This window comes from Lepeophtheirus salmonis, chromosome 6 (genome assembly GCF_016086655.4).
Source record: "Lepeophtheirus salmonis chromosome 6, UVic_Lsal_1.4, whole genome shotgun sequence".
NCBI lineage: Eukaryota > Metazoa > Arthropoda > Copepoda > Siphonostomatoida > Caligidae > Lepeophtheirus > Lepeophtheirus salmonis.
The window spans coordinates 38,766,372-38,910,550 of NC_052136.2; the positions used below are offsets into that span (position 1 = coordinate 38,766,372).

General features: G+C 30.4%; 6 protein-coding genes and 4 long non-coding RNA genes across 14 annotated transcripts; 3 read left to right on the plus strand and 7 right to left on the minus strand.

Moving 5' to 3' along the window:
• Positions 1 to 7,218: 7,218 nt before the first annotated feature.
• Positions 7,219 to 13,578, minus strand: LOC121120639 (uncharacterized). The gene is made up of 5 exons (XM_040715509.2): positions 13,442 to 13,578; positions 13,138 to 13,358; positions 11,813 to 11,907; positions 10,150 to 10,398; positions 7,219 to 7,527 (listed from the first exon to the last, which is right to left on the minus strand). Exons 2-5 carry the CDS (start codon positions 13,341 to 13,343, stop codon positions 7,406 to 7,408), a joined length of 672 nt encoding a protein of 223 aa, XP_040571443.1. The 5' UTR covers positions 13,344 to 13,358; positions 13,442 to 13,578; the 3' UTR covers positions 7,219 to 7,405.
• A 657-nt stretch (positions 13,579 to 14,235) lies between these two features.
• LOC121120637 (G patch domain and ankyrin repeat-containing protein 1 homolog) lies at positions 14,236 to 15,392 on the minus strand. Its single transcript, XM_040715508.2, has one exon. The coding sequence runs from the start codon at positions 15,390 to 15,392 to the stop codon at positions 14,397 to 14,399; it is 996 nt and encodes a 331-aa protein (XP_040571442.1). The 3' UTR covers positions 14,236 to 14,396.
• On the minus strand, positions 14,236 to 17,800 carry FRG1 (FSHD region gene 1). Its single transcript, XM_040714881.2, has 3 exons — positions 16,454 to 17,800; positions 15,776 to 16,312; positions 14,236 to 15,710 (listed from the first exon to the last, which is right to left on the minus strand). Exons 2-3 carry the CDS (start codon positions 16,292 to 16,294, stop codon positions 15,402 to 15,404), a joined length of 828 nt encoding a protein of 275 aa, XP_040570815.1. The 5' UTR covers positions 16,295 to 16,312; positions 16,454 to 17,800; the 3' UTR covers positions 14,236 to 15,401.
• On the minus strand, positions 16,453 to 17,783 carry LOC121120636 (G-patch domain and KOW motifs-containing protein-like). The gene has a single exon (XM_071889409.1). The coding sequence runs from the start codon at positions 17,781 to 17,783 to the stop codon at positions 16,542 to 16,544; it is 1,242 nt and encodes a 413-aa protein (XP_071745510.1). The 3' UTR covers positions 16,453 to 16,541.
• A 172-nt stretch (positions 17,801 to 17,972) lies between the features above and the next one.
• Positions 17,973 to 22,143, plus strand: Pms2 (mismatch repair endonuclease PMS2). 2 transcript variants are annotated; one of them, XM_040715511.2, is made up of 5 exons: positions 18,021 to 18,448; positions 18,519 to 18,682; positions 19,695 to 20,066; positions 20,128 to 20,258; positions 20,314 to 22,143. In XM_040715511.2, exons 2-5 carry the CDS (start codon positions 18,553 to 18,555, stop codon positions 22,042 to 22,044), a joined length of 2,364 nt encoding a protein of 787 aa, XP_040571445.1. In that variant the 5' UTR covers positions 18,021 to 18,448; positions 18,519 to 18,552; the 3' UTR covers positions 22,045 to 22,143. The 2 variants fall into 2 exon arrangements, with proteins under 2 accessions (XP_040571444.1, XP_040571445.1); XM_040715510.2 differs by lacking the exon at positions 18,519 to 18,682 and having other exon boundaries at positions 17,973 to 18,448.
• Positions 22,144 to 29,754: 7,611 nt separating this feature from the next.
• Positions 29,755 to 59,120, minus strand: LOC121120496 (uncharacterized). 3 transcript variants are annotated; one of them, XM_040715385.2, is made up of 6 exons: positions 58,850 to 59,120; positions 58,746 to 58,792; positions 56,075 to 56,498; positions 52,129 to 53,016; positions 30,589 to 30,729; positions 29,755 to 30,522 (listed from the first exon to the last, which is right to left on the minus strand). In XM_040715385.2, the coding sequence occupies exons 5-6, from the start codon at positions 30,693 to 30,695 to the stop codon at positions 29,913 to 29,915; spliced, it is 717 nt and encodes a 238-aa protein (XP_040571319.1). In that variant the 5' UTR covers positions 30,696 to 30,729; positions 52,129 to 53,016; positions 56,075 to 56,498; positions 58,746 to 58,792; positions 58,850 to 59,120; the 3' UTR covers positions 29,755 to 29,912. The 3 variants fall into 3 exon arrangements, with proteins under 3 accessions (XP_040571319.1, XP_040571318.1, XP_040571317.1); XM_040715384.2 differs by lacking the exon at positions 58,746 to 58,792 and having other exon boundaries at positions 58,850 to 59,117; XM_040715383.2 differs by lacking the exons at positions 52,129 to 53,016; positions 56,075 to 56,498; positions 58,746 to 58,792; positions 58,850 to 59,120 and adding an exon at positions 32,871 to 33,256.
• Positions 59,121 to 63,016: 3,896 nt separating this feature from the next.
• Positions 63,017 to 66,976, minus strand: LOC121120287 (uncharacterized). Its single transcript, XR_005864995.2, has 2 exons — positions 66,836 to 66,976; positions 63,017 to 64,669 (listed from the first exon to the last, which is right to left on the minus strand). It is a non-coding gene; the product is annotated as an uncharacterized lncRNA (long non-coding RNA).
• Positions 66,977 to 67,048: 72 nt separating this feature from the next.
• LOC121120288 (uncharacterized) lies at positions 67,049 to 73,775 on the plus strand. Its single transcript, XR_005864996.2, has 3 exons — positions 67,049 to 67,190; positions 73,356 to 73,435; positions 73,503 to 73,775. It is a non-coding gene; the product is annotated as an uncharacterized lncRNA (long non-coding RNA).
• A 58,386-nt stretch (positions 73,776 to 132,161) lies between these two features.
• Positions 132,162 to 143,517, minus strand: LOC121120855 (uncharacterized). Of its 2 annotated transcripts, none has more exons than XR_011780776.1 (4): positions 143,279 to 143,517; positions 141,319 to 141,437; positions 135,163 to 135,862; positions 132,162 to 133,357 (listed from the first exon to the last, which is right to left on the minus strand). It is a non-coding gene; the product is annotated as an uncharacterized lncRNA (long non-coding RNA). The 2 variants fall into 2 exon arrangements; XR_005865232.2 differs by having other exon boundaries at positions 132,166 to 133,357; positions 135,381 to 135,862.
• On the plus strand, positions 135,859 to 137,413 carry LOC139905746 (uncharacterized). Its single transcript, XR_011780777.1, has 3 exons — positions 135,859 to 136,349; positions 136,402 to 136,542; positions 136,604 to 137,413. It is a non-coding gene; the product is annotated as an uncharacterized lncRNA (long non-coding RNA).
• Positions 143,518 to 144,179: the final 662 nt, after the last annotated feature.

Below are 144,179 nucleotides of genomic sequence, written 5' to 3' on the forward strand. Positions count from 1 at the left end.
TGGACATTTCAAGCTCATGCATGATTTCTTTATTACTACTGAGTTCCTTGGCATTGGAAAATAAGTAGAACATGATTATAGACTGGTAAAGATAAAGTGCTTCTCTTTTTTCGATATTTTGTTTGGCAAAGCATATTCTACTCTGCTATTACATATAAATAGTTATTTGGAGCTTATGTTTTACAAAATATATGACAAACATCTTAACTTCTGGAGATTTATGTTGAAATATCTTAATGTCATTGAAATTTCCAAACTTATTGAGTTGGGAATCCTTCTCTAAACAGCCAAATAGCTTTTCCCCATATTGGAGTATTACTTTTGCAAAGATGTAGGATCTCAATAGAATAAATAAATTATTAAATGTTTTCTATACTAGATAATTATAAGTTATTCTTCAAAATTTACATTCCGTATTTATGAGTTCTCCGTTATTTTATTGATTAATTCGGTTTTATTTTGGACATACAAATGCTATTTTGTTATTGTGATTGCTGTCAGGGGAGTAGAAATTTCAAAATCCTTCTTATTATTAGTTGTATAACTATTATTAGTCTGAATTACAAACTATTGTAAGCAATATAAAAGTGGGAAATCTTTAGAAAATTTGATTTCCCGAGTATTCTTCAAATATTTACTAAAATATATATCTCTTTTTTTGAAATATAAGTAAAAGTCACAAGGCAACAGAGGCTAGTTCAATACATCATCTTCAGTTATGTTTGCAAGATAAACTCTATATGAACATAAATAAAAAATTAAGATCTAGTTGTAAGTTTATTTTTTTCACATGAGCGTCTCATGTTAAGAAAAAATAATATCGACTTATTTTAATATATAATTGATCTGTTCCCTATAGTAATTTTTTTATTATTATAAAACTATACTTAATATTAAGATAATGGTGTAAATCCTCTATCCAAAGAAAAATTGAAAAATATTCACAAATGATTAGATTCAGTTGATCAATCTTACAACCATAAGGCAACTAATAGTAATAGTTTTCTATCGTATTATATTCATAAATGTACATAGATGTTCACCTATTTTTTTATTTTTCATACCTACAAGGGTATAGTATGAAAATAAAATGTAATTCCCCCTTTATTTAGAGCCAAGCCCAGCTTGCAAGTAGAAAACCTTACATTTTGAGCTAGATTTCTTATAATCTTAGAGCAAAATACAAGTATGGACTAGCGTTTTCCACACATATGTGACGTCATTAAAATGGGATGCTTACCTCTCTCAAATTATAAAAGTCGTGAGCAACACACCTTTATGATACAGTACCTTGACTAAAATAAACAAGAACATTGGCAAGAATCACTCCGATGTCGATCCTTAATTTTAAATTGAGTCCAACAAGGACTTACAATTATAACTCCACAACAAATCTTCAAGGTTAGTATACGTATTTTATGAACTCACACGAATGTTCAATCAGGGTTTAAATATAATTAAATGTAATAGCAACGAATCTTTACTCCTCGGGAATTACATAATTATGACAACAGCTTAGGATAAGTAAATTTATTCTTCAGCTTACCAATTCCAAAAAAAACGGTTAACCTACAAAAATATACCGTATTGCCATCACTATATATAGGAATGTTCAAAAAATTAAGGCTCAAAAAGTGTGAAAATCGAATATGGCTAGTTATATTTCAATGATAAGCATAAAAATAAGTATACATGCCAAATTTGAGATGGATACGTTTTTTTTTTTTTTTTTTTTTTTTTTTTTTTTTTTACTTCACAAACTTTTTTCATAAATTAACCCCCTTCAAACTATGTTTTCAAGCAAGTATTTCCACACAACGCAAACTTTTTTTATAGTAAATAAATATTTTTTTGTAAATCTCACCTATCTCCTAGAGATTCTCCATGTGCCTACTTTTAATAATCCCTGGACTATAGATAAGTAAAATTGGGTTTACAGATTTATATAACCCTAACATTAATTTAAAAAAAAAAGTATAATGGAAATGAAACAACTCTCACCTAACTTGTTAGTTCTTTGTTATGAAGTCTTTAAATATATCCAACAAATTCTTATAATAAACTTGTGAACCCAGCTAATACCCTTTCTTAACAAGAGACTATGACTTGAATAATGAACTTACTATTAATTGACAAGACAGTATATCCTCTAAATACATGGTGCAACATTATAATTACGTATTTTAAAAATCAGTCATTATTATAAAACTGACTATCAAGTGACCCTCTTGGATATACTGGAAAAAGGCTTGCAACATGTGAAACTTTGCCAATTGTACCTTTTGTTCCAAATTCAGTTTCTCTTGCATTAACAGATTATAAACAATGGAGTACCGATCAAAAATATTAATATCATACTAATCATTCTATATCGGAAGGATGTTTTGGATGATATTGCTTTTAAAAATCTAGGAAATTTAAATCACGCAAGATGTCGTACTTCTACGTCTTCTACGTCTATATGTTTCTTAAGAAGATTTTTCTGATAACATAAAGTATATTATATTACATATATATATTATAAGGTATATTATCTGTTTGATAAATTTTTCAATCCTTGTTTATACTACAAAGTGATTCACCATAAAGAAGAATTCCTATCTAAAAGATGGGGCAAGGCATATATTTCAAGCGATAAAATTTATTCAATAGCAAGAAAAAAAAATTTCTACCAATTATAGAACAAAAAGTTCTTTTTCTCTTCCAGAAAATGTTTTTAGTATTATTTGTGATAATAGACTTGATATTAAAAAAAAACTGAATGGAAGAGAATTCGAAAAGTTTTTTCTCTTTTATAATTCTGGCTAAACGGATTCCAAGTTCTTGATTACCCTTAATGGAAAAATGAGTACCTGAAACATAATAATAAAAAACATTCATAATTTGTAAATTAATATAGGTAACGTCATTATCCCAACAACAAAAAATACTTATTTTTCTACTACTCATCATAGCGTTATCTTACTCATATAATATTAGAAATATTTTAGTCTATTCTAAAGTATTACATGCCTCACTTAAACTAAAAATTTAAACTCTACTTTGTTTTCAGCTGTGGATGTCGACATTATGCGAACTACAGTAGGTTATAAATTTATTCAGTGTAAAACTATACTATGTGGCTTTAAGTATCCAACCCGCAATGCCGAGTGGTCCATTGAAATCTGAACACTTACTAATTCAATAATTAATTAAGGTTGAGTGATTGAAATTAATTCATATTTCGATATATTTTTACAGTAACGTACTTCAAAATCGTACCCTAAAGTATTTAAAATATATAAATTACCTTTTTAGTATAGACAATATTAGGAAATTATTGACTGGACCAAAGTAGAGGTGACTGAACATTACAAAATATTTATCTGATGAAAAAATTGACAACAATATCAATAATAAAGAGTTGTTCATTCTAAAAAAAAAATATCCATTCCATTCTCAAGTTGTCGAAAGAGCCGAAAAAGTGTGACAGAAGCATCATCAAAATATTGCAAGGACGTGACAAGAGATGTTTATAAAGGGTACATTTTTTTAAATGTGCACAATTTTCTATGGCCCACTCCTATCCCCCTCAAACTAGTTTTAATACCCACACACACACACTAATGGAGAGCGGTACGTTACGAATATCACTCTTGGTATCACAGTTTCCCATAATGGTTCCTTACGACAGCATATTCCCATTTTCTTTTGATCAGGAAAAAAACGTTCTGCACTTTTATGTATTTTTTGCAATTTAATATATGAAATAGACAACGTGTTTTTGGCTGAAGTGACCAAAACCGACCTAAGTGCTGCTATGCGAAGAAAAAAAAAATGAGAAAAATACAGGCCAATTGATGTATGTGATCGCTAAAGCATTTACATAGTGTCCTGTTCAACTGTTCATCGTGCCATCAATTAGGACAGCTATTCACGCCGCAATTGGGATCTTCTAACCTCGTCAAACAGGGAGGAAATGGTCAACCGAATTAAGGTTTTGATCAAGCTAAAATAGAAGCCTCCCGTGAAAGATCTAGTCTTTGTTCTCCGATGAGAAAAATGTATATAAAACCCAGAAGCATAACTAAAGGAACAATAGATAGTTGGCAAAAAGTCTAAATAAACGTCCGCAAGATCATCAAGGCCATGTACCCATTACAAGTTATGGTTTTTGCCGTTATTAGCAACGAGGGTCACGTTATGCCGCATTTCATTTTCCAGCTGTCCCTGAAGGTCAACACCAAAATCTACATTTGTTTTCTATGCACCAAAATCTTCCCCTAGATCAGCAATATCATGAAAGACCAACTTTGGATCTGGCAACAAAACGGAACACCCTATCACACAAGCAAAAGGACACTCAATTTACTTGATTCCTATAACGTGATGTGCATCACACCGAGTTATTGGCTTCCTAACTTGCCTGATTTAAGCCATTTATACTACTTTTTCTGGGGTTAATGTTGAGCAGGCTTCCAATAAAGGTCCCCACAACCCATCAAGATTCCTGAGAGCTGGGATAAGAAGGTTATTTTAGACTTTACCCAGTAGGACGGTTAAGAAATTAGTAGGATGTTTCCAGGGGCGTTGTGACGTATGGTACGAGCTAACTTCGATTTTTTAATGTCAAATTCATGTGTTATAATGTTAATGTTTGTATAAAATTTAATAAAATCCCTTAAGAAATTAAGTTACAGTAGCGTTTTACATCTTTTTTTTTTTTTTTTTTTTTTTTTTGCTTGCAAAAAGTTAAGATGAAGTACCCTTTATATTTGCAATGCTTGCATCAAGGCAGTATATTTCTTCATTTGAGTCCAAAAAGTCTATGCTTTTCAGTAAATTATCTTTATTGTATTTATAAGATTTTCTTTTTTGCAATTGTGTATCTATTTCAACAACAAATAATTTTCTATTTAAATATTGTTATATGAAATTAATATATGAATCAACTATATTTACGTGTTTTTGGAATTAAAAAAACTTGAAAATATTAGTCATCATAGGAGAACTTTTATACCAGGTTTGGCTGATTTAAACCATGTTTTTATAAATAATAAAAATAGATGAAAAAACATAATTTATATAATTAATTTTATGAACTTTATTTTTACTGATTATGATTTCCATCAGTAATATATTATGAAAGCTGATACCAAAAAAAAAAAAAGAGGAGCCAGAATCAGTTTAAAGTTGAGGCTACAACAAATTTTCCCTTCCAGTAATTGTAATGATTAATATTTACAGGAATGTTCTCTTATCACAGGGATTAATATCACTTCAGCAACTATATCTTATGAATTTAATCTCCCAAGTCTTAGTCATTAAGACCAAGTTTTTGATTGTAAGACGCTTCAGAATAAAAATACAACCAAACTTGTGATTAACGGTCAGGCAAATGAAATTAAAATAGCAACTGATTAATGTAGGTGATCTATTTAAGTTTAACCAGGTTTCCTATTGTGTATAAATTCTAAATATGAAAATTGGATATGGCATTTTAAGGAAATGCCTAACAGTAACAAGGGATCTTTCATGAGAAAATATAATACTTTACATTTATGTTAACAAGCTCCAAAATTACTGGATTGCTTTCAACGTCCACACAATATTTTCTTCTTTGTGTTTTTTCCACAGTTCAAAAATGTACGAATGAAGGACGAATATAAACTTTTCTGAGAATGAACAGATTAAATGTACCTCCCAACACAAAACAAAAAAATATTCCTCACATTAAGTTGTATTTAGCCAATTATGCTATTGGAACTGAAATTCATTTTGTATTTTTGTTTTATAATATACGAGTGGCAGTACCTGGTATTGCTAGTTGTGCTCTTTTACGTCCCTTAATTTTTGTATGCATATCTTATATTTTTTTAATAACAATTATCGCATTAATGAAACTTTTCCATTAGTTTTGTCTCGACGAGTGCTCCATGCTCGAAAACGCCGACTTGAGGGAAATGCAACCAGTAGTGTGAGCCACCATCACAGCAACACGAGGATACGAACCATATATAGTGGACCAGAATGCCTTCAGGCTTTTCTCTGCAAAAACATCCTTTTCTGCAGAATCATGCACCAGGTCAAGAAACTGGTCTTCGATGTCTCCTCCTTCCTTTCCGAAGTTGTCAACTCGAAAGCTGAAGGGAACCCTCGTTAACTTCATCATTGGGTTGTTGCCTTTCAAGTCAGGAAAATAGTGCTGAAACTCGTCCACCAGCCTGTTGAGGTTGATGATGGCTTCGTTCTGGAGAACGTCGCTGACGCCTCCAGCATTCTCGCTAATTCGCACCAACCTTGGAAGAGCTGTTGCATTGCAGGCATTCTCGAACTTCTCTCGCTTTTATCCGTGCATTCACAAATCTTAATCCTTAGCATATAATATCATCACAACCTACACCCACTAAATAAAATAAATATAAGAATATATACACGTATGAGTAATTACTTAATAATGGGTGCTCTGTTTCTCACCTGTTACACCAAGGAGAGACGTGACCACGAGTAAGTTTGCAAGAACCCGCTGTTGACATTTCTGACCCAACAATGTTGTCACTTATACCCAAACATGACTAACTATTGTCATATATTGGTTGTTTTTGTTGTGATTTGAAATTAGGTAGAAAATTTGGGGAAGTTGGTTGAAATTTGTGAAATTTTGAAGCAGTGGTTCTTCTGTCTCACCAGTCATTCTCGACTTAGAAACTCCGCCATGCCCCACCATTTGGGAATTCCTTACAGGTTAAAAACCAATTATCACTCTCCAATAATCTTTAAGTGTTACTCTCCGTTTTTCATGAGCACACTCACAATTAGTTACTCAATACTATATGTACTACACTTTTCTTTTTTTATTGGACACGCTGTGCTATAGGTATACACGCTCGTTGCTACATTTTTATTTATTAGATCACGCAGCTCTAAAATATTAAGTACACACTCATAGATGAGTTCTTCACAGACAGAAAAACTTTGCTTTATTAATAATTATATAGAAAATATATAAATAAAAACAATTTAGATTCTAATTAAATAGTAATCTAGTCGGCTGGGGATAGGGGCTTACGCATAACTCACGTATAACAAATAATTGCACATTATAAAATAATAAGTGCCCTTCCTTCCAGGTTGTCGCCAAAGGATGTGATACCCTCTCCATAGATTATTTGTGTCAGAAAAAATATGTCAGTCGGAAAATTTGGATTATTTATGCAGTGAAAGTAAAAAATGGAAATGTTTATCCTAAAAAACTATTAATATTTTATTTTATGTAGTAGTAAAAAATCTAATCTTATCACAAATATCAAAATAAGCAAAAAAATATTATATATCACAAACAATCCAAAAATTTAAGCAATTATTCAAAAATGAAACTAATAATATATTATATAAAATCTCTCATTGATCAAGATGAAGTGAGCAGTCAGTTTCCTTCACTAATGACTAAATCAGTAGCATTCTTTCCCCCAAAAAGTTTTTTCTCTTTTATAATTCTGGCTAAACGGATTCCAAGTTCTTGATTACCCTTAATGGAAAAATGAGTACCTGAAACATAAAAATAAAAAACATTCATAATTTGTAAATTAATATAGCCGACTCTCCATTAGTGTGTGTGTAGGGGTATTAAAACTAGTTTGAGGGGTCGAGAAAATGACACTTGAACGTGATCGACGAATTTTTATTCGCTCAATCAAAGCGCTTAAACTCTTTTTTCACACTTTTGGCCCACCCACAGCCCTGATGCAACTCTGTTTTGGATACATGTATAGGGGAATGCCTGCAGTGTCCGTCATCCAACCCCAAAGGCATTCGAAACTACTGTCAGCCAGTACTGGGATGCCATGACAGATGAATACCTCTGCAACAGATGCCCAGCCTTCCGCTGCCGCATGGAAGCCATCATTGCCGTTAAGGGCTGCTACATTAATGATTAAGAGAGCTCAGATACACATATATTTATAGTATTAATTTTGTTGAAATTCTATATTTAATTAATAAATTATATCTTGTTAAAGTTTAAAATTCAGTATTCAGATTTTAATGCACCACTCGGTACAGTTGCATTCCTTCAGATAACTTGTGACTATTTTATACTGACAGTGGTGTGCAATCCAAATAATTAACTTTTAACGAATATAATTAAAACAATATTGCATTTCAATAGCTGCATGAACAAGTTACAAAAATATTTTGAGTAAACTGTATCATATCTTAATCTAATAAAATAGTTAATAGTAATATATCCTTAAAATGTTAACTTTGTTTTAAAATCAAAACCAGATAGCAAAAAGTTTAGCATTGTGAATTGAAGATACTTTGCCTTCAAAATGTAAATGCATTTTATAAATTTGGTATTTATAACAGACATAAATAGTAATTAAAAACATACACTCTACTACTAATGATAATAGCATAATTTGAATCTTGTAGCTTCAATATTAGCGAAGATATAGTCACCCAAATATTGAAAGTAAATATCCCAGTTCAAGGTATTGTCCATGTAGTATGTTTTCGGGCAGGATCAACAAAATAAAGGAAATTACATATGCATTTTCCTATAAAAAAACCCCGTCATAAATCACGTATGGGATAAATTAAAAACTGAAATTTAGGAACATTTTACATGTAAAACACTTGCCTGATTATTTTTTTCTAAGAATAACAATTATATACCGGGTGCGGTTTTAGAATAAAGAATTTTCGATACCAGGACATAAACCTTTCTATTTCTTAAATTAGTAGAGATATTAACAAACCCATTTATATACAAACGTGGGGACCCTCCATAAACCTAATCATTCAATCCGACCACCCTCAGCCTAAACCACTGCCTCCAACCTTGCCCGGAACCTAATGTACATCTTGATCAGGTGATCTTTTTTCATATTGTTCATAGCCTCAATAATGGAGGCTCTCAGAGAACCCAAATTGTTGAACTCCCTCTCTAAGACGCCTCACACGAAATAGTCCAAAGAATTGCAGTCCGGGGAGCTAGACCAGAACATCCGAAAACCAATTTTTACCAGATGGCTGGTATGAGCTGGTGCGCCGTCTTGCTGGTAGAGATACCAGCTGCCGGCTGCAACCTGCAAAACTCATATGCGACTTTGTACACGGTGGCAGAGGATAACTTGAGAAAGTCGATTATCTCTTTGGGCGTAAGGCCTGCACGGAGGGCGACAATTAACGCTGCACGACGGTCGTAGTCGGAGGACATTGTCAACACCTTGTAAACAGAACTTATACAAATTGTCTGCTAAATCAGATAAACTGGTTTTTAAAGCTGTATGACTAAGGGTGCCCAAGAAAAACCGGTTTAAAAAAATCTTAATTGTGAAACCGCACCCTGTAGTTTGTGTTAAAGTTGTATCTCGATTTGAATTTGAATAATTTGTTGGCAAAGTCAGCACGAATATATTCACATTTTACACCAAACAGCCTTTTAATCACGTAGGGGATATATTGACAACTGAATATTATGGGCATTTTAAGGGCTATATCTGTATTTAATAGTTAATATAGGTCCCATCTCATCCCTATATATAGGGCAACACCCCTCATATTAAGGATTATTTGCTTTTTACTAGAACATTAAATTAATTCTTTTTTTCAAAAAAAAAATTAATTTTCTCTGAATAGCTGTGTATTTTTGAAATTTTCCTACAAAATAATTAATATTTGTAAAAAATTTCAAAAGATTTCATATTTGAAATTTTTTACAAATTTTTTAATTTTTGGGAACAGCTATTAATTTTTCAATTTTTTTTCGCCATAGCTATGGATTTTTGAATTTTTTTCTAAAAACTATATTTTTTGTGAATAGCTGTAAATTTTCTAAAAAATTTAATATTTGAATTTTATAATTTTTTTCACAAAAAATTTTTTTTTTTTGGACAATGCCTATAGATTTCTCAAAAAAATTTCCAAAAAAAATAATTTTCTGTGAATAGATGAGGACTTAAATAAAATTCAAAAATTTAAGTTTTAAATAATTTTTTTATTTAAAAAAAAATATATGTATATATAATCCTGCAGACGCCCCTAGGGTAGCTAAAGCCCATCCAAATCAACAAATGTGGACAACCCAGTTGTTTATATGACATATTAAAGTAAATACATACATCACAAAATAGATATGAGGATTTATTTTTAAAATAACAACATTACCATCATCATATAGATTTGAGTCCTTCAATCCGAAGGGAAAAGAAATGTATTTCATCCTTTCATTAACTTCTGATTCCTTTTGTAAGAATTCATTAATAGCCATCCATCTTGTATGCAAATCATCACTTTGAAGCATAAATTCAGCATCTGGAATAGCCAGTGCAATAGAAGTAATGTTGGGAGATGATGCTAAAATAATGCCGTGAAGATTTTTTAGATTGTTACATGTAATATCCTGATGTATTCCAACTGAAATTGAAATATATAATATTAGTAATAAATTTTTCGAATTTTCAAAATATAGATATTTGGTGGAAAAGTATTAATAATTTACACCAAAGGTGACATTTGAGTTTCTTTAGCACAAAAACAATATTGAACGAAAATCAAGAAAAGAAAAAATTCCACATTTTATATTTTACATCATACAGGGTGATGAATAAGTACGGGAAGCTATGTTTTAGTTTATAAATTGAATATAAATTTATTAATTAGTATAAATCTTTGTTGAAATTATCAAACTGTAATATACCTAAATTAATTTTTTTTAAACTTTTATTCGAAATAGCCTTAGTCCAGATTACGTCGGTGGAGACAATGAAACCCATGGGCAGAGGGAGCACGTAAACCTTAAACACCTTAAACGCGCCCAAAATCTTCAACTAAGACGGGGCAATCTTTCACACTACGATAAGTGTGTTGGACTGTTGGAAAAAGAATATGTGACCCCCTAGCATCCCTGACCTGAATACCATGGACTTTTCTATGTCATCCATTTTTCTGGCGAGGGCTTGTATCAAGCATCGTCCCACCAAAGATATTATGAAGCGTACCCTCATAGAGGAATGGGTAAATTTTTGCCTCTACTCAAGTGCATCTTCGTCTCCGCCATGTAATCCGTGTAAACGGAGCTATTTCGAACAAAAGTTTTTTTTTAAATTAATTTATAGTTGATGCTAATTAATAAATTTATATTGAATTTATAAACTAAAACATATCTTCAAGAACTTATTCCTCGCCCTGAATATATATATTCAGCCCAATATTTTATACAAATTATTCTAGTCAATTATAGACATACTATTCAAATTTCTGGAATGATTGTAGATACCTAAGAAAGTTAACTATAGTTTAAATTCTTCATATGAATTATTAGGGTTAATTAGGTCCCAATATGACCTTAAAAATAATTAGTGTGACAATTAATTTTTGCTACTTTCAGTGCAATATGCGGTGCCTTCAAAGGATTGAGCAGATTAATTAGTTGATAGAGGTTGACGATAATTTATCGAAGAATATAAATCTAATATGTACTCAATTTTGAGGAAAATAATTCTAGCTTACTATTGCATTGACAGGCTACATTTATTAAAATAATTGTATATTTTAAAGATTAAAATTTTATGGGGAAGAAGAGGAGGGAAAATATTTAAAATTAGACTAAAAGTAAATAGATCAAATTTTTCAAATTTATTTTAATTTGTGCATTTAATAATATTAAAAAATGAAGTTAAAGTAAATTTAAGTTTTATTGATTTTACCCAATTTATTTTAATTTAAGCTACATAATATGATGAGCTAAAAATAATTTAATATATGGAGTCAAAAATTAAATTATATTATGATAAAAATCATACAATGTTTAATTTTTAATAGTACTTACAATACAAATCGTTCGATCCTAAGAGTAAAATGACTAGATCATAGGACCCATTATACTTTAACATTTTACGTAGTCCCATCCCTTTCCATGACGGTCTGTAATGGTAATTTTATACAATATATACACATATGTTGCACATTAACACAAAAAAAAAAAAGCTAGAATGATTTTTATCAAAATTGAATCTAAATTTTTGTGAGTCAATTTCTACCTGCAAATTAATCTGATTAATCCTTGGGAGGTTCTACCTATCCCAGTAATTTGAATTAGAAAACTATAATTGACCGAAAAAATATGTTTATTAAATATTGAGACCCAGTTCTTTAACTGTCCCCCCAAAACTATGTTTGTGTCAATCTCTAACTAAAGCATAAACATAATTTAAACTTTATTCTAGTAAAACTGAAGAATTTTAATAATATTCGAAATTATCATGATTAGGAGCAGTCGTTTATCTTTAAGGGAGCACATTTTTATAAATATATATGTGAAATAAATCGTCTTTTCTATTTACATACATGTGATACGTATGTTCTGTAAAAAGTTGTGATTTTGTACTAGTTCCAACTTGTATAAGCAAATTGTACTAGTTGCAACCAAAAAATGAGATGAATAATTTACAATACTTGAGATGAGAATAATACAATAATGGAATATTCCCTGGATGATCTATATATTAATGTTATAATTTTGGACTATTTTAATAAAATTACTAAAACATAAGTATTATATGGCTCATTTTGAAGTTCAAATGCCCAAAGTTATTTTACTCATTAATACCTAGTAACCCTGTTTATTTTAATAAATCAAAATGAAATGATAGTATAAATTAATAGTAACTAATTAGAATGACTCATGTTGTAATTAAATAATGCATTTTAAGACGAAGAAATTGCAACTTGTACAGAACAAAATATTATATAAATAATTTCAAATTTTTAGTTTTAATAAAAAAGGTCACTAAAAACAAATAAACTAATAAAAATGTTATCTCAAGACTAGCCATCAAAGAAAATTGTAGTCACAGCCGTAGCACCTTTTAAAACATGCAGTCCCCACTCCCTTGATACAAAATACTTAGAAAATTGTTCCTAAGTATCTTGGCTTGATATAGCTCTGATTACGGGACCATAGAGACAGAAATACAACGGGACTGTTGGTGTATATTAATAAATTATGTAAAAGAAAAATAAACTGGAAATTTCTTTCTTTTCTAGTTTTATGTTGAAATTTTTTTTTTTATGTTAACTCACCACATATGACATAAATTATGTCACATAATATATCCTACACAACCAGCGTATAATAAAATAATAAGTAATTACCTATGTTTATCAGTGATATCCTTATCCAAATCATTCAGCATATCCTGAGTTGTAGCCCCACAACGACCACAATAGTCCACTTCAAAATCATCTTCACCCAGCGCATTAACAAGGCTTTCTCCGTAGGGCTCAAAATATCTTCCTCCAAAATAAAAGCCCGCTGTAAGACTATCTCCATAACAAAGAATACGTACTTTTTTTGACATTGCTATGTTTAATTCCTGTAACAATATTATAAATATATCAATAACAATATAACACGTAACATATTATTACACATCAAATCAAATTAAAATCGGAAAACCTTTATCGCTTCAAATTTACAATCCTATTGAGAGCACTTGTACAAGCAAAAAAACTTTTGTTACTGTTTCTCCTTCCGAATCATTATGGGAATCAATTAATATAAATATTGTACTAGGAAACACAGTGTTCATAGTATATTAAGATATCATCATTTTACAATATTTGTTTAGGAGTAGAGAACTCATTCCTCACGCCTTTTTCTAAATAAGTAAGCTAGTCAAAAAAGCATAGTACAAATATTATGTATATATATAGTAACAAATTATCTTGTATAGTAGTGGCATCTGACAACAAGAATACTAACCTTTTTAAAAAGGGGAAATATCAAATTAATTTTAATAAGTTGTAATTATGGAAGGAAACAAGACGTATACTACAATATATTAATACTGTAATCGCCCTTGAGAAAATTTGTACTTTCTTTCATTATTTCGAATTTGATTTTTCATAAGTAATTTTTTCCTGGTGTTTTATCAAAAAATGCTTAACTATTTGGATAATTTAGGACCTACATCTCCAGAAAACTGCAACGTTATCTAGTTTTAAATTTAATATGAATGTACTACAAGTCTATAAAACCTGACGATAAGATAAATTTGCTAGACCTTTATATTAAAAAAACATGGAATGAAGTATAAATTTAACACTGGCATTTATCTAACTAAAACAATAAAAGGCTTGAAAAATATATGTTGAAAAATATCAATTCATGTCTTCTCCAATGAATTCTAGAATTCATGGCTCATCGATATTTTCATAAGTTATAAATCAAGACGAAAAATATTAAAAAAATTATATTTAAGAAAAATGTTTTATTTTATTTTGAAATCAACAAAATTGGTATCAGAATCCAACAACTTTGGAACAACATATAAAGCTATTCATATTTTTTTTTATGAAAGAAATTGTATTAGATCTCACAAAATCACAAGATATCAATAATACAGTCAATATTATAAATCACTCAGTTCTCTTCTATATATGGCATTTTTCTTTTTATCCATGGAAATTTTTCTTTTCATTATTTTTTTACTCAAGATATTGCCCTTTGGATTCACTCTTGATCGACGATCAGCAACACTTGAAATATCTCCAGGACCAAAATGTGTAACCCTAGCTCTTTCCTTCGTGTTACCAATTCCAGATCGATCTTTTTTCAGCACTGTTTTTACAGGGTATAATTTACCACTACATGAAGGACCTAAACCCTTTTCAGGATTCCATCCTTTTTTTAACATGAGTTCATATCCTCTATTATTTTCTGAGATTCCATAGTAAGTGGATTTGGGTTTAGATGAATCACAATGCATGTTATAACGGAAATTGTGTATGATGGAAGAGGTGTGCACTTTTTTATCTTCGAATGTTTGATGGCATAACTCACAATCATAGGATGGTTTAGTTTCGTTTAGACAAGAACACGGAGTCGTAATAAAATGCGGTCCTTCAGAAATAAGTCTTAAGATTTCACCTCCTTGCTTCTCAGCCAAAGATTGGCATGACCATCCTCCTTTGTCTTTGGTTAAAGTAGGATTTGCTCCCTTGTTCAAAAATAACTGAGTGATTCGAAGATTTCCCGAAGAAATAGCGTGCATTAAAGGAGTCCAACCATACGAGTCTATTACATTTATGTCCACACCTTGTTTTATTATATCTTCAATGAAGTCTGAATCATTATCAATGGCTAAGAAAAGGTCCTTTATATTGAACTTTACAACAGTTGGAGTAATTTCGGCTATAATTTGAATATCGTCGTCTTCATCAACAGTATTACTATCCTCATTGGACGAAGATGAGAATAAGCTATCGTAAAAATTACGTACTTCATTGCCATTAAAATGATTAGAAATGTTTGATTCTGAGTTGCCTTTGTTGATAGACGATGTTTTATTATCTGAGTCTTTAGCTTTGACGAAATTAGTCTTAGGGAAATAATGAATGCTAGACATAATGAAGGATTATTTGCAATATCGATCAGCCTTCATCTTTGATCTTCTATCTAAAAGAGTTTCATGCAAATTACCCGAATCTCTAGCTTTCACTAGCTCTTCGCGATCTTCGTTACAAAGTTTAATTTTGTGATCTTGGAATTTTTGGAATTTCTTAACGTAATTTAATTCGACTTGGCCAACAGAGCCAGTTTCTTCCTCCGGTTTATCTTTCTTTTTGTCTTCTTCTCTTTCGGCGTTCGTACGAATCACGATTATTTCTTCGGAGCCTGCCTTTAATTTGTTACAACAAATGGTATCACCTTCATATTCATCAATCTAAAATAAAGAATGAGAAAGATAATATATTAAAAGAGCATATTTATATCTTTTGGGAGCTTTACCGATAAGAATTTATTGTTGGGACCTAAAATCGCTAATTTTCCTTCTTGGAAAACAGGTTCAAATTGTTCAGTCGCGCCAACAGCATCACTAATTCCTCGAATAGTTCCTTTTGTAGGATCAACTCTCAAGTATTTATCATATCCACTCTTGAATGCAACTTTAGTATCATTGATATTTACAGCGAGTAAGACTTCTTGGGGCTCAGGGCCTTCACCATCACCATGTGGAATCCCAAGTCCGAAACTACCATCATCTAGTGATTTTACATATAATTTTCCAAATTGAATAGCAATAGGGCCTGTTATGTGCTTAAAATCTGTGACTGGCCACCATCCACCATGGATTTCCCTGTCTTTTGCAGCCACAAGTTTTAGTTTTTTTCTTTCACTTTTAGAGGTATCTTCTCCTTCATCGTGTCTTCGTTTTTCCTTCTTATTTTTTTTCTTTTTGCCCCCACTTGATTTGTCACCTTTCAATACTAATTTCCCTGATTTTGCTTTTCCATAGACATCACTCATTATATGGAATTTCTTTTCCTAAAAGATATAAAGAAAAAAAAAGCTAAGGTTATACATTATATTAGCAGAATGAATTTCTTTTGAATAGCAATTTATTATCAATGAAGTCATATGATTTCACTTTACGCAACATGGCCGAAAAAAAAGAAGACTCCATACCTCGTAAGATAATGGAGTTGTTTCTCAAGTTTACCACATTCCATATTAAGTCTTTATAAAAATCTAATCGATGGTCCCTTTCTAGTTTTTAATAGTCCTCCATCAATTCCCCTAAATACTCGCATAGATCATCAAAGTCCAAATTCCATACGTCTTTTTTATCATATATAGACTGGACAACTGCTTTACAACGATCCTTATCTTTGTTGAGTATAGTGGCTAGTGTGCCTTTACGTGCTGAACCCACGTTATTAACGATCATCACTTTTTGATTGCTAGAGGAAGTTTTAGGTATTACAGTCTCAAGGTCAGATACAGGAACATTGTCTAAAATACGGCCATCCACTTCTGATCGAAGAACACAAGTTGTTGGGGTTGTTACATCTTGAACCATCATTTTAGTATTGAAGTATCTTCCTTGCTTATAACGTTCATTGATGTAGCGGATTCTCAAATGAGGAGCAGCCCATGAGGGATTCCTTTTTTTGGGTGAAGGACTCCTGGATCTCACTTGGTAATTAGGTTTAGTATGTTTTCCATTTTTATGATACTTCTTTTTTTCGTCATACAAAGGATTTTCAGTTTTAACAGGACTTCTGGAACGAGAGCGTCTTTTGGACATGCGATCATATTCGTCCTGATTCAATATCTTGCCCTTTTCTTTGTATTCCTTTTTTGACACAAGTTTAATCACATTTTCCGAGATGGAAATGACGTGACGTCCTAAAGCCATTTGAACAATAGCCCGCCCTGTCCCTTCATCAAAACCATTGATTTGCGCATATTTGTGTTTGTGAGGTCCTTGACTAATGAGAACATAGGCTCCAACAACCATCTCTAATTCTTCTTCATCCTTCGATGTCCCTTTCTTCTTCGTCTTAGGAACAGCAGCTCCTAATCCAAGACCCTTGGGCCTCAACGTCGCCTCTAAAGTACCTATAGTTTTTTTGGACTGTGGAGTCCAGCCCATACCCTTGAGCATGGCCATGCCAAACTCTTCAATCGGCACTGAATCATAATCCTCTTCCGTGGCGTCATTCCCAGCCTTTTTGAGGGACTCTTGATAAATGATCAAATCTTTGTCAAGACCCGCGTCAATTGAACGCCCTTGGAGGAGTTCTTGGATGGCCTTCGCTTCCAGGGAATCTCCAGGACAAGGAATGATGAGATCCTTTTTCTCTTCCTTCTCTTTCACACTCTTCACACCCTTTTCCTCATTCACTTCCCTCACATAATCACGATCTTCTTCCTCCTCATCTTTGGCTTCACTCAAGCCCTGCAGATTCACCTTCTCTCGAGTTTGAGAAAATTTGAAGGAAAAAGAGGACATCTTTATTCACGGAATGCGATGCGGATCAGATTTAGGAGCAACTCAATCTTAGTAGCCAAACAAAGCACCACGTGATCAATATTTGTACAACGCACCACTTTTTTTGTTGTCCACTAATAGAGTTGAAATGACGCTCTTTATTAAAATTTATTTATCTATCTCTCCGTCTCTTTCTCTCCTTGTCTACTTATGACTTTATGAGTTATTATGCCAGACTCAAGTTGTGTGTGTCTCTCTCTCTCTACCTTTCATAGCTAAAAAGACCAGAAAGGAAAACTATGAACGTGTTGAACGATCAATATAAAAAAAAAAAAAAAAAAAAGGTATTTATGACGTAATGAGGACGTCATATTAGATCAATAACAAATCAACCCGGGAAATGAACGAACTGTTGATAAAATTAAAATATAATTTAGAAGTTCGAGTGTCTCGTCTTTGAACTTAAGTGATGGCCAACATCACACCCTTAGATAAGGGAAGTGTGCATAGGATATGCTCGGGTCAAGTTGTCCTATCTTTAGGCATTGGTGTCAAAGAACTCGTGGAAAACGCTTTAGATGCAGGAGCAAAACGAGTAGAAGTGGGCTTTTATGAGTCTGGATGGGATAAAATCACTGTATCTGATGATGGGCATGGGGTTGAGCCTCAAAACTATACTGGATTAGGTAATTTCTTATCATAAAGCTTTGAGTATTTATATATCAAACTGTTTCAATTCTAACCTTTTTTTTTTAGAAATCGTAGACCTAAAATATTCATTTCATGATCGATGACAAAATTTCAAACCATTTCAAAAAAGATTTATAGGTGGCCCAACGGTCTTGAAGTTTCTTTCGAAAATTTTGTCTTCTTCAATTATTTCCGAACACAGCCAGATATCATTACCTCCATCAACGAAGGTATTTGGAGGCTATGTTTTTTTGTTTTGTTTTGTTTTTGCCTCTGTTTGTTTGTCTGTTAATCACCAGGATTAACGCAAAAGTTACAAATTGATTTTGCTTTAACTTGGTACGAACATTATATATGCCCCAGTAAGTAGCCATTAAATTTTGAGATGTCAAGGTAGCAGAAAACGTCAAAAATTTATAACCGACAATAACTTTGGAAAATACTGAGTTTTAGAGCTCAAATCGGTGTCTTTAGGTAGGTTTAATAAATATTTTTCTTATAACAAAATATTCAAGGTCATTATTAAAGGTTAAAGTGACACAAAAGGTCAAAAACGCATAATCGACCATCACTTATAAATTGAGATACAGAGCTCAAATCTTATCTTTGTGGCACAAAATACTTCTACATGTGCTACACATATTACAATATGAATGGAAGATATATTAAATTCGGCATGTTTAACATCTCACATTTTTTTACTTTAACATAGAGAAGAAATTATATTTTATTTTGTAAAAATAATCATAGGCTCTACCGAGTGCACATTCTAGTTTATTTTATGTTATAAATTTTTTTTACATGAGTAAACCATCTAAAAAAATATTATTGTTATTTTCTTCTTAAATTATTTTCTTCAATTGAAAACGGAATAGGAGTGAAAATGTATATTTTTTTAAATCTACTGGGTATTACACGCATTGTCTATTATCTATTAATATTCCTTTAATCAAACAAAATTAAAATAAAAGAATGTTGCTACTATTGACAGTATTTCTTTTATAAATTGTTTTTTAGAATTAATGTACTTCATTTTTTTTTATTCGAAGACCTCTTAATTTTCAAAACTTAATGGATCTTAAGCGACCTCTAAAACTTTTTCAAAATTGTTCAAACTTTGTCAGCAATCATGTTTTACAAAAATGCATATTTTAGGCGTATGAGAGTTCAACTTTTCTAAGAATAGTTAGAAATGAATCAGAATATATATATATATGTATATTATTCATGATTCTTTTATAGCGTTAAAACATCACACCTCTAAGATTCGAAATTTTAGTGATGTTGCAGAGGTGGACACCTTTGGGTTTCGCGGGGAAGCCCTCAGCTCACTTTGTGCTCTGAGTAAGTTAACGGTCATCACACGAACCCCAGATTCTAAGATAGGAGTGGAACTCTCCTATGATAATTCAGGAAAACTAGTTTCAACAAAGAATATATCCCGTGACAAAGGAACCACTGTGATATTAGAGGATCTCTTTTATTCACTCCCTGTCAGACGAGCTGAATTTAAAAAACATGTCAAGCGGGAGTTTACTAAAATGTTGAATGTCTTGACGAGCTATGCTCTCATTTCTACTGGGCTAAGTCTTTACTGTTGGAACATGGTGAAGGGTAATTCAATAAATAATATTTTATTATATATATACCTACTTATATTTGTGAAAATGTTTAGGTAAAAGAACAACAGTGCTTCAAACACATGGGCGAAGTGAAATAAAAGAAACGCTTAAAGATGTATTTGGATCTAAAAGTATTAAGAGCCTTGAAGAAGTAAATGGAGAAGAAGGAATGATTAAAATTAATGTAAATATTTATTTAAATATTGTTGAGTGTTCTATTAATTAATCACTTTTTTTAGGGTTATATATCATCAGTCAAACATGGGGAAGGACGCAATGCTTCAGATCGTCAATTCCTTTATTTAAATCATCGACCCGCTGATTTGAATAAGATTCGACGTCGTATCAACGAAACTTACAAATCCTATAACCGACATCAATACCCATTTTTATTTTTAAACATTGTTACGAACAAACAAAAAGTCGACATTAATGTCACACCGGATAAAAGGCAGATCTTCTTGGAAAATGAAAACTCCTTGATTGATTTCATTCTGCAAACCCTAAATCAATTATTTGAGGATATTCCGTCCATATTTGATGTTACACCCTTAAATCAAACTTTATTTAAAATCAATGAGGAGGAATTTCCTCAGAATGAAGGACTAAAACGATTTCTCACAAATTCTGACTCTGATGAACCAACGAAAAAGCAAAAGATAATGAATTCGTTTTTTTCTGAAAGTGTGGCTTCCAATCAAGAGGATGTCTGTTTGGAGGTATTGCATGAAAAAGATCAATTTGAAGATAAAAGATCTAGACTATTTAATGGAATTTATGATAATGAGGAGGAGAAATCTGTTAAGATAGTGCATCAAAATGATCTATCTGAAGATAGAAGAACTCGACCATTTAATGAAATTTCTGATAATGAAGATGAATTTTTTATAAAATCAAATCATAAAGATCAATCATCTAATAGTAGAGTTCTATCATTTTTCAAGAAACACAATTTAGATGAGACAGAAGAAGAAGATTTTATTCAGAACGTCGAAGGTAGGAGTTCAAATGGAAGAATTGAAATGTCTCCAGGCATTACCAAAAATTATTATTCTCCAAATGCATCGTTTACTTCGAAAAAGAATTTTACCACTCCATTAGTAGAAAATACTTCTTTTATTGTTGAGGACATTTCTGCTATTTCTTCCAACTCAAAAACACATGAAAATGCTTCTCGAAATAGTAGATGTGATATAATCATAGATGATAGTAGTTATGATCCATCTTTGAGACGAGTTGTGAAAGTAAATTTTGACATTGCTAAAGTCAAGTCTTTAAGGAAATTGTCATCAGATAGCGCAAGGTTATCTTATCGTAAATTTTTTGCTAAGATATGCCCTGAAGACAATAATAGTGCTGAAGAAGAATTAAAAAAATGTATTAAAAAAGAATCTTTTAAGAGCATGAAGATTTTGGGACAGTTTAATTTAGGATTCATAATTTGTTTATTAGACTTTGATATTTTTATTGTAGATCAACATGCCACAGATGAGAAATATAATTTTGAAACTCTTCAAAATACTTGTCGCTTGGAACCTCAGAATATGGTTATCCCTCAAGTTCTCGAGCTCACATATGCCAATGAAAATATACTTTCGGAAAACATAGACATATTCAACGAAAATGGATTTGAATTTGATTTCAATGAAGAAGCAAATGTTGGATCCCATTATAAGTTAAAAAGAGTTCCTATGTATAGAAATTGGAATTTCGGAAAATCAGATGTGGAAGAACTTATTTTTATGCTGACTGATTTTGATCGATCTTGTGCGAAGAAACTGCGCCCATCTAAAGTTAGAGCTATGTTTGCATCTAGGTCTTGCAGATCTAGTGTTATGATAGGAACAGCTCTATCATATCGTGATATGCGTAGACTTATTGATCACATGTCGGAAATGGAGCATCCTTGGAACTGTCCTCATGGTCGGCCTACTATGAGACACTTGGTTAATTTGAATATGATTCGGTAAATGTTGTATTTCACGAATACTTTTATATTATATATACACGGGACATTTATTTATTTAAGACAATCTGTATAACTCAATAAGATATATTATTATACGTGACTGAGCATGTGCTTTGAGTAATCATTTCATCCTTCTATTATTTAAGTACAAATACTGAATAACTTTTAAATCGTAGTCTGTTTTTGGACTATGACGCCCTTTTTTATCTTTTATGGGTATTGTTATGACTTGAGCAGGGATTTGAACTGAAATTTCCTTTTGTTTCCTAGAAAGTTTCTCTGTTGATTCTGATTGTAGCCTTTGACGTCTTGTTGGTAGGTTTGAGTTATGGCTGTAACTCTTTTTCTCATAGCTCCTTTGAGATGGCAGTCCAGATTCTAGTAAGTATTCTTCACTCGAAGATGACCGTTGGTCTGATGGAGTAAATAAATTGTACCAATAGTTATGGCCCATAGTCTTCTTTCCATACGAAATAAAGATACAATTTAATATAAGATGAACTTCAATAATCAGATAGATAGTTCTCATCGTTTTGGAAATAATATATTGATAAAAAGATAATGAACTGTAATTTATTGCTCAGAATGTTAATTGTGCGTATCAAATTTATAACGATACTATTATACGTTATTGTTACAATTTACATAAAACTCTCGCTTTATCCTACTCTGTTCAATTTTTACAATGTATGTTTTGAGTCAAGTATTCATCGACATCATCTTCAAACTACAGATCTTCCAATTCTTCGTAATTAAAGATCTTTTGACAAGTTACTTTTGATCTAATTTTGTTGGACGAACTAACTCTAGATTCGATCTTCAATCTCAATAACTAACATACTGATTCTGTAATTTATTATCATAGAAAACATGTCATCATTTTTTTGTCTATAATTTTAATTATTTTGTAACATTGAAGCTCTAAACTAATGCGTATCCATTTTTTTTGTCATTGCATCAAGAAGTACTTTGGTTTACGATAATGTACATACATATTGCGTTTGAAATATATTTTTCGCTCTAAAGTACTCTTATTGTCTCTCCAAAATGACCATATTTGGTCTCTACAAGAATATATATCAATATTCCTTTGGAGTTTACTACACATGTATATGATATTGTAAAGTTTTTTATAATATAAAATATCATTAGTAATAACCGAGTCAAAATGACCCTTAAGACAATTTTTGTACAAAAGTCATTTTCAGCAGATATGAGATATTAATTTTTTCTTTTCTTTTTCGAATGTTTCATAGGCAATTCATAATTCCTAATAAAATAAACTATGAATCAAGTCATTTCATGAATATGATTGATTGGTCTAAGATAGTAATTTTAGTTTCTCCAATCTTACAATATTGGTCAGATAAAGAACTTATGAAAGTAAAGAATGAGCCTTTGAAATTAGAGAAATGAGCCTTTGAATATCCATGTCATTCCCAATCTGTAGAAAGGGCAGTGAAACTAGTTCCAGAGGCTTCCTGTGAGGTTAAAGGATATAATTAAAGACACGGATACATTTTTTCAACTTTAAAATCAAGAGATAAACTAAGGAAATTTAAAACTAAGTGTCAGTACACAGTTTGATATATTTACATATAATATGTTTAAAAATAGCATTCAGAAATAAAATTAAGGATAGTTATCCACATTATTATATATTAACTTATATAGAATTTAAAAAAATAAGCTATTGGCTGAATTTTCTCCTTTTCATAAGTAGTTTTTATTTTTTCATCTATTTTCGCACTAAACCTGGGAGCATGTAACGTTTATTTCACTGTAGAAGTAAGGGATTTAACTTCAGCAAAAAATTACATATCGTACAGTATCATTTTTTAAAGCACATAAAGCTTTTTTATAAATAAGAAAAAAAAGTTTATTTCCTAATTCTTTTTTTCTACTTCATACAGAAAACTTTCTGGACAAAAAGTGGGGAGGGGGGGGAGTAAATTTTTTTCTCCGGATTTCTATTTACCATTCACAACTTTTGAGGGGTCACAAGGCGTAATAGCTCAATTTTTCATTTTTTAAAATTCATCAAGCTGTGTATCTTAAAAGGTCTTAAAAACATATGTATCTCTCTAAGTTTATTAAATAATTATTGGTGGAAAAATTACCAAATATATGACGGTTTGATCTCATAGTGTTCTGGAGCTTCAGTAAATTAATTACCTTGGATTGGAGTTCACGATGAAAATCTATATATAAGTGTAAATTGTATATAATACTTTCCCAAAAATAGAGCAAATAAAGGAGGTATGTTACAAAATGTCAATTTACAGAGAGAGAAAAACTTGCAGGAGGCGTGGACGAAAGTATAGAAGTGTTTTGGGGATCCCCAAATAAATACTGGATTTTTATTACTTAAATTGGGGAAATTTAATCATAATGTAGATAAATTCTTAATATTTCACACAGTCTATTTTTCTTTTTCAATCCATTGCTTTGTTTAATTGCACTGTTTGCAGGAAAACAAGTCACCTCAAGATAGCCTTCAAAATTACAAATGGGGTCGTAATTGATCAAATAAAAGCTACAATGGACTAAAAAACATTAATTTAATCAGAGGAGTCAAAAGTTGAATCTGATATATAATTTAAGTTTAAAATGAAAATGATTGACTCAATCATCTTATTGTTATTTGATAGAATATATAAATTTTCAATTATATTATACTTAAATAAGAATCCTATTTTATTTTATTAATCAATAAGCTATAAAAGCGGCTCTGTATACTCTAAATAATGCTCTTGTTGGATCTTACCCTATTAAGATCCCACTCTGAATTTGGATATGTTTGAAAACATATCCTGATACATGTTCTACAAAAATTAAAACAAAATCGAGTTTGCTGCTTCACAGGGGTGCCATTGTGAAGGCTGCACAAGAGCTCCAAACTTTTATTTTTGATTAAAATAAGATTGTGGTTAAATTTAAGTTTAAGTTTGGATTCTTGTGCCTCTTTTGACGTAATTTGTGTTAAAATCGAGCCACTATGAGCGGAATTATGACCTTCTAAACATTATTAATTAGTTTGATTTTCTATGTATAACTTCTATTAAAATATCCAATTAATATTTTTGTAATAGTTAATCGTTATTTCAGTTGTTTTTTATTTTACCTATACTTTTTTAACTTAATATCTCAAATATACGCTATAAAACTTTAACTTATCAATTTACTTCTAATCTACTGCTACGGCTAAGGTGTTTGCCATTAGTTTTTAATTAATCATTGTATAACATATCATATTAGCGACTTTAAAGAAAGAAATTTAGGAGATCTCAATGTTAATAGATCTATAATATAAAAATATGAAAGTTCCTTTTATGATTTTCACGAAGTAATTCAAGTATTCCTGAATTTAAAATTTTCGACTACTTTTTATATTAACTATTCTATTGTAATTTGAAATATAGAAAATTCTAATTTCTATAGTATAATTATGGGATATTCTATCCTTAAAAAAGTTGTAAGTACTCATAGATAAATGAGTTAGTTACAATTACCCCCTCTTGGAACCAAAACCTCTTCAAAATGCCGCTAGAATATACTCTAAGTTAAAAAAAAAGAAATTAGTCACCAAAGACATAACAATATCAATTTATATTTAACATCATAAATTACATAAACATTGAACAAAAAAGATGAATATATATTTGAAACCAAAAAATATTTATTTTCTCAAAAAATTGATATCAATAAATATTAAATATACACACAAACCAAAAAAAAAAATTGTTTAAGAAATATATGATAAATATACCTAAAAACTTAAATTGTGGGCAATACCTCTCAAAAAGTCTAATATTAGCCTTGATTATCGAAACCATTCACTATTCTTTGGCTCCTGAGAGATCTCTTTATATTTTTTTCTCTTTTTGTAGGAATTTACTGTTCAATCAATGACTCATTTTTGCCTTGCTCACTTTTGATAATGTCTAAAACTTCTAGATAGTGGGGTGAGAGGCTCCCACTAGCTCATCAAAAGAGCGATGCCATCCTTCGCACAAGTTGTTTGCTTTGGAACCACCCTCCCTAGCTGCATCATAACAATTCCAAAGGGCATGGCTTTAGCAAGGGGCCGTCGTGTAATGTTACCTATCGGTCTATCTAAATAGTAAATAGTATCTTCTAAATAGTGCAGAACTGGTAGCGATTCCTCTGTGTAATCATTATAGGTGCTGTGATGCTCGAATTATTGCTCAACAAACCTTGGGGGAACAAAAGCGAGAGATGCAAAGTTGGGATCATTTTCATATATGGATTGAAGGCAATTTGAATTTATACACCTGAAAATACACAAAGAAAAATGGGGAAAACATCCCTTTTGGGAAGAATTGGAGGAAACGTTGGCAAATGAATTTATGGCTGCACGTTCGAAATCAGTTATTATTTGAAGAGGGGATATACTGGGCTCCCACTCCTTAAGTATGTTCACAAGTCTTGTGTAACTCAGTTCGGATTTGTTCGCCATTAAGGTGTACACTAAAGGTATCATATTCCCATTCACCAAGCCATAAATGGTATAAAGTTGGTGAACTAATAAGGGCACAACTTTTAAAGTTCCATTCGCGTACCATGTAGAAGACTGGGACGAAAGTTGAAGATTTTTAAACGTTGAAAAAATAATGAGTCTCTCAGGTCCATCTTTATCGTCGTGAAGAATAAATAATTCTCCAAAATGAGTTAGAGTATATTGTAATGGAATTTCCAATTCCAGGAGAGATGACGGATTTGAAGAAGTTTAATTTTCGATTCTTCTGGAGTCACGTATAGATCTATTTAGATTTTGAAAATTGAGGAGCTGAGCAACGGCTATTGGTACTCCTACGAATGCTTCGGTGGCTGTAGAGTGGGAAGATGCTTGTGAAGTTGTTGCTTTATTTTTGCCAAATTAACAACCTTATTGACGAGCACCCGAGCCACATCTCCGGCATGATTGTGCTCACCAATTCTCTTAATAATGGTGTCGTTCATTGTATGAAATTTTGCCCTGCATTTTTTAAAAATACTTGATCACATTTCTAAAAACTTTTGTCAACAACTGTTCTTTCATGGAGATATAAATGTCCTTGGTTTACTTATTTTTATTTTTATTATAACTTAAGGAGTATTTTTTAGAGGCATTTTGTATAGGTCTTCGGTGCAAGAAGGGATAATTATAACTAACTCATATTATCTATGAGTACTTACAAGTTACAATCTCTTTAACAATGTACTTCATATTTAAGATTAATCTGAAAGCCCATGAAAGTAAGCTTCTTTAATATCTTTTCCAGCAACTTTTCTAGTTTTTACAAAATGGAACTAAGCAAGTGGTCTAGATTTTTAAATAAAAAATACTGTTATTATAAAATAAATTCAGAAAATTTATACAGATACTTATAGTCAAACCCGTCGCAAGACCTCAATCATAGATAAGAAGGGGGGAAGGTTGTTCACCAACACAACCTGTGGACCAGCGTATATTATAGCATATTAAAGAGCTTCCTTGGAACTTATACACGCGGTGGTGGTGGAGTTTAAACTGCCTTGGGGCACAGAGCTTCACCTGTACAACCTGTGGGCCGGGGTATATTTTGGGATATTAGAAGGTAACCTGATGCTCCATAAATTCCCCTGGGGGCCGGGGTAAGCAGCGAAGGGTGGATAAATTTAACTTGCAACCTGTGGGAAGGGGTGTATTTTGGGATATTATAAGGGTACTTTGATTCTCAAGGAAGCGGCGGCGGATAAATTCCAGCAGTTCACATACACAACTTGTGGGCCATGGTGTATTTTAGATCAAAAGGGTTCTATCTTGGCATGTTTCTTCATCATTCAATAGCTTTATCTTCCGAATATAATATAAATAACGAATTGCACACGATAACGTTGACTTGCAATGAAATTACTCACAACCATATTGCTTCACGATGATATTATGCACAACGTTTTTGTCTCACAATGATAATGTACACAACGATATTACTACGCAACGATGAAGTACTTTGTTCTTATTTTTAACCTCTCTTTTTTCAATTATCATGTATTGTCTGAAGAGCGTGGGAAGATATTCATATACTTGAATTTCCTACCCCAAAAATCTGTGATCTAATCAAATAAGATATTTCAATAAAACAACACAACTTTCTTTAACACCAAGAGAATTGAATGAAATTTTCAGAAATTACAGAATACAGTATCGTGCAAAAGTTGGTATTTTTAAATACCACCAATTGAATTGTATAATATTAAATTCGAGTATATGAATATCTTCCCACGCTCTCCAGACAATTAATGATAAATATTGAAAAAAAAGGAGACGACAAAAACCCCGGCTCGATCCTTAAAATTTTTTTGCTTTTGGGGTGACAAGTTTGATTGTAGATACTCCAGAAACACAGATCCAAGGTTGGCATCTTAGATATTTAATAAACATAATTCCTTCACCTCCCAAAAACTATTTCCCAAATCGTTCGTGGCATTTTTTAGGATACAAGCACTTAGTGTTCCCTTTCAACTCTTTTATGATTAGATGCAAGAAAAGTAGAGAAAGATTGTTCTTTTCATTTGGACACATTTCATAAAGGTTCTTAGTAACATAGCAGTGCTCTACTTCAAATGCTAACTTATAGTGAAGCTTAAGAGAATCATATTAAAGGAGATTCCGTTCAATACAATCTTTTAAGACCAACCAACTCGTGTCCGACAAACGTAATGTCTTCAAAGGTCTTAACTTTGGGGCTTCACTACCTGCACCACTATATATTTATAGTTTATGTATTATTCCATCTTCTTCTCATTCATCCTCATCTTCGCAGATGGATTCAGTGCCAAGTAGCTGTACTAGTTGGTGAAACTTCAGTTTACACTGTGACGATTGACTAGTTCTAGCTTTCTGGAATTATAATTTCAATGTTCCAGGGCATGTCCTCTTTCATAGCATGATGAGGAAACAGATCAAAAGTGTGACATGAGCAACGAATATGAGTTCAGTATGGATACATTGATTTAAAGAGTCTTTGGAGAGACATATGTTAACCAATCATCAGAGCAGCGCCATCAGTTACTGTACAAATAAAAATCCCACCATCTACTTTCTATTGTTGTAGAATATTATTAAAGTCATATTTTTTTAAAGAGATTATTTAGTTTTGGTTAAAAATTGAGCATTTTGTTTCCAAAGGAACGGACTGACTGAATTTTTTTTAAACGTCCTTCGTTTTCGATGAGACAATAATTCTTTTAACACTGCAGAATTATAAGTAAGCAATTTGTGTTTTTTTGTCTGTTTAATGTCTGTCATTCACTATATGTTAGAAATTTTCATCAATGAAGTTTTTGAGTTACAAAATGGTCAACTTTATCAAATCAAGGATTACAAAACTTATATATCAAATATGACATTTATGACTTTATAGGGTTAAAATAGTGACTTAATCCACCATTACTTTCCTCGCTTTTTCTCAAATATTTAAGGAGTTATTCTCGATTATTTATTGTTTTGCCTCTTTTAGTTCGAAGTTTTACGAAAAAAAAAAAATCACGAAAAATAGATGAGATATAGAGTTGAAAATGCTGGAATATCTTGTAAGGAATATTCTAACTTCAATTGTCATAATATGATTTTTTTTGCGTAGGGGTGTTCAAAACCCCCGACAAACTATTCACCTTAAGATTTCAAGGGAAAGAAACGAAAGGTTAATTAATTATATTACTTTCCTTATTAGAGATTATAAAGCCGTTTTTTCCTTTATTATGATAACTATTGTATGTTACTTAAATTTTAATAAATAGATATGTAGTAAGTATAAAAAATTATACAAATTTGGAGAATTTTTTCTTAATATTAAAGATATTCCATCCTTCACAGAAAAGATTTTAAGGATTTAAGTGAGCCCATTCTTGTCGATCAATGTAGGCATAGTTTGGAGGAGATAGTTGATGAGGCGGATGTTGTGGATTTGATCCATGGTGGTGAGGAATAGGTTGTTGTACTGGAGGAGGGTGGTACATTTGATCGCTCTGTGAGTAATAATCATTGTGACAATAGTATTGTTGATGATGTTGATAGTCTTCTTGGTGATCCTCTGCGCATTGAAGACCAAGATTTGCACGATATTCCACAGGACTACTATGAGGAGAGGGAATGGCTGCAGGGATACTTGATGAAGTTGAACTTGAAGAAGGAGAAGGGCTAAACCAATATGGGGGCTGTGGTTGCTGCTGCCCATGGTTCGGCTGAAAGGAGGAAGGATAAGAGGGAGTGTTTGATTCCCGATTTGACTCGGTGGTCGATGACGTCAACGATTCCTTTGGACTAGAAGAGTCTTCTGAAGAAGCAGCCGAAGCACTTCCCGTATTTGTGGAGGATCTATTTCCTCTTCTTCGACGTGGTTGGTATTTGTATTGAGGATGCTCTTGTTTATGACGTAGTCTGAGTCTTTCAGCCTCTCTCTGAAATGGAAGTTTCTCTTCTTCTTTCAGTATCCTAGGCAGCAAAAAATAAAGATCTAATTAAAGAAACAAGATAAATAATTTATCATTAATTATGTACCTCCATAACTTTCCAAGGGTTTTGCTCAACTCAGCATTGTGTAGACTTGGATATTGATCACCCAAACGTCTCCGAGCAGCTTGCGCCCAGACCATAAAGGCATTCATAGGTCGCTTAACGTGGGTTTTTCTTTTTTCGAGTCTGAAAAATGAATAGGAGAAAATAATTTAATTGAAATGGGTTTAAAATTTAGTATTGTGTCGACTTGAGTTGGTTGAGTCGAACAGAATCGAATTGATAAATTATAAAAGATAAAAAAAGTAGAAGAAAAAATTAAGTTCCTTCGCATGCCTACTGCTAGTTTATTAATTTATATTAAAAAAAAATACTTCAAGTGTATACTGTTGCATATTGACATACATACATTGATTCTAAAATAATTTTTTGTTGCACTCTGAGCACAAATGTGCTAATATTTTTTTAGTAACTCTGAGATCGTTCAGCTTGTTACAGAGTCCTGGTTATCAAACCTACCTCCTTAGAGATTTCAAGAACTTCATATAATTCTTATTGATTAGGAAATCACTGAGGGACTACAAGGCTTACAGTATGAGGTTTGGTGATAATAATCCAGCCGACTCAATCAAATATGAAGTCGACTCGCGTTTTTCAAATTTAAAAATTCGACTCACCATTTGAGTCGAGTCAATAATTGTTGAGTTGACAGAACACTAATAGTTTAAAAAATGTTTATTGAAGCACACCAATTGACTCTATCCATTAAAGAAGTCAAGAAAAATATCTAACATAATATTCTAAACAATCTTTAAAGGATGTCTTCTGTGTGTCCCCCTGCTCATTTATTTAAAGTTATTTGCGTGTAGTAAACTTATGTTTATGTCTCATATTGACTTTAATTTAGCCGAACATGTCTTTTATGTTTTAGCCTTTACATCAATGTAAATTACATACTTAATAATGGATTTTGATAGATCTACTATAAGAATAATTACTACTTAAGCAAGAGTTACTCCCTGGATTTTTATTTATAAATACTTTTACTGATAATAAAAAAAAAGCAATGTCTGGACGACTGTTTCAAAAAATATAACTCATTTTCTCTACCTTTATTGCCCAATTTACCCTTCACTAATAGGATTGTATTTAAACTAATATAATCATAATAAACAATATATAAATTTAAATTCAGATACAAATTTAACAACATGACCAGATCCACTTTTTTTTGTTATATTAAGTATTTTTATTATATTATTATCAGCATAATAAAAATTGTTCTATGTATAACAGCAACAGTATTTTTTAAATTTAAATAAATATGTATATAGGACTTTCCAATCACTAATGACTCTTTGTCATTTGTTTGATGAATTAAAGTTGCAATTAGGTATGTACATATTTTGTCCTTCAATAGTATTTATTTATAAAATATAAATGATTTGTGACCAGTCATTATAATATATCCTTAATAACTATTGTTGAAACTTGGTTCGAGAAAGATTTTTTTCTGCTTCCGTTTAACTGATTTTTTCTGAACTGATATTCAAACCATGGACCAAAATTGAAATCGTTTACTCAAGTTTCCATCGTAATTTTTTATCTTTTTTCTAAAAAGACGTCATTTGTCTTTTCTAATAAAATGACGTGGGACCAGATAAAATTTTTATACGGGATCGATCCAGGCCGAGGTTGGACCGAATTAGTTAAAATTTTAAAGGTATTAGACATTTCTATGATTTCAAGACCAAAATTCAAAACTATTAATCAATAATCAATATTATATAAAAAGTGAAACAACCCAAAGTATTGTCACGGGACAGTTGCAACAGGCACTAACTCTCAAACACTAAAAAAAGCTGCAGACAAAATAAATACATTACAATTGCATTATATAATGCAATGCAAATGATTACAGCAAAAAAATATATCAATTTTGTCAACTTTTCTTAGAGGTATTGGATAAAAACCAATTTTGGAACGTTTGAGTGCAATTTGGAGAAAAACTGCTCTCTTTTATAATTTTAAAATATATTTAAAAAATAGAAAACATAATTAAGTAGGGTATTGTAAATTTTGCCACATCCAAATCGATCCATCTTCAAGCAATTAAGCCAAAATGTGTTTTTTTTACAGGAGTTCCCGGTCTTATAAAAACTCATTTAAAAATTGTCAAATTGATTTTTACCTTCAGTTTTCAATTAGATTTTAAAATAGAAGGAATTATGTTACATTGAATATGTAGTATCTAATTAAAATCAGGAATACACGTAACACTTATATCGCCTACTTTAACTACAAAGTTTTAATAAAGAAATCCTCACTTGTTTGCCAACGGTGCAAGAGTCCAATCGTATCCTTTGAGAAGCTTATCAACCGCAGCATCAAGCCGATCCCGTGTTTTTTCATCAAAGACGTCCTCTCCAAAGTCCTCAAAATATACATGATGCATTCTAAACATATTTTAACAATAAATTTTAAAATATAACACACATAGCAATGTTACGGACAAAGGTGTCAAGACTTTACTGAGGGAAACACCATGAGATATATTTTTTTGCCTTAGATGGGGGGAATTTGAGTGCTAGGATAGGAGTGTAATAGTAGTATGGGGGAAAGTCAAGAGGGTTAGTGTTTAAGAAAGAAATAAAAGGTAATAAGCTCCTCCTTACGTGTGAGCCAATAAGAAATGGCTTACACTAGCGGAACATCTTGATGGCGCGTTCTTGGTAAGAACATAAAAGAAGAATGGGGGAAATAAACGTATGTATTTACTTCAATAGAGCGAAAAGTCATAAAAAAATAAGTAGGGCTTTGAACATCTACTTAGAATGGGCATAAAGGTTTGAGAAATAGGTATAGCGATACAACAAATATAGTATGTATTTATGGTCAATTCACATTAACCCCTTGAAGGATGTTAATGTATGAACACAGTGTTTACACTTGTATTTTCAAGTACGTAATGGATCTGAATTGATTTGAAGCAGGCTTCTTTTTTTTTTTTTTTGAAAAGTCATTCTCCATTTAGAAAACAAATAAATAAATATTTGAAAATATAAAAAGTGAAATATTGTTTAATATCCGTAGACTACTTTAAATAAAAATGAGCACTTAGATAAATGGATTTTCTATTATCTATGTAAGAAGGTATTTTTAGGATATTTAAAATTACCTATGTACACTGTACATATGAATAATTGTCAGACATATTCTTTTACTGATGATATACATATTAATAAGTACTTATTAATATAGACAAAAGTTGTTCACTTGGAGGTAGGGATTATTTCCTGGGATCACTTTACTTTGTTTTTTACTATCAGGAAATTCCTGAGAGAATATTTAGCACCAGAAAATCCCCATATATTACAAATGAACTATTTCCATGTAATTATGACATAAAAAGCTGATTTTTAACATAACTCAAATATTCCTAGAAGAATCCATTCCTCCCACATCTGTAAAATCAGATAGAGCTTTTTCAGCATATAATTTATTGGTCCAAAGACTGAGATCTTGTTCAAGCGAAAAAAGTGTGCATTGCTAAGCTTTTTAAGGGCCTATTGTATGTCTGCAAGTTGGGAATTTTAAATCTGTAACAAGTTTAGACCTCTATATCTTGTACACCCTGAGATTTATTTTTATAATAGAGTGTTCACTAGATTTATCTGATAAAACTGTATAGGAAAAAATACAAAATCCGTGTGGCCATTATTGTGTGATTCCATGTCAGCCACACACCCAAGAAGATTATTGAGTTTACAAAACTTCCTCAATTCAACTTTTTTATGACGAGGCTTTCAAGGAGTCTGATGTGTTAGGAACACATGCAAAGAGACTCATAATCGTTTGGCTAGTAAAAACGCACTCCAGACTTCTTAAACACCCTACAGGACAGGAAATATCGCATCCTAGCTCGCTAGATCGGAACCCTTTGTACTACTATGTATGAGACGTCTTGGAGAGAGAGTCCAAGAAACATGCACATAAGACTGTTGACTCCTTGCAAGATTCCATTCTCGAGACAGTGGCCAACATGGATAAGGAATTCCTCATCCATCTCTGGGCCAGGTTGAAAGCTGTGGTTGAAGCTGGAGGTGCTTGGTTTGAGGGATTTACTTTACTATGGATCCCTACAATATACAGGACCATAATGAAGTCAGGCGCCCTAGATGTAGGAGCAAAATATTTTTGAATTGCTGAACTCATTTTGGGAAATAAACTATCATATACCTTCATGCTGAAAATCCTCATCCTGTAAATAGGCTGTGGTATAACAAATATGTTATATATATAAAGTTTACAACACTTCATAGAAAAATTATTATTTTTTTAAAATTTGGTATTTTTATCTCAATGATTAAGATTTACATATTTATTTGTATTTAATGTATAAACTATTTACCTAGATGTAAAAATGAGTACATACCAGCGTTTCATATTTCACACAACTCTTAACATATACTGTAAATGTTTACGAATTATTAGATACATCGGGGAGCACTATATACAGTGCATCCTTTATATACATGTTTGATTTTAAGAGTTGTGTATAATATGAAATGCTGGTAGGTAAAAATCATTGAAATCTCGTAGCCGTATTGTTCAACTCATATTAATAGACAATCAAATGGGAAATACTCTTTATAAAATTTAAAAAAACTGAATGTGAATATGACTTTAGATGATTTTTAGCAACGAGATAAAGTACTCTCTGGCTCATCAAATCACATAAATAAATTATCAAGGTGTCATTATTATAGTTTTTATATTGAGGAGAGCACGTCTAAGTATTGAGTAACTACGTGTGAGTGTGCTCATGAAACCCCGAGTGTAATACCGATGATTTGTTGGGAGTTTTTCTTTATATTTAAAGCAAAGTTTGTCTGTTCGTTAATCTCCTAATAACTCAAGGCAATGTCGAGTACTAATATAAAAACTTTAGTGTTGGGGTTGAGTCAAAATTTTCACGCTTTTGAGTTTTGCGTCGAGTTTAAATTTGTGGGAATTTTCACATATTATGTAATGTGTTTTTTTTCCTTTTTAATACAATATCATCTCATTGTAATAACAAAGTAGAGTCTTTAGTTTTTTACTATCCTTTAGTTGTGTGATATTATGTATATGTAGAAAATTAGAGAATGTTTCGAGTTTTGATTATTCAATTAAGTGAAGTGGATTTTTTTAAATATTCTGAGGGAGTTCAAGTAATTTCAGAAGATTGTGTTCTTGAGTAAATTCGAGTGTTTTTGAGTTCAAATGATATCCAAATCCATCACCAATAAACGTTGAGGAAATTTGCCCATGCTTTACAAAAAGAAAATCAGGTTGAATAATACTTCAATATATTTGTAGGTAAACATCGATTGATTAGTTTTAAAAGAATCCAAAATTGCATTTGCTTTTTTGATTAATTTGAAATACCCTTCAATGTATTTTTGAGAATAATTTCAATATAACCTCATGGTTTTATTATACGCATTTGTTGTGCTTTTTTCCCCCAGAATACAGATTTTGTAAATATTCGTTTGGGTATAATGTACTTGATCGATTGATACACATGTAGTTATTGTGCTCATATACTATAACTATGATTTTCTTAAGCATGTAACCCTCATGTTATATAACTATAACTTCATTTATACTTTATTCGTTCCATTCGTTAAAAATAAAATTATTTTTAAATAAATATTTTATTATTTTATGCTAATAATTAAAATTATAAATTTTAGTTTATTCAGATTTAACTTACAAAAAAGTGCTGGTTTGAGCGTGAGTAGGGCAAAGGGCAAAAATGAATGAGAGGGCCCTTTTCTTTCATTTTTAATTTACTTTTTTTGTTTCAAAAAGACTACATATGAAATGGACTGTTGGATCCTTCCTGAATCGAATTAATTAACCTTCATATATTGAAGTGTTCTATCCAATTTCAATTTTTTAGTAAAGGACGAGCAATTTTCGATATATTTATGATATATCTTATAGAATTTTGGGAATTTAGAATCAAGTTTTTGTCTACCTTTATTTTTAAAACCTTCCCGCCAAAAATGAAACAGTAATTGAAAATTATGACTAAAATAGAAGTATTTCATTTTGAAATACAACTTGTGTGGATTTGATCCTTTCCGATTACGCATTGGGACAGTTTTTTTAAAAGACCTTTCTTATAAAATCAGTGTAAGAATGAAATATTATATTGTTTTACAAGATTCTTGAACAGTCCGATATATCAGTCAGCAGTATAGGATATTTCTTTAATGTTTCGCTATACATATTCAGGGTGAAGCAACGCAATCTGGCGGAAACGGTTCGGATTTCCGGATTTTTCAGGTATATATGGTGACAAAACGGGTTTTTGTTGTGAAATATACATATACACTTAATAGCCAAAACACTGCCAAGGAGTCAACAACAGAAGATTTCAAGCCTTATACATTTTCAGAGGCAGAAGGCAGGTGCACTGTTGTGAGGATTTTGGTGAGCATCGATATGGATATTAGCAATATTGAGGCCTCAAAGATGACAGGAATCGAGAGGAGATTGTTGCGGACGACGCTGGCGGAGACAACGGATCCCATGGGTGTGATCCAAAGGAAGAAAGTGCCCGATATTTGACCTCCTAGCTCCTTCGACCTAAATCTGATGGATTCTTTGTATAAATTTACCTTGAGTTAAAGATCAACAGAGGTCCTCGGACCACCTGACCGATTCCATCGTCCTAAAATTCAAACTTGTTGATTGGGGTTAGTTTCCAGAGCCTGTGCACGCTTCAAGACACGAATCGATGGTTTTTTTAAGCCAACGGAAGCTTCAGAGACTTAGATATATTATCTGCTGCTCAGCTTTTTTGTTTGTTTTTTCTTTTAATAAATCTTAAAAATCATAATTACGTTAATTTAAAGTAGATGGATTTAAAGAGCCGGATTTTGTTATTATAGATACCCTAAGATTACAACGCTAAATAATTAAGGAGGAAATTAATTTACTTAGGACTGAAATACATAAAAATGTTTTGAGAAATAAATAATTATATAAAAGTTTAATATAAAGATTTTGGAATTGATATAATACTTTTATATTCCTGTTCTACTTACCTATATACATTACCAAAATTAGGATACACAGATTATGAAAAAAGATTAACAATTTCAAGGCCAATTGCATCACACTATTCTAAATACCTCTTTTTGTTCAAGTTGGCGTTAAGTATAAGCATAAACTGATAATTTCATTTGATTGTAACCAAATTGTTGATAATGCTATGATAGCAAGGGCGTCCGCAGAATTGTTATTATTCTTTTTTTGGGGTGGGAGAGTGTTGGTTTTTTGAGTTTATTTTTGTTTTTTCCAAAAAAATTCATAAAAACAATTCACCAAAAATTAAATTTTTTAAGAAAAAATTTCGTAATTTTTTTCTCTAATAATTTAAAAATCTATTTATTCACAGAAAATTAAATTTTTTGGAAAAAACATAGTAAAATTAAATTTCAAATATTAAATTTTTGAAAAAAATTAAAAAAATCCATGGCGATTCACAGAAATTGATTTTAAATTTTCTAGTAAAAGGCAAAAATTATTTAATTTAGGTGGGAGACTACAGCCTTCCAACCTTCCCCCTCCGTACAACCCTGGATAGAAACTCTATTAGATATTTTTTTAAATAAATGGATTAATTTTTAACTTTTAATATTATTCTTACAGATTTTTATGTACCTATTTATTCAATGAAAAAATTAAGGGGATCTCAATTGAATCACTCATAAATATATAGAATAAAAATCATTAAAATTTGGTTACAATCAAATTGTAATGAAATTATCCGTTTATACTTTACTTAACGCCAACTTGAACAAAAAGAGGTATTTGGAATATTGTGATGCAATTGGCCTTGAAATTATAAATCTCTATTAGAATCTACGGATCCTAATTCTGGTTTTGTATCTAGGTAAGTAGAATATAAATACAAAGTCTTATGAAATTTGGTAAGCGTTTACCTTTAGCACAATAGTAATTTCTAAAAACGTATAAAGCAAAACATTTTTGTTGGACGTTATTTTTCAAAGATGTAATTAACCAAAATTTTATGAGCAAAAAAAGGATTAGCGTTTTATATATATGTATATATATATTTTTTTTTTTTTTTGACTCTAATTTCCTTGATTGGAGAGAGCAATAAGTAATCATCGCTAGACTGTTTATTAAATAAAATAGACATTATTAAACTTCAGTACAGAAAATAAAAAAAAGGACAACCTTTTAATAAAATATAAATTTATAATGTAGATATTGTATTTATATTCCAATATACATAGAAAATAACCACATTTAGAGTGTTGCAGTTCCCCCCAAATTATAAATCATCATAAAAATCGGATGGCCCTTTCTATAGTACTTCAATAATATCAGTTGAACACATATAACTAGTACATTCGTCAAATTATATTGCGTAATGCGTAAGTATTCATTTCTTTGTAGTATGTATTACTGAGTGACAAATTTGCATAGAAAGCGCACGCTTTGTTCATTAGTAGTCCTGTCAATCATTGGCCAATATTTGAGTGTTGGGTTAAACTAGTATTTGGCCTTTCTCATTATTTTGTTGTGTATAGAATTAGTTATACAATATGTGCACTAGAGGTTCTAATACTTGTTTGTATATTTTAAATGAGACTTGAGGGCCCGATCATATCAAGGTAACTGGATCTAGGCTCCCAATATGGAATCAAGTTCTGCTATCTTATATTGGGAAACTTGGAAGGGAAGATGTAAGAAAATCTACCAAAATATCATGGATGGCAGCAAATTTTGTAGTCAAAGAAGTGATGCTACATCACCAATAATTACATTGGCACATGAATATATATGTATATATAAAATCAAAAGAAACTTATAAACAAACCAATTACTCTATTCACGACATCTTCTATAAAATTATAATTATAAATATTAACATTTTACTAAATATTACGTTGCACCAACATTTCTAGAATTAGTAAAATAATATTTAAAAATAAAGAAAAGAAAAAGAGATATTGGTTCTTGTTATCATTATAAAATACTATTATGGCCAAAGTAACTTCAGACTAAGCTCCATTACTCCAAAATATTAGTTATACTACTTAGACTACAGTATTTTAAACACATAAAGATATGATTTTAGGCGGAAAAAAGAGGTAGATATTATTAGTGATGAGGCATGTCACATGCAATTTGTAAATTGGTTCGAAATTTGTCTATATTGATTTGGGGAGTAAGCTTTAAAGACTTGAGACTTAGCTTGAGCAGGTAAATTTGAGACTTTGTCATACTTATAGCATAAAATCAGAAATTTTATTTTTAGTTATGAAGCTCATTAGACCACAGCATATCTCTTTTAAAAATCGATCATCCTACTTTGCAAACTTTTTCCTTATCAATATACTGAGGACCAGGCCCTCTTTTACCCTCAAGATTGAATATATGAACATGGGTCATCATTCTATTAGGAAATTGATTTGACACAAATTTGGTATGTGGTATTATTGATGGTAGTCTTACTCATAAATAAAATGTTAGATCCGTAACTCAATCCAAATTTGAGTTCTTAAGTATGAAGAAATGTCCAATTTGATGCATTCTTGATTAGTGATATATTGTAAACCAAGTCAATGTTAGGCAAGTGTAATACATCATTGAACAACTATCTGTTAGCTAAAAAAAAATTATTTTGTAAGTATATATTATTTTTTGTTTTAAAAGAAAGAGAAAAAAAATGGGAGTAAACCATGACCTTAGTTGTTCGGTGCCCACAATTTTGCTTAAAACTATTTTGCCGCCGGAAATTTTGCCTTAATATTTAAATAAATTAGATTTATATGTCGTTATTGTTTATTTTTGATTAAAATTGCTCTAAGTTAAACATCAGTCGTAAAACTGTTATGGTATAACCTTGAAGTAAGCAATATTATAATTATTTGTCCGTAAAAAATTTTGAATCATGAAGAAATTATCACCAATTGCTATTTGCTACTTTAAAAAAAAATTCCTTTAGCATGAATTTTAGTTAGGATTGAATTCGAGTAAAAAAAAATTGAGTTCGGCCGATTTCAAATTTTATAACTCTGTGTAGTGTCGAGTTCGTGTTAGGCCCCATTTTCGAGTTTGGTTGAGTTCAAGTTTTTTAGAATTTCTACATAATATATTTAAATAAGGCGTCGGTAGTTTTTAAATTCCTTTTGATTAGTCATCGAATATTTTAAGTTTTGATTATTCAAGTTTAATAATGTCGAAATTTCAAAAAAAATATTTTATTTGAGTTTGTATAAATTTCAGAAAATTGTCGTTTGTAGTCAATTTTGGGTAACAATTGAATTATATTTGTATAATGTTAAATTCAATTAACTACAATATTAGTTAATATAAGTATTCATCTTTTATAGATTGATCATTAATTATTGTGTGGCATTAGTGAAACTACTTTTAGGGTCAAATGTGTTTGAAAGAGTTCAGAACCTTGATTTTTCATAAGACAATTGAAACAGTTACTCCATTTTTAATCTTATATTCTAAAATATATAAAAACGGTGTATATATAATGAATATTCAATGGTCAAATCCACTCAAAAAACGAAATAAATTCTTATATCGTGGCAAACGTTTCAAGTTTATGATGATTTGCTCTAAAGTGTGGACTAACCACTCATTTTATTTCTTCCAGATGTGGCACTGAAAACAAACACGCACTTATTTCTGCGGCTGATGTTTTATTTGACAAATTTATTGTTATATTAGTGCTTTTATTGCTTTGAATTGTAATTATGCCAGGAGAGGGAGGATGAATCATTGAAGGATTCGATTCATTCCTCTGACGGTGAATCTATCGGCGATTAGTGTTAAGAGTCTATTGCCAAAATTGTATGAGTTGGAAAAATAAGTAATAACAGCTATTTTTTATTTCGCTAAAATTGACAAAATTTTCCAAAAAAAAAAATATAAATCCCTTGAATCGAATAAAGGTTTTTGAGGGACAAAGAGATCAAAATATATGTGTTGACAAAAAGAAATCTTAAGATACTATAACAACTACAAGAAATAACACACTACAAAATGAGGTAAAATTATCATTTTTATATATGTCATGACCTTGGCCTTCTACGAGAGCATATGTAGAGCTGTTGTTTACAAAATATGTTTTTGGGGATGGATATAATGAATAGTGATATTTATGTAGAATAATTAACACAGTGGTGTCCCCAGCCACAACATCAACCATTCCTACATGCGTATTTTTGTCAACTGTTGATATATCTGCTTTCGGCTCTTTTGACCACTTATTAGTGCCTGAAACTTGAATTATATATTGTTTAGGTGTAAATAATATATCTTAGAATTGATACTTGCAACTCAACCTGATCTCACAATCAAAGAATCGAGAATAACTTGGGCTCTATCACTAAGACTTGCAACTCGACTTGGACTCGGACGCTATTTTACAATTCACTCATAGTCCCTATATAAGGACTTGAATTTGAAGGAAAATATTCAAGGAATTGGACTTGTCATCAAAGATTTGACACTCTGTGAGGGTCTGAAATGCTTTTCCGACCTCAGTTAATAATATACAACAGTTGTACGGGAAGGGAGCGTAGCAATATTGGTATTTGGATATTTTTCGGTACATTTTCGAGGATAAATATAAAAAAACAAAAGAATATTTTTTACTTGGAGTGGGTGAGTTTGCTAACTTTTAAGAAAGTTTTTATTTGGGGAGACGGTATAACGTCATCGACATGCCGATATTTTGATAACAAAATGGCGCTATATATACCAGTTTGTACTAATTTAGTATAGTACAGTTTTAAATCCGTCTGTACCCTTGTACCACTATATATAGTACCGGAATACCGAACAACACTACTCAAAATCTATTATTTTTGTATTTGGATATCGAGGGATTAATCTGAAAGCCCTAATTAAACATCAACTCTTAAGATTTATTAGATATATTTTCTAAGATACTCCCAGGTGTTTGTCAAAAACAACGAATACATGTAAATGAAGTCACGCAATGGTTAATTGGATGGAAAAATTTCAACTGCCTAATTAATTATGAAGATGTTATTTTGACTTTATGTAGTATTATATATTTGCTCCTACAGGCTATACACACTGCTTCTCTCCCCATCAATTGTAGTTTCTCTCCTTGCTCCTTACGTTTGTGTCTCTCCGCCCATAAAAGTGACTTCTTAGATCAAGAAATATTAACCGAATCCATGTTTTATAGCGTGACTGACTCTCTCTCTCTCTCTCTAGCTCTTTCCCATCTCAAATTCACCCTTCCGGTGTAAAGGAATCATTTAAAGCAGAAAACATATTTTTCATTGAATTTCCTTGTCATCGTAATCATCATATTTCCCCTCAAGGAAAAGTAAAAAAAAAAAAAAAAATCTGGACAAAACATCGCAGAAAGAAAACAAAAACAAAAATAGAAAAATTTCTCACCTATCTATGTCTTATTTATTATTATTAAATATTTATATTATTTTTTTATGAGAACTAAACATGACAATAAACATTCTTTGAGCTCATTGTTTTGATGGTGAACTTATCTAGATGGAGTTTGGGTCCTGGGAATGTCATTTATCTATATATACGCACAGCACCTATATGTAGAACGGGAGTTTTTGGGTACATTGCATTCGTTTGCCCACACGTCATACTTTCACTTTCTATCTCAACATTGGAGACAGCGACAGCGCATAGCTGAAATTAAATTATCACAACCTTTTAATAATAAAGAAATAACTTCACTTAATACCACGAAGGGGTAGAGGGATCTCGACTCAATCCATCACAGTTACTCGAATAAGTTTACACATAGGATTAGAAGAAGATCTTTGGAGTTTGTACTGTATATTTCTATTTATGTACGTTTATAGTAATTTTCGTTTCAAGAGTTAATGAATGATGATATAGAAGTTCCTCTCCATGATATCTATCAGATTTATCCTCAAATTATACTGTAATGGTTCATGGTAGACAGAAAAAAAAGTGGTCATGCTTTACTTAATTATATGGAATCTCTCTGGGGTCAGCCATCAGTCCACTCCCCCAGAAAACTTCATAAGAGACAAACTCATATCCTCATCTACATAATGAAACCTTCTGTCTACTTTGAATATTATGAATTTGTTGGGCTTTATTGACAATTGTTACAAAATGTTTACGAAATTTATTTTTAGAAGAGAGAAAAAACTTTTATTTTATTTTGTGTTAACATTTTTTGGTAGGGATACAATCTGTACAAATGACCTTTTTTTTCATTATGTTATGTATGTTTGGTACATTTTTATGAATCCCATGAAAAAAAACAACAGCTTTATTTGAAAAAAAATTACAAATTGAAAAATAGAGATATTACTCAAACTTTGACATTTTTATTTTGTTTAACGATACAAAAAAGTTTTATTTCGATTAAAATTAAAATTTTGTAAAAGTGAGGAGGTAATGGCCCGTTTATCTTCACGGTTCCAGCGCTTGTGATCTATTGACCTTCCATTTAATGATAATTTTAATTTTTTTTAATGTACAAGACTTCTCCAATTGTAAGAATTTACAGTTATCATATAGCAGGAAAAAAGTGTCAACTATTTTCAATATAGTTATATGCCCCTCCACTTTTAAAAACGGGTGCAGATATATCAGGGGTAATAAATAGTGTATAACATTGGATATTATTTAAAATTAGGTCTAAAATGACGGTTTAATGGTTGATATATGCTTGTACTATTGTAGCCTTGTATAACATCTGGGTAGGATATAAAATCGTTTCATAAAGTAAGACCAAAAAATAAATCGGTTTGAGATTTAAAAAAGATTAAACTTCGATCACTGGTCTGAGACACGATATTTCGATTAAAAACCCCACCAGAAAAAATCACTTAAGACCGTGCCCCGTTTCCCCTGACATTCTATTACTATAAATTATACTTTCTTGGACGGTTGATGGAAAAGAGGTTTTGTTATTTCAGTATATGGTTTTTTTCTTTTCTTATTTTTATTAAAAAAGAGAAAAATATTATGTACATTTAACAAGCGTTTGTGGCTTATTAGTTATAATTAATCTTTTTAAAGACAAATTCCTATTTACAAGCTGACTTTGACACTTTCTTCATCCTCTTCCTCACATCACCTTTGTAACTAAATATCCTTATCCATTCACTAACTAACAAACAAACATATTAATATTATCTACATACGAAATACTCTTGAACATTTGTTTTAAAATTCCATTCATGCTCTTAAAAGTACTTCGTGTGGTCCCTGGAAATTCATTTATAGGACTACAACTATATATGAAGTGGAAGAAAGCGGTCTAGGGTCAAAGGTAGAATATGAAGAAGCAGCAATAAAAAAAAACACTATAACAATAAGTAAGAATATTATAACTCTCCGCCTCCCACAAGTGACTCGTGTTGTTAACAACAAACTTTTTTTTATTTTTGTACATCATTAGTAAAAGTTAAAGAAAAAAATAAAAAAGACAGCTGAAATAGAAAGTAGGTGGAGCTGTGAAGGGGGTTTCTTTCTCTCTCTCTCTCTTTCTTCAATTCTCCCCTCTTACTTTTTAGCCCTGAAGCTCATCTCTAAAGTTCAAATATCACCACTTTTATGCCTCCTACAAATACTACACATCCTTCAATTCTGTCTTAAAGTTAAGAGAAATTAAATATATATATGTTTATATGATTTGTTAATTAGTCGTGTACGTAGGGAAACGAAGTTATGTACATATTGCATACATAGAAATCATTTTCATGGGCTATTAATTTTAATAGTTCATTGAATAGGCAAAGTGCATACATACATATATTTATTGCCTTTGATTGCTTGGAGAGTCAAACACTCTTAATATACATAGATATAGCTGACTATGCAATATCTGCAAAAATCATCAGTTATCGTAGGTATTATTCCCCATTACTTTTTTGGTTTTGCAAGTACCAAAAAAATCTTGGTAGTTTTGTGTTCATCTTTATATAATATGAATAAATGCAATTAACTATTTTTTTTTTGCTAAATTAATGCAAAAACGTTTTTTTCCATTTTTTTTGGCGAATTTCGATTCGATTTTCAAAAAAAATTTTTAAATGAATATTGAACAATTGATTGGAAATCGACTTAGAAATATTACTTGATTGAGGACTTTTGATTAAATAATTATGACTTATAAACTAGGGTAGTATGTATATATTAGTGTTGAGACTCGGTCCAAGACAAAAAAAGATTTCCTGTTTGGTCTTAATTGATTTTTTCTACACGGATGCGGACCTATATTTCAGTCCAGATCGCGATCTCATATCAAATTTTAATTGTTCCTTCAGTTTCTATCTATGGACGGATTTTCTCCCTTTTTTTGATTTATGTGTTGTTCAAATATGATTTACCAATATATTTAACTTCATATGATGTTATTGTAGGTCGATGTTCACAATTATGTAAGACACATTACGTCATCAACAATTCATCTATAGAATCGGTATAGACCATAACTTATATCAAACTGGTTTAATATAAGACATTTTCTTACCTAATTTAACTTTAGGGCCGATCTATACCAAATTTTGCTATGAGATGAGTCCAGATCGAACTTCTTTGACGAACCAAATTAGCTCGATCCAATAGAAGTCACAGACCAGTCTAGGATTTTCAGGGCTAATATATATGAATTTATAATGTCCAATTTAGCTACTCAAAGGAAATAATTATATCCTCTTTTTTAATTTTGTCTGAGGCAACACATGCCCATGATTTTTGTCAATTCAAATTAAATCTATATCTATACATAATATTTTATCACAGCTTGATTCTGCTCACAGACTTATCTTGGACTCCGGCTTGACTTGGAATCAAATACAAATGAAGCAAATATACCACACAGAAGGTCCGGATCAGACGGTGGGGCAAGTGAGCTTTAATCTAGAGGATGTTTCGACGTAAACTGCTCTTAACGCTTCCCATCTCTCTTCAAAGATGTATCTAAAACTCTTTTAAATATTTTGTATATAGTTGAAAAACTTTGTATGTTGTACTGGGAGCTATTAACTCTATACACCCACTAGATTAATGTGTGGGCATAATTTTGTGATTTTTTAATAATTAAAATCATTGTCCTTTTCTAGAAATCTTTTTTTTTTTAATTTTGATTTATTTTAATCAAGAATTTTGAGTTTTTGGTTATAAATTGCAATTTTTATCAATTTTAAGTAACGCACTAATTATTCTTGCAGATATTTATATGAAATGAATAATTTACTCCATTTAATACCTCTAAAAATTGAATTTGTAATTTTTACAAAAGCATGGGGTTTTAGCACTTTTTTGGCAATACGTTTGCAAAACTAGAAGGTCGAAAATTAGAAGTTTGCAATTTTTTAAAATGTATTTAACAATCCATAGACCTAGTTGAAATTCAATAAGTTTTTATATAACTTACTGTCAAATGGCTCAATTGAAGAATCTAACGTATCAAATACTACGGTAGTACCTGTCATTCCCGGTTACTATTAGGCGTCCCCTAAAAACAAATTTTGTATTAATTATATAGAAGATAACTCCATAAGAAATCCTCAGGGCTACTCTCCGTTTTTCATGACCACACTCACGTAACTATTCAATACTTAAATTTTATACTTTCCTTAATAATGAAATTATAACAATCAAGGTTAAACGATTATGTATTCAGGCTTGCTATAATTATCAGTTTAATGTAACGTACAGACATATTTTGACGACATAGAGTATAATAACGGTATATTAACAGCATATAATACTAGAAATTATGTGATTAATAGTAACCGTATTTTGACGTCACTATTTAAAATCGTGGTGGAAGTCAAACATCAGTAGGAAAAGCGGTATGGAATAACCTTGTATTAGTATTAACCTTGAGAATAATAAAAGTTTGACAAAAAATATTTCATATGCTGCGATGCCTCCAGAGTCAAACGACACTTAATGCCCTCATCCTACGTCAAGAATATGAATGCATTCGAACAACATTTGACTAACGATGACTCTAACAACTTTAATACCGACCTCTTAAAAATGCTAATTTCCTTTAATATACCTTTTTTAACCGTGGAGAACCCCATTTTATGAAGAAATATGCCGATAGACCCGTCCCTAGTAGAAGGACTCTACATAGATTAATGGAGGTTGTCAGCAAGGATGTAATCTCCAAAATTAAAGGGAAAATTAAAGATAAGGATATTTTCATAGCTGTTAATGAGACTAAAGACACCCAGGGACGATCAATGACAACTATATTGATAGGTCATTTAGATGGCCGTTTCTTGAGTCGTCCTTATCGAATCAACATGATAGAGATAAAAGTTGTTAATGCCGTTAATGTTGCAAATTCTGCCGTTCAGTGTATTCAACTAACTCTTGGTTTGGACTTTGATGAAAATAAGTTAAAAGTTATCATCACGGATGGAGCGTTCTACTGTAAAAAGCGGGCTAATATCTCATAAGAAGCTACCCCAAATTGAAACATATTATTTGTATAGCTCATGGACTCCATAACGTGGCTGAACTTGCACGTAAAGAATTCCCAAAGACAAACGAGCTCATTTCAGAAATATCAAAATGTTTTTAAATGCCAGCCTAAGAAAATAGACCTTTACTGCTTCTTACCAAATTCCCTTATCTCAAGCACCTATTGCCACACGCTAGGGATCGTGGTTGAAAGCAGTTGATTAGTATTTCAATAAATTCGAAGTAATGAGGGAATATTTAAACAACCTTAATGAAAAAAACACAAAGGGTCGTTAAAACTAAGGATATTATAAATGTTGAGTTTATTTATGAAGAATTGCCAATAATTAATCATAATCTCAACACAATTACCGAGGCTATTACCGCATTAGAAGGTAGACTTCCTTTACATGTTAGCTTGACTATTGTCGAACTAGAACCATTGAAAACAAAATTGAATATATTTTTAGAGGAAAATCCAGTGTTCAATGATTTGCAAGACATAGCAAATTTGGAGGAGACAATTTACAGAAACACATCTATTGTAAATTATAACTCAGAGATAATTTTCAGCATATTGAGAACCATTCATACAAAAATAAGATCCTGTTTATCAGTAAAAAGTGCCAGGAACAAGCTAATTATAAAATAGAATATTGAAATACTAGATTCGTAAGAGTAAGTATTTATCAAATGACTTTTTAGGAATAAATTATTCCTAAATACAGTTATATGGTCAAGAACAACAGCATGAATGGTCTCAAAGGGGGTCTTAGATTCAAATGGCGTCCAAATAGTGTGTTTATCATCAGTTTCTTCATGTAAAGACTTGGGTAAGGGATTATTGATGTATTTAAATATTCAAAAATTAATAAAACAAATACTTCTTCACATTTAGGATTACCATATAGCTAAATGTTCATAATCTCCGAGATAAGGTGTTAGAGAACTAGAGTAGTATGGTCAAGAACAACATCATGAACGATGCCAAAAGGGGTGTTAACTCTAAATGGCGTGCAAATATTTCGTTTTAAATACTGAACATATTAATTTACTTTTTCTTTTCTTAGCTTTACAAATTATTTAGATGACGAAAAATGAGGATTCTACTTGGAATTTGAAGTATGATAGGAAAAAGTTTCGGAATATTTAATTTTAATAACTTCAATTTCTATATGATAGATTTATTAACAAATATTAATAAAAGTCGCTAATATGATATGTCATACAATGAGTAGTCAAAAACTTATGATTATCAATTAACCCGTAACAGTAGATTACTAGTAAATTTAGACATTCCGTCTACATTCTCTACATTTTTTTAATGAATTATGATTTTGGGGGATGGATAAACAATGCATCATCCCTAGAACACCTTCAGGACGGACTGCACTAATATACCTAATCCGGCAAACTATTGCGAGGGCACCAAAAGTTAAAGTTATTTTTACATGTGCCCGTACTGATACTATGTTTTATATTAAGTGTAGCAATAAATGTCTTTTTTCTTAATTAATTACTAGTAAACCTATAAATTAAAGTATTATAAAGTATATTTGTGATATTAAGTTAAAGAAGTATGGGTAAAATAAAAAGCACAAATAAAAAACGATTAATTATAACGAAAAATATTAATTAGTCGACGCTAACGAAGTCTCTTGTATTAATACCATATTTTATTTTAAGCGTAGAATTAATAGTAGCTATAGAAATTGATGCAAATTAATAATAACAAACTACACTAAATATTTTGCTCCCGCTTTTTAATCGAATTCGCTGGATGCCCAGCCCTACTGATGAGTTTCTGGAGGACTCACTAACAAAAACGAACAAACCAGCGGCTGTCGTCAGCTAAATAAAATGTCTGCGAGAGTTAATTTATTTTTCCATACCACAATTTATATTTCATTCAAATTCTAAAATATACTGAAAATGCACATGAATTATGGTATGCATACACAAGGGACCAATAACAAAAACAAGCAGTGATGTATATTCGATGCTACATGCACGAGTTTGCAATATTTCATTAATACATACGACTACATTTGTATTCCTAAGACCAACATATATTAATTATACACTTCAGGGAGCATTATATACAATGTACCATATGATTTTTTTATAAACATAAATTCAGACAGACAAACAAACAAACTTTGCTTAATTAATATATATTATGCGTATGGCGCTTGTAGGATTATTATAAGCTTATTTGTAAAACTTTAAGCGCTTTTGTATGTGGAAATTTTCCATAAATTTCTCAGAATTTCTCATTTGGAATCCATAAATAACAACAGTTGGACAAATCTAACTTTTCTTATTTAAAAAAAATGATGGTGTGAAACTAAAATACATTCTTCACCTAATAAGGATTTGGTTGTTAAAATTCGATACCCTCAAAAAAGAAGATATTTTAAAGAAGAAAAAATAGATATTTATGTCTTCTTTTGACCTCTAGAGAAATTTTTTTAATTGATCATTAGTGAAAACATGTACATAACTCAGTACTTGTAGAGGTTCAATGAAATTCATTGTATACACAATATATACACAATACTCAAGCACTTAGTTTAGAGTTTTCTTTATTTCATGGACTCATTTGTATTTGTGTAAGACTAGGCAACTTCTTCATTTCCGGAATTGCTCCTTATACACACATCACATCAGTGCTTAATTTATCTCATTACCTACATCAAAGAAGGTTAAAGTCTCTGAGAAAAGAAAACAGTGAGATACGAAGCAAACAAATCCACGAATGTAAGGGAAATATGAGACATCAACTTCATAAAATAAACATTTCCAGAAAATGGATAACAATGAGAGTGGGAGGTTTTCCCTAGAACTAAGTTACATATTACACCTTCCAAAAGCACAATAAAGACTAAGTAACTAATTAAGTCTAGAGATGCTAAATTATTAAAAACAAAATCCCCCAAAAAAATAAATAACGCGGTTGTCCGTTCACAGCTTTGTTTTGTTTCTTGAATGCTACCAATGATGTAACAAAATCAAGTGCAAAACAACAACGTAATTTGACAATTAAAAAATAGGTTTTTGATATATAAATACAATCTTTTTACAAGGCTACAATTTTTAACTCATTTTAGAAATATATATATATATATATGATTAAATTTAAAAATCTGTCTCAAATATTAAGTGTCCATCGTGGATTTTATTGTTAGATCATTTAACTGCGAAAATGCGAAGCACATCTGTTTACGTTTATTTTACTAATTATATTACTACTCAACCATACATTAAATCAAAAGTTTAAATCTCAAATTATAAATGAATAAATATATTATTGTATTTAACATAAATACCTAAAATACTATGGGTAATAACAATTTTAAATTATAATTTAAAAAATATAACATACGAACACACTTCCTTTAAGTATAACATCACACATGCGACTGAAGTTTTTATATAAATGACGTCTCTTCAATATTTCATATTTTGTTAATCAGTCATTGTGAACGCAATTTTGCAAGTCCAGTAATGTCTATCTCAGTCGATCGATTAAAAAAAAAATTATTTGAAAAACAAAGTCCTAAAGTTTACCGGATCATACTTATATTTTATAGGAGAAAATTAACTTTATTTTTTGACAAATTTAAAAAAATCGAATTTAAATGTATTAAAGGTGTTTAAACCCGGTTTTTTTAAACACAAAGTTGTAGCTGACAAAAGAAAGTATACGTAGCCATAATTAAATTAGTTATTTATGTCTATTAACCAATATAAATTTGTGATTTAGAAAACACAATTTTGTAAGTCCAATTATGTCTATGTCCGCCGATCATTTTTTTTTTAATTTTGCTACTTAGTGGACAAAATTCTATAGTTTATATAAACATATCCGTGTTTTAGCGGAGACTTCTGGAAGATTACCAAAAATAATTTTTTTCAAAGACAAATTTTAAATGGATTAAGGCTATTAAAACAAAAACAAAAAATAATACAAAAAACTATGAATCAGTTCATAAAGAATAGCTAGCTGAAAAGAAGAAAGTAAAACAATTCGTGGAGTTATTAGCTATAGAAAAAGCTTACATATATGTTAATTTTTTTAGAAAAACCTCTAAAAGTAGGTATGCCAATTTTATTGAGGGGCCCTTCTATGTTTGTAGCCTGCCTACATTATTTTACTGGAAAGAATATTTCAAATTACTATAGAAAACTCAAATCACTATAGAGAACACAAATCACATGTAAATAACAACACATTATTATAAAGTTTAAACTTGTAACTACCAAGTTATCAACTGGATACAACAGATAAAGCTCACAGCACATAGTTTTTTCGATGCCAGAAATATAAGAAGCAAGCAAGCTACGTGATAAGAATCCCTAATCATAGCACATTATCTCATTGCTAAATAAATTATTTATATCCTTAAGCATTACATTTTTAGTTGACGTTCTTATGTTAGTTTTGATAGGTAAGAGTAATTGAGGATATACTCTACTATAAAAATTGATATATTAAAAATCTGTTAAGGTCAATTAGAGATTCAGTTACTTGCATATAATTGCTTTGAAGGAAGTAATTACTTCTTTATCAGTCCTATATGTTTATTGTATATGTATATTTAATTTACGACAGGTCCTTAATTGTTAACAATACAATAACATTAAATTGAGAAATACAATTCAGTCACAGTTTTATTCATTCCATTAAAAAATCAGATCCTATCGTTACTATTTTCAAATGATAGAGTAATACAGATAAATTTATCTTATTAACAAATTTATATTAGGGTGATCATATACTGATTTCCATAATTAAAAAAACTTGATTTAGAACAAAATACTCCAAGAAAAGAGTGAATATTAAAGACTCAGGGGGAAAAAAAACAAAAAAAACTTAAAAGTTCCGAACCTCCCGTGATAACAAGAAAAAAGTTATTGTTATTTATTAGACGCTTTCTTAAAGATAGCCTATGAAAAAAAAAGATTTTATTTATATTTAGTTTGTTTATGTTAAAATTCTAAACTGTTTATGTCCATTCTTTTTCACAGTTAGCCAATTCTTCCCAACTGTGAAATAATTATTCGTTTAATAGTAGAAAATTGTTTACAACTGAACAAGAGCTAATTCCAGTTCGACATATCAACGTTCAGAACATTAAAATGGATATATTTCCTTTTATCAGACATGTTAAATTTCTTTTGGATCAAGTTATACTTTTCTTCAACATGTAGTAACTGAAGGATAGTTCAACTTACATAATAATGTGTAAATCAACCATATAAACTAGACTTTTGATCATTTCCACATTATTATCAAATCCAAGTCAAATACAAGAACATGGTGCCCGAACCCAGCCAACACACTAACTACTGAAGCTGACTAAATCATAATATCAGACTTTTGTAAAGGCATATGCAAGCTTCGGCACTGTAACCGTTTCAACGATTATACCATGCAACAGCATTTTTGCCCACCGGCTAAAAGCCACATTTATTATTGTTATTTAAGCCATAGAACAAGAAAAGGATCTTTTAAATTTTCAATCACTGCAGGCATATCCTTAAAATTCTTTTTTTAATCACGTTCTTAATTACAATGGATAAAAAACATTATAGCATTCAGAAGATAAATTAGTTATAAAGTTATTTTGAATACGGTACCTACAAAATAAATCTTTTCATACAAAATCAATTAAATGAAGGATCATTAATGAAAATTAACATTTTTTTTCTATTGCTTTTACATTACCGATAATTGCTATAACTAAAGAATAACCCTTATATTACAACTTCAAAAGATTTGTAGTAAAAAAAAAATGATTTTGATGGATTTTTTTGGTTTTACTTTCAATTTTCTTATAGAATATTTAATTTATATTTAGTGTAAGGTTGTTTGAAAATGTTTTGAAATAAAATATGATTTTATTAATCATTTGAATAATTGTAAGAAGTAGTTAATTTTTTAGATATAGGAAGATTTAAAATTTAAATATTTTTCATATCCAATGTATTTTATTGTTATTTATTTTTATGTAAGTAATCTAATCGACATATTTAAATTTAATTTCTGAACTATTTCTGCCTCCAAAATATTTTTTACTTTTTACTACTACTCAAATAGTTGACTTAATTATATTTAAATTTTAAACAATTTCACACAACCTTACAGTGAATATTTATACAATATTTTATAAGAAAATAAAAAGTTAAACTAAAAAATCAATCAAAATCGAACTTTTTTTCTCCCGATTTGTAATATTGATTGTAATATAATGTCTTAGTTTCAGCATTAATATTATGTGATGAAAAAAATATCAAGCCGTCTATAATTTTTAAAAGACTTCGAACAATATTTGAAAATGACATGAATAATAGAACTTTTTTTAATAAAAACTTTTGAAATATTGATGTGACACATTAGTGTCATTTTATTTATTTTATCTTGAAACAGATAAAAAAACTTATGTCAGTTGGTAGTCAGCTAATTTTACCCAACTGTGGATTTGTCATTTAATAATGGTTGAAAATTGTCATTAATTAACAAGATCTTATTAGAATTCAACCAATCAAAGTTCAGGAAACTTTATGGAAAAGAGAGGTAGGTAGAAATTTTCAACTGACAAAAAGTATTTTCAAAATTTTTATGATAGTGGGAGAGTACCGTATGAAATGAAGTCATTTGTTGTTGACCTCAATACACATTTCTTAATAGATTAGTATAAGATCAAATGTCAATTATTCTTGAAGCCAAAAGGGGGAAAAAAATAATAATAATCTGCAGTTAGTATTACTTTGTAACTCTACTTATTCCATGTTCCTCCAAAAATTACCATCAGTAATATTTTGTGAACAATAAAATGTTTATAATAATTCAGATTAAAAGTGACAATTTTTTTAGTATTTCCATTCGCTTTCAAAGAAGTTTTAAAGAGTTAAAGGTATTAATTATTCACTTTCTTTGAGGGTACATAGTTCTCATTCCCCGTTTTAAATTCTCTCAAAGAAAGGGAATAATTAATACCTTTGACTCTATAAAACTTCTTTGAAAGAAATTTATCGGAATGAGGATATCCCTTAAATTCAATAATAAATAAATAACAATTAATTTTATAAAGCCTTTTTCTTCCCAAAAAAGGAAAAAAATATGTTTTGCTTCCCCCCTTTCCATTTGAGAGCTTTCGTGGCCCTGGTCTGTATGTAATTTGTGGGTCAAAATGTTTTGTCGGTTTGAAATCCAAAAGTATAACCAACCAAATTGTTGGTTTTTTGTCACCTTCGAGCTTTTCAGAGGCATTTTTGGGAGAGAAGGACCGTTATTTAGTTTCGACAGAATATTTTTATTTTTTTTATAAATGTCAAATTTAAGAAAAAAAAATATTTTATAAAAAACAAAAAAATTAAAGTAATAAGAGTTAAAAATTTTTGTAAATAAAATTTTTCTCAGAAAATTATGACATTTTTTTTATTTATTGTTATAACTATAAAAATTTCTCAAAATTTGGGGGCCTACGGCCCAGCTCTACTGGATCTCTCTGTTTGAAAAAAATGTTTATAACATTGGCAGCTCAGGGTATTTTTTGTTAAAACTGCGGGCTTTTCAATTGTGGGACACACTCACCGACACAACACTGAGATATAAGCTCAAATTTGACTGGGAGTTAGAACATGTGAAGTCGGCCATGACTTGACTCCATACAATGAGGACTCAGAATCATATGAACTTATAATTACAGTCATTTAGCCTTTAGGCTCAGAAGTGTTTGTAGATAGTTCTTATTCTAACAGTGATATGTTGTGAGAAATATTTCGTATATCTGAATGCCAGTTTTTTTTACAATTGCACAGAGTGAGAACCCCCCAAAAACTTCAAAAACTTGCATTAGCATAACTAAATCACTAAAAACGTTAATACTATGGAATCAAGAAAACACAGCTCAAAAACAAATGGTAAAATGTTTAAATACTAGATTTGCTAAATTTTTTATAAAATATGTTCCTTTTAAAACCAATAGTAGCCTAGACACACCCGTAAACAGATTGGCAGCTCTTGACGATGAAAGGCGTGTAAAGCATAGCACGCTGATATGATGGCAACTTGGAGCGAATCCAAATTTGGAGGAGTGTTGTGGTGGACATTCTTCTCCAAGACGCTGCAAACTGCAAAGTCCAGGGATTGAGGTCAGGGCTGGACACAGGGCAAAAGTAAGGAATATTGTTACTGCAGAAGTTTGGTTCTTCTTGACTGTGTGACTTGAATGTAATTTATCTATTGATGTTGAAGATAGTGCTAACGTGACACCATCTCTACAACCTTATCGCCAGTGAACAAACACCAGCACAGAGAAAATCACACACGCTTTGCATTTTTGTTGTTGCTCCGACATTTCCAACTTGGAAACATGACCCAAAAACAAAACTTGTTGATTTTTGTTACAGCTGTTGTTGGTTACCTAATGAAAAATAAAGGAAATGAAATCGTAATCAAATGTTAATGCAAGTTATAGGTCCCCACTCTGTATGTATCTAATGTCCAACTTAACTATACAAAAAAATAATTAATGATTAATGTACTACAATTTCTCTTTTGACTACATTTCCAGGCGACCACGGATTAATTTATGAAACATCTTTAGCTTTTTTAAACACGGTTATATATGATATGTATATTTGTAGTTAAGATTTTGAATACTCAGACCTGTGGTACATGAGTATAGACTCGGAACAAGGTGGATTCGGACTTGACTTGGACTCAGAAAAGGTGAACTCGAATACAGCTCTGCTTATGATATAAAAATCACCTATTAAGTCTTAATCTAATTTCAAAATTGAGTGGTTTGATTTTTACTTGTACGAATTTCGATTACAGATAGTGCAGTTGTCATAAGCCATGAAAATTACCAATGAAAAATTGCAATGTCCTACAAGGTCATCTTTAGGTCGCACATATCAATCATATTATGAAAAAGGCAAAAAAATCTTTACTTAGTGAATATAGACACTAATAATTCATTATTTGCTTTTCGAACAAAATAGTTTTGATAGACATTTTTCTAACCTATAAAAAGTATTCGAAAAGTTTATTTTTCTAAAATGGTCTTATTGAGCAAAACAGAGAAAAAAGTTAGGAAAATTTGACGATCCAGGTAAAGCACTCATTATTTATTTTGTATTTTAAGAAAGGAAAGATCCAATTTTTCTTTTGTTATTTCTATATTTGCTCCATAGAATATCTTTAGAAAAAAACTTTATTAATGTTTTTTAAAAGTTATAATAATGTTTATCATCATTAATTAATGTAAAATAAGGATTAATGCTGAATTTTTATCTTAATTGACGAAATAAAGAACTTTTATCTCCTTTCAAACTTTGAGCTAGATGTGCTACCTAAAGATGACATCGTAGGAAAATGAAATTGTGCATCTTTATCAAATCCCAACTTTTCTAAACCATATAAATAATATCATATGATTTTCCTTGTCTATAAAAGGAGCCCAATCGTACACCTGTGAGCAAGTAACAAAACCCACATTCTTTTTCATCCATTTTTTTTAGCTCCTTATATTGAAAAGATACACATATGGTTATACATTGTATACTTATATCATCATCATCCACTCCAAGGATACATATTAATGGTCGTTCTAGAAATGTTTAAATACATTATTACACTAAAATTATGTAAATAGACGGATTGGTTGAATAGTATTTGTAGGGGCTTTTTAATTCTTTCAAATTGAAATTAAATAACATTTAATTGAATAATGTAATGACGTGGTGAGTTAACACAAAAACATTCTTGAACTAAAAAAAAATGGCTAATGTATGAGGCTCGTTTGAAAAGTCTGTGCAAGAGATGGCACTACTGGAGCGTATCGAGGTTATGTTTAATTAGTAGCATCTCTTGGAAGAAAGCACACCAACTTTCAGACAGATCATTTGAAGTGAGGAAGTGGAGTGATTTTTAAAAATGGAAAAAAATTAATTTCGGGAAAAATGATTACTATGTATGTTTATTTTATGTATATTAGATTAAGTAAAAAGTTATAAGCGTTTTTAGCTAGGTTTCTTTGGTGAGCTATATCTCAAAATTTCACGACATTGCATAAAAAAACAAACACTTTAAGTATGGTTAGAAGTTAAGCGTACACTTAAAAAAAAGTTCATTTACGTTTTTGTGGCCAGTTGTGTGCTACAGTGTTCCAAAATGTAAGTAAAAAAAGAAAAATTTGATACATTCTTCAGTATCACTACAACCAAGGTGAAAAAGCGGAGCAAACGGGCAATTTTTTTGTTATGCTTATTGACCCAATACAGTATTGAAAACAACAGCAAAGTGATGGTTCCAATGATTCTGTTCTGTTAATATGGACGTCAAAAATATCCACAAAATGACAGAAATCGTCGAGTTGGACCGGCATGTGAGGACCTAATTCGTTACTCAGGAAGTGAAGATTAGCCAGAAAACCATTTGGAACCATCTAAATCCGATAATCCTAAAACTATGTTAGTTTTATTGTCAAAATAAAGAGAAAAAACGCTCATAACTTTTTACTTCACCTACTATTATGTAGGATATAATTGTGTTTTTTTTTTTTGGGGGGGAGGGGGCTTGATTGAGAATTTATGTGATACAAAGATATTCGTAGCATACTGATAAATAAGCAATGTTAGTATACATTTTGAAAAATATTAGTTACTTAATATATATTTTTTAAATATTAAAGTTAATGGACTCCTTCACCACCTAGAAAATACATATATAGATTAATTACGACAGAAACGAGAAGGCCATTACACTTACCTAATTCATGCGTATTCTATAGGAAGAAGGAGTTAATTCCTCAAGTCAAATATTTTATTTTATATTCTCTTGTAGTTTTTGGTTTTAAAGATTCGGTCTGATAATAATCTTTTTCAATTTCCTTACAGTATTGCAGGGTTCTAAGTATAATAGAATTGGCGTAAGACTCACGCATTTTCATACGTTTTATGACATATTATGTTTTTGATTACGTCACAAAATATTTTGACTTACAAACCTCACGTAGACCCTAGTTCATAACTTAAGAGTCCTAATATTGCTAATAAAATAGGATCACCTACTGTCCACATTTCTCAGGATACGTCCCTTTTTCTACTTTGTCCGGGGATTTATTTTTATACATTCATTAATTGTCGACAGTTTTAAGGTACAAACACTAAAAAATATACTTATTTGTCCTCTCTTTATATCCTGTCCGAGGCGTCAGGGAAAAATTTATAAAAATATAATAATTTTTTTTTCATAAAATATCCAAAATAAGTATCTTCAAAAAGGAAGAAAAAATTATATATACATAGAAGATAACTCCCCAAGAAATCTCTCTGTGTGCCCGTATTTCCATTTGTAATCGGTAAACTTAATTTTTTCTTTACACAAATCCCTTCTTTAGTAACATATGCTCTGTTTCCAAAAGGACAGGAATACAATATATTGTTTATCACTCGTCGTATATATATATATATTGACCATCTTATTAATTATATGAAGAAATTTTAGCAATCATATACAAATACAAATGTATAGCTACGCTTTTAATAAAATATGACGAAGCAATATTATTATGAATATATATGTCAAGGCGTTACCTCGCCAATACAAAAACACCCTCAATATTTTGTTGTCAGCTGTCGATTCACTCATCTAACTTGATACTAGTGATGTGTCGTCCGCGAACGTAACAGCCCTATGAGCGGCTTCCTAACAATCAGGAGTAGGTTCACCCAAATTATGGATTTCTTGCCTTTTTAGTATAATTTTTTTTCGTCAGGATGAAATTTGAAGCAAAAATAAGATTTTTTTTTTAAGATATATTTTCTAAAAAAAGGGCCCTTTGAAATATTTTCGTACAAAAGAAAAAAGATCTGTTGGGGAGCCAAAGAAAAACAGAGCTCTTGTAGGGCTCTGTCTAAAAAGAACCAGAATTCCCATCGTCATGTCTATTTCAGCATTTATTTTTTCATAAATAAACGAAGCAATATGTCGTTCTATCCCTATGCTCAGTTTCCAAAAGGACAAGAATACAATTTCTTGTTGATTTCTCATCGTATATATATATATATTGGCCATCTTATTATTTCTATGAACAAGTTTTTGGCTATCATATAGAAATACAATTGTATAGCTACACTTTTTATATAATATTATTAAGTAATGTTATAATATAGTATCGAATGAAATATTATGAAAGATATGCTCGTATATCTAATTCATTTTATAAATTGTGAAGAAATAATATGACAATGATAGTCTTAAACATGTACTCTCTATTTTATTTTCTCTTATTTTCTTGTTCAATGTGTCATAATTATCATTTAAGGAAGTACGAACTTACAACAAACATAGACAAATGAGAGAAATATAAAGTATATGTACGCATATATGAACCTAAGTTCTTCTTCTTCGTTAAGTAGACATGTATTTCAATGAATTCTTTCATATCTTATTATTTATTTTGTGGGAGGGAACCCAAAAATCTACCTCATACACCATTCTATTTATATACAAGGGATATCATTCTTCACTTGTACTTTTAATATAATTCATTTTATTTCCGATATCCTTCTGTAAGGGACATAATTTTAGCTCAAAATATAATTTAATTATTAAGATACAATATAGAATCGCAACTATATTAGAAACTCTCTCAACCTTTCCATTTGTCAATATATAACTACAACTATTTTAAGAAGGGAACAATTTGAATAATTATGTATAATTTTTTTCTTTCAAAACATGAGTAGTATTTCTATCATCAGTCAACCTAGTCATTTATTTTTTTATTTTTTGAAAAAATAAATTCATCTCACATAAGAAAAAGGTAAGGAATGTGCGTTAGTGGAACCATCCGGAAAGATTTTCCGACGGAAGAAAGATGTGTTTGTAGATAAGAATATATGTATAATAATTCTTATTTTATTATTTTACATATTCAAATAGCTAGACCTATGTAAATGACAAATTTAAGCTGTGAGAAAGAGCATGAAGGGAAAGAAATATGGGACACATGATGAGAGAAGTAAACTTTATACGGAAGTACAAATGAGGTTGAAAGTTCATGGATGATTACGGAACGGTAAAGTTATTTGTCGCCTAGATAGTCTCTTCACCCTCTCCACTCTCTGTTTATTAAATATACGTATAATGATTTAATGATCGTTATTCAGATGAGGCAGAATGTTTATGAAAAATGACTTAATTTTATGAAGTGTAGTCATTTGACTAATAACGTGAAAATGATTCAGAAAATATTAGAAAATACAAATAGTAACTTCACTTTAACTGTATTAAAATGATAAATAATACTATAAATGTGCAAGAACGTCCGCAAAGGTTGGATTGGAAAAATTAATTTTCTTGGAATAGCTTTGGCTTTTTGAAATTTAATTTTTGCAATTTTTTTTTTAAATAGCGTAAACTAAGTATCCCCCCCCTTCCCAAATATAATAATCCTGCGGATGCCCCTGATGTGATCCGTCAACACAAAAATAGTAAAAATGAATCCAAATTACCAAAAAAGTAGGACCTGAGAACTCAACGATAATTCGTTACAGAAGGAGGATCAAAAAGCAATGCTGCAGTCAAGTTCCTAATCAGTTTTCCAACTATCACTAATTTAAGGGATGTCGCCGAAGCAGGAATTTTATTTTGTTTACAAAAGTCAATTGAGTCGGGCCAGCTTGAGCTCTTGTTCGAGCTCCGAGGTTGTCGAGTTATGGGGTTCTACTGTATTTTTACACTTCAACTCTTAATCACTTTCATTTTTATTAATACATTGTTCTGATTCCTAATAGAATAAATAAAAGGCTGCCTCGTCATAACTGAAAAGAAAAATATTTATAGTTCCATTTGAAGGACAATATTCAGTTGTGGTGTCAATTGAGTATGGCAAGATCATACTGTAATACATTGGCCTCCAGAATGTATTTTAATAAATGAAATTAATGAAAAACTTCTTTGTACATCTCAGCTAATTTCATAAAATTTTCTGTACTTTATCTTAAATAAAAAAAGCTAGATCATATATATAACCGTAGTACAAAAGCTATTATGGTTATAATAGTGGCTGAGCTTGAATGTCTTGATATTTTCCCAGATAATAAACATTCTAATAAGCTTGAGGACCACAGCTATTTAGCTACTATAGGTAATATTCTTTGCAATCTTAATCCATACAAGAAATTTAAATTATGAAGCCCATAATTCACCACAAAAATCCAATGCTTACATTTATAAAATTAGTTAATAAAGAAATGCACGTTTAGTTCAGATTCCGAAATAAAATCCACCATTTAGGTACAAACAAAAGGATAGTACAATGTAGCAATGACTGTCCTAAACAGTCCTATATAACCAATTTTCTAAAGTTTTTGGTGTATCAAACCGAATTTTTCTTTGAGAAGTTACATTATTATTGACACGTCATCACCATCAACGATCATTCTTACATAACTATGGGAAAAATACCAAATCAAATTACATATATGTATAATCGTGAGGAGTAAAAATTTTAGTGCGGTCATGTTCTTCGATTAAAGAAACTAGATAATATCTTTACTGTATATCTAGGAATAATAGATATTTTCAAAAGCTGATATTAATATATTAAGGTTCTTGCATAGTGAAAAAATAGAGATCTTTTAATAGCAACACATAAACATTTAATTTGGTTAACTATGCGTACATAATCTACATTAAATCATCTTCAACAGATTTGAATAAGCAATATATACTTAAGTTTAAGAACCCTATTTCCATAGAGTTATTCTACATAATATAAAAATTTACAAAAAAAAAGAAAGAAAAAAGAAACAAACACTATGGTGAAAGTTAAGAAGATATTTTCTTGTAGAAAGGTATTTAATCAGTTCCTCATGCTATGCTATTTTTATCCACCATGGATTACGCTTCAAATATCACATAGATTAATGGGAGTTAATGAACTTTTATTGGGAGTGAATGGATCATTCAGGACCTCAAATACGTATTATTTCACATCACACAAAAACACTTGATTTCATAAAATCATTGTTTGTATATTATATATTCATACATTAACTTCTGTTATAAATTAACATGAGGCTCTAATCGGTGTCTCTAATTAAGGGTTGAGGGATGACATCTAATAGACTCAATCAATCAACTGATATAATACAAAAAGATAAACATTCATCATTTCACTATTTAATTATAACATATAAACAAAACATTCACTTTAATAACAACATAAATGCTCTTTCAGAAATATATAAACATTTTTATGTAGTTGTATATAAAAGTAATAATTTAGTTCTTTAATACATACTTAAAAAGTATACAGATCATTGTTAACAATTTATATAAATAACTAATATAGCATTAAAAATTCTCTCTTGTCCATCTCTTTGAATAAAAGTTATCATTCGATCACAGTTGTGTAAATAAAATTAGACATAGTTTTACAAAGTGGGTGGAATGAGAGGAGACATATGTGTATAGAGGATCTTAAAGGATATATTTTTATATTAAAAAAAAATTGAAAATGTCGCTCTTCTCTACATAAAACATATATCGACAAATAAACTACAACAAAACTGAATTTTGTCTCTTATAAAAGATAAATATTCATAGAGTATGTTTGATGATAATTACTAATAGTTAACATACAAACACTCCTTTTTCCTCGATAAAAAAAGTTACTCCCACATGTATAAATTTAATGTACAAACATAGCAAGTCCACAATCATGAGCATTACTATACCACCAAATACATACAAAAATTCATAAGGGGGAGTGAATTTTGTCAAGCAACTGCGTTTAATGCCTATTAGTTTTTTGATTTTTTAAAAAGAAATAAGATACGTCATAGTGCTGTACAATTAGCCATCCTTAACGTTCATAAAAACATTGTTAATGTTTAATTATTAAGTTATCAGGCTTAGCTAGTTAAATAGATAGGTATGAATGAAAAATAAGGTAAGTTTTGAAACAGTTTATGTAACGAAATATGATATGCTCTTAAGCAATTTCATATTTTCTCGGATGAAAAAGTTGATTACGGGTTGCTTTTTTGATGTTTTACATGTTAAGTACTTTTGAATAGGAGTTTTCTTAAATTATTATAAATATAATATATACAGTTTTTAAGAGCGCAAAGGGAGAGAAAGATAAAATTGTCAAACACACTCGAGAGTAAATCATACAAAAAATGAAATAAGTAGAGTAGATTGTGAAATTGATAAGCTTGTTGTAATAATAATGCAGACAGATGTAGGCGCTGAGAAACACGCGAGAGGAAGGAAGAAGGAGGGACGGACAACAAGTTAGGTTCCTGAACGAAGGAAGGAATGAACGATGAGACAATCTGATTCTTTATTTCATTCCTCAACAGTATGTAGAAGGAAATAGTAGTAGAAGTATTTGAAGAATTTGTGCCTTAAAATCAGCTTTCACAATGATCTCAGAATCTAAATAAATCATCGTCCGACAATCATTGGGAAAACCGTTTTCCGAAAAAGTAAATTTTCTATAGCACTGACTTAATGGTTGGAGAAGAAGTAGTTGACAATCCATCCTTGTGCGCAGTATCCCTAATGATCCTTCTGTAAAAATAATAGAAAGTACATTTGTATAATGAATGATTCAGAATCATAATACGATTTTAAAATAGTATAATATTCACTAAGGTGAACGAAGTATACACAATCATATTATAATTTCATGGAAAGCTAGCGAGATAGAAGTAATTCATAACATATTTAATGCTAAAAGGAAAAATAAATAGAGATTCGAATACAATTAGATTGAGTTTTCATAGAAAACTCATTCGGACATACTATAATGGAAAGGAATTGATAGTTGAAATTTGACAAATTTACAAAAATATGCAGTAGAAAGAGGGGGGGAAGGAAAGAATCAAGTTACAGAAATACTTATTCAAAGCCATGAGGAGTTGGACTCACTCCAATAAATAAATGTTCTCGTATGTATTGTCTGCTCATTCAGGAGAGTCACAGATAAAACAGTACATTATATTAATGTTAACCATCATATCATATTATTCAGTCTGTCTGCGTGGAGGAAATCATGTATAGGCAATTTTCTACGAAAAAAAATCCTTCTAAAACGTGTCTTTGGCCAATCATTTGTTTTTACAAATAATTATCATTAGTGCACACAGCTGTGAACATTCTGTGTCAAATATCAATGTGGTAAATAAATCTGTTTCAATTAATAAGTTGTATGATGAATAGTGCAATAATAAAAAATACTGCGTTGGCTCCACATAATAATAGCTAACATCAAATATATTAACTAAGAGTGGGTGGGTGTGAAGAGGAAAAAATATATAAACTCTCCCAAAAAGTGACGCACACTATTTCCTTCCTATCATTGTCGCCTTCTTCTAGCTATTCATCATATAACGTCATTTTCACATATGCAGCAAAATTGAATGATAAGGAATAACGGAGAAATAAAGAAGGACGACTTGATGCAATGAATGTAATGAACGATAACTTAAAGTAGTAATAATGACGAAAAAGAGAGTGAATGAGGTTGAGTGAGACTGCACAAACATTAGGTTCCGTCATTTCATAATATTATCTAAAAACTTTTGAAAAATTGGGAAACTATGCGTTTAAATAAAAGGAAAAATGGCTGAAAAAAGTGGGAATCCTCATCCCCACTACACAGTCAATAGTTACTTCCTTCCGCCTTTATTAGTGATACCTGTCTATGAATGGACCCCCTTTTAGTTTGCCTGTCCTTGGCGCATATGGTTTTATTTATTTATTTCATGCACAGTGATTATTTCCTTCTCTGTTTATACATGAATACAGGATTGTTCTGCTTGGAATCTCTTATGGATGGGGTTACACAAGAAGAAGTAACGTTAACACATTGATATACTGACACAGGCACACCATCATTCATAAGAGAATGGAAATAGTTCACTTAGTCACTCACTCACACAAGTGCTCCGCTCCTCAGGTTGTTACTTGCTCGGCTGCAGAGAGGAAGGGAGAGAGAGAGAGAGGAAAAGTGCTTCACGACCAAGAGGGGGGAATGTAAAAGAAAAAAAAAGAAAAAAAAGAGAGTTTAATTAACTAAAAAGAAGATGGAAGAAGGGGGGGGGCAGCACCAAATGAAATCTTAAAAAGGCTTTATTTCCCCAAACAGACCAGCCAACAATCTGACGTGTCAAACATCATCATTTAATAAGAGGAAAAATTAAAAAAAAAAAACAACTTGTGAAAAAAACATGGCATTATCATTTAAAAAATAAAATGGAAATTTCATCTCCCTCCTCCCCGAGAAACATTTCTAAATAAAAGAAAATAGTATGTATATAAAAATGTCCGTCCTCCTCCTGTTCTTAGGGTGACCTTCACACAACCTTTTTCTTCTTCATCTTGAAACTTAGCTAAAAACTAATGTAAAAACATTCCACAAAAATGGTGGAATGTGAGTCATCATTTATACATGAATTTATCAGCATAAAATAATGGGTGTGGCTAAATATTACGGAAGGAAATGCTAATGAGAGGAAGGGGCAGACGGCAAAGGCACAATGCACTATTAACATAGTTTTAAAAAAGTGTCATGACACATTTATGAAGAATAAAAATATTGTAGTCACTACTGTTGGAAGTAAAGTGTTCTTTATTTCACGAAAACTTGTTTTCATAAAAAGGCAAGCAAACATCAAGGCTATCTATCTAATAATAAAAGAAGGGCAAGAAACGTGAAAAAAAAGAGGGACTTACATATGAAAAATGAGATTCTTCCTCCAATAGTTGAGTCCATGTTCCAAGCCCCATGTCCAACACGGAAGGGATTCACATTTAGAGTCAGCGAGGGGAGCCAACATGTTATGGGTACTATTTATTTATCAAATAAGTAAGTAAGTAAGGGAGTCGTTTTCCGAGACAAGGACCGACTCGGAAGAAGGAAGCAGAAAAATGATCCACGGTGGAGACGAAGAAAATGACTGTAATAGAAAACGGATTCTGGGATGGATGTTAGAAAAGAAGAAGAAACAAGAATGAGGAGAGTGCGAGTTAGTGTGTGTGTGTGTGTGTGCGGGTTCCCATATCACATCAAGGGCTAGTTCCCACATATGTAAGTATAAAGTATGTATGTATACTGAGCAGTGTGTTTTAAAATAATCATCACGACTAAGCAAGCTGTACTCGTGTGGAGCGAGCGAGCGAGTAAAGGAGTTTCGGCTGCCTTGGCATCCCGCCATCCTTCTCTTCTTCTTATTTCCCTTTAATAATAACAATAACAATAAGAACTTAGAAATAATCATAAAAAACGCCTAGAACACGTTTCCAAAAAAACTAGACCTTCCATCCAACATGTGGCAGTTGAACATTTCTTCTTTTTCTTTCGTTTTTGTTTTTTCCCGTTCTCTTTGCCAAGAAAAAGTAAAAATGTATTTATATATGTATATATATTTAAGACTAGGGATAAGTTCAAATTTGAATACTCATATAAACGTCTACTTATACTTCTCTGTATAATAAATTAATTAATCAACTATGTTATAGATGCTATTATGAACATACTACATTGGAAGCAAGATACCTGTTATTATAAATATAATATAATATTATTACACAATCTACAGGCATCCCATAATAGCCAGCATACTATGACTTAAAACACTCGCCGTGCCCCTCATATTCATTTACGTTTCTCCTCCTTCTTAGGGTGCTGTTAAAGGGCAGAGAATATAATATGATATATTACAGTAGAGAGGGGAGTACAACATACATACAGCTAAATAATATATATGTAAGGAAAAGAACTGAAGAAGTGAAAATATAGGACATTAAATGATTATGAAGGAAGGAAGAAGGGAATAAATACTATGTAGTGATAACAGATCCTTAAACTTTGATTCACGGGTTCTTGCTCCAACACTTTCCAGTTCCTATAGTATCATCATCTAAAATCTCAATTAAACTGGAGATCCCGTTCTTTCTTACCCTATTTTTCTATAAGAATTGTAGCCAATATGTAATACCAGGGGGGACGAGAAGGAAAGGGTAGAGGCAGGGCTTTTATTTTAGTCAAGTTAAATTGCATTCTCAGAAGGGAGAAAAAAAATCTTAGTCAATTTTTGTATAATTTGTAAAAAAGAAAATTTTATATTTTGCCTAGGGAGCCAAACATTCACGAAAGGGTAACGTTGTAGAGGGTTTTTGATATTGATAAAAATCGGATGTATTTTGGGAACGTCAAAAAAATAAACCAAAAATCTACATGATAACTCGATAGGAGCATAGCTGCCATAACGTTTCATTAGATCAGATACCATCATCTGTGACGAGGGAGGGGAAAGAAAACAGATTAACTAGGACATAGTCAAGAATTCTACTCTGAGTCCAACAAAAATTTATAATTACAACTCTGTAACAAATTCTTAAAGTTACTCTCCGCCATCTTTTATGAGCACACACGAATGTTCAATCAGGTGTAGAATATAATTGATTGTAATAGAATAGGAAGTTCACTGCTCAGGACTTGAATAATAATCACAACAGCTTTGAAAAAGAAAAATTTAATCTTCAGATTACCAACTCCAAAAAACAAAGCGAGCTTAAGAATAAAATTGATTTTCATCACTAGTATTTGAGCTGGTTCCCTCTTGTCTAAAGAATTGCCTTACCTTCAACTGATTTTAGGCTTTTCCCCCCTTGTTCCTTTTTGGAGAAAAGGTTGCCAGACAAAATAAAGGTTATGAAATGTTCTCAGTTTAGCAGTTTATCAACCGGTTCGGACCCGCCATGCTTGACATCACTAATTCATATCACGAGAGTAAAGCTAAGAATCTATCTAACTTACTTGGAATATTATATCTATCTTAATAATAATATGTAATGTCCCATTCGAAGCTCTTCCCATCTTGTATGTAGGTACATATTGCTATTCTATACAAAGAATACCCGATAGAGACGACTTTATAAGCCTTTTTAATGATTTGCATTTTCACTGCTTTATCAAAGATGTGAAATGTGAAGTAATATTGCCAAATTTAACTCTAGTTGGAAATATAAGAATAAATATTGTTAGCAGGCTTGTTGTCGTTCACCATTTATAATCGGTTGGTTTACTTAAATTTTTCTTTTTTTCGAGTTCGTTCAGTTCACTAAATCGTTAACATTGAATTCTTTTAATCGTTAACTTTGAATTCGTTTAATAATTCACTTTTTAAAGGACTTTTCGTTTAGTTTTATTCAATTTCAGAAAAATAAAACGCAATCATAGTAAATTGACCAATTTCCAACGTTTTTGAATACAGCGGTGTTCAGACTATGGATCTTGGGCCTCATCCGATCAGAAATTCTCTTTTGATGAATGACCACACTCTCTGCCTCTTACTACATAAACCGGCTCTTGGGAGGTTTTTTAATATTGAAAGATTAAGTGTAAGCGATTTATTTCATCTCATAAAATATACCTATATTTTTGCAGAGACTTAAGATTGAGATGAAATTATTATTATTAATTGCATCTTAATTTTGAGTACTCCCCACCTTGAAGTTTTTCAAGCGTGCCACTCGGAAAAAGTAGGATATCAATTGGAAAATTTGATAAAATTACAACTATATAACTTTTATATATTGATCCAAAATATTTAAATATTTCGTTATTAATTACTATGAGTATTCAACTCATCATTTTTCTTTGTATGTCAGGCATTGATTCTCGAGTTCGAATTATATGATGTTGACGATGTAGGGGTTAGCGTTGCGACATACATCGCTGCTCTCGAACACATTTTGCTGGACATGGATGAAGCATCACACATACTGACCAAAATTAAATCATCAGTATTACTTAACACTCGAGCGGTACTTTGTCAAATGACATAAATTAGCAAACGTATTTGTTCTAGTTCAAGGCTTTATCTCTATTTCAGCCGCATATTAGCGAAAATGCATGGGTGAGAAATGTGTCATCCTGGAGTAAGATGTAGTTGGGAAATAAAAGAAGAGCAATTTAAGTGCGCACTTCTCATCCAACGATCATAGAGATATACTTTTTTTTGTTAAGTTTTTGAGGATTTCGACAATTTGTACATCTTTAAACATTATTTTTGATAGAACAGGGGAAACCACCAATCATTGAGCAGTTCTTAGAGTCCTGGAGTTATTAAAATTAGAATACAATATTTTTTTTGCTTATGAACCAAATATGAAAAGTACAATTTTTGACTTATAGCATCATCATATTGGAGCGATACAAGACGTTTAAAAAATGGCTAATTTCGACTCAAAAGTTCATTATTTTCATGCTAAATGACTTGCCAAAAACGGCATATGAGGCTTAAAACTTTTAAACAAAATCAGATTTTTAATGTCCCCAGAGAATAATTTCTATATACAGGGGAAAACATGAATCCCAGTCCCGAAAACGAAACATCGTACATATATTGTAATTTGTATCTTCTGTCATTATCAAATCCTCTTGTTTATTGTCACATTAATTTATCCTGTTGTTGGTCCTTGAAAAACGACCCAAAATGTTTAAAGCACCCTCCGTAATGCATCTTTTTACTAATATTTTAGTTAAAGAACTTGAGTTTACCGGTTGAACTAATTCTATAAAGCTTAAGTACGAAGGGCGTCTGAAAAGTTTCCGACCTAAAAAAGATACAATACATTTTTCTGAAGTTTTACTTTCAGTTTGAAACCTATTTTCCTTGTAACTCTACACATACTTCTCCCGACGATGCTCCCATCTCTGTAACCTGTCCAAATAGTACTAGGCATTTTTCTCTCAAAACTAATTGTTCACAAGACACTTTTTGTTGTAGGCTCAATTACTCCGAGTTGGATTGACTTAGACGTATCAAATTTTAACACAACAAGCCTTTACATGTCTTCTATTGTTTGACTGTAATGAAATGTTAATATTTAACCTAACAACAAATTGTATGTAATGACAGCTCTTTTGTCCATTTTTACAAAAACACTCACATTAACTCCCTGTAACGACTGTAACATAGCAACCCTGCGTTCAAAATTGCTAAAACTTTGGAGAGTAAATTTAAAAATATGCAAGATAGATGTGACTAGGTTTTATTTACGAGTGTTGACACCTTCCCGTTAAGGTTGGAAACTTTTCAGATCACTCTCTTATGCTATATGAACAAGAACAATTTGCCACTACTCTTTTTTTTAGGCCTAATTGAAGTATTTATTATTCTTGTAAATATTGTATCCTTGATGATTGAGATGGATTGATGATTACGTCAGTTGTAATTTATCTAAGTAGGTTCTATAGGATGGTTTTTACTTCCAATTCGGACGCGCCTTAAAGATTTACGACAAGACCATGCAGGATGGAATTTTTTTGGGACCACAACATTCCTATTTATTATTATTATTGATGAACAATTGTTGATTTAATCGCATATACAAAAACAAAGTGAGATATATTTATAAGTAACACATTTACTTGCTTAATAATAATCAATTATCTTGTTAAAAGTGATTCATGAAGAAACACATTTCTTAATTTAAAGAATGGGGTAGGAGTTGGAAGTTGCATAAGATTTGATTGTACTTTTATTGTTATTTATTCAGCTCCGTAGTGTGTGACTAAGGTTATTTTACACAATATTATTTTATTATTTATAAAAGTTCCTTGAAGCATTTCACATACCAGTTTGAATGATTATAATAGCTAATTAGAAATATTTGCTAAACTATTTATGACACGTTTTTCATCATCATGTACAAAACTCATTCAACAAATTATATCACAAGTTCCTAAAATATTGATTCATTTGTTGATCCTTTTTTGTCAATAATTGTTGCATAAATGATTCAAAATAATTATTAAATATGAATTACCGTTATGAAAAAATAAAATAGATCGAAAAAGGACATGGTAATCTTGACAATTTGAATATTTTTTGCGAAAAGAGGAGCTATTAGAGGAATGAGATAAAAACAAATCTCACTCCCTATCTAGTAAGGACATAGACAAAAATTATGTACACCGCTGTCGATTCATAATTCTATAGTGAGTCCAACAAATCCTCAGTGTTACTCTCCCTCGTTTATGAGCAGACACACTAGTCTAATGCCTTATAATTATGTATATATTCTCTCTCCCATAATGCTTAAGATAGTTATGAAATATTTTGAAAATTATAAGGACTCTTCAGAATCCCAACTAGAATTTTTTTTACAAGCGTTTAACAAGAAAATAAAATGGGAGTACATATCTATATTATTAAAGCAAAGTTAATTTGATCAATTAAAGGAAAAAAAAAAGAAGGATTTATCACAGAATATTTGTTTTGATTCACTCAAACATAACCAAATATGCGCCATAATATGTTGTATGATTAAATATGAAACTCATATTTTTGTATTAAACAATTATTTAATATTGGCATATGTTCCTCTCACTAAGTTCCATCCTTTTTTTTGAATTAAATCAAAACATATGTATAACTCCGTATAATACAGCTTTCAATGTTTTTTTTTCTTAGTATTCCATAAATTTAGATGCAATCTACTTTTTAGGAAGAGGATCCGGGTATGATACATGTACTATATTATTCAGCCCTTTTGTATGTATGTATCTATTATTGGTAGTATGATAAAAAAATTGAAAAATATTTATTACCTATTGCTCCTCTTAATAATACCCAATATCCAGTGGTAGCTCTAGCCAAATGTAAGTGTTTTAACTAAGGAGGCACAATAATAATGGCAAATTATACTGATCTTACAGGGTGTTACTCCGTTAACACAAAAATATAAACTTAATTTTGCTCTCAATTGGCAATGTTTTCCCCTAATCAGTATTCTGAACGTTGATTGATTGAATTATAATTAACTCTTGTTGAGCTACTGTAAATAATTCCCAAAAACTATTCCATAACTCCATAGTTGAGAAGAATGGCCTAACTTCTACTAATTGATTTTATGTTTTTTCTGTTTTTTTAAAGAAGAGGTTACGAGATACAATATAGATACCGACGTGCTAAATAATATTTATTTTGTACAAAAATACAAGATAGGTATTGTAATAAGCATTTAATAAATTGAGAGTAAATAAAAGTTGTGTTGTTCAGCAAAACCGTCAACATAGGTATACATCAAAATCCAGAGCTTTAGACCTTTAAGACTATTTTTTCAGGATACACAGATCACTGAGTCTCTCATCTGTTGTGGTGGGCCGCAAGAATTCACATGCTTTGATTTTAGTATACAATACAATATTATGTCAAAATACATGATTGTCTTATTTATTTAGCACAGAGTGGCCAGAAATTTATGTAATGGGCATGGAAACCACTGGCAATACCATAACTTTGGATCACCTAGATATCTACAGTTAAGTTCCGCAGAGAACAGATTGAATTATGAATTAATTCTTTATTTTTATCTCCTATTCAATTAGGAAGGGCTATCTTAACCTCGATGGTGAAAGAAAATATGCAACAAGAATAGAGAGTTTCATTCTAGAATTCAGTCATCAATCCTAACTTATCATCATAGTATATTAATCCATTAAATTGTATAAGATTAACATTTAGAACAGTTTAATTTATTTTTAAATTTATAATTTCTTTAGATTTTTTTGTTTTCAACATGGCGTTACTTCCGCTTATTTTTGTGAAATAGTATCTGTGATTCAGTAAAAATGATCTATTGGAAGCATTAGCTAAAATCATTCAATGTGAGTTTATTTTTATCGGTTGGACTAGAACAGGGGTCTTCAAACTTTTTTTATTGCGGGCCTGATCACTGAAAGAATGACGAGCGCGACCTGCTGAAATATTCTGTTCAATACTTGCAAGCCAGAACGAACGCTGTCAAAAAAGACGAAAAACTAAGTGTAGCCTACCATATTAATCATAAGTGAGTAGGGTGCAAGGAACAAAAAAACAAAAAAAATATGTTCATTTACTAAAAAGTTATCAATGAGTTAGCAAAAATATAGTCTTTGAAAGGCAAAAGCAAAAAAACGTTAGTGAGATTTGTGAAACTGACGTTTGGCTTTCAAGATATGGCTTGGAATTGCAGTATCAAATCAAGATAATTGCTTTCAAATATTTATCGGTCAATTGTGTTGGATGTGCTGACTTCACATAATTCATTTTTGAAAATGTTTACTCACAGAAATAAGTTGTTCCAAAGAGTGATGCCATACTAGCGGCAAAGTTTTTCAGTTTCGAAAATTCATCATTAGGCAAGGAGCTGTAAATGTATCTAGTTTCCCTTCTCTGTCCTTCACTTTCAAAAAGTCATTTGCTTGTAAATCAATGAGCTCCAACTGTAGTTCTACTGGCACATCATTAAGGTTACAATCAAAGGGATTCTGGAAAAGAAAAATGTCCCTCCCAATTCTGTCAAGATCTAAAAACCTCTTCAAAAAACCTTTCCTCACTCCAGCCATATGTTTTGCTCAATCAACTGTATCACTTCGAAGCTGATTCCACTGGAGGCCATAGTAATAAACTCGAGAAGTTGAGAAGAACTCAAACGATCGGTAGACTCATCTAGCGCCAATAATAATTATGAATACCAAAAGTTTGGTATTCATGTTAGACCTTAGTTTATTTATAGTGTTTCAAATCTGAGGGAAAGGAATTTGGGTTACAGACCATCTTAAGGAGACGCTTCTCTTCTTTCCTTCTGCCAACATGAATTGAAGGACAAGAAAAGATGGGCGACGCTCCTAATGACAAGATGGAAATATGGGTCTGAATCAAGGGCAATTGTAGCGTGAGCGAGCACTTATTTTTCTTTTCTTTTTATGATATTTTCACTTTTTTATAAAATAAAATGTGGAGGCCTTTTTTTACAAATAACTTTTTTTGGGAAAAATAAAAAAAAAAAAAATTTATTTTTAGAATAACTTTGTAAAAAAGGCCAAGCTTTCTTCGGCATTTTTTAATGATAATTTATATCCTTGTTGACTTTTTTATAATAGAAAATAATAGGTTTTTATATTTAAACAACGATCTTTTTATCATTTTTCTATTTTTATGATCTTTTTATAAAAGTTTCTCTTTCCTATTTATATTCAAAAAATCTATCAGACACAGGGCTCTAAACAAGAGCACGCCTGGGGAAAGAGCCTTGTTCTTAGAACAAGTATTGCTGAGAACCCTTGTCCTTCTCAAACGACTTCACTGTACAATTTACATAGCTTGATTCAAATATAAATGATGTTCATTTAAGGCAAATAAAGAAAGGATTTTATAAGTCAAATGACTTGAATAATTATTTATCTTTATTTTGATTTATCTACTTACTATGATGTACATATACTTACATGATAACAAGCCTTATTACCCAGCTCTACCTATACACACATACTTTTTTATTATTAATAATAAAAACACATATTATAACTTTTGTCTGATGTTGAACATTGATAAGCATCACATCAAATAAGAGAATCTTTTATAATCGTTCTCATGTAAGTACGAGTACATTTCATTCAAAATGTTATGCTTAAACACATATAGGATCATTCTATCTACAGATATAGGCGTGTTTTATGTTCATTCATAATCCACATACAACATTCACAGTAATCACTCCACCCAAAAAAACCCTTTTTTTTCATTTCTTTGCCTTGACTTTTACAACAAGCACATCATGAACTAGTTATAAACATAGAATATATTCAATTTTTGCATTTGATAAAAACTTAATCTTAAGAGGCTGCTTCTTATTGTATATAGTATATATGTACATATCAAATATATAGATAATTGTTCAATTCAAGACAAAACACTTCAACAATCCTTCGTTACTTCATTTTCCAACTGACAGTTAGTGATTCTATGGGGAGGTTAACCCAACATTAACATGGTTATTCTAGAAAAAAATAAATTGATTATTTGTTGTTTTTATATACTGGGTGGTTCATGGAAATATGAACCCTTACTAATTCAATAGTTTATGTAGGTTGAGTGTTTGAAATTAATTCATATTTCGTCAAATTAAAGTATAAGCAATTAGTCACAAAACAAACCAAACTTGAGCTCTCTAGCTTACATAGAAGTCGAGAAAATGACACTTAAACGTGATTGACGAATTTCCATTCGCGCACTCTAAGCAGTTGGACGTCTCCAGGACCACTGTCTACACAATCAATAAGTCCGAACGTTGGAGAGGAAGAATAGCTCTGTCAAAACGGGCAAATTGGATCTGGATGAGTTAAAAAAAATAGCCCAGGCCAATCCCTCAAGTTCATATGGGTCCATGAAAGAGATATTGCGATTTCACATCAGCTTTCCAGAGAGCTATCAAAAAAGTTGGTGGAAAAAGGTTTGTGAAGGTGGAACCCACTTTTGACACCACTAATGAAAGAAACCCTTCTCCTCCAATGCAAGACTCTTTTGAACGCGTCTTTTGAACTCTTTTTTCACACTGTTGGCCTCCTCTACAGACTTATGCAAAATTTCGAATAAACTTTTTGGACAGATATCAAGTGAAAGTCCTGCAGTGTCCGTCATCCAAACACCGAAGCCTTCAAAGCAACTGCCAGACAGCACTGGAACGCCATGACAGATTAGTACATCTGCAAGGGTTGTCAGATCTTCTGCTTCCGCATGAAAGCCATCACTGCAGCTAAGAGCAGGTACATTAATGATTGAGAGAGCTAAGACAAACATTTATTCATAGTACTAATATTTTTTTAAATAATTCTTAGTGCTCAGATTTTAATGTACCATTCGGTAAGTGTTAGACTTACAAAAACAACGGCAAATTTTACCAAGGCGAGTTTCCTTAGATCCATCAAAATATTCTCTTAGCCATATAAATTTCTTGGTGTCGTTTTGCCAAATGATTTTATCTTTTGTCCTTGGGTAAATGATGTCTTTGGAGGACATTAAAAAAAGGATGAAGAAATGAATGGTTTTTATAAATTTTTCACGTTAATCGTTCTTTTTTTTCAATTCAGGCTCAAAATGAACGGAAAGCATGAACAGCGATCATTTTCCACTCAATCATTAAGGTTGAGTATTACGTGCGGACTTTTTACTATTAATCTATATCAACATTTTGCAATGTATTAATTGATTAGTGTCAATCATTTTGTATATAAGCTCAAAATAATATAATATATATGATTTTAATGATATTCCTATGTATAATTAATTCAAGATCACAAAAGATTAGCAATACATAGAATGCTAAATAGTAAAATCATATTTGAACTATAACGAATGAACTCTGTATTCAACATGTCACAATTAACTTTAATAATTTCAGTACATAGATCAGGATAGACCAATGATGGTATGACCAGCGGGAGAGGTAAAGGAGCCACGCCTATCCAAGAATCCTCTGTGAAAGGGCTCAAATTCAAATTTTTAAATGGCTGAATTTAGAAAACAACATACAATTAGTGTCTCATTATCACAAAATGTCCTTATTTACATCCTGAAAATCTAGACAAAACCGGATATTTTATGAATTTATGGATTTTAAAAAAATCTCCCCAACGTTCTGGACAGGATGTAAAAAAAGCAAACAAGGACAATTGATTGTCCATCTTTAAATTACAGTTATTTACCCTTCATATAAATATTTGTTTAATTTATAAGTAAATTTTTAGAAATTTATATTTAAAGGATTTTATCAAAACTGGAAATGCTTTAAATAGTAAATTGGATAAGGAAGACCCAAACGATAATAGTCAAATGTCAATACCAAAATAATAATATCGCTAATGATGCGTTCCCTAAATAAATAGTTTGTGAACATAAACTCAATTTTACGCCATCTGGCATTTGGATAAAATAGTTCATCCTTCTTTTAATTCTTATTTTTTCTCTTCGCTTTTTTCTCTGCTACATGCTAACTAACAGTTAATTATTACAAGTCTGTCTTTTTTCTCTTTTAAGGAAGAAGGGTTGAGAGATACCGTAAAGATTGTTTTTTATTTTATTTGTTTAAATTTGGAACTATTCAAATATAGAAATGAAAAATATATTTAGGGGTGACAATACTTGCCTATGGATGTATTGTCCCGAAAATTTTGACGTCCCGTCCCTTCCTAAATCTTAAGGACGCGTCAGAATTGGACGCAAGAGTTGCCCCTTAAAATAATTTTTGCTAAAGATTATTATTATAAACATCAGCCAGTGACGTCATCATCAATCAATCTCGACCTTCAATGATCTAATGTTTAAGAAAGAATGGAAACTATTTTTGTCCATGTAACATTCATAAAGCTTTGTTAAACCAATGGCACTGGTAAACTGGATATAATAAATTATAGTCCCCTGTTTTTGGACTTTTTGAAGCACCAATAATAGGTATTCGACGGTACGGTACAGATTTTTAGTCTCATACTAAGGACCGTTGCAATCGTAATATTTATATATGACTCCCAGTAAAAGTTAAGTTAGACCACCACTGATTGGCTGATAATAGTAAGTTTTTCATATATTGTTGTATAATGATGTACTATATTTATATTATATTGCTTATGAGACAAAGAATAATGTTCTTATAGTCCAACACAAAGACGAAGGAGATCCTGAGTCTAGCCGGCATAAAATATGTTCTATCCACCCTCAGGACCTTCAAAGCATCCCTTTCAAAGCATTTACACATAAAGGGGAAATAATAAAAGGATCTTTTCATAATAGATCTACAAAGAGGAAACAATGTTATTCTCTCTTTCTCTCTCTTTTAAAATGGTCACAAACTCTATAATATGTTTATTCATACAATAAACTTGTTCGATTGCAGCTGTTTGTGCTTTTGTATGTTTGTGTACAATGTGTACAGTAAAGAACGAGCTCTAGGAAAAGTATTCATACAATATGTTTAAGTTAAGCCTTACTCTGTGTATGTATTATTCCTTATATTTAAAGCACACAACAAACAACTTGCTTAATTTGATTCAAATAGGGTATGATAAACCATGAAAATGACTTAATTTGATACATTTACATAATAGCAATTCTGTTATTTATAATCATTTCCGCCAATTTAATGTTTTTCTTAGGCTACATATCATTTAAAAGTCAGCTTCCATGCTTCTTGAATTCAATCTTTCTTTTTAAATTAAATTGAAAATTCTACCCATAGTGACGTCATAGACTATGAGTGGTTACGTGTTTTGTCAAAATCTGCCTATCTTGCTAGCAGTTGGTACAATACATCAGATTGAAAATTCTAGCTAGCCCGATTATATGAAAGTCTAACCTTGTATTTCTATTAACCTTAGTCTACATACAAATATATACATGACAAAATGGGTCTAGCGATCTCATTACAAGACGATTTAATATTTTCAATACATAGCGGGTCGTAAGTTAAAATCTGAACACTTTGAATTTAAAACTTCAACAAGATATAATTTCTTAAATAACAATATCATTTCAACAACACTAATACTATAGATAGATGAGTGTCTGATCTCTATCGATAATTAATGTAGCCGGTCTTAGTGGGAATGACGCCGGGCGGCGACGAAAGGCCTGCTACCTGCTGTGGATGTACTCCTCTTTCATGGAGTCCCAGTGCTGGCTGATAGTGGCTTTGAGGGTCTCTTTGTTTGGATGACGGACATTGTAGACCTTCCCCTGGGCATGCACCCAAAATTCTAGTCGAGTGGTTGGCATCAGGGCTGTAGGAGGCAAAAAGTGTGAAAAAAGAGTTCAAAAGACTCTTTCATTGTTGGTGTCACAAGGCTATTTCCACCAACATTTTTTTATAGCCATTGGGACAGTCTGGTGTGAAACTCAAATCCCTCTTCAACGTTTCAAACTTGCTGATGGCGTAGACAATAGTCTTGGAGACTCCCAACTGCTTGGAGTGTACGAATGGAAATTCGTCGATCACGTTCAAGTGTCCTTTTCTCAAATTTACGTAAGCTAGAGAGCTCATATTTATTTTGTTTTGCTACTAATTGCTTATGCTTTAATATTCAAAAAAAATATGAATGAATTTCAATAACTAAAGCTTTGTTAATTATTAAATTAGTTAGTGTTCAGATTTCAATGGACCCCCCCAGTATTATACTTTAACTCAGAGTTTCTCAAACTTTATTCAACATGGATGACGGTACTTATTATTTGAGTCGAGTTAAAGAGATCAAGACTCAGACAGAGTTGACAGAACACTACTCTATTAGAAAAACAAGTGGTGAACAGATGACCTCTAGTGATTAAAATACGGTTATTTTATAGCTCGGCAGTTTGATTGGAACTAATAATCTGAAGAACTAATTTTCTTTTCCTCAACTGTTGTCATTATTATTTAACTTCAGAGTAATAACTTCCTTTCATAATACATTCATTTATATTCAAAACCTGATTGGACATTCGTGTGTGCTCATAAAAGACGGAGCATAACTCTGAGTATTTGTTGTAGAGTTATTAATGTAAGTACTTGTTGGACTCAGAGTATAATTGAGGATCGACTTTGGAGTAATTCATGCATATTTTATTGTACATTTCCTTCTCACCCCTCCCTCGTCACAGCTGATTATATCTAATTTAATGAAACGTCATGACCATTATTCCTCCTCTCCTCCAAAACATTCTTAAATTATCAGGGTTACCATGTTGATTTTCTGTTGTTTTTTTTTTAGCATGTCCGTTCTTCCCTGGATTTTTACAACTGGTCATCATTGATTTAGTGATGTGCTCTTCTTTCTTTAGACAAGAGGGAACCAGCTCAAATACTAGTGATGAAAATCAATTTTATTCTTAAGCTCGCTTTGTTTTTTGGAGTTGGTAATCTGAAGATTAAATTTTTCTTTTTCAAGGCTGTTGTGATTATTATTTAATTCTTGAGGAGTGAACTTTCTTTTCTACTACATTCAATTATATTCTAAACATGATTGAACATTCGTGTGTGCTCATAAAAGACGGAGAGTAACCTTAAGAATTTGTTAAAGAGTTATAATTGTAAGTCTTTGTTGGACTCAGAGTAGATTTGAGTATCGTCAGTGGAGTAATTTTTGCTTATTTCCTTCTCCCCCTCCTCTTTGTCACAGCTGAGTGTAGCTGATCTAAAGAAATATCATGGCAGTTTAGCTACTCTTCCCGAAAACAGTCTTCAAGTTGTCCATTTGATTTTCTATTTCTTTTTTTTGCATGCCCAAAATACATTAAATTTTTATCACTAAGGATATCCATCTCTTCAAAAAAAGAATGAAATTAGGTATAACATTAAAAAAAAGTACAAAGTGTTGTCCCTATAGATTCTACTTAAATGCATTTTATGGTGGATAAACTCTTGCAAAGGAATTGACATAACAAGTTAATATGCAGGATAATAAAAAGAGATGAAAGTCATCGATGATACATACTATGGCTTCTCAATTCGAGAAATTATATTTGAGCGAGATCCCAGGAAAACATTTTTAAATTTTGGGATCTAGAGAAATATCGGTTTCCCGTTATTTTTGTTTTAATTTACCTTTTTTAATGGTTTAGATCACTTTAGTTGTTCATTTTTTGGAATTCGATTAATTCATTATATTGTTCACTTTGAATTCGTTTAAACCTTCACTTTTTAACCGACTTTTCGTTTTGTTTTAATCAATTTCAGAAAAATAAAACGTAATGATAGTAAATCAACAAATTTCCAATGCCTATTAAAACAGGGGTTGTCAGACTACAGGTCACGCCCACATCCGGCCCGATAGGCCCTTTTGATGAGCCTATATCCCCTTTTACTACATAAACCGGTCCTTTGGAGATTATGGATTGTTGAAATTATTTTGTATTGAACGAGTGAGTGTTGCTAATATAATTAATCTCATAGGATACCTATATTTTTGCACCGAGTTAAGATTGACATGAAATTATTACTCATATTATTAATTCTCTGTAATTTCGAATAAATATCTTCCCATCGCATGTTCTTTTTCTTATTCAATCGCGTCCTTAATGTACAGATATGGCACCAAGTCCGTACAATATACAAATTATTAACATATTGAAACGTATAAAGTACTCTCAAATATGTTTGTGAGAAAATATATCCAAGGAGTGAAATCAAATTTTTCCATAAAAAAATTAATAAATAATAGGATAATGGAAGTTATTGAAAAAAATGAGATACCATATTCAAAATAAACAATTAACGATTTAAACTTATATTTTTTGTCGTTCACTTTTTTGAATTTGTTCATCGTTTATCGTTCATCAACGATTTTTAGGAACATGAAAAATTAGCTCTTTCGAATGATTATTAACGATCCTAGACCCTTAATAAGTACTGTGAGACTTAGTTATTTCTTTTTACTAATATTTTAGGAAGAAATAAAAATATATTTGAACTAATTATCCATATATTATCAATCATCCTTTTCTTCATTTTAACATTTTCACTAATTTTCTGCTTGTTGCGTTATGCCACTTTTTTGAATACCAAAACCCGACTTATACATTAAAACTTAAATTGTAAGTGATAAACGAACTAATTTTTGGTGGAACTGGTAATCGCATAATTGGAAAATACTCCTGTCAACCTGCACGCTAAAAGTCAACTCGTGGATCACTAGAGTTTATATAACTAAATTTTATTTTTGAATATGAGACATCTAAAATGTAATATCTAATAGTACTTTAAAAAGCCCATACTATATTCCAAATGTGTAGTTTGAGCCGGTATGGAACAGTATACAAATCATTTACCAGAAAAATAAATACATTTTTGGATTGATTCCAAGTTTAGTTTCATAAAGTTAAATTAAGCTTATATGATGAAATGATTAAATATGGGATTTACTAAGACAAAAAGTTCCTGAGAAATTTCATGTAGTTGTAAAACACTGATAAATACTGCAAAAACTAGATTCTGGGAGAGAAACCCGTATATCATCCAAAATTCTGCTTAAGACATTGGTAACATCGATCCATGTATTCACTTGTTAAAAAAAAAATTTATTAATTTTGATTAATTATTGTTAATAAGATCACATCCAAATGATCAAATTTTATCACTAGTAGACAGATATTTACCATTGCAAGGATTGAGATAGTGTTCTAGATTGTTTTTTCCTTGAAACACATGAAAATGACCTTAATAATCCCAAATTTATGCCTCTTTGTGGCTTATTTAGTTCAACATTTCATATATATACTATCAATTTACTATAATTTAATATTATAATTGTATGTATGTATGCCTGTATATAAAAACGTTTAACCAGGGTATTTATTTCAAAAATAGAGACAAATAAAGCCCTTAGACACAAATAAAAAATGTTTAAAATTCTGAGTTACATAATTAAAGCTATGTTTCATTCTAATCAGACCAGATTCCTGAGCTCTGGAGGGCAAGTTTTTTTTTTCGCTATTAAGTTGATTTTTTTTTTCTTAAAAAAAAAAAAAAAAAAAATTGAATATTTTTTTTAAGGTATAGGTTGTATATTCGAAAATACACCAAAACAATAAAAATTATTGGCTTACAGAAAGAAGGAGAACGTATATTGAATACGAATTAAAAAAAGGGAATTAAGAAGAAGATTCGCGAGTTTGTTTTAGTATTCTTAGTATGTGCATAATAAAATAATTCGAAATAAAATAGGTATATAATACGGGTACATCCTAGTTAAGTATAAAGTTTATAAACATGCGATAATATTTTTTCAACCAACAAATTTTTAAAATATTTATTTTCGTAAGAGGTTTTTTTTTCAAGGTTTTTTCTCCTATTTAGAAAAATATACAGAAATAATTAATATATTATATTTTGTAGTCGGAAAAATTTACCTACAATCCATTCGTATCTTTTTTTCTTTTAATTAGATATTTAAATATGAAAAATAACACCGTGCCATTTACAACATAATTTTTTCTTTTCAGAAAGGATTTAAACATATTTCATCAAACAAAAATGTTTTTATTTTTTGTTTCATAATAATAATAGACATTTAAGTTTTGTTTTACACAGTTTGGAAAAGATTATCCAATATGTAACGTTCCCCATTGTTCATATACCGAACTTCGGTATTTTAATAGACGGTGATTTTTAATTTTTTCCCTCTTTAAATAACTTTCCATTGAGAGGTTTTACAGGAGTAGTTTTTTTGTATAAAAAGATGCGAAATTTAATTATCAACATATCTTATTTCATAACTATAGAAGGTAAATTGATCAAATAATGAGGTATTGACGATTCTGAAATGGTCTTAAAAATGGTGGTTTTTAGGAATCAATCCGATTTTAATAACCCGATTTGGACAAATTACACTAATTTAGAATCCTTGCATGACATTCAATCTAAAGGCATTGTATTAATCATTGTCCGTGGTGTTATTTACTGTTTTTTTTTTTTCAAATTTCAAATTATGAAAATTAATTGAAAAAATCATTTTTGGACATTAGAAATTGAAACAATTAACTGATTTTCATTAATCGCACCTATGATAACCCAAGAGATAAATTGCAAAAAGTTTCATTTGATGAAATATTCTATAAAGCTATTTTTTTTGGCAATATTTATTTTCTGACGGCAAATGCACGTTCCTCCCTACTCCATTATAGCAACTGACCGTATTTCCAATAAAAACTTAGATATTGCTTCTGGAATGAAGCTACTCCCGCCCTGCTACTATATAAAGCATGACTGTCACGTATTTTATGAAAGGATGTTATGTTACTACACCATCTGGAGTGTAGATGTTATAAAAAAATAATTCAAAAAAACACTATTTAAGCAAGAACTGATCAAGGTAAAATTTCTGATTATAGGTAATAAAGGTCACTTGCATGTTTCACGAGGTAAAAGCAATGAATCACTAAACATGTCAATTCAAGAGAAAAAAATATTTATTGACAAGTTATCAACGATTTATATACAAAGTATATATATTTGTATACTTGTTTGATTTCAAGGTATTGCTTACCTAAAAAGACTACCTTTCTGATATCTTTTCAAAAATAAGAAGATTTTGTTAATTGTATTTACTATTTGACATATTGTCATAATGACATGAAATAATACAGAATCAATGTCCTGAGGATTCATCATCTGTTTTATAAGGAAAGATTAGAATGAAATTAAGCACAATTTCATAACAGTACGGACAATATATAATATTCTTTTTTTTCAATAGTATCTTGTATTCAGCTTGACATTTGATATAAATCTAATTGCTTCAACATTCAACTTAAATACTGACATATATTAACATTTTTGCACACGTTAAGCCAATCTGTCAACAGATGTTTTGTACAACAACTAACGTATTAAATAGTCAAACATTCACAAAAAGGCTTTCTGCACTAAGTATAATGGACATATTGTATGAATAAGGTTAATCATGTGATTATACGACAACCAAAAAATGAAGTAGTCAATATTTATGTTCAGGTTCACTCTGGAAATCGTGTTATGCCGGTCTGATACGGTTTGATATACCAAACCAAAGCTACGAGTATAAGCCAAGGGATGAACCTAAGACCATGTGATCAATATTGGTAAAAAGTAAGGGTCCTACCGACACTTTTTATATCTATTGGGTGCAGATAGTTGAATATTACTCTAAAGTTAACTACACAACCTCCACGACTTCACTCTTTTAACTGAGTTTTCAAAGTGAATTCCACGAAGGAAAGCCAAAGAGGCATATGTCATGAGGAGGAATGACAGAAAATGATTAAGTGACTTCATTTGTGGTATCATAAAAAACGATATCTCTCGTGGGGAAAATATTAGTTATACAAGGAATATACTTAAGCCATTTGGCGCGTTTTGCCACTTTTTTAAAATGTTCATTTGATTGGTCAGTTATAGACTTACAATAATTGGGCATGAACAAAAAAAAAAAAATTCCCCCAGGTGGTGTGACAGTCGGTAGCTTGTTGTTGTAGAGGGGATCCATCTACATTTCAAATAGGATTAGTCAGGAAAATATTATAATGCTATTTAAATTCCAATATATCTATTTTATTGTACATTTTAAAATAATTTACACCTAAAGATAGGTGAAAATGCTTATTTCATAGAGAAAAGTTGTTACCACTGCAACCTATTAAATAATGTGCAAAAATAGAAGGAAGGGGACACGCAGCAACCATTTTCCCATTTCTGATAGTTAAAATTCGTTTTTTCCTTACACAGGATCCTTCTTTATTTAATAGTATTACAATTAATCTCTGGCCTTTGAATGTAAATTTTCTTCTCTAGGAGTGAGCCTGTATCGAACCCCGCATATTGGATTCAAGATAATAATTTTTCTCAAGTGAGTTGTCCATTGAGCTACGCCACTCCAATCCACTTTGTTTTAAAGCTTTATTTCCGTACATTAAATACATTCATTCTAAATTACTCACATAGAAAAATTTGTTGTAAAGATTAGTATTGATTGGTTTAATTTAATGGATTTGATTCATGAGCTATCGATGACGTCATGTACATTTTCAAATTTTGAATATTTGGACTATGATACCATATAAGTTGAAAAGTGTTTCATATTTGTAAAATTCGTATGACTCGGAATTGTTCCACAGAATGAGACCAAAAGCAAATAGGTCCATCGAGTAAAATTGAAAAAATCTCTCAACACTATTAAATGTCTATTGTTTTTCATTAAAATTTTGATTTTATTTTTAAATGACGTCAAACTGAGTTTTAAAGAAGTCAATCGTAAACTTGTTACAATTCAAAAAGAGTAATTTATTATCTACATAGAAACGCTGTCGTAATCAATTTGTTCTTCTTCACTTAAATACATCATACTGAACATATATATCCTTCAAAAATGTGTTGTTCGCCTGATAGAATCACCTCCTAGTCAACAATGTAATTAAGATAAAAATAATTTAATAATATTTCCCGTATAGGAAAATTTGTTGTATTCTTGAAATGGACATCGATTGAATATATAGCTCTTAGGAAATTGTTTATGACAAAAAATAATTAATACATCAAACGTTTACTCACTTTTTACCAACTAAAGGTTAGTTTTTCTATTATTAGACTAGTTATGAAATGAAAAAGGTAATTGAATTAAAACAATCGACTAATGAATGTATTAAGTAATGTATAAAGAGTATTTACTCATTTCAAAGATTTGTTAAACAGTAATAACGGTAAGTCCTTGTTGGAATCAGATTATAATTGAGAATTTATCATCGGAGTAATTCTTATATATGTCCTTGTTTATTCCCACCCCACCCAAGGACATTGCTGCTTGTAACTAATTTAATGAAACTTTAGAAGAGATATTAGCTGCTCTCGTGGCAAACATGCTTTAAATTGTATGGATTACCATGTTGAATGTCGAATCCCTGATATATAGGAGGGTGGTCTGAAAAGTTTCCGACCTCACGTGAAAATGGCAGTACTAGTAAATAAAAGCTATTCACATCTATTTAACATTTTTTGACAGTTATTCACCAAAATTTCAACATTTGGGAAGCACACTTGTTATGTAAGAGTCGTGCGGAGTGTTTTTTTTTTTTGTGAAAATGGACAAAATCGAGTATCGAATTGCCATTAAATATATTTTTTTTTGAAAGTGTAGTCATTAAGTAGATTCAAACATTAGGAAACACATAAAGGATTGTTGTAATAATACTTGACACGTCTAAGTCAATCCAACTCGAATTAATTGAGCCTAAAAACAAAAAAAAAGTTCTCGTGAACAATTATATTGCAGTACTATTTGGACGAGTTACAGAGATTAGAGCATCAGTGGGAGAAGTATGTAGAGTTACAAAGAGACTGTTGAAAAATAAAAATATCCGAAAAAATATCAGGTTTCTTTGTTAGGTCAGAAACTTTTCGGACCACCCTCGTATACAAGGTGCAAAATTAAAATATCTAGACATGTATAGAAGAGAGGAATAAGAAAAACACATCAGCGGAATGGGGAATTCCTCCACAAAACGTATGAATTGACACCCTTCTCTAAAAAAATAAATCAATCAACCCAAAAATTGCTTCAAAAAAATACAAAAGAATCGATAGTACTGCTCCACTTCACGCCGAACACACGAAAATAGAGATCTGAAACATGACTTAAGCAAGTAGTCAGACTATTTACAACGTCAAGAAGGACATTAGCGACTGTATTGACATCAAGATGAGCTTCAATAAGGTGGTAAACTCTATGAGCTCCAATTACAATAGTATCGCCTATCAAGGCCACTATCAAAATTAATGGAGGCTACATTGAAGAATAATACTGGTAACGCATCATCTGTATTTAATGTAGTTATTGTAGCTCTCCAATTTTCCGACATTAAGCTTGTTAAAATTCAAGATTAAAAATGTGTAGTCTTCAATTACACATCTGATACATATATATCGAAAATGGTTAGGATTTACAGCTCTAAAAATTTCACTTTAAAAAATAGCACTTATTTGGTCAGAAAAAGGAAGGAAAAAAAGAGTGGGCGTTCTAGAATTGTGTAATTATATACACACAATGTAGTTATTCACAAGACCCTTTTTTTATTATCGAATTGAGTTGTTTGTTAGTCACAAATCATCATGCATAATTAAAAGTTGAGCGGAGAAAAAATAACAGTTGTCTGTCACTCATATTTAGGATCAGTCGGTTTATTGAACTTGCAACATTTAGATAAAGTTCAAGAGTTCAACATGTATGTTCATCTATATACAATCAAAGGATAGTAGTAACCCGATTATGCTATTTATTAAGTTAGAAATTTAAAGGCCCCTTGTAATCCTTTTCTGTATAATTAAGAACTGATTTATTCATGTGTAAAAATGGATACTTTATTTAGAAAGAGTCATGGCATCAAAATTAACATGGATACATTGCAATTTTTTTGACATTTATGAAACTTTTCGCTAAAAAAAGTATCTTAAATAGGGTCAGAATAATTGGAAGTTAATATTAATAATAATAAAAAAATAAGGACTTAATAAGTTGGCAGTCGACTAATTTTTTAACAAATATGAAATCGTTCTTCATATATTAGTAGTTAATAATTCACACCTGAGCAATACCTAATTCTATTTCAGGGAATCATTGTTCAGAACATGGATTATGAAAAAAAGTATTAAAGGTACAGTCATTTTTTTTTGTTAGTTACGGCGTGTGGACTCTGAAGTAAATACATTAAAAGCTGACAACAAAAATTGTATCAATAACAGTGTAGCTAGTAGTGTTTCCGTCTGGATTTATTCTGTCTAGTTCAGTCAAGTCCTTCAGACTCTCAGTACTAGAACTGACTAAACAAAGAAGATACAAAGTTAAATAACGTCATCAAAGTCCCAAATTAATAAGTTAGTTAGAACTGGTCCGGGCCGATACTGAACTAGTCTTGAGTCCTATAAAAGGTGAAAAATAAAATAAAAGGTGTAGAAGTCCTAAGATTTAAATGTTCCTTCTCTATTGGTCCTAAATTAAAAGGGCATGCAAGAATCGGACGCAAAAACCGTTCCATAGATCAACCTTTCCTAAATGAGGTCATCATAGATATCAGCCAGTGACATCTTTATAACTTAATCTAACGTATTTCTGAAAAGAAAAATAAATACTTCAATTAGGCCTTAATTAAGAATAATGGCAAACTATTTTTGTGGATGAAATATATTTAAAATTTTACTAAACTAATTCAATGAGGCATGAGCGTTTTATACTTACATTAGTTTGTAAACAAAGTGACAAAGTGTGGTGCTGTCTTGTGGAAAAATAACAAAATCCCCTATATGATTTATTTTATAAAAAATATAGGTATGTTACTCACATACGTTTACACAGTAAATTTGAAGCACCCTCTATGTTGTTAACATGCATATTTATTTCATGTACAATTTGAATGTTTTGGTGTTTCAAGGGCTATATCGGAGACTCACTAAATGATACTCTCTAAATTTTCATACCCATTATTATACATGGGATCAGAGCAAGTTTTATGGGGCACTTGTAGGGCCCAGTGCTTGATGAATTAAATATATACATACTTATCATTTTTATAAAAGATAATAAAAATATGTAAAGGATGGAGCTTTCTTATAAAAATTTTTACTAAAAGAGGACAATATTTCATGACCTTATAAAAAAGTTGATAAAATAATAAGAGGAAAAAGGGCCCAGCATTTTTTATAGTAAATGAAAAAAAGAATAAAAATGAAAAATTTTAATAGAGAAAAGAAAAAGAAAAGGTCCCGTAAATTTATCTTTACCCAGGACCCCACTCACAATTAAACCGGCCTTGGGTGGGATATCACCGTGTAAAAGTTTCATTTTTTTTGTATAACTTCCATTCCATTGTTATAAAGTATATTTTATCAAAATATTAAAAGTATTTATTCAAATTGGATGAAAAACATGGAATATTTGTAATACATATACAATATTTCATACGAAACATTGTATTTGTTAGTGGTGTAACTGAGAAACCACAGATATATATCATAACAGTTTTTTTTTAAATATTCAATTTGAAGTATTAAAATAATAATTATTATATTAAAATATTATGTAAATAATATGCATGGTTTGTTCCGTGTTTTACAAAATAGTATCATCATGCTTCAAGTATATACCATACATTCTAGAATTATTGATATACTACATAATATATATCAGTGGCGTCCACAGGTTTATATATATATATATATTTATTTTTTTTTTGGGAAGGGGACTAAATTTTTGGAATCTTTTTGGAAAAAAATTCTAAACTCTACAGCTGTTCACAAAAAATTAATTGTGTGTATGTATGTTTGTTTTTTAAAATTTTAAAATATTATTAAATACTAAAGATTTTACATATTTTTATATTGGCCCTAATCAAAAAGAAATTCAATGCCTCTTATACAAATTTAGATCAATAGAACGCCATTTCTTGATAATTATGTCCAAATTGTTGATGGATATGAAGAAAGTTTTTTTTAGATATGTAATTTCCTCTTATTTTTCATGTTTTACCTCCAAATTATATGATAACAAGTTGAATTATATTTGTACTTGGATAAAAAAAAAAAAAAAAAAATCATTGTTGGTTATTTTTTAAAAAGTTTATTTGTCAACTGTCATTTTTTTAAAGGCTATAGTTAAATTTTGTCTGTTATTTCTATAAAAAAACAATTCTGTCAAATCCTTGTAACGACTCAGTACCTACTGTAAATTCTTAAATTTATAATGAATTACGTCATTATTAAACTAAGCGTTAAATACTTATTGAAGAATCACTCGGCTTAAAGATTTTACGATTCGAATTGGCAGCTCGAATGGACTTTTAGCTTGCAGTTTGTGTTATGATATTTCATTCATAACTTACTGTTTATTTTTTGTTGCTGGTTGGATAAAAAAGTGGGACCCACCGGCTCTATCTAGAAAACAAAACAAAACAAAAAAACACGTGCACATTAGCGATTAAAAATAATAGAAATTGAGTTAATCTGGGTTAGACATGAAATTTTAGATACCTGGAATAAAAATAACATTTTCTTTTTCAAATGAGTCATTTTTTCATTTATTATTTACAATAATATATAAGAAAGTTAATTAAGGGACGAATATACTGTATTTAACATCAAACTACAAATTTTTTTGGTCTTCAATGAACAATTTTAATCTTAACAATTAATTTTGAGAAAAATTAATAATTTTGTTAAAATATGTTTTTTACAAAGAATTAGCCACAAAAATGTATCTAAGTATAAATCATCTATTAAGAAGTATCAGTATTTAAAGTTTATATGAGAAGAAGGGTCTATGACTCAAGTGGAGAAAAAAATTACTGGGACAGACTTTTCCATGTATCTATAGTTTCATACCTTAAAAATAATATTTCTTCGAAAAATACAAAAATAAATACATAAATTTGACTTTAATTTACGAAGAAGATTCTAGTATTTCCCAAGATGATGGGGAATCCTTATATATACAAGATTATATAGATATATTGTTTTTTTTTTGGCTTGGTTTTGAAATTATTTTGAAAAGAAATCAGAAATTTCAAAAATCCATAAGTATTCACAAAATTTTTTTTGGAAAAAAATCATTTATTTAAAAAAAATATAAAATATTTTATTTATTGAAAAAAATTCAAAATCCTTAGTTATTCACAGAAATTACATTTTTGGGAAAAATCTGAAATTTTTTTTTTTTTTTAAATTAAAATTTGATAAATTTTAATTTCAAATATTTATTTTATTAAAAAAAAATTCAAAATCCACATCTATTTAAAAAAAATTTCGAATTAAAATTTCAAAAATTTAATTTTTTGCTTTGCTGCATTAATGGCCTTTTTTAAGTAAATAAACTTTGTTTAAAATATTTTCTCCCTTATCAAAAAATTTCCATTAAAAAGGAAACATTTCTTAATTTTGGGGGTGGGGGTGTTACAGACCTCCAGCCCCAACCCCTGTATGTGGACGTCCCTGATGTCTGTATTATTAGGCAAAAGATTAAATTATTTGGAAATATATGTTAATATAATTCTTCATAAGGTATACCCAGTGTTTAATTATTGTTTTCATTAAAAAAATAAATATTATTTAGCATTTTAATCAGCATTAATAATGCCTTGACATGATTCATGGACTTCTTGAGCGAGGTATTCACTCCCTTTTCTATGTACATACTTTAGTTTTGGGCTTCAGTCTAAAATTCTTGTCCTGTCTGCAAGCCAATAACTTTTATTGGATCCAACTAATTTTTACTTTAAAGAAGTTCTCTCTAAAGAGCCTCTACGGAAAGAGGCGATATACGGGTTAAAAAAGTAATAAATCAAAAAATTTGTAGCACAAATACATTCATTTGTTCACATAACCTCGATAAAAAAAACAGAGTAAGGATGGTCCGTATTTGTAGAATGCGAAGAGAACAAAACTGTAATAGTCATCTACTAAAACCCCGTCCCTAACAATAACGTGTGTTTAAGGATGTTTATAGTGTTCAAGATGATATTTTTCTTACCCATTGATATGTCTGTCGTCTCTCTGAGAAGAACTTGGAGCACTATAGGAGGAATTGAGATCTCGTATAATACTTCATCTATGTGAAAAAATAGAAATACTAATTTAGATTTTTTTTAAAATATTTGTTTTAAACAAAGTGCTCAAATTTCTGAGCAAAGAAAAATCGAAAAAAAAAATCTCTATTGAGATTCTGAAATGGGGTTATGGACTATGGGCGTATAAACGTGAAGAACCACTTGTCATTTGTCATATGCAGTTGAAAGTGTTTCATATCCATAATTGGGCTGGGAAGAAAATTGGGACTATAGAGTCAGGCAGGAAAAGATCAATAAGAATAAATCGGTCCACGATTAGAAAATGTTTAAAATTCGTTCCAATACATGGTACCACGGTTTAAATCCGCTTGGAATAAATAACGTATGAAAAAATGATATCGGATCAAGCCTCAACATTATTGTATATGCATAAATTATTAAAATGATAATTAATTATCATAATGTATTAATACCTCAATAATGTTGAAAATATTCATAATATAATTTGTCAAACTCGCCCACTTTATTCAAAATACACATACAAAAAATACAGGGTGACACCTTGAATTTACCCCTTTCCACTTTTCAATCATTTTAGAGTATTTCATTCTAATATCGAGAAATTTAGCTTATATTAGATTACATATTTAAGAGATATTTTTCTCTTATCAGTTGTGTCCATTTTTGATGTACGCTAAACAATAATGATTAATTACGAAATCGCCTCAGAAGATATTTTATTACGAAATACTATCTTTTTAATACCATCTAGTGTAAACCGATTACACTTATACAACACGAGATACACATTACTAGAGTTATCTATTGGGACAGTAATGGATTTTTATCACCACTCCTATTACATTAATGAAAAGTAACCATTAAAATATTCAGCCTTCGGCAACGGTGCATTTCTCTAGTCTCAAGGGAAATCTCGAACATCCCTGACAAACATTTTATTGATTAATCAACCTTAAACGATTTTACTTATCTTGGAGATGTGGCATGGGATATCGGCACTTATCTAATTCAAATCATTCTTCCCAAAAGATCCTGCCTTTTTTTTAAATTTCAAAACCTCTGTTATATCCTCGAGCGGATATCTTGTAATGCATGCAATTTAAATCTTTAGGCTCACAATCACTATTTTCCTTTCCAAAATGGACAAATCAAAGTGAAGTAAATCAATGATTTTTACCAATGGCGTTCTTACTTCTTCATTGGTTTTGTCAAATAAAACACACTGTACCTTTATCAAAAGTTTATATTTTCAGCAAACAAATGATCTCGTTTTCAATTACTTTTGATCATTTTATAAGGTTTAAAACAGCAAAAAATCAAAAGGAAAACTACATAGCGTCACCCTGCATTTTGTATAATTTCAAGTATTTGCAGGAACTCGGAAATATTCCATGAATACAAGGTTATAAAATAACGCTCTTCCAACTGTTATCCCCTTCCTTGACTGTTACTGTTAGAGTACCGAAGTGATACTCTATGACGTCAAAATCTGTCTGTCTTTTCTAGCAGTTGGTATGGTACATCATATTGAAAATTCTAGGAATACCCATTACATGATGGTCTAACCTTGTATGAACAGAGTATTTTTTAGTTGGTTGTAGTTTTATAAAAGTGAAATCTTCCAAAATCCTTCACAAATGATCCCTAATAAAATAACTACATATTTTGTTAAACGCAGTAGTATATAATTCCATGATTACATCCATATAATTAAATAATAAAGAGTAGATATTCGAGTTATATAAATGCTTAAATAATAGAAATAATTTCTTACATACACAGGTTATGAAAGAACAAATAACACCAGTCTGGTCTGTGATTTATTTTTATGATCGACAATATTTCCTTTATGCCAGACGTATTATTTAAATTTTGTTTGGATCATTCTAGACTTTCTACAATATGTAGTGCCGGAATTAAATCAACGAATATAAAAACTACTTCTACAACACTGAAGTTTTATTTGCAATTACTTATAATACAAGGTTAATAGAAATACAAGGTTAGACCATCATGTAATCTGATGTATTTTGCCGACTGCTGGGCAAGACAGGAAGATTTTGATAAAACACGCAACCACTCATAGTTTATGACGTCACTATTGCTATAATTTTCAATTTAATGTTTGGTAACGACTGCTGGGCAGGAAAAACAGATTTTGACAAAACAAGCAACCACTCATCTACTATGACATCAATACTAAAAGCGTGGTGGAAGTCAAACATTAGTCGTATAAGTGTTAACTTTATATTTCTATAAACCTTGCTTATAATATATATTTACAAATTACTTCATAATATTTCCCATCTACTTCTTCAACAACTTCTACATCCCGCCTCGACGAATTTCAAAATCTTTTTCAACTAAGCTATTCTCTTGACATTCACAGACTTCGTAGAATAGATTTATCATGAGGGCTGGCACAATACTTTGTCTCAATCCTTCCCCACTTTGCAAGGACCAAAATGGGCACTGCTAACAGCAGGCTCCTACAAACACGGGTCTACAAATTGTTCCCTTCCTCCTTTCTTGTGACATTTCCTTTTTCTTCCAAAGCATTGCCAACATCATAAACAGTTATTTTGCTATACTTATTAAGCTTGGTAATGCCTACTTGGCTGTGGTCCACACGACAAAGTTTAATAATTTTTTTTTGCTTGCTCCAATGATGTTATTTGTTTTATTTACTTTCGAAGAAAAATTGTAATTTACAATATGCATCCACACAGCTGTTACAAATCCTGAATGACACATGCAATGGTTAATGATATGAATGCATTAAATTTTGTTGGGATTTACCTGCAACACCCTATACATAATATTTAAATTGACAATCCCAACTATAGTTTCGATTAGTTCCAAATTATTATCATATCCTACATAAATACGAGAAAATAGAGTGTCATTAACTACTGAATCTGATTTATCAAGATATATTCATTATCTACTTTTGAAAAAAGTATGGACCCAATAAAAGTTTTTATCAGCTGTTGATGTTTCTGCCTCAAGGTTCTAAATGATGATAGTTTGATTTTAATTAAATTCGGACAAACCACATTAGTTCTTGAATAATAATAGAAAACATTAACTAATTTGTACAAACTGATTTTGGGTTCTTTTTCTGGAGTTATTATTATTTTTTTTTTCTTGAGAAAGGATTCAAAGTACAATAAAGGTAACGGCGTATCCTTTTTCATAATTGGTATAATATCCTGAATGGTGTTGAAAGATTTTATTTAATAAAAACATTTGAAAAATATTATTGTGACACAATATGTATCTAAACTTTTCCTTCAAAAAGAGAGATAGAAAGGGCCCAAAATGAGAAGATATTTAGACAATTCTTCCACACAATGAAACCATACTTAATTAAATATTAGGGAATTGTTCCTTGCCTAAAAAAGCAAATTTGAAGGTCAAAATCAACGCTATCAACGTTCAAAACACTAATAAGAGGAAGATATTAAGAAAAATCAACCGATGCCACAAAATGTGGTCCGTCAAAACTAAAGACAACTATAATGATTTTTCTCAAAATTAAGTCTCGATATCCTTTGTATCCTTACATGAATTGTCATTAATTTCTGAAAATTACACTTAAAGTAGCCAAAACTCGCCGTCACAATTAAATAATTATAAATAATTAGATGAAAGGCCATGTCGGGTCACATTAAGTCTTGTAAATCATATGAATGTTCTAAAGTATTGGTAATATTAATTTATATCTCAAAATAAAAAGTTATAATTTACCAAAATAATATATCTATTTATGAACTAAACTAATGAATTGGGAATTTTTCATTTCTTGTTTTTATTCAAGATCGTTTTTGTGTTGATGCATAGCCAACATATAAATTTGTTTGTAATGTGTACATATTTTTGTTTCTTATAAAAGCTTTTAGATGTATGTTCATATAAATCTATGCATTAAATTAAGATTTCATCACGTTGAATCAATTAAAGAGCGTCATTTTTTTCTATTCTTATTCTTTAAGAAGATCAGTGAAAAATAAGTTGGGAGCGTGCATCTTTATACAATTTGAGAGTTGATATTTTTGTAATGTTACATCAATTTAAAGGCAAAAATGTATACAATTTATATAGAATCTTTGGTAGTAGTGTTGGATTCCAGCTATAAGTGTTGAAGTATAGGTGCCCGGCAAAGAAAAATATTTTTTAGTTGAATTGATAAAAACTAACTTCAACAACTCAGTTTCTTTTACTACCTCAATAAAGGAGGCAATCATAAATCTAATAAGTTACGTTATTTTAGAAAATATTTATAATAATCATTAGTGAAAAGCCTCGTCTATATTAGATATCTTCAAACTTTGAAGCCACTGTAACAATACAAATTACTCCTATAAGTTCCAAAGGCCAAACTTGTTCTTAATTTTCCTTCCGTTCAACTTTCCTTCGTAAAGTTCATTAAAATCTCTTAGCTGTCGTGGTCCAGATGGAACACATAAGGGACCATATTTGGCCTACGGTTCGTTGTTTGGAGACCCCTGATCTACAACAGCATACTATGAAAGATAAAAAATAGGGCGATATTCTATGTAAAGCTAACAAATTATAAAAACTAGGCCACCAATAGGGCATATACGTTGCTTGCTTATTAGTAGTTTGTTTACATACCCAAGAATAGTTACGCCATCTTATTTTAATTTGTAGTTTGTTTACATAGCTGAGATTAGTGACGCCATCTTCTTTTTACTTGCGATTTGTGTACTTATTTGTTTATTAGTACAACCTAGTATAATATCTGCGTCATCTAGCTGATATATATGTCTTTTTTTTAAACTTACTCATGCCCTATTACATTAAAAAAAATAACCTGCCAAAAATATGACAACAGATAAAAAATAAATACTAGAAATGAGATATTCCACTATTTCGAATTTTGATCATTCGAATTCGAGTTTATTTGCAATTTTCATAAAATATTTTGGCCGAGTTGGAGTAATTTTCAGAAAAAACTCGAACTAAGCAAACTCGATTTTTTTCCTCGAGTACAACCAATACTAGAATCCAAAACTAATAATTAGTTAGTGACTAAGAAAAAAAAAAGAAAAAAATGTTTTCTCTTCCTTAAATAACAATTTTTCATCCGTCATTTCGTTACACTGGTTCAAAATACATACATACGTTCAAACATAAGGTACACGTTCCACTTAGTCGTAGTCATAATCTAAGCATTTTATTCTTGATACATATGTCATTGAATAGAGAATAGCATTCAAATATATAATATATATTTGTCAAAAAGAGAATTGAACACTATTTTTGCATAACTTCTATTATCTCTCAGTAATTTGACATTTCAAATACATTTATAATTATCTAGATGCCTGGATCCTTTTACTGAGGAAAGCAAAGGATATATACTAAAAATAGAGTTATGTCAGTTCTTATTTAGGACTGAGGACTGCAATACAGTCCAGTTCAGTTTCTGTCCGATCCAAGTCATTCATCAGGGGCGTCCGCAGGGGGTGTGCTGGAGGGGCTGTAGCCCCCCCCCCCAAATTAAGGAAATATGTATTTTTACTAGAAAATTTAATATTTGCTTTTTTTTTCCCTAAAAAGTTATTTTTTTTGTGAACAACTGTGGATTTTTGAATTTTTTTGCTAAATATTTAATTTTTGCGAATTGCTAAGGATTTTTGAAATTGTTTTCCAAAAAAATTAATATTTCAGAATAGATATGGACTTTTGAAATTTTTTTCTTTTTACTTTCAAAAAATTCCATAAACCAATAAAAATAAATATATGAATTATGTACAAATAAATATAATATATATATAATATAATCTTGTAGCCGTCCTTGTTCATCCATAACTTACCAAATTTAGTCCTTGATTACGTCACTTAACTTTAAGTATTGATCCCAAGGGCAGATAAGAGTAATCCTAAGACTGGACTGGACTGAATTGATAAGGACTGACACAACACTATCTTTTTTTTGAAAAACGTTATTTAAAGTGAAAGATTATCTATCCCCCCCCCCAAAAAAAAAAAAAAAATATATATACATATATAAATATATTTATGATAAAATGGATAGAAAACGAGTAGCACCTATTATAGTTAATGATGACACATGAATAAGAAGCATATCAAATTATTATAGGATTTGTTAGACACACATACTTTTGATTTTCTTGGGAGGTACTTCAGCCAAGAAGAATACAATTTAGCCATCCTGGAGGTATGCCCTATCCTAGGTGGATAGCATAAGCGAGATATCCAATGATTTTATGATCTTTTCAAAAAAATATTAATAATAATAATAAATAGATGTTTAATTTAAGGTACGCGTTGCAACAATACTTCATTTATCATTCTTTTTTTTTTAATAAGAAATAATTATTCTAGGACACGACTATTTCAAAATGTTTTGAAAGATTTCATCCAAAATAATTATTTATTACAAGTTTTTGGTAGAATTATATTTGTTTCATAGAATTATGAAATTTACGACTTCAAAGTTCCGGTGCAACTTTTAAATATTGATCAATATGACTGAAACTATACAAATTTTTTCTCTTTTTTGTAATCAACAAGGAAGATTTTTGGACTATGTCGCTCCAACAGTTGAAAACCCCATCTAATGTACATATTAGTGCGGATCTCTTCATATTCCGTTTTCCCTGTAGTACACCTACAAAATGCATGGAAGATCCACTGACAAAAAAGATTCCCAACAATCAATTAGTTATAACAAACTTACAAACAAAAATTTAAGTACAACTGTGTCTTCTAATGTAAGAAATAAAAATCTTAAATAAGATGTTTCAAAAAAGTATAAGGCTAATTTTGACTTTATGTACCCCCCCCTCCCTCCCATTAAATTTAATAAACAATTTACTAGTTGCCACCTCATCAAAAATTTCCTGGAATCCCAAAATTAAAAAATTGATTGACGAGGATCTTAATAAAGTAGAACTTCCCTGTAAATGAAAAACATACTGAATACATATTGTAAATAAATAAAATGCTTTCAATTCTCCAATGGAAATGGTACTTTATCTACATACAAAATGGTTTGACTATATATGTACAACAGTCCAACTTCACGTTTATAATAAGCATATGCATAATTTTGTATCTACCTAAATCTGCATTACCATATAGGAATGCATATGTAATTGTGAAGGGGATTCAATCAAATAACATCGTCACGTTTTTCCTTTTAGAAAAAAAAACAACTAAAAGTTTCTAACACTCCCATTAAGCCAACCTACATCATTCAATCCCAGTACATTATCATAAATTTCAACAGTTACACTATGGGTTATGATGGGTTATGAATATTTCATAGAGAGAAACAAGAAACAAACTATTCCTGTAGTCACACACGGAATTATGTAAGTACTGTATATTAGAGGTTCTCTCTCAGAAACCTTTTTTCCTAGGGTCTAAGTGTTTAACACCTATAAGAAAGGATGCATTTAATCAGGCATGTAGTTGGCTTACATAGCCAATGGTATTAGTGCCATCTTAATTATTCCTTGAATTCTTATTTGTTTATTACAACATCTGCACTATTTGGCAGATTTTGATGTTTTTTTATACTTTTCTCATTAACTATTAATTTATATTATAAGTTTTATTTAATTATATTGAATCCATCAATATACTGACTTCTTTATCACTTATTATTTAGTTACTTATTGTTGCAGATCGGATTAGGTTACAGAAATAAAAAATCTGACCCTGCGGGGGGTAAAAAATAAACTGTGCACCATTAGTTAAAATTATCAAAATGAAATATAATAATTGAGAATATATGCCCACTTTTTATAGAAAAATTATTTTATTACTTCTTGACCAGAACTTCATGGATACTTTATAAATGAGTGATCTGTATTGTTTTTATTGATCAAGTCGATTTCTATTCAACTTACAGTAAAAGTACAATTAAAAATGATGGATTACTAGATATTGTTAAATTATAATAATTTTAAAATTTTAACATCTTCACTCAAAACGCATAAAAATGCTTCTGTTTAGGCCCCGTGTCAACTTTTTTAAATCAAAACTTGGCCATTGTAAGTTGAACTCTAGGCCTCAAGTGCAGAAATTAAGTTAAATAGTATGTAGGTTTGAGTTTGCCATATTTTCAGACCTATGCTAACATTGAAACTTACCTAAAAGGACCTTTTTTCACTACAGTTTAGAAGTAGTTCTGTAATAGTGTTATTTGGTATGCCGTTACTATTGTGGTACTGTGGTTCTAACGCGTTTAAAACAATACTATACAAAAAAAAACATCGATGATGTATCCCCTTAAACTTATCACCCTCCCTCCTCACTCCAAACAAAATGTTCCTTTTTAAAACAAGCAAGAATAGAAATCGTTCTTTTTAAAAATTCGTCAAATTTATGAAATAGATCCACCCATACAAAAATCCTGCAATTTGATACTTGGACAACGTGCTTGGGAGAAATTATTCTGGAATCGCCCTAAATCATGGACAACCTGCTTGGGAGAAATTATTCTCTTGAACTCAATGTGCGTAGGTTTCTACCCAGGCGATTCCCTCCAGTTGAGAAAGAAATATACTTTATCTATATAGACTTCCCACAAGATTTCTAGGTCAGACGGAGTAAATGTAATACTATCATGTTTACTTATACTTATTCAGTGCAACTCTATCCAATTTATTAAAGTAACATAAAAAAAAATAGAGAGTTACATCTAAAGCAAGCTAGAATGATTTTTCTCTAACTTAAGTGTTAATTATATTTGTATTGTTCGACAAATTATCGTCCTTGTCTATCGACAAATTATTCTAATTTTTTTGGGTATACCACGAATTGCACTGGGTGTCAAAATTTTGGGACCACTACATGTCTAGTACCAAATAATTTTAAATAGCACACAAAAAATATACAAGAATTGAGTCACTTTTTTCAATTAGCACCTCGCCCAGGATCCCCAATTTCAGTGAACACTTTTATGCATGTAAGACTAAATCCTGCATCCAAATTTCAATGTTATCCCCTTGATCTGAAAAGATTATGATTCAATAATAATAGTTGCATTTACTATTTCAATATATATTCAGCAATGTTTAAATTGATTTGCTATTTTAAGGTGTTCAGCCTTTTTTTCAGAACTATTTTTTTTTTTTTTTTTTGCAAAACAATCATTATATGAATTTAAAAGTCTGGTCTAAAATATAAGACAACAATACATATCAAAATGACTGAACAAATTTCCTTTGGATTTATTATCCAAATATTATATACTCGTAATTTGTTATAAAATTTGGAAACGACACGTCGGTCTTCCTATTGTTAGAGATGTGAAAATTGTCTAAATTTTCGAGAGTGTAAATCAAAAAGAAAAACATAAGTTGATAACTTTGATAGATGACAAATCTGCTGACAAGGATCACTATAAAAACGAAAGTGCTCCTTGCTCAATTTGAGTGGTCAAATAAGTAGTAATGATAATCATGTGTATTTATGGCACGTTAAAAAAAAACCGAAAATCAATTTGGTCAATTTGAAAAATGTTTTGGAGGATACCTTTTATTAAGTTTAATTAGATCAGCTTACAATTAGCTGTGACAAGAGAGGAGAAGGAAATAAACAAGGTCATAGTCCAGAATTACTCTGATGTAGATCTTCAATTCTACTCAGAGGCCAACAAGGACTTATAGTTATAACTCTACAACCAATTCTCAAGGTTACTTTCCGTCTTTTATGAGCGCACACAAATGTTCAATCAGGTTTTAAATACGATTGAATGAAATAGAAAAGAAATTTTACTATTCAGGAGTTAAATAATAATAATAAAACAGTTGAGGAAAAGAGAATTCATTCTTTAGATTATCAATTCCAAAAAAAACCGGTCCAGCTAAATATACCCGCGATTTACATCACTACAAGTAATTATTAAGAGTTACCAACATATAAAAACTATATGCTCATGACCATTTTGACATTTTTTTACAACTTTATGAATGTTTTAGGTAAATAAATAGGAAACCTGAAAACTATAAAGGAAATAAATCTTTTTGAAGTTGTTTTCAATGGGCAGGCACACTTTAAAAAAAAAAAAATCGAGAACTTACCATAAACTATTTATCCTTAAATAAATACACTGCTATATATCACTGCAGATAAAAAGTGATAGCGGATGTTCAAAGTCCAACTTTACTGATTGTTGCTAAGGTTTAGCTCAATGTTTAAGCTCAAAATAAAAGATATGCTGAAAATACTTACTTTCCTATTGCATAAAAAAACGTACACAAAATGCAAAATTAATTATTTTTTGCTTTGCTTTATTTTTAAATTATGATACTAATGAACATATGCAGTACGTTAAAAAAGATCATATATATTAAGTCTTAAAATATTAAGACAGCTACCACTAATGCTTTCCTTGTCCAATTTGCATGTGCATGTTGACTTTTTAAATACATCAAATATCAGGCAGTCTCTATGTAAATTATTAATTAATTCTATAGACTTTGAAGTACTTTTTAGTGGAATCTCCAGTGGAGTCCACAAAGTGTTTTGCTGAGAAGGAGGAGATACTTATTAGTAAGAACATTTTTCTATGATCACGTTTTTAATCCCTTACGCGTCATCTCCTGGCGGATTGAGCTGAAAACTTAAAATGGACAACTCTACATATTTTCTATTTAGCAAATGTTTGTACTTTTCTGTCGTGTATTGTCAGAAGTATCACTGTGTCCCTTCCAAGGCTATATAGAAAGTGGCGGAACACTTTTTTTACATGCTAGGAACGTTGAGCAGTGGCGTCGCTAGCCCCCTTTTTGAGGAGGGGGAATCGAGCCCCCGCCTTACCAGTTTCTGAGCCCTCCTCTTCCAATTTTTTTCATCATATCTTATATATATTTATAAGTATGTTTTTGGTGTTATGGCACATGGAATCCAAAATGGTCGAACAGATCAGTCTTAAATTTAGCAAGTAGACGTATAAAATAACCTAACATATTCCTACGATATTTTTTGGGGCTCCACGGTCATTACTCAATAGGTTCAAAACAAGGACATGTGGTGGGAACCATAGGTAATCTAACATGCCTCATTCATAATTTAAGCTGCTTACTACAACTATATCAAATGTATATTAAACGGAAATCCCTCGACATAAGAGTTTAATTCGTTCCTGAACAGCACTCGTAGGTTAAAGCAATTTATCCTATATAAAATAACTAGTAAATACATAAACTTTAAGTGGATCTCTCGTCACTTCGTTAACTCGTGGCCAGTTTGTAAATTAAGAAAACCTTGTATGTCACTCGTATCTCAAAAACCAGCCCCTCATGGGAGGGGGGGGGGAAGTTACTTTTGAGATAATTTTTTTAAAAAAAAAAAAGACTATTTGAATGACCTTTTTTTAAGACGATTTTTTGACATTACTTAATATTTATTTATTTCAAATTGTGATAAAAAAAGAACTAAAATTTGGACAACATAATTTAATTTTATCACAAAAAAAACGCCATTTTTTTGTACCAATTTGACCTCAATTTTTTTGTACCAATTTCACCTCAATTTTTTTGTAACACAAGTATTATATCCCGTAATTTAATAATTTATTTACCGAGGGGAACAAAAAAATTTTGACTGAGTTTTTCTCTCTCCGTAGTCAAGGACCTACAAAGAAAATTGCATTTTCGAGCACTCATATCTCACGGTATTACTGATTTAAAATAACTATTTGAACGGTTCCCTGTAAGAGAGAACATTGCAATAAAATCAGAACCAGAAGCAAATAATAATGAATTTCCTGTATTTTCTCACGGAAAAAGTCTATACACTAATCATGAATGACTGAAGTGACACTAAACACGTGTTTTGTATATGACAGAAATGACAATTGACGATATGGGATAGAGAAATGGAATCACTTCTAGTTATTTATTTATTGCAAACTATGTTATTTATCTAGAAAAAGAAGAAAAAAACTTTCTCTCAATTTTTATGCCTTTGCACCAACCTCTCCTCTCCTGTTTGTTTACTGATACCTTCTTTTTCCTTAAATCACTTATGATTTAGTGGCAATGAGGAAAAAATTGAGGTGTGGCCCTTTAAGGCATTTCTTATCTACGTACAATGTATTTACTCATAGAAACACGTTTCTATGAGTAAATATGAACAAATTTTGTACCCATCATAGTTATGTATGTATGTACTTATAAATATTGAAAGGGTATATTGTTGAAATCATTAACATTAAAAAGAGGGGTAATTGCGTTAGTACCTACAAAAATTGATAAGAATAATTCTACTTATAGATTATTTAAAACTGAATGGGAGAGTTATACGAACTTATCTAATGCTGCTGTAACAAATACCTTTTTTAAGACAAAGACTTTGAAGAATCAAGCCATTGAAAGATCAAGGCTATAGACATAATCTAGAACTGTTATAAATTAATGAGCAGATAGAATTGCAAAATTTCATATAGCATGGACGTCCGCTGGATGTGGGCTAGAGGGGGGTTGACTCTCTCTAGCCCAAAAACATGGAATTTTTGTCGTTACTACACAAATATGATCGCTTTATGGGGAAAAAAATAGCAAACAAGACACAATTTTTTTTCCCAAGTTTTTTTCTTTTAATAAAAAAGGTCATTTGGTCAAATTCAGGCCGGTTCAAAAATTCATAATAAGGAAACGAAATGTAACAGTTCCCTAAGTCACTCAACACAACGTCTTAACCAGTATTGAATATATGTATATGGTTTTTTTTTGTTTATATTTGCTTCTCCTATCATTAATGTCAAAATTATACGAATAATCTGTGGTCTAAAGCAAGTAGAGCACTAGAAAAGAAAACTGCAATTCCTAGCCGTCTAACTTATAATGACGTCACTGGCGTATGAAGTTGGAAGTATACTTATAATTTCTAATAGCATTAATATAAAAAGTGGCTTAAATCTTCACAAAAGAATAATATATTTCGTCAATATTCATTATGATTATATTCAAAATAATGTATCCCTTACTTCATATGCCAGTGACGTAATTTTTTAGCAACATGGTAATGAACTACTGCAATTCTTTATATATATATATACGTTACGTTCAATTTTGCAAAATTTCCGCATAATGTGCAAAATGCCCGTGCAATCAATCCATAAAATTTCCAATAGAGTGGTAATTTTACGTTCATTTACATTGGCAGGTAAAATGATTTTGAGTAATTTGATTGTAAAACAATTTAATTGGCAGTAATTTGATCCTGAGTAACTCTATTGCAAGACTTTGATGATGTTCCCAAAGAGAAGGAAGTTACATTGTGACAGATCGCACCAATTCTGTCGCATGCAAATGAACAAAGCTTTAAGTGGTGTAATTGCACAAATTCCGCCCAGTGCCAAACAAATAAGGGCTTCTGCAAAAAAATGGGACAGATCTGTAATAGCACAATATGTTTCAACATGTAGACCATTTAGTTAGTGTGTTTATGGTTAGGATATATGAGAAAATATTTAGCTAAAACAAATTTCTTGTTCAAAAAGAGGATTTTTAAAATTATTACAATTGATGTTAAATAATATTTTGAAATAATTTATCTTGTTTTTGTCTATTTTGAAGAAACTAATACATACATGTTTATATGAAATATATAACCGTGTATGTAGTTATATTATTAAATAGGATCAAGAAATCTAATGGAAATTTTTATTATATCATTACTTGATGCTGTAGTCATCCTGATATACTCACAATTTATCATGTTCATTCAAATTACTCACCAATTTGGCATACAATTTAGTATTAAAAACACCTCAACCCTCCAGTTGCAGAGGAGCCACATGAAAGTCATTTACCACCCCAAAAGTTTCATATACCTTTACAGAGCTTTCTAAGAACTACACCAAAAATAGTAGTGTAGAACAACCAGGGTCCTTGATACTCAGGAAAATGGCAGTGGTGGGGTTTGACCCATCTTGTGGACCAGCAGTATCCTTTCATAACCCGTGGGCCGGTGTGTATCATAGATAACATTAGAAGCAGTTTTTGGGGTTCAGGAAAGCAGTGCGGTGGGTTTGGACCCAGGTTTTGGACCAACAGTTCACTTGCACAACCGTGGGCTGAGATTTAATCTAGAATATTAGAATGGGCCTTGATACTCAGGGAAGTGGTGGCGGTCTGTTTTGACTCACCTTGTTGACAAGCAGTGCACTAGCATAAGCCGTGGGCTGAGGTGTATTATAGTAAATTAGAAGGTGTCCTTGATATTGAAGATATCAGTGGCAATAGTTTTGGATCTCCGTTAAGGACCAGCTATCCACCTGCACAACCCAGGTATATATTGCAAAATAAAATGTGGTCTCTCATGACAATTTCTTATTAAACAATAGTTTGATTGACCGAATACGATATAAATTTCAATGAAAGTACCCACGATCATCAAATTGCTTTCAATGAACTTGTATCAAAATCAAATCCTTAATGATTAAATTAGTTAACAAGAATGATTTAATAATCAAATTACCCACAATCATTTTACCTTGCCCCATTTTCCATATTGCACTAAACATATATTGGTTTATATATAAAGCAGTACTTTTTTTGATTTGTATAATAATTACTTAAAGGAGACTATTATTACTTACACACACATGCAATATTAAATACTAATTTATCACTAGTAATATTTCTAAATACATATTAAAATCCTCCTGGAAGATTTCCCTGAGACTCTATTTAAGACATGTTTTAAAATAAGGATAAATAAAGTAATATACGTTGATATTATTATTTGTTATTTAACCCAGACAAATGTTTGAACACGAAAGTGAGCAGAGTATCACTCCATCAGTCATTGTGTCGTGTCGATATAATTCGTCTTAATTGTAGCAAACCGTCGTTAAGAATCAACATGAGTCGATAAATTAGAAAATAAACTTAAAAAATTTAGCAAACCTGGTCTTAGACCTCTAATCCCTCAGTGGGCTCAGACTTCCAATAGGGTTAGCTCTTTGAGTAAAATGAGAAAAATGTTTATATAAAAAAATGACCATTTTGAAAAAGAAAGGAATAATATTCCTTTTTTTAAAAAGTCATTTAATCTATTTTAAAATGAAGACAAAAAAACCTTGGTCTTTCCTACTTAAAGTCATTGTAAAAATAAAATAAATACTTTGTTTCTAACTGAACGGATAATTTTTTTTTCATTTTAAAAAGGCATTTAAGAAAACTTGTAATGTTTAAAATATTATTGCATCTGTAGACAAGTTGTGCCGCCCTATAGCTGCAACTTATAACTAAGTTGCTCTACTCAATAAAATTCTTCAAATTGTCATGGTTGCTATGTTAATTTCCGTTTTTAACATATTGGCAGAGTATACTTTTCACAACTCTATTCATTAATATATTTCTTTTAGATACTTTCCCAGAGTTTCAAGTATTATATTATGTACAAAGAGTGGAGCAACTTACCAAACAAACATAATAACAACCAGCCAACCACTTTCTATCGTAATATTCATTAATCAAAAGGAAGAAGAGTCATAGGTATACGAAATATAGTAGAAAATTTTTAATGAATTCAGTATTGCATGTGTTTTTTTTTTTTGTAAAATCATTCATTCATATCTAGGTATCCAGATACTTGTTGCGTTTTTTCATGTATATAATATAATCATACATACAAATCATACCTGAGAACCATAATACATGTAATATTGTGTTATTATAAATAACACAATAATAATTCCTACCTTTATTTTTCATTGGTAAAAAAGAATAATAAATAATGTGGGAATGTTCTCAAGTTTCAAAATCATATTAAGCACATTCTTACTGTATCTCCCAACCTTTCTTATAAAAAGAAAAAAGAAAAAAAAGGTCCCTAGTCAGTAGCACTTCTTACCCAATTCATCTTCTCAACTATAAAACTATTATTCAATAATGTTTGGAATTGTTCAAAGCAACGTAAGACAAGATGATTTCAGTAATAACAATCAAACGCACGTCGTTACTTCATAGAACACAAAAAAACAGGGGCTGGAACCTGTTGGTAGCAGTTTAGACAATTCCTCCCGACTATGGAATTATTATTAAAATAATTGTTCCCAGTTTAACAAGATATAATTTAACTATGTAACAGCATTTTGACCAATAGCTCAAACCCATATTTATTATCAGGGGTGTCTGCAAGAAGTAGATTGGAGCCGTCTCATAGAGCCTTTACGTTCTCAAACGGCACATGACTAGTATTTAGGTCAATTATAGGCTTATTATTCAAATTTATGGTATAATTTGAGCTACCGAAGAACGTTAGCTATAGTTGAAAAACTTTCTTTGATTTGTGATGAATAATTGGAACTCGATATGGCTCTTTTTAGCCATAAAATAATTCAATTTATGAGTATTTTATTGTGACAATGAATTTTTACCCTTTACATACAATTTGAGGCACCTCGAAAGGATTAACGAGAATAGTTTGTTGATAGAAAGAAACGATATTGTAATTCGGATGCAATTTTCATTAAATACCTACTTTGTTGTAGACGTTCCATATATTAAAGCATGTTCCTTCGACTACTACCATATATGCACATAACAATCATAATATTATTAAGCATCAACAGAATCATTACTTTAAATATATATATCAAAAGATTTTAAAATTATTTCCATGACGTTGATTTTATTCGTTATACATACATACTACAGATCTACGCCTATTTTATGTTATTTTTTGTCATGCTACAAGAATTTGAAGTTATACTGAAAATGGATATGTCATGGAATATTATTGACATTCTTTACTACACCCTTTTCAATCAATGAACTCATTCTTGCAACCATTAATTTCCCTGAATGGTGATGAAAAGTCGGTCAGCAAGTTATAAAAGAGATTAATGCATAAATGATGCTTTGCATGATTAATCCTTTTCAATAGGTGCATTAGAGTAGAAAACATGAAGAAGGTGTAACATGGATAATGACCAATTGAAATCACACAATCTCTCATTTTATCAAAATGATATATAGTGTTCTCTTGTTTCAAAAGTGTTTCCCTTATTTCAAGAAGAATAAACTTAATATAAAATATTTCTCATTGAGATCTTCATAACATCCAAGGTACTGCTGGTTCCTTATTTATGGGTCTAATCCAGTCTTAGGGGCAGCCCTATCAGTCCTGAGCAGTATCAGTTCAAGGGAACGATTTTTAAGACCGTCGGTTATGGGACCAGTCCTTAGGACTGTTAGGTTTAAATTTTTTCATGAAAATATCGATTATTTATTAAGCAAAATAAGATAATCTCCTATATATATTAAGATCATTGCACAATACATATATTTTGCAAAAAAAATGTTCATGTTTTCATTATAATGCAATATAATTCTACATAGTATTAAAATAATTTATTTGTGTGTGATGTATTTATTTCTAAAACAGAAACGGATATAGACTTTAGACATAAAATAAAAGTTGTTTAGAATTTTAAGTTACATACATGAGCTATGTTTTATTCTGATCAGTTCAGATTCCTGCGCTCTGGAGGGCAAGTTTGATTTTTCGGTAATAAGTTAAATTTTTTCATAAAGTAAAATTGATTCCCTGTGTCTCAAAGTTTTTGTAATTTTTTGGTCGATTCGAAATGCATGAAAAAAAATTAAAAAAAAAAAATTATTGTAATAAAAGAAAAAGGGAGAACGTGTCTTAAATATGAATTAAAAAAGGGAATTAAGAAGATGATGAGCAAGTTAATCTTAGTATGTATCTTTAATCTTCGTTATGGTTGAAGAAGGAACATGACAAGTTAGCAATGGCAATGCCAATAAATAAATCAGAAGATCAAACATTAAAAAAAAATTCTTTAAATGTATCAAAATCAGTTTTTTCACTTGGTCAATTATATATTGTTGCATTTTCAACACTGTCAAAAGGGTTGCAGATTTTATTATATATACATCAAATGAACAGAAACAACAAAAATGTTGTATACAGGAGGTTTTACAATAGACATTAATTATACAATTATTGTTTATGGTAAATCGTTTTAGCTTAGAATTTTAAAATAAATAAAATATTTTTAATTTTTCATTGGTTCTCTTCTACTATGAAGTGATTTTTTTGAAATTAAAATACGAGTGGCAACTTATTGGTGCTGGAGCAAAGAAAGTAGAAGCACGTACTACTCAATAATTTGAAGATACTTCAAATTAGAAAAATCAAAGTTTTACACAACAATTATTTTCTAATAATTAAACAAGTTAAAATACAATTATGGTATAATCTTTATTTGAATGCAAATTTCCCGGTCCATCCTACAATAAAGTAATCCAATTGAATTTAAGCTCTCGTTAGCACCTGTTATTGTTATCTTACAGAGTTTTTTTTTTTCATATTTGAGTAGCCGAGATCAAATAGAAAAAAAAGGGGGGGGGGTAAGCATTTTTGAAAAATTACTTTTAATTTTATGGGACACCTTAGTGTTTATATTTCCTTAAATAACGTTTTTTCAAAGGAAATATATTTTACTTATATTTTCATAAATGACCTTTTTTCAAAAATAAGGTCAATGTCTACAGTGAAAGACCGTCTCATTTTTTCTGACTCATATACATTTTTTCACTTAATTAAAAATCCAAATTTTTCTGTGAAACACTCTATTTTTCCTGCTGAAATAGTCTATGGGGTCTATGGGGGTGCCCCTCCCTTCCCCGTGACCCTGAATAAATCTCTCAACCTTTTCTTTAAACAGAGTAAGGAAAAAGGACGAAATTATCTGATAATTAATCAATTATACTCCATACTGATGAACTATTTTCTATTTAATAGAAGGATTATCTTCACTTCTTAACAATTTTTGATTCGAATTTAACAATTCAACATTTGGAGCAATATCAAGGTGTAAATGCCAAAAAAGCTTTGACTGCTCTTAGTAAAATGCTGTGTATATTTCCATGTTATTGGTTTTTTTCGATACTTCGTCTGATTTGTTTTTACACTTGTGCGTTCGTATACTACAAAGTTAAAAAAATATATATATAACGAAGGAATGGGGTAGAATCATAAATTTTTATTATTTGAAAGTTATATTTAATGACATTCAATGATTTATAACCTTCGCCACACGGTGCTGGAGGATTTGGTAGGCTCGGGCGACCTCGTGCAGATCCAACAATACCATTGTACGGATAACCGAATTGTTCAGGGCCTCCACAGACGAATGATACTTGGCACAGGCCTCATGCTCGATGCCCCCCTGTTATGTATTAGCGTCTTTTTTTTAATTTTATTTATTTATATGATGTAGCGATTAGTTTTTAACCATAGTCAATGCATGTTATTTTCAGCGAGTAGAGTCAATTTGGATATATATTTTATTATCAGAGTCTATGTACATCCTTTTAAATAAGTAGTATTTACCTTACAAATAGAAGTCAGTATATGATTGTACCCCCAATCTAATCGTCTTCTTTATTCGCTTTGCCTCCGGTCCGGTGATTCTGTATTTAGGTAGTGTTTGTAGGTCACTACCCTCCTCAGAGGTAGGAAATCCCATGGGTTCAGGTCCGGGCTATTTGCTAGCCAAAAGTTTGGGCTCTAAAGTGAGGACATTTCATGGCCAAGATTTCCTGCTCTTTTTTGGCCTTTTGATGGTGTGGACCTCAGAAAGGTATGAAAAGGTTCATCTGTCGTTCCTGCTGTTAGATGGGTGGTCAACTGTGAAAAAAATTTCACCAACCCTCCAGATATAGGAAACTTTTAGTTTTCAAATGAAATGTTGGCTATATCCGGATTTTTTAATAATCCTAATTATATATAAACAACCATTCTTGGATAATTATTAGATAAAAATGTTATTTTGAAACTCCCCATTTTCGAGTCAAACAGTGGTTAATTATTGTCTGTTTTTGACAGATCATCAAATATTTTTAGCTTATCTTTCAGCTAAAGAGCTTTTTTGGAGGTTCTCATGATATGTATCCTTATTGACTAAAAAACAATGTCAAATGAACTTAATGAGATACATACATAATTATTTTTTTTTGGTGGTAGCCTACGATTTGACCAATAAAAAGGAAACATTCTCTTGGGAATTCTTAAAATTAATTTGGATGAAGTTGATAGCAAAAAAAAAAGGAAGAAGAAGATTACTTTATGTGGATCTTTTACTTTGGGTTTCTTCGATATGAAGTATTTTATGCATTAAAAAAAATTGTATCCGACAGAACATTGACATTGACAATAAAAATAACTATAAGTTTAGGTTATCCTGACAACCTATATTTTTGTACTATAACAATATAAGTATCAGTATTTTCGTTCTTTCCAATTATTTTTCGACTAAAAATATTAAAGAAAAATTACGTTAAGACAATTGAGATGCACTTACAGAGATGTCTACAAAATGTTTGTTTGGAGTATGACTAGATCAGAAATGTGATGACGTTTTTTATGAAAAAAGAAAAATATTCTGGGTTTTTCATGAAATAAATTTTGTTTGGGGTCGGGGGTTAGAAGTTCTGAGCAGTTACGTCATCAGCAAGCGAAAATCTAATGATATATTAAAGCTGCAAGTATACGCTCTAATATTTTGTCGTGTTTTCGTAGTTTTGTTTAGAATAGTCAGTACCTTTATACCGAACATCACTAATAGGGATATAAAGGCCACAAAATTTGTGTGTATCGTTCGTTCTCGTCCAAATTGGACGCAAAATACGTCCCATGGAATAATCCTTGCTAAATGATGTCATCATAAATTTGAGCAAGTAACGTCATCAATAATCTATCATAGATTTTTGGAGTTATTAATTAGATTCAATGATTTCGCGAAGGATAAATACTTTGAGATTCTACCTTAGTTGAGAATAGTGGCGAACTATTATCGTGCATAAATGATACTTAAAGTTTTACTGAACGAATTTATTAAGTCATAGGCGTTGTTTACATATAAGTAGTTTGTTTACAGAACCAAATATAGTGGCGCTATCTTGATTTTATTATTGTTTATTAGCCGTATGTATATTTATGCACTAACTCTAACTTACGTAGTGATTTTGTCAAACAACCTATGTATTAATTCGATATTACAAATTTATTTTACAGTAAACAAATTTTGTCGATCCCTTGAAATCTGTCTGAGGGGGATTTCAATGAACATATAGATATAAATGAGGAATTGACGTCATGAACAATCCCCCTTAGCTATCTTAGATTGATAAAAATTCATTATTTATAAGAATGATAAATATTTTAAATGAGCTTTATTTCAGAATAATCGTAAACTATTATCGCTTAAGAAAGATATTTGAGGTTTCACTGAACGAGTTTAATTGGTAAACTGATGTAGGTAGGTACTTAAACGTTATATTTGTGATTATGATTATATATGAGTATGTAAAGGGCGTTTTAAAATATGGAACGTTTTCAACGACCTAAAATAACAAATACAGGACTAATGTCAAGGACCGTTACAATATTAATTTCTAGGTTTTTATTCATAACGGCAATTAGTATTGAATCAAATTTTAGAATTTGGTTTATTTTTGGGAAGTTACAAAATACAAAAACCTCTTAAAAAAATTCTTTTTTTCATTTAAGCTGTTCATTACAATTACTCAACAAAAAATACAAAAAGGGGCAGATAAAAATTCCAAATCAAGGACTGATACAACCTTTAATAATTACCATGTCTCTCAGAAAAATTATAATTGTGTGTGGCTCTCCTACGGAATTTGACACTATTCGCTTTACTCTGTCTACTAGTTGACCTAAAATTAAAGTATATAAATTTTTTCAATAATCTACTCCCGTTGCATACAAAAATTAATGATAAACATATATATATTTTTTTTTTTGGAGTTGAGCCAACAACATTAATGACCTTAATAGATTAAGTTTTTAACTATTTATAACACATCTATCTACTTCTACTAACAATAGTATCATTTAAGGAGTTACTTTCATTTTTCATGACCTGACCTTGGTTATATTATAATCATTACTTTAATTCTTGGATAACAAAAAATAGTTTTAATGATACAATTATAATTGATGTATATGGGTGTATTGAGTAATTCAATGGAGGATTGCTAATAATTATTTATTTTGCCATAGGAAGTATTTTTGAAAAGGATTTTGAAAGGAATCAAGACAACCACTCATAATTCAATTGATTTAATTCGGTCTCTAACTATAATTAGGACTAGAAAAAGGGTTTTGTATTTTTTTTTTGGCACTGTGTAACAGGAAAATTGAACTTAGGACTTGGTTGAATAAGGTATTTTAATAATCAAAAATAATTTGTAGCTAATAAGCTTTAAACCTTTATAGGATTTATATACAATATATTTCGTTGTTTATTTTTACTTTTTTTTGCGGCAAACGCAATATTTCGTCTCTAAAGAAAAAAATAGGTAATATAAAAAAGGGATCATTTTAGTACACTTTGAGTGGGATTCGAATATCCAAAAATATAACCAGTTAGTGTTGAATCGAAAATAATGAGTTCTTAATATGCCAAGTAGACAAATTAAATTAGGCCATCACTACAAAGTGGAAAGGATTTATAAACTTCAGCAACTCTTTGACCGATGTGAACCCATGATCTTGATTATTTCAATGGGGATGAACGAAAGGGATTTTTGGATTGTTTTAAAGATTTTGCCTTGCAAGTGAATTGAATTTATTGACGATTCTTCTCCAGCACTTAGTGATATCTCTTAGGAATCAGGACTACCATAATTCTATATATTATCTAAGGGGTGGTCACATCTGCAACAGAAGGAAGAACACATTAGCTTCTCACTTTAAAAAAAATAACAATAAAAAGTTGTATGATTATGTTGCCATCAATAATATAACCTCATTTCATAAAACTTTTATCCCTTCTCCAGTTTTGGAACTGCTAAATAAACCGATTGATGAGAGCGCATAAACAAAACAATTTATACCTATATGTGACGTAGTCATAAACATTTCTTCCTGAGTTTTTAAGACAGGTGATGACTTCACAAAAAACTATGACCTAGTTTTTTTTTTTTGCATAGTCTTATACATTAAAACTTATAAAGAAGGGACACATTTGAAATTACTCACTAATTGTGATAATTATATGACATATAGCCGGGTAAAAGTGGAAACAGCATGGTTGTAACATATGCCAATCCCTTCTTGGGATATAATGTGTTCATTAATTAAATCACAAAGTTATATCAGATGGTTAAAACGGTTATAACTTTTTTTTCCATTGACAGGATCATTTACGTGACTAATGTTTCAATTCAGTTCCTGAAAATTTGAACCAGCTCATGATTTTTTGAACCAGTTCTGAGAATCACATCCGTTTAATCTTAAACTATAATCTGGGTTGATAATTAAATGAACTTTTGATGACGTTTAGTTTTGATTTCAAAAGAGTAAACATCATTAACATGACGTCTTACGATATTTTAAGGTGACTAATTTCGTGATGTGAGACTTTTAACATTTTTGATGATCCACAATCATTGCTCAATGGTTATCAAATTATTAAATTTCAGTGCATCTCCAGAAAGCTACTTAGACCGATTTGTATTTAGTGTTCCTTTAAATTGTCAGATGGAGTTTCACTGATTAAGTATAAGTAGAACATATTACTTATGAATTGTCTTTGAAGTCCATATATAAAATTTGGTTCCTTCTTAAAAACGGCCGGGTGGCAAAGCTACACAAATTGAATTCAAGGGAATCATTTTTCCCGAGTGTGTAGTCCATTGAGTGACCTCGTTCCAATTTAGACAGATATTTTGGTCGGGAATAAGTCTCTAACCTTGATGGGCAAATTGGAATTTTCTTTACATGAAAAAAGCTATATCATTATATTCTGGTAGAAATAAACAATACCTCTACGCCCATTTTCTGACAGCCTTGCTTCGGCACACCCAAATCAATTCATAATTAAATTTTATAAACATGACGTCACATAATACTGATACTTTATTCAAACAACTTTTATTTACTTTTGTTTTTCAACAATTGAAAGGCCAACGGCCCATTGTCAACTTTTTTGCGATAGTTGCATTGCGTATACATTCATGTGCACTCTGTATTTGTAAGGATATTCAAATGGTGGCTTGCATTCCAAATCTAGACCATTAATGGGGATTCCGTGGAATCCTTTTTTCCTTAGGCAGCAATTCATTTCTGGATTTGATCACAAAGGGAACAATACATACTATATGCAAAACAGGAAACACAGTGAGCAAGAAGAAGAGACTGTAACACAAATGGAAATGGGATTGGACTGTTTCCTCCATAATTAATTAGCCAGAATAATTAATTTTTTTGTCCTTGGTTAATAAAAGTTCCGAAAATATTTATTTGTTTCCATTGAAACATTAAAAACAAAAATCGCAAGTTCATGTCATTTAGGGCCACCAATCAAAGATCAACTAGATATTTTGAAATCGTGCAAGCCGTGATGTAGGTATATAGTCTTTGCATTATTTCTCAAATGAAACAATATGAATAAGCTCATAAAATTTAGTTCATTTTTTAATGTTTCCTTTTCATCTTTTTAAAGGAATCCCACATGATCTAGCCAAGTGGTGAAACAATGACAATTAGATAATTTTCCCCCAAATTATTTTGGTTACAAGAATACTTTTTTTTGTCAGTTAGGGGTGCTGAGGATACAATGAATCTTACTCTATAAGAAAATACACAACCTCTCTTAATCCACACTTTCAATCAATTTAACAAAGTAAATTTTGCCAAAGGAAAGAAGAAATTGAGGACATGACGAGGGAAAATTGTAAATTAGCATAATAATCTGTGACATATCAAATACAAAATCCTTAGAAAGAATTTTTTTCTCGTATCCAAGGAAATCTTATCAGCCTACTAATAGACGTGTTTGACTAATTTGTTTTATATCTTTGAATCTAAGTAGTTGATCTAGATAGAGAAAACTTGAAATTTGTTCTATATTTATTTCTTTAAATAAAACATTTTCCATAAACGACAACATTATTGGGGAGGGGGGAGGGTTTACTCAGGAATTTGGATTTTATGTCATTGGCAGACCAATATTTTAATAACATAATGAGGTTCCAAGTATCAAATCCATTATTAATGTGATATAAGACAATTTCATAAAAGACAACATTAATCGTGGAAATGAGCTAACGCTGTAATTTGTGTTATTACGTTATTGGCGGGTCAATATTTTCAACCATAATCACAATCTAAGTGTCAAATTCAATACCAATTTGATATAGTATCGTTTAAAGGAGTACTTTGGTATCACTACAGTATATGTATACCATAATCGGCAAAAATACCGGAATACTGACATATTTAAAACAATACTATACACAATCGATATTTGAAACAGTATGTTTTGTACTATATTGTTATTAAGATATTCACTTTTTTATGACATAACCAAAAAAAAAAGGAATTAAACATGCCATTTATAATAACAAAATTCATCAAATTGATAAGGATGTCTTAACGACATTTCTCTTTTATATTTGTAATCAAAAAGTATGGAAATGCCGGTACCAAATATCCAGAACCGGTACAACGAGAATATTAATATCATAACACCAATAATGTTGACTTATTCAATATTTATATAACAAATTTCATCATCCTCAAAACTGCTAAATATAATCTAGACCGGTTATTATGTAATCCTATTAGAAGTAGACTGCATACCTAATTTAGAAATGATTAAATTAGTCTTTTCATTAGATTGGTCCAATTTGCACTTTTTTTGGAAATGTTGCGACGGCATAGGCTTAAAATATGCATATGGGTAAAAATAGATGAATGACAAATTTTGAACAATTTAAAATAAGTTTTAGAGGTCGTCGCGCAACGAACTTAAAGTTTTGAAAATTGAAGTTTTGGAGATTATTTAAAAAAATACATTTTTGCATATTTTAAACGAATTCGATGACTTTCTCTAACAAAAGAGCTTATTTAACAAACCTTTAATGAAGATTCAAAGTCCTTCTGATAATATTGTTCATTTTTAACAGTAAAGATTCGACAATATTGTCGTTTAATAATAAAAAATAAAGATCGATAATGCGCGCTGTGAGTAATAGGTTAAAAAAAGTCCTTCACTACTATTCCGTTTAAAATCCAAAAAAACCAATTTAAGAACTAAATAGTATAAATATTTTTAAAGGTTATTTCATTATGTAAAACAAGTTATACAAAAGATTAAATCATATCTACTAATGGTTGAAAGATAATAAAAGAAGAAGACAAAATTTTCAAAACTTTAAGTTCGTTGTGCGACCTCTAAAACATCTTTTAAATTGTTCTAAATTTGCATTTCATTTATTTTTACCCAAATGCATATTTTAAGCTTATGACGTCTCAACATTTCCAAAACAAGTGCAAATTGGACCAGTCTACTTTTTATGATAGATAACTATAATTTATTATTCAGCTATATATGGTTATAAATATATTTATCATCATAAAGCAGTGTACTCCATGGACTCCAGTGCAAAAGAGTCTATTTAAAAAAAATATATTATTGCAAAATCGTATCTATCAAAGCAATCTCAAAAGAAATGAAGCTGAATGCTGTGTCCTCAAAATATATATATTGCACATATTAAAACTAATGGACAAATAGGCATTAAGTACCTCTGCTTGTATGTATACTAAACGTGATTGTTTTATCAATGAAAGGTCTAAATATATCAAGTGAATTTAATTTAGACATTTAAAGAAATAAAAAAAGTGTATTTATTGCAACTGTTCCCTTAATAATAAGTGTTACAATATCTAAATTTTATCCTCACTGTGTGAGTAATTAATTTTGATAAAGTTATATCTCATAGCAAAATAATCAAAAATACAAATTTGATATCCGTTATAGAAAAAACAATGAAAAAACTTATTGTTTTATGTAGGGCGTCTGCCGTGGTGGGCTGGAGGGGATGTAGCTCCCTGCAGGTATTTAAATTTTCAAAAAAAATAAATATTATTCTATAAATAGCTATGGATTTTTGGATTTTTTTACAAAAAAAAATTCTGATCTCATTTACACATCCAAATAAACAGAAATAGTTATATTTTTAATAAATATGCCCCTTGGCGAGCGCAAGATTTCTACATGTAAAGGGTGTTTTTAATTTTCCAAAGCTGTTAAAATGATTCTTTCATTCTTGGATGGTCCGTTTGCTCATGCAAGACGGGGAGAGTAATATTTATGAGTTGTTTTGGTTTAATAAGTGTAAGTCCTCGTTAGACTCAATGTAGATTTGATAGTCGACATCATAGTAATTCCTATTTATGCATTTACTAGATACGGAGTGAGGGTTGTGTTTATTTATTTCCTTTCCAAGCTCATTGTCGCTAATTTAATCAAACGTCGTTACAGCTAAGCTGTTCTCTTCCCAAGAATTTTACAAATTGTCAGGATTACCACGTGCAAGTTTGCTTTGTTTTTTAACATATCGTATGTCACATTTTTGACAACTCGAAGTAAAAGTTTACTATTTCTTTTAATATTAAAGAAAAAAGTTTTACTTTCTCATCAAACTTGGTTGTTTAGACCTTCTTGAAAATGGCGGACATCCATCATGCTGACGTCAAATGAAAACGCTCTATTATCAGAGACAGATTAATAGATTAAATAATGGATGTTAATTTTTGAAATTTTTTGTGAATGGATCTGAATTTATGATTTTTTTTTCACAAAAAATTTAATATTTTAAATTTTTTTTTTTTTAGATATTTTTTTGAGAATAGCTGTAGATTTTTGATTTTTTATCGAAAAAATATAAATCTTAGATAAAAACTATAGATGTTTTTTATTTTTACGTAAAAATTTAATATTTGTAATTTTTGCTTGAAAATTACAATTTTTCAATTTTTATCCAAAAAAGTTCCCAAAACCAAACCTTTCAAAAATATAATCCTGCAAACGCCCCTGAGGATGTGTATAAACATATTTCTGAGTACTATGAAATATTTTCAAAAATTACCTGAGTACAAAGGAAGAAGGGACATACAAAATTAGGTAGGTATGAACACATAGGTAATATGTATTACCTTTAAATTCTTCTCCCACATACATAAAAATATTAATAATAGTTATTATTATTATTATTAATGCAGTGAGATCGGCCTATGAGTAATGTAACACCCAAGCCTTAAATTACACTTTCAAAGCTCTTTTTATTCTAATCAACTTCTTAAGAGTCATCAAATATAAATATTGAAAAATAACATTACTTCAATTAAAAATAGACTTCATTTATATATGATCTGTACAAGTTGCAACTAAAAAATGAGACAAATAGTTTTAACTTAAGATGAGGATAATAAAGAAATTAGAAATTACATGGATGCTCAATATTAATGATGTAAAAGTTTACTGTTATCAGGGGCGTCCCCAGAGGTTGGTTCCCACCCCGAAATATCAAAATTTCCCTAAAAATTAATTATTCATATTTTAGTTCCATGAAAATTAATTTTCTGAATTTAATTATTAAATTTCTTTTCCAAAAAGTTAAATTATTTGTGAATAGCCATAGATTTTTGAATTTTTTCTTCTTTGTAAACAGCTAAAAATATTTTTTTTTTTTTTTTTTTTGTGAATAGCTATAGATTTTTGAAAAAATTTAATGACCATGTCATTTATTGATATTTAACCAAAAGGTTATCCTTTTTCTATTTTATTTTAAATTTCTTGTTAATGTAGAAATTTAAATTTAAACTTTTTGAAAAAAAAGTTTGAAAAATTAAATTAAATTTCAAAAATAAATTTTTTTGAAAAATATATGCCTTACTTTTATGTTCAGTACAAGTTGCTGAAAGTGAGACAGATTTGGAGCAATATTTCGGCCCAGATCAAAATTTGGGCCATATACCAAAATGCAAATCGTAAACATAAATTTCATGAGGGACATAATTGTTTTTTAATTTTTTATATTTTCTAAAATAAAAATGCTATTCCCCCTCAAATTTCTATATAAAAAACACACAGAACTGGCTCAAGAATGAAGTTTTTTATACAAATTGCAACTTGTACAAGTTGCAATATAAGTTCGATCAGATTAAACTAGATTATATAAGAATGATAAGATTTCTTATTAAAAGTACTTCTTACACAAGAGAAAATCCGCTATATTTTACGGTTTTCCTTTGATAAAGACAGAAACGCAAACTAAGCGGTTAAAAATATAAATGATGTTTATATTGCGTATACTGTAACAACCAATCGTGCACAACTATGGTTTCGTCGATGCCGTTTCAGTAATTTTGATGTCAAAGATACACCACGCTCTGGAAGAAATATTATCAAAAACATCCATAAAATTATGGAAATAGTCGAAGCTGTTTCGTACTGTTTCAATTGCCCAAGAGCTAGACTTTGCACAAAAATCCGTTTCGAAACACTTTAATGATGCTGGATTCAAACAGAAGCTCGATGTGTGGGTGCCACACGAGTTAACTAAAAAGAACTCATGGGTCGAATATCCATTTGCGAATCCTTGCTTAATCGTAACAAAATCGATCCATTTCTAAACTAGATGGTTACTGGTGATCAACAGTGGTTAACTTACGTCAACATTAAATGAAAACAGCGTGGGGATTTGCCACAGTCCAATTAGTAATTTTTCATATATCAGTTAAAAATGACACCATTAATACATCGGCATGGTTTCTCTTCAGGTATCTCGGAATCCTATTTTTGTGGTTTCACAATTACGAGAAATTACCGATAAATATCGAATTTAATTATTTCTTAAATAAGCTTTTTTTAATATGTGACTTATCCAATTAAAAGCTGAGTATATGTTATTGAATATTTAATTGAGATAAAGTTTTTAACAATACAAATAATATGCATCGACAAAAAAAGATGCCTGACGAATAATTTACATATAAAAACCAACAAATGGAAATATAACTAATTTTTTGATCTTTCAGGACTAACATCTTTTGTTTTCTTCCAAAATTTTGAAATATTTATTATTTGCTATCTCATCTTGGAATTTCTCAGGATATCAAACTTTCAAAGTTGATTTTACAGAATCTCGCTAAACACAAAATTTCCAGAAAATGAGAAACCCTAATATCGACCATATAAGTAATAAATAATCTTTGCATTTTTATAATAATTCGAAAGTTGTCATTTAAAATAGTATATATAACATAGTTTAATTTTCCCTATATTTCTTTCATAAAATCACCAAGGACGCATTAAAGATTTTGGCTTATTATAGTATAACCATGCAATAATATATTGATGATAGATATGCTTGAAACAAATTTTCTTTTGCAGAACACTAACAAATATTCAACAAAACATAATCGATAATTCACACAATATAAAAAATTATATCATAAACTAGATGAATGTGTTAAGGAAGAAGATATTTTGTGGTATTCAAATCGAATGGAAACAAAGATTAGCGATCAATACTTTCAGATATCAGTGGTTATTTGGGATTTATGCGACCATTTGATCATAGTAAATATTAATTTTATACTTATATAAATAAGCAAAGTTGATATGTATGTATAAAAACAGGTACTGGGTGCACTGTAAATAGTGATCCCTAATGTATATCATATACCAATACTAAATTGAGTATAATATACAGAGAATTGTGTATAAATTAAGTGAAATCTCGCAAGCGTTTAGTTCAACTCATATTAAAAAGGGAAGCACTTTATAAAGCGTTTAAATAAGTGAGTGTGACTTCAAATGAGGTTTATCTATGAGCTAAAGTACTCCCTTGCTCATCAAATCAAATATATTTTTTTCTCAAGCTGTTATAATTATTTTAGAGAAGAGAACGTCTAAATATTGACTGAGGAGCTACATGTGAGCGTGTTCATGAAAAACAGAGAGCAACACCATGGATTTGTCATATAGTCTTCTTTTATATTTTTTAAATTAAAATTTTTATGTTCGTCGGCGCCTAATATCTCCATGTAATGGTGGATACTACTGCAAATATAAATTAAATATATTATAGTTGTTTCATATTTGAGTTAGCTACCCTGGCGAGTTTTGGAAAGACTTAGAGTGAAGTTAATAGTTAAAACTATTTTTATAATCCTTAGACATCCCACATTCAAACACTAAATTTACTATTTCATTATAAAAATAGGGATCACTCTAATATTGGACAGTGATTTTACAGGGACGTGTGTAGTAAGTAGATATCATTATACTCTTTCGTAGCAGCATAGTTTTTAGTCATTACTCAACTTACATATACATATATATATATATGTAAGGTACACACAGAGCTAGAATCCTCATGAGTTTATCATTGTCTTCCTAAGAGGTTCCAATCCTACACACAAACATGAATGTACATACTCCTATGTGGAGAAGAACAACAATACCCGTGGGAGGTAGTAAACAGTGTGCTAGGAGAACACATATGTATTTTGATGAAGAAGGGATACATACATACTTTATTTTTATGTTATGTACAAGTTGCAACTTGTATAATCAAGTTGTACAAGTTGCAAATTATATAATCAAGTTGTACAAGTTGTTTTTTTTCTGTCTTAAAACTCATTAATTAATTACAACATTGATCATACTAATTGAGCATAAGTAAGCTAAAAAAAGTATCCACAGGTGGTGTGAGAGTCTGTAGCTTGGGTTGGTTCGTCATATTAATTTTTTAAATCGCCCTCTATGTGAGTAACATCAATATAGTTTATTATAGTTCAAGGAGGTGTAATATTTTGCCCAAAGATTGTGCCATTCTCTGCTTCTTTGTTTACAAACGAATATAAGTAGAGATAAGATTAACGTAAGAGTGCAAAGAGAAGGGGGAGAAAAACATATGTTGCTACTGAATTTAGACCTTTGTTAATATCAGTTATCGGTTATATAGTTTTTGGGAGGAGAAAATGAATTACTGCTATAAAGAAAACCCCTTCAACGTTTAAAATAGCAATAGTGCAAGGAAAATATTGTAATTATATTTAAATATATTTTATTATGCATTTTTAAACCAATTGACATCATAAATAGACGAGAATTCTTTTGTTAGAGGGAGATGTTAACATCCCCACGACCTAATAAATAATGAAAAAATAAAGAAAAAAAAACATACTATCAATCTTCTTTCTTTTTCTAATCGGTAACCTTAGTTTTTCCTTTACACAGATCCCTTCTTTAAATATAACTAAACAACGCTCATGCCCCATTACCAACTATTAATTCATTTTGATCTATTAAAACTACAAGTTGATTATGTATTTATGACTACAATAATTGTGAGGATTTAAACTTTATAACCTGCGACAAAATACTTAAGAGTCAAACATTTCACCATTAATAAATTGAATAAATAATCAATATTGCATTACTTTTATCCCAAGTACATAAATTGGAACACAAATTAAGCCCTATATTTATTACGTATATAAACAACGTATTTATTTTCAGTATTTGACAAATTAATATTAACAAGGTTTGCGTAAGGAGTTGTTGATTTAATTTATAGACTCTGATACTTTCTGCAGATCAACTTTGAATTGTTTATAAACTTCTGGTTTGCTTTTAGGCTATGCTATAAATTCATCTTCATCATTAGAAGAAATAATCAGAGCCAGAGCACGTACATACATTCTACATATTTTATACCATAATTAAACAAGTCCGACTTGAAAAGGCGATGAGGAAATTTATGAGTATTGAAGAAAGATCAGAGCAGGTTTTTCTTTCAATTTTTTCCTTCTATTCTTAGACTATTAACATCTCTTTTATAACTGTTTGATGCTATTGAGACATGAATGATTTTAAGAAATGATGTGTACAAATTAGTGTTTTTGTAACGTGATCCTAGAACTTCTGAAGGCTTAAACCAGCGGGAAATTACGGAGAAATCTGCCATTTAATTATCTCATAAAAAGGTTTTTTTTTAATTACACTATGCAAAAATATGAAGGTTGTAGAACGCTTGCATTCTGAAACACAAATTGATTATTGTTATTTAAGCCGCAGAAAATGAAAATGACCATGAAAATATTCAAACTCAACAGGTTTGGCCTTTAAAGCCTTTATATAAAAATCAAGTTTTTAGTATATAACTACAATTTTGTACCATGTTTCGACATGAAAAAATAAATTATTCAGTACTTTATGAAGATTATAAGTAAAAAAATATATATATAACCACCAAAAAATCTGGTAGAATGAAGGATTTTACATAGAACCTAATACTTTTTTTACTTTTTCTTCGAGTGCTTTATATTATAGCTTAAGTCATAGAAAAGGCCCTATCTTTCAGTTTAAAAAAAAATCTCTTAAAAAAGTTGATTTGGATTGAGTTTTGTTAAATTTACTTTTAAATATTTATTAGAAAATTTAATCAAATAAGCTCGTTTGGTTACGTTAAATATAGATTACAATAATATTTCGGGGAGAAAATGGAATCTCTTATGAGATTATAACTTACTATGTAATTAATAATTTAGAAGCAAGGGGATTAAAACAAGTTTATAGATGATTTATATTCAAATTAATTGATTAGTATTAATTATATAGTTAGTAATGTAGGCTTTATGGAGGAAAGTGACTGATGCTAAAAATGGCATGAAATAGAAAATAATTTTTTATTTAACAAAACACAAAAATCAAAAATATATTTTGTGAAAAAATCAAATCCAAAATATCCTAATTAAATACATTTCCTCAAAAAAAAACCAAGATTAAATAAAACTCTTCAAGTAATTTGTTCTTTTATTTTTTGTAAATGAAAATACGGTAACTTTTGGTAAATTGGAGCTAAAAGTTGATTTAGCAACTAACAGTAATCGGTAAAATCAGTTGACTAAAAGTTTGTTTTCACTTATTTTTTCATTGTAACAATTCCAATTTTTTTCGGGTAAATTGACCAAAAAACTTAATGCCTACTTAAGTCCAATTTTGTCTCATCTAAAAATGTATATATATTTTTTTTCAAAAAAATCCCTTTGTCAAATTTGTCAAAAAGTAATTAACTTGAGTTTAATTTAAAAGAAAATTGTAAATATCATTTATAACAAATGTAAGCAAGATACTCTTCATGAAAATAGCGTAAATTATGGTAAGGCAGAGAAAGAAAGACGATAACGACAGTATTTGTCTCTTCATGAAAAGTCTTTCTTGCCCAAGAGTTAAAAAGTCAACTACACTCTCCAAGGGCCTTGGCATATTTTTACACTTTATGATATCTTCTCTTTTCCAAGGTCTGCATGTTTTTCATACATAGTGGCTAACCTATACTAGAATATTCAAAACCGAGTTCAAAATGTTTTAATTATAACTGCATTACAACATAACCATAAATTATACTTTTTATAAGATCATCAAAAGGCGTCTGCAGCGTGTGGGCTGGAAGGGGAGAAGGTTGTAACCCCCCCAAAAAAAAAAAAAGGAATTTTTTGCTTTTTACTAGAAAATTTAATATTTTATTATTATTTTTCCAAAAAAATTAACATTTGAGAGTTAAATATCATATTTCAATTTTTTTTCCTAAAATTTTTATTTATGTGAATAGGTAGAGATTTTGTAGAAAGTTTTTTGTCAATTATTTTTAAATAAACATGTTTCTCTTTTGAATATAGTGTATTCTTTTAATAAGAATATTTTTTGTAAAAATTTGAAAAAAAAAGTTACCATCTTGTACATTATATAACTATTTTTCTTTCTCTCTTAAAAAAATAAAATTCTGTCAAAATTGTCAAAGAGCTCCGCCTTCCTCCCCAAATAAAAATTCAAGTCACGGTCTTAATAAACTTTCCTTCAAAAAATCCTACTTATTCTTTGATACTATATGAGAATTTTGAGTTTTGTTAAAAAGAAGAAAAAGTCATAATTATACAAATGAGATAATAACCAATGGAATGCTATAAATTCAAAACATTTAAATATTCAGAAAAACAAACATTCCCCCCAAATTATGTTATAAAGCTTATTTGTCCATTTCAATTGCCATTGAACTTGTTGAAATATAAATAACACAAATGCTTTATTATAGAATAAAGAATGAAAGGAATCAAACTACTCTTTTCCACATCCCAGAACTGATTGTAATTATTGAAACTCTTATAATTCAGTACATACATTAATTGTTCGTATATAAGTTCATGAATATATTTAGTAATTAATTGTAGGTTGTACTTCCTATTTTGAATCCTACAAAGAAAATCAGGTCCTTCACGTCTCATTACCTAAATGTAATATGTTACATATTTTATGTATTCTATCTTTACATTGCCTAAAACAAAATTGTAAAACTTTTTTTTATGCCGTGAGCAACTTTTGCGTCTTGTTGCAAAATTTACCTTATTAATTCTATTAAAAGAGTGGATGGGTTAGTTATAGAGTAATATTCAAGGCTTTTAGCGAAAAGTTATATTATAACTAAGATCAATCCTTTGTACAAATATGATCACATGGTCTTTGGTTAGCTACTTGGTTTAAAGCTTTGCTCATACTTATATCTTATATGTTTATTTTGCTCCTGGCCTTGTTCACACTAAACAAAAAAGGCAACGCGTGCGTGATCTCCTCAGTACATGTGTCACTGCCAAGAAGGATCTAGAGATCATTGTCAACACAATCCGGATTGCATACAGCATCAAAAAGTCAGTTACAGCCCCATATAACCAAGAAGAACGAACACCTCTGTAGCAACAATATGGCTTACTTCTGGCCTGCCCTCCATATGGCGCTCCTGCAGACCTGATCTCAACCCCCTAGACTTTGCAGTTTGATGAATCCCGTTGAAGAATATCAACAACATCATGACAATTTTGTACGTCATGTAAACACCCATCGTCGTTAAGAGCTGCCAATCTGTTTGTCGGCGTACCGAGGCTGTTATTGCTTGCAAAGAAGAACTCATTGAATAAAAAATATAGCTACTGCAATTTCTGGGTCTCTACTTTGTAATATTTATTGAATGAATGTTTCTCGTATTTTATTAATTTGTTAAAAAAATATTTCTTTCTATTTTTAAAATGTTAGTTTTTCAAAGTTTTTCCTTTATTCTTAGAATATATATTTCAATTTTATAATATTATATTCAATGCATGAACAAGTGTCCCCCTAAAACTGCCTCTGAAGCCATGCCTTTTAATAATACAAATCTGGAGATAAATCGCCATCATTAGTATTAAATAAACGCTCAAAAAACAACTGTATTTATTCTCGTAGGTAGAGAATTGATTCATCTTTTTATTTTTTTTAAACGACATAATAAATTATTTTTTGATAAATTAAGCTCTCATTATATATTTTGTTCCTAATTTGTCATTTTTGAATAATCTATACGCATTATTATTATATTTTATCAGTACTTTTAACGACTCCCTTTAAAAAAAAATACCTTAATAAAAATACTTAAATATCTAATTTAAAATGTTACAAAACTTGGCCCTTACATGTTCTCATGGTTATTAAGGACTTCAAATACTTTATGTGTAGGTACGAATAACTACGCAATACTTCAATGTTCCCTACTCAATAATGAAAAAGGAAGAATAATAGCTTGAGAAAGAATATATAATATGACGTGATGAGCCAGGGAGTACTTTAGTCTCTAGAGGGCTACACATGCTTGTTGTTAAAAATGAGTTCTGAACTCATATTTAAGCTCAGTTTAAGGTAGCCACCCGGACAATTTGAATGATTGGGAGAAGAGCATCATAGCTGTCATTCTGTTTTATTATATCAGCTGCAAGCAGCTGTAAAAGGAAGGAAATAAACATAAATCCCAGTAATATGGATTACACTACCGCTACAGTATTTTATTTTCAGCTATCGAAGGTCTTTTTTTTTCTTCCTCACCTACCCTTAATCCATATTCTGAGGGTTAATTGATTGAATTTGAATTAGCTTTTGTTTAGCTGTGAACAATTCTTGTTTTTTCTATTAAAATAAATCAGAATTATAATTTTTGTGTTTTACCGACCCCAATTTTCGTAACAAAAGTAGTGTTATCATGACAATAATACTATATTTCAATTAATGGACCAATAATAGGTACTTTGATAATAATCCGAAATTAAACAATATCAATTATATTATTGATACTTTTTACCTAAATCACAAAATATACATTTAAAAAAAGACATGATTTAATTCATGGGATGTCTCTATTAAAGAGTGCCCAAGATTACCTTATCCAATACCAAGAAATTGCCCAGAGAAGAAATATTTATCATAATTTTTGTTTCAAGAAAAAAAAATATATTGTTCTTGAAAATCAAATTCATATCCGTTGGGTATTAAATTATACATACTAAATCAATGTAATCAATTATCTCTCAACTTTCTTCAATAGACAAAATTAATCAAATCCATTTTTAATTTATGGTATTTGTAAATAATTTAATTTAAATTATTGACTTGTGATTCATGATAATATTTTAAACCAGTTCATAGAATAGAAATTATTACAATATTAAGAGTAGGTAACTTTAGCACAAAAAAATAGATTTTTCAACTTAAAATGACTGTGACAACTAATTCTCTACTTCCATAACTATTATTCTAATTTTTTGAACATACTACGTAAATTCACGACAATTTGCCGTCACTTTGTAAATAAACAATAAGATTTAAATATTTTCTAAACAAGTGCTATTGATCAAAAATTTATGTGCTATCATGGAACTTTAATTAATCACCTTAAAAGTATTCTGAACGTTAATTGGTCGAACTTAAATAAATTTTTGTCAAAATAATATTAAATGAAAAATAGCTCCACAATTGGGGGGGGGGAGAATTGACTTTAGTCCTTTTTTCTTTTATTTTTTTCATAAATAAAGGTTGAAAGATTAAAATTGATGTGTCTTAGTAATATATTAATTCACTATTTAAATATAATAACTTCACCTGAATCAAATTTTTAATAGTCCACAAAAAAAGTATTAAAGCGGATACCGATAAGTTGAATTGCCCGCTAATGACCTATCTTTGTATACTGTAGGAGGGCCTACAAAACTTATTACAGACTGGCGCCTATAATTAGGCTAAAGGTTGGGTCACATTTAGCCTCTGTCCCTCTCCAACTATATTACAAAGAGCCCTTCCCTTATAAAAATAGTTATGTTAAAAAAAAAAGACAGAAAGTAACAAATAGTGGGGCTTAGCTTTTAACCGACCATTAGAGATGCAATACTTTTTAATATGAATGCTGAATGGACCCTTCTTAGAGGGGCATAGTACATTTGTTAATATTCATCTTCCAACACTGACGATGAGTCCATGCCCGTCCATATTTTATTCATTACTAATTATCCGTGAATATGTATAGTCCCTCATCTGTTGATGTTTTATGTATACATATATATTCATGTAAAAATTACATATTGACTAGAACTACTCCGATGTTTATCTTCAATTCTACTATGAGTCCTACAAGTACTAACACTTATTTCCCCTGATGAAATCCTAACTGTTACTCTGGTGCACACACACAAGTAATTACTTTATAGTTAGATGTTCTGTCTTCAATCATTAAATGATAATGACAACAGCTCCAGAAAATAAATAATCATGTTCAGATTATAAACTAGAAAAACCCGCTCCCGCTTTTTAGGACAAGTTTTATACACCTCTATTTAAGATACACTAAAACATGACCATACATAATCCAAACCTACTAACAGATAAACTTTGCTCAACTAATAATGTTTATATTGTACCTACACACACACAAAAAAAAAATACAATTATTCTGACGATAAAAAAATCAATTTCAAGTTGTGAGGCACTCAAACTAGGATCAAAGGTCAACATACATACCGAAAATTTGGAAGATATAGCACATATAATATACCTACATACCTCGCATAGGAACATATGTTAAATATGCAATAACATTCTCATGCTTTAATTTAGCACATAATTTACAAATATTTTTATGCATAAATTTCTCTTCAAAGTATGGAGTATCTGTCTGGGGATGTTTTTTGTGAAGAAAAACTATGTACGAATAGATAAACCTCACTGAACATGTGGTGTTAATTAAAACGATCCATGACAGTGTTACATATTATATATTGAGTTAATACATCTGGAACTCATGATGCATGCAGATTCGGACTTTAATAGGCTTATGCATAGATTTTTCAAGTATCTCCTAAAATCAAATAATCTGTGGATTTGTATGACTTGCACTCCCAATTATTTGGAAAAATAGACTGGTTCTTAAGCGGTAAAGGGTATATTAAAACGCACACCAACACAAATAGCCTTAATGTATAATAGTGATCGGGTGAAAAATTTACTTTGTAAGAAAACAATGATCAATTTCATGTTTGTTGGCACAAAGGTTTTTATTTGTATGGTTCATATAGCGATAAGGAAAGCCTTCAACCTCTTTCTAATATGTTAGTATGATTTACGAACACTATCGAACATGAAACAAAATTTTGGCTCTTGTGGACTTTGAATGACCAATTTGTGTCGTTGCTTGTCTCTTTGCGGTGTAGGTATTCAGGAATGCTTTTTATTATTTTAAGGACCTTATCGATATTTGTTGCTCTTTCCCTCGAACCAGAGATCTCATGATAGTTTCACTTTTTTTTCCATTTGTTGACATTGTTGTTGGTGATTAAAATAAAATAAAATGAACAATTTTTCAGTCGAATGATGTTCCTTCTCCCCTCAAAAAAATAGGATACAATATTGAAACATAATATGCACCCATTCAAATAGTCGTTCTAAGACCATTCAGGTAACAAAACATGCGTATATATTAGTGGGAACACTCCAAATTCCATGGAGATTGTGGCTCACAAATCTCAAAATTTAATACTTTTTCTTGAGGTGTCAATTTTTTGAAATTTTAAATTACCCCTTTTTATTTATTAAAAAAGATCTAATATGTTACATTAGTTTTTGTGAATTACTTTTTTTAGAAAAAACAAAAGAATCAAATTTGACAAACTAGTTTTGCTTTTTCAAATATTTTGGGTGTAATTTTTTTCCTCAATTAAGAAAACTTATTGAAATTTTGACAAACACCAATTATTTTGTCACAGATTCAGATTCAAAATGAAGCACGAAAATCAAAAATGGGATAACAATTTTTCAAACAATTTAATGATTTTTTTCCATTATTGTTTGATCACGCGTCAAAAATGGCCACCAGCAAGGAGAAAATACGTTGTATTCTGCAATTTTTCTTTGATAAAGTTACAAACACAAACCAGGGGCAGAAAATGTGAATAAAGTTTGTGGTCTTGATACTGTTACAGCCAATCACGTGTAATTTTGGCTTCATCGATTCTGTTCCGGTGATTTTTATATCAAAGATGCACCACAGTCTGGAAGGCCAATCGTCCAAATTGTAGATAAAATAAGTGAAATTTTCGAATCCAAACGTGATGTAAGCACTGTCTTGATTGCCTAGGAGATAAACAGTTATGGAAAACAAATCAAAAAATTATAAAAATAATGGATTTCATTTTACTACACCAATTATTTCTTTTAGGGGAAACTGAGAGCACAGGCTTTGGAGCCGGCACCGATACGTCCCGGTAATATACATAGTAGAGCAAAAACTTAGTATATAAATTATAGATTTACACTTGAATTTTTCCTGCAATCAAGTGTAATCTAACCCGTTCGACATGCAAGCATTTATTTACTCCTTTTCAGAACATTTATTCTAAGATTTAAAAGGCAAGAATGTTATTATAAGATAATTGGGGAAAGTTTTGAAGGGAAGATATTCATGTAAAAATAACAATATAAGCACTATAGATACAACAATATGTTTCAATTATATATATATATACATATTAGGGTGTCCCAAATATTTATTAAATTAATTAATTGATCCCAACTTTTTTGCGTATCTGTGTTTTGGTATAAATAAGAAAAAATAACTTTAAAAACTTTAAAGAAGCATTTTATTCTCTATGCAGGCCATTTTTCTATCACAACTAATCATCTCGTTAATATAAATAGCATATACGTACTGTCTCAATCACATTTAGAGGAAATAAATTATTAAATATATATTAATATAGTCTAATTTATGCAGGATATAATCCCAAATATCCCTTAGGCTCATAAGACCGAGGGGTCAAAGGGATGTCTTAATAAATTTTCAATTAGAAATAGCATTATGAAAATCCGATGTATTTTTAGGTTGGTCCGTTTTTTTTTTGGCATTGGTAATGTGAAGAATGAATTTGCTTATCCTTAACAGTTGTTATTATTATTTTATTCCTGATTAGTGAGCATCCTTTCCGAAATCAATTCAACTATATTCCAAATCTGATTGTAAACCCTAAGGATTTATTGTTGAGCTATAATTCTAAGTCTTTGTTGGACTCAGAGTAGAATTGTGCTCACTATCCCATCCAGTGAGCAGTCTGTTGCAGGCTTTAAAAATGAATGAGGGGGCTCCCGCTCTATCTTAATCTGGTGCTCATTTTATGAATATTGTTCACAATCCTTTTTAAGAAATTACATTTTTCCTTAAAGTTTAAAAAAAGTCAAAAAATTTCAAAATCCAAAGCTGTACATAAAAAACTAAATTTTTTGGAAAACCATTTCAAAAATCCATAGTTATTCATAGAATACTAATTTTTGTGCAAGAAAATTTCAAAAATCTACAATTGTTTACGAAAATTCAAGAATCCATTGCTATTTGCAGAAAGTTAAAATTTTGGGGGAAAATAATTAAAAAGATCTATGAAGTTCTATCGATCATCATTAAATGAGTGACAAAATGTGCTAAGAAAAATGCTCCCATTATGAAGAAATTGCGTAAAAAAGTGTTTAAAATAATTTTTAAGTAGCACCACTAAATAGTTGTGTCGGATAATTTATATTTAATACATTTTTGAACACCCTAATCAACATACGTATCCACATATTTAAAATAAGAGGGGGGGGGGAGATTTCGAATAGATAAATATATTTTTATATCTCCCCTTTAAACTGTCTTTAAAATATTTACTTATATCTACTACTATACTCCTCTCAACATTTCAAATAAGAATATATATTTATTCTATATTGAGCTTAATTTCGTGTTATTTCTAATAACTCATGATTTGGGGAATATGATGTTTTTCATGAAAATATCTTAATTATATATCTTTCGTTCCCTTTTTTCTGTACATTTTTGACGATGTAATATAGGTACATAAATACCCATATTGGTCGGTAGTAGGCATATCTATAATATAGGTACACACCCAAAGAAATGAGTAAGGAAAAGGAAACAATTTGGGCCTCATTCATTTTGGTGTTTTCCAATTCACACAGTCTAAGTTACTTAATATCTTTTGTGACTAGCATTCCATTTCTTAATTCCTAGTTACTGCCTTCAAATCCTAATGCGAGTACTCCATTATAATTGATATTTTAGCAATATAAAGCTTTATTTTTCCATAGTAGTTTTTTCATATCATACTTAATCTACAAGATTCAACAACGAAATCCGGCGCATCATACTTTTGGATTTTTCCGGCATATACGAAACCAAATTGCTCAATATTTATTTTTGTAGTAAAATAAACTTAGAAACGTTTCAATTAGTAGCCAAAACTCTGCTTTGGAGTCAACATCAGAAGGTTTGACCCCTATTACATTTTCAGAGGCAGAATGCAGGTGCGCTGTTGTGATGATTTTGGTGAATAACGTTCTAGGAATGATAAATGATGAGCTCTTAAAGATGGTAGGGATAGACAGGAGAAGCGTTGCAGAGCTGAATAATTCCATGGTGGGGACCAAGGACCTCAGGGGAGGGATTACAAGGACCACTGCTACGAATAGATGTTCAAGGATATTTGGCCTTCTAGCTCTCCTGACATGGATCAGATGAATTATTTTGTCTGAAGCTTAATTCATTTCAAGATCAACGCCACCAAGAAGTTCCTGATCGAGTTCAGCGTCCTGGAATGCGATAGTTTAGATAATATTTATAAAAGAGGAAGAGTGAAGTACATTTATATAATAATGAATTTTACTTTAAATTAGTTTCATGAAAATTTGAGAAAAATTGAAGTATACCATGTTTGAAATTTTGAAGGTCAAAGACTTGAGAGAGGAAGATGTTCTATATAAACAGAGTGATCTATCTAGACAAAGATGTTCTCTTTGATTTGCTGGAATGGTAGAAACAAGTTGTTCTGTTTAAAAGACCTTAAGAACTACAAGGACCTTTGAGCACCGCCATATAAATTTTAAATTACACTTTAGATGGCATTTACGAATAAATTACCTTGCAACACTTTTCACAATGAGTAATTAAATTGTGCAGTTAAGATAATTTTCAGCATGTAAGGAGTCATCAACACCAAATTACGATCAAGTTATCAGTAAAAAGTATAAAATAGTTACTAATTTTGAAATGTAACTCTGAATTTTGTACTATCTAACAGTAAGTATTCAATTTTTTTTAAATCTAACTATAAAATATGATTCTATTTTAGCTGAACATATCAAGAATTATGATACACAACTCATGAAATGGCAAAAACAACTGCTTAAATGTTCACAACAACGGGGGTAGTAGCTTTGGATGGTTCGCAACTAGTTTGTCTGACACAAGTTTTCTTCACTTAAAGGTCTGGGTATGGTAATTAGGTTTTACAATATTACATAGTCATAAATATTATTTTTTTGTCCCTTAAGGATTAGCTATGGTTCATAAGCTCCAAGAAAAGGTGTTCAGAAAACTCATAAAAAGGAATAAAACAACGGCTTAAATGGTCACAACAAAGGGGGTAGTTGCATTGGGTGTAGCTTTATAATTAGCAATTGTGTGTATCCTTCATGATAATAGTACGTTTTTATACAAACATAAACTACCGGGGGAAAATCTTTTTTTTGATGCTCTTAATAAAGAGTAATATTGCCGGGCAATACTACATAATTAGCTTTTGTTCTAAATCTTTACGATGTCATGTTAGAAAATTACATTAAGTCAAGAATGGTTGCCTGAATTGTTTTATCAATTATAAAGGAGTCTTATATTTATATCTAAGATAAGTAATTAAGGTTTAAAATTTGACTGCATGGATTAACTTTTCTTTTTTAGATAAACATGAAATAAATGAAAGTGGGATTCTAAAAGCTGTTCGTACTAAGATTGGAAGAAGATATGGATTTAAATCTAACATTATTTTATGATTTTGACATTTACTTTATTCTTAATAATTATTAAGATCTCATCGGTAGAGATATATCTATCCTGTGCACAATTCTTATATGCAACCTAAAGTTATGACATATTGAACTGGATTCCGATGTTAGAACAAGAAAATATTGTTTTGATCAATCTATTATTTCAATATTCTGTATTTATAATTTATTGTTATTATTAGTTCTATGATTCTAATAGTTTAATTTTGTATATTTAACTTAAATGTAAGATGGTTTATTTTTTAGGATGTAGATTATATTTAATTTACGCCTTCTATTTTAAACTTGGAACTTCAAATATATTTCGAAATACTCTTACATTTTCGTTTTATTAGTTATTATTCTGAGAATATGGTTCATAATGAATTACAATTTCATGGAGTGTGACGTTTTCAAATCTACTGTAACGTATAAAAACCGTCTAAGTCAATTATACGCAGTATATCTTTATTAAACATTTTGCTAATAAATACTTTCGTTATCCCTCAAAAATCATAATAAAGCAGGCAACTGATAAATACTAATGTGATTATCAGTGAGAATCACATCAATATTTTAAACAATGATACCATATGTCTTTCTCCCCCCTTCTCCTCGCACGTGTTTTTCTCTACAATATTATCAACTATACCCCTGACTTATACCAAGTAGGCATGCTGTAATATTTGTATATTCTATCAATGATTGAAAATACGCAAACCTTTTCGAAATTAATTTCTATGCTGGCTATGTTATAAAAAGTAATAATCCAGACATATATATATATACATGTTAGAAATATTTAGTAAGGGATTTTTTTTTTCTTGAGCCCTGGGGCTATGTACTTTTCCACTCAGCCTACTAAAATTTTATACTTCCTTCCCAACGAGCTACTTTAAAATATACCCCATATCTTAAATGTATTAGGATGATATACCGTCCTTCTGTGTGCTACGTGTAAAACCAGGGACCTGCTTGCTAGCTCTACATCTATCTTTCTGTCCCGCTCCCTTAGGTCAAATGTGGTTTAACTATTTTTTTTAGAGTGCAAGGAGAAGGCTGGAGCGTGACTTATGACATTACTCAATTGAGACCCCTTTCAACATAAGCTGCATTTTGGGAGAAGAAATAAATTAAAAGATATTAACACCCTGTCGATTTATTAAAGAATAAACTAAAAGGAAAAGTTTTAGTTCATATGCACCAACCGTTTTTCCTTTTCTAATCCCTAGACTGTGTTTTTTTCTACCAAACCCCATTAAATTTAATGAGCAATGTAGATGTATCTATATTAATTGATAATTTGTGATTAAATTATATATTATAATTATTTTATTACTTCTATTGCTATGAGTTTCAAGAAGGAACAACTAAGTAAAGGCTAACATAGTGGTCATTCACCATTAGTTAGAATTGTATTGAATATACTTGTCAAAATATAAGTATTGGTAATAAGCCTTACTTAAGAGTTGAGTTAATTAAAATAACTTAACGAGGGTATAAATATATTTGCATTAAGAAAAGTAGTTTTCATTGTTTCATATATAATTTTCATTGTTAAACAAATAATTTAATATATTGATTAACTTTTGTAAAATTAGTTGTTAGTTTGATGTAGAAATATGGAAGAGGAGTTTTTCCTTGAGAGTGTTGATAACTCTAAAATTATGTTAGTATGTAAGTTGTATTATATATTTTTTTTCAGCTGTTATAGCCCTTTCTGAATTCTCGTAGAGGACCAGGTCATTTTGTCATTAATTTAAGACACGACATGCAAAATTGATCTCCTTCAGTGTTATTATATGTACTTTTATGACATCTTTTCAGGCGTGGTTTTTATGCGGTACCGGGAATAAGTCTTTTTCACATATCTAGTTATAAACATCAATTCCTTCTGTTAATTAGTGTTGTGGTCAAGACTACCTTAAGCAAAACCAAACTGATTTCGACAATCACATCATTAACGTCTAATATATATAATTTTATAACACCCATCTTTAAATATGAAATGTCTTAATGTTTTTTTTTTTTTTTGTTTTTTTAAATAGATAGTCCAAAATGGTTGTGAATTAAGTCTTCCTATGGGTGGAAAACTATTTTTTTTCTATGCAGAATGAGATCAATATTGTAAAATGAGATTAACTTTTAATAGGAAGTGGCATTATATATCATAGACTTTTCCCCTTGTGTTAGTTTTGACGAACTATTTATGATCAACTTGTTGTTAAATGTTGAATAAATAAATTAATATACTCTATAGAGTAGAACAAATAAGTTTTTGATCCTTTGTCGATTTTGTAAGTTTGCAAGTGTTTGGAGGAAGACAAATTCTGAATATAGTCCCAAAAAAAACCATTTAACAGTCAAATATGGGATTGGAAACATTACATATGCTTGGGGGTGTTATCTTGCTAAGTGGAAAATACGATTAACTGCATGCCGGAGTAATTCTGGGGGGCAACCTCCTTCCATCATGGGAGGGTACTGAAAAATTACATAATGTCAGGGAAAATATTACTTAAAATGATTGGGGTTTTACCTTTAATTCCAGTCTTATAAACATACTAATGTGCGCTGTGCAGTCAGAATATTCAAACTATTTAAGGTTTATCTTAATTTTTTAGTTAAATTATATTAATTTATCCATGGAAAATGACCTTTTTCAAGAGAGTTTCTCTAAGTAGACAGGAGAGAGAGGCTAGTTGGCACAAGGATTAGTTGACATTTGTAAGATTCTTTGAGAAAGGTAGGAGTTGACCCAACCCGTTGCTATCACACATTGAATGAATTTATAACCTTAGAGTAATTTTTTCAAATGCATTTTTTTTTCTTAAACTCAAGTATTCGCTTAACTTTATTCAATCCTTTTTATTTTATGAAAATATAAAGAAGTTGTGTTAATTTAAGAGTTAGATTGATATAATTAATTAAAATTACTAAGTCATATATTACTGATTGAAGTCACAAATTTGCTGGGGGGGTCAAGTTAACACACTCTATTTGTAGATAACTAGTGTTGATAAAATGTTTGGACATTTTTAAATAAGCTTGCAGATACATTTTTGGTATATTTTTTTTCAATTTTACTGATAAACAGTATTAGTTGACAATCATTGCTATTCTCTCAACGTACCCAAAATTGGCAACATTAAAATAAATGTTACAGTTACCATTAGCTGAGTATAAATTAGTGTCCAAATTTGTATAGCTATTCTATTAAACTTTACAAAAAATATCAAGAACTCAGCTACCCTGCTTTCATTTTCATCTTTTTCTATCAAAATAAAGACAATTATTCATATTTTCATATTGAATATTTCAACACAGACAAATGTAGAATATTTGTAAGAAAATAAGCCATTTACGTTTAAAAATAACATTATTTGAAATAAGAATTGTACAGATTATGAAAATAAATTATTTGTCTAAATACTATAAAAAAATAATCTTTCAATTAAGCCGGTTAACTCTTAGCTGTGGAGGAATATCACAGCTAAATATTTTTTGATGTATTATAGATTAATTGTAAACAAAGTTTGCTTAATACATTTTTTTTGGTAATCCTTCATTTAGAAAAGAAAATAGAGTTAAGAAAAGCAAAAAAAGCCCCTAGTTTGATGAAACCTTACAATACTCTCAACATTGCTTAAGCATTTTTGTTGAAACCATATTCAACTTACAAAATGATCGGGCTTTGATCAGAAAATGATTTTATTTACCATGTAGGGTGTATTGGGAGAAAAAATCAGATTCAATGATGATTTAGGGTATCATCAGTTTGCCCTGTACGCCGCTCCTTCTCTGTGTGTCCTCGGGGGGCAAATTAAAAGTATTGAGTACGTGAAAGCACCTTGGTATTTAGAAATGGGCCAAATTCCCAAAGAAGAACTTCTGGTGTTTGGTACACCGTTTCTAGAGTGTTACCGAAGTACTTACGTATTTAAATAGTACATTATAAATTAGTATTCCAAACAGTACTTACTGTGGCTATTATATGTACTATAAAAAATGTTACTTACAAAACAAAGCAAGGTGTAAAATTGTTTTTTATACCGTCATACATTTTTTAAGCTGGTTCCCTTCTATTATTCCAAACAAAAATACTGCAAATACCTTACAATATTTTTGTTGTATATTTTTAGTTAAAAAAGTGTCGAAATACGGACACTCATTTTAGTACCGGAATTGATAGAAAAATATTTATATCGTGACACCACTACTTATACTTTTACAAAGATGCTGGTCTCTCAAATACATCCAATATGATCCACTAGACGAGCAGTTTTAATTTTTTTGTCGGTTATTGATATGATTTCCACTAGTATTCATGCACAATTTTAGGAATCTAATTATAAAAGTAAGAAAAAATTATGTTTAATTATTTATTTTACGGTATTGATTACACCCTGTAAGTATAGTAACTCTTTCCAACTAAGTAAAATGAATGAATAACTTGGCAATTTTGTGCTTAAGAACTGATCTGAGAGGATTATGTAATACAAAATACTTATTTTGCTGTATTTCTAATGAATAGCTAGTCCATGTGTATGTGTGTATCCTTCCATACACTTTACCTGTTGCTTGCTCTATAGTTTGCGTGTACATAGATACATACGAGTAGTATGTATAGTCGAGGGATTCAAAACGCCCAACCACACTTGCTTAAAAAGATGAATTTCCTAATAAAGAGCAGCACAGGGACTAGCAGTGTACCATGTGGATGAAACATGCAATACCTTTACACATATGTAAGTACACATTACATAAGATTTATAGGCCAGAAAATGTTCACTTAAATCACTGTCTCCTACCCCGCAAATCTCTTTAATCGTTTAATGGAAAATAGAAATTTGGCACTAAATTACATAGATACAATAGAGCTGGGTAGATTTTTAAATATGAGCCTGGCCGGCGGCAAATAAAAAATTATAGGACTGATTGCTTAAGAAGAAGGGAAATTCATAACTTTAAGAATAAAGTAAAATTGATCATTTCTTTTTTTAGTAGAGTTATGTTGTTGTTTTGTTTGGTACAGCCGTACCTTAGTGGCGAATTGATACATTTAATACGGTACTGAAGTGAATTGGTTCTATGTAAAACCGATACTTATAATGTCACTACGCCATAAAAACATTGACCAACACATAGCCCCTCAAATTTATGGGCCTCCCCCTTACTCAAAACAAAATTGTCCTTTAAAGATGTGAAAATGAAAATTGTTTTTATGAAATGTTCTCAAATTTATAAATTAGCTCCCACACAAACAAAAATCATTCAGACGTCTTTGTAAATGAATATGAATTTGCTTTGAGGTTTTTGTTTTATGTTTTTAGTAAAAACTTCACTAATATGTTGTATAAAAAATATTTGGATATGGAAACTATGTTATATTACTAACGATAGTACACGGCGCTGCCTTGAGTTATAGGTAAGGCGTGGTTGAACAGAAAACATTGTTTAATATATATAGAAAATAACTACGATAGAAATCCTCAGGGTTACTCATCGTTTTTCATGAGCACACTGACACGTAGTTACTCAACACATAAAATAATAAAAACAGTAATTAATTCCCTTATGAGTTATTAATTTAGCCTTTGATAGGCTACCCACACTACACACGCTCGATGCAAAACACCTGCAATATTTACTGAATATAACTAACAATGTTATTTATTATATCAAAAATAAGCATATGATATACATTAGGGAGCACTATGTATATACAATGCACCATATATACATCCTCATTACTACATACAATACGCCTTCTAGATTTCATAGTACGACAACATCGTTATTTCGTAGATCAAAAGTAGGAATATACTATACACCAGGGAGCACTTTATACAGCGAACATTGTATATATTTATAATACTATGTACAAAACGTCACGTTTGGAATTAAGAAAAATAAATAATACAAGAATTATACTATTTTAGAAAAAAAATCAATCCAAAATCCACAACTTTTAAAACCAAATTGAATTTTTTGGAGAAAAATTTTAACAATTAAAATTGTTTAGGATAAACTTAAAAAATCCATAGCTATTCAAAGGAAATTAATTTTTTGGAAAAAATTTGAAAAATCAAACTTCTTTGAAAAAAAAAGAAAAATTAATATATTAAATTTTTTAGTAAAAGCAAAAAATTCTTAATTTGAAGGAATACAGTCACTCCAACCCACCCCTTTTGGATGGCCACGAGTATATAACTCACTACTCAAATCAATATTTATTTATCGGCTTGAAAGTAAAAAAAAGATAATCACAGTCAATCCACATATTTAAAAGACCACTTATCGATATATACATAAGAATGAAGTTTTTCAAGTTTAACACCACTCGTTCACAATTATTTAATGTATTTAACTTGATGACTATTGAAGACTTGTTTTGATTATTCTCGAGCAGGTGGAAATCCTTATTGCAGTTACAAATGAGTAAATGCTATCATAATTATGTTGTTCTTAAAAAAAAGAAGGTAAAAGGGGCCCAAAAGCTTGAGGGTGGCAGAGTCATATACAATTTAAGCCCTCTTCCAGGTATGATATACATCTTTGATAATAATATCCTTGTAATACTATAAAAATAATCAACAACTGAGTTTGACGAAGACAGAATAAAACCATTACTTATATTAATTAAGTTTGTTGAAACTATTGTTATGTTGACGTGAGGTGAGTTCATAAAAGTTGATTAAAAGCGATAAATCCAATGGTGAAACAAAGACCACGTGTCAATATTTGTAGAAAAGTAATTGTCTTAGTGATACTTTTTTGCCCTAGGAGTGTTGAGTATACCTTAATATTGTTATATAACTAGAGATGGGATTTTTGTAAGAGTACGATGATTTTGGGGAGAGAAAATGAATTACTGCTATACAGAGGAGAACCTTCTACATTTAAAATAGCATTTGTGGATGAAAAATATCCAAATTATATTTAAATTCATATATATCTATTTTATTATGCATTTATAAAACAATTTATGTGAAAGACAGGCGAGAATGCTTACTTCAGAGGGATAAGGTAACGCCACAATTACCGATGAAATAATAACAAAAAGAAAATAACCACTTTTCCTTCA

What these genes read in the sequence shown, in the direction of transcription:
- LOC121120639 (XM_040715509.2), bottom strand. Translation starts at nt 13,343, where the DNA reads ATGTCAAAAAAAGTACGTATTCTTTGTTATGGAGATAGTCTTACAGCG. An exon ending in AGGATCGAACGATTTGTATT is followed by an intron (nt 10,399 to 11,812) that starts GTAAGTACTATT and finishes TTTCAATTTCAG; the next exon opens with TTGGAATACATCAGGATATT. An exon ending in CTCAAATCTATATGATGATG is followed by an intron (nt 7,528 to 10,149) that starts GTAATGTTGTTA and finishes TTTATGTTTCAG; the next exon opens with GTACTCATTTTTCCATTAAG.
- FRG1 (XM_040714881.2), bottom strand. Translation starts at nt 16,294, where the DNA reads ATGAGTGATGTCTATGGAAAAGCAAAATCAGGGAAATTAGTATTGAAA. An exon ending in CCAACAATAAATTCTTATCG is followed by an intron (nt 15,711 to 15,775) that starts GTAAAGCTCCCA and finishes TCTTTATTTTAG; the next exon opens with ATTGATGAATATGAAGGTGA.
- LOC121120636 (XM_071889409.1), bottom strand. Translation starts at nt 17,783, where the DNA reads ATGTCCTCTTTTTCCTTCAAATTTTCTCAAACTCGAGAGAAGGTGAAT.
- LOC121120496 (XM_040715383.2), bottom strand. Translation starts at nt 33,007, where the DNA reads ATGTTTAGAATGCATCATGTATATTTTGAGGACTTTGGAGAGGACGTC. An exon ending in CTTGCACCGTTGGCAAACAA is followed by an intron (nt 30,730 to 32,870) that starts GTGAGGATTTCT and finishes TTCATTTTTCAG; the next exon opens with ACTCGAAAAAAGAAAAACCC. An exon ending in ACCCTTGGAAAGTTATGGAG is followed by an intron (nt 30,523 to 30,588) that starts GTACATAATTAA and finishes TTTGCTGCCTAG; the next exon opens with GATACTGAAAGAAGAAGAGA.
- LOC121120637 (XM_040715508.2), bottom strand. Translation starts at nt 15,392, where the DNA reads ATGTCTAGCATTCATTATTTCCCTAAGACTAATTTCGTCAAAGCTAAA.
- Pms2 (XM_040715510.2), top strand. Translation starts at nt 18,232, where the DNA reads ATGGCCAACATCACACCCTTAGATAAGGGAAGTGTGCATAGGATATGC. An exon ending in TCAAAACTATACTGGATTAG is followed by an intron (nt 18,449 to 19,694) that starts GTAATTTCTTAT and finishes ATTCTTTTATAG; the next exon opens with CGTTAAAACATCACACCTCT. An exon ending in AAGGAATGATTAAAATTAAT is followed by an intron (nt 20,259 to 20,313) that starts GTAAATATTTAT and finishes CACTTTTTTTAG; the next exon opens with GGTTATATATCATCAGTCAA.